Raw genomic sequence first — 144,179 nt, 5'->3', positions numbered from 1 at the left:
CAATCACAATCATATTATAATGCAATTATGATCTTGTCAAGTTGATACTGAACTTCATACTGAACATTTTGAACTTTTCAAAATTTTCACTCTTATACTTCAACTAAGCACAAGTAGTGATCATATCACAAATGAAGTTTTATTGTGCGTCTCTAGTCTTTGAACCTTTGGTTTTCTTACATGAATATGTATTCGACCTTGAGTTCACATCATCATTTCTCTAAATGGTGATTTTGTTAAAATTTCAAATTAGAATGATAATTACATATATCAATGGATTCATAATCTAATGATATTGAAAGTCCATCCCTTTGGATCTTTCGCATGCAATGCTCATTTTTGTTCGAATTATTTGACATTTTAGAGACAATTCATTTATAGAAATGGTTCAATTATTTTTATCATATAGAACTTTGAACCTATTTAGCAACTCAAAACACATTATGACTCAATGAAGCATAGAATAACATTTATTCCACGTTTTTGAATCTTCGATGCTTAGTCAGTACTAACATTGAATGGTGTTTTGATGATGGCAAGAATGAATAACATTTATTTAATTCTAGCCAATAATAAGGTAAGGTGAAATATAGGTTCTACTTGTAAAGTTGCAACTTTTGCTTCCAGACTTGTAGATTCTACTTGTGAAGTAGCAACATTTGCTTCTAAACTTGTAGATTTATTTCTCCCTTAGCCATAATTCTTCATTTAGTTCAACCTCATTCTCAATGAGAGAGAACTAAACAAGACATCATATGTCCAAGAAGTAGTAGAAATGTGCTAAATCAATTTCTATAATATACTTCTTAAATTGGAACATTTCCATTCTTTTACCTTCCAACTATATGAGGTAGTTTCTAATCAATTGGAATTGGTCCATTTAATTTGAAACATTTGTTGTTCATAACAACTTTTAGCATGTAAGTAGTTTTAGGTTTGAGAAGTAGCAACTTGTTTGCATTTCTTGGCCTATAACTTCTTAATGCAATCCTCATATATTCCTAAACCTTTCCCATTTGATCCACTTAGAACACTTCTCTTAGGTTCAAAATGATGCTTTGCTCAACTACTTTAAGCTCTTTTCACGATTTTGATAAGTCTTTTTCCGATATTGATTTTGATTTTTTTCCAATATTGATTTTGATTTTTAATTAGTTTTTTTTTTTCGTTTTTGATAATTTCGATTTTTATTTCGATTTAAATTTCTGGTTTTTTTTTATTTGTTCTTAAGCTTATTTTTACCAATTGATTTTTTTTTCTGTTTTAATTAGTGCAGGTACAGAAGATTATGCAAGTTGTAATTGATCTATATTGTAATTTTTCTATTTTTATATTAATATCTTTTTATGATTTATAATATAATTTTTTTTTATTTATTTATATGTTAGTTGTAATTGATCTATATTGTAATTTTGGATTTGATTATGTATTGTAAATTTTAAATTATATACATTGAAACCAATTCGATTTTTGTTGTGATTGTTATTTTTTTTCAGTTGATTGATTTAATTGGTAAGTGAAAAAAAACAAAACATAATATATATATATATATATATATATATATATATATATATATATATATATATATATATATATATATATATATATATATATATATATATATATATTTGGACATTTTTGGCACCGTTGTCAAAACCTGTTTATGGCATCGGTTTTGAACCGGTGCCAAAAAGGAGGGGTAATTGGCACCCCCCACATTGGCACCGGTTCAAACCGGTGCCTTAGGCCGGGTTTGAACCGGTGCCAATTTTATTTTTTCACGTAGTGACTTAACCACTTTAATTATGGATAATTACCAATTTAAGAACTTTAAATATGGATAATATCAAATATAACAACTTTTGAATATTTGATTTTATCATAAAATAAAAGATTTTATCCAAATAAAACCAATTTTATCTTTTAAAAATAAATGATCATATTTTCAAAATATTTTATCGCATCCAAAATAAATCATATTTATCTTGAAATATTTTTTTAAAATAAAATAATAATAATTTTTTTTATAAATCGTGTACCACCACACCGGCCACCGTGGTTGGCCAGCCGAAGCTAGCCATAGTGGCTGGCTGCCAACAGCAGCCACTGCCGCAAGGGCAGCAGCCGTGCAACGCTTGCACGCTGCTGCCCACAACCACCTTGGATCGACGCCCTCCCTCCCTCCCTCTTGGAATGCCACCAGGTTGGCAGCCGCCGTGGCTGCGCCACCCAGCCGCGGCTGCTGGCCTCAAAACTTTTTTTTTTTTTTTTGTTTTCAATTTAATTAAAATAACATTTATTAAAATTAAATCAAATCAGTCCAAAAATTAAAATTAAATCAATATTCAATCTTAAAATTAGGGTTCATCATAAAATTAATCCCAATTTAATTTTAACTTTTAAAATTAAATTGATCATCATACATAAAACATTTTTATGCATAAATCAATCCGATTAAAATTATAAATCATAAAATAAACCGAATTAAATCAAAATCAAGCACAAAAATCATATTTTAGGGCTAGGATTTTCGAAAAATTCAAAATTTAGGGTTCGGGGGTTCAAAATTTTCGAACATATTAGGGCTAAAAACGGTCATCTTTATGGCTATTTGAGCATAATTAAATCACATTTAATCGATTTCAAAAGTTGAATCACATTAAAAATAATAATTGAACCATAATTAAATTAATCTCCCTCTTAATTGAATTAAAATTGTGGACTATCAAAGAATTAAAGTCAATATGCGTAAATGCAATAGGCTAACTGATACCACTGTAGGGTTATATAGGTACTACGCAGCGGAAAAACATGAATCATATTCATATAGTACCTAATCCCAAGATCTAATGCATAACACATAAAGAACATATAATCGTACCTTTGAAGCGTGATTCCACGTGCGATCGAGCAAGAACAATGGGAGATAAAGAACCCCAAGCGTGATTCCTCTACTTAGTCCACGAGCATGGATTAAACCTCCACTAATGCTAGTTAGTTGTGACTGAACACTTCAATAAACCTTCAGCGGAGATTTGAGCCACGAACACACCACAACACCACCCACGCGCCACCACACGCGCCACCCGGGGAGGAGGGCCGTACGGACAGGGAGGAGAGAGAGAGGGCCGAGTAGAGATAGAGAGAGATAGGGTTTTTTGGAAAAACTGGTTGCTTGTGTGACAATTCACTGTATGTCAATTGTTGTGTCATGCAACCCTAGGCATGGTTTATATTTGTAGATCATATCTAGAAATAAAACCATGTAAAGTCCAAAACCCATTAGACTCTTCTAACTATCCAAGCCCAATTATCAACATGGTATGTCATGTACTCATGAGGCCAAATAATGGGCCTCTAACTTGTTTAACCCAATACTCTTATGTGTGACCTTGTAGGATCCATTCTATAAGGCTTTGGGCCATTAAGCTAGCCCAAAGATCAATTGTCATATCTAGCACCAAACATTGACGACCCTATAGAATGAACTTATTATCTCCATAATAGTGATCCTTTATATATCTAGTAATTGCACTTATCGAAGACATAACTCCTTCTAAAAAATACCCAAAACATTTGGCGCCGTCTATGGGGAGAGTACCTCAAGGATGATTCAAGAGTCCGTACCACCTCCTGACCATCCGGTTGACCTGCCAGAGGTCTTTACTGACCAAGAGGATGATGATCCTCAAGTCGAAACTTACATTGCCAAAGATGGCTACCTGATTACTAAACGCATCCGTCCTAGAGACACTTTGGAACGGGTTGAGAGCCAGACAGGTACAAGCCAACCCCTAGATCAGCCGGAAGGGGAAACCCGTACGGCAGGTGGATCCGCCCCTATCACCCGAGACAAACTCATGAAATTCATTACTAGTTTCAAGGGTGAAATCAAGGATCTGATTACCAAGAGTAAGGCTGGCCTAAGCAAGGGTCAGTCGGCAAAGAAGACTCCTCGGGGGAGGAAAAAGCCGGTCAGGGACAAACAGCCGACTACGCATCCAAAGGACAAGGAAGTCGGGACCCTCGACTAGTCCAAGATTCTTCTGCCCAAGAAGAACACAAGAAACCCCCGCCAGTTTAAATAGCCAGAGGGAAACAACAAATCGACTCCTGACGCTTCGGAAATCATTACCCACAGAAGAGGTCAGCAACTGTCTGAGTTAGCCTCTACATCGAGCTTTCCAGACAGCTTTAAGAACACATCAACAGGGAATACTCAGCCCTTGCATGAGAGCCATACAGGCGGTAATACCGTCCACTCTGGCTTTTAGATGATTGCAAATGCACTGTATGTACCTCCTATGGTCTACGGTCCGTACTCCCCTCACTTCATGCAGTTGACCCTCTTTAGGGGGTCAGGAGGCATATAAAGTCCAACCTTTGGACTGGCAGCTCAGACTGCTCAAACTTGGTGAACAAACTTCTGCGTTCACCAAGGAGATAACAGAAGCCGCACAGCCGACCAAGGTTAAGAATGTGATGGTAGGTGCTTATGATGGTACCACCAACCCGGAGGACCACCTCATGGCTTAATCTAAACTCATGCACATGCAGGGGCTAGAGGATGTTATGTGGTGTCGGTGCTTCCCGGCTACATTGAAGGGCATTGCCCAACAATGGTTTGGCAACCTGCCAGCCGGGTGCATCGACAGCTTTAGGAAGCTTGTCTTCCTGTTTGCCTCCAACTTCTCGATGAACTTCCTTGCAAAAAAGACAAGCCTCGACTAGAGCACCATCCGGCAGGGATATAGAGAAGGGCTCCGCTCTTATGTTAGGCGGTTCAACCTGGTGAGAATTCAAATTCAGGGGTTGTCTGACGAGGTAGCCTATACAGACTTCTTCAAGAGTCTAAAGGACGGGTCGACCTTTAAGTTCGACCTTGTTTGTAAGAGGCTTTTCACCCTTGAAGAGGCGTTTATAGAGGCGGAGATCTTTATTCAAGCTACCGACCTCTGCTTGTCCAGCCACCAGTCGGACTCAAAGAAGTCCGACAAACAAAAAGAGAGTCGGTCTGCTCAGCCGGCTCAGAAAGTTAAAGAGAGCAAAAAGAGAAAAGAAGTTTGGGCGGTTGAGGAACCTGATCAGCCGTCCAAAAAGAAGAAGAAAGAATTCAAACCTTATGTCTCGCGGTATGAATTCAATAAAGACTGCTACACCATCTTTTCAGAGGTGAAGGACCGGCTGACTATCGAGAAGCCGAATCCTATGAAGAGTTTTGTTCAGTCGCGGAACAAGAATAAATTCTATCACTTCCATCAGGAGGTGGGCCATGACACCAACGACTGCTATAGTCTCAAGCGGACGTTGGACCGTCTAGATGACAAGGGCTTACTGAAGTCCTATGTCCTGAAGTCCAAAGCGGCTTCTAGACGAATCCGGGGCAGTCATCAAAAACTGTCCAGCCTACTAGTAGTTCGGATACTGATAAGGATCCAGTCTACACCATAGCAGGTGGATTCGCAAGCGGTGGCTCGACCATTCGGGGCACCAAGGATCATCTAAAAAGGATGATCCACTCAGTCGGTGATGGACAGTCGTCCTCAAGCGGGAGATTCCCAGACGTCCTCATCACCGACAAGGATCGGGGCAAGGTTCGCCGATCGCATGACGACCCAGTCGTCATTGAATGCAAGGTCGCCAACCAGCTGATTGGCCGGAATCTCATAGACACGGGTAGCTCCTCTAATCTCATCAGCTACAAGTGTCTATCCCGGCTTAATTAACGGCTTGATGGTCTGCACGACGTCTCCCACACATTAGTTGGCTTTGGGGAAGGGGTCGTGCACCCACTCGGGCAAATTGACATTCCTATCCGGCTGGGGGAGAAGGAGGAAGGGCGACACATGGTCGTCCGATTTTTGGTGGTTAAGGAGTTGACCGCCTACAACATCATTCTTGGCAGTCCCACTCTAAACGAGTGCAAGGCCGTCATCATCCCAGCTCTCATGCTCCTGAAGTATGGAAGGGGTGATGACATTGTTGGCTCCCTCAACGAGGATCAGAAGATGGCAAGAGAGTGCTATCTCTTAAACGTCAAGCCAACTGTTTCTGCAGCCGGTCAGCCGAAGTAGCCAATAGACCTTGACGAATTCAAGGACCTCGATTCACCCCCTCCAGCAGCCGCAAGTAAAAGAAAAATTGAAAAGCTGGTGGAGGTAAAGAAGGAGAAGAAATAGCAATCACTGACCGGGGAACGGTCAGATGATCTCCGTCCCCAGACGGCTGGTGAGCACATTGATATCCTTCTGGACGACAGTCGTCCAGAGTGGACGGTTAAGGTGGGGACGACTGCCTTTGAAAGGCTTGGTGCAGATCTGCACCTTTTGTTTAAAGAATTCAAAGACATCTTTGCCTTTGAAGTGGAGGAGATGCCAGTCATCATCCCTGATCTTGTTGTCCACAAACTCGCCGTTGATCCTAAAAAGAAGCCCATCTGGCAAAAGAAAAGAAATCACGGCAAGGAGAGAAGTCATGCGACAGCTGTTAAAGTAAAAAAGTTGTTGGACGCTGGGTTCATTCGGCCATGTAACTTCCCTAAGTGGGTTGCGAATGTTCTACTAGTAAGAAAGTCGAATGGTACCTGGCGTATGTGTTTTGATTACACAAACCTCAACAAGGCATGTCCGAAGGACAGTTATCCGTTTTTGATCGACAATCTGGTCGATTCTACAGCCGGTCATGCCTTGATGAGTTTTATGGATGCCTACTCTGGCTTCCATCAAATACCCCTGTGGTAAAAAGATCAAGAAAAGATGGCCTTCGTCACCGATCAGGGGTTATTCTGCTATACTGTGATGTCGTTTGGCTTGAAGAATGCGCCGGCTACTTTCCAACGGATGATTGATACAATCTTCATTAATCAGATTGGAAGAAATGTAGAGGCGTACATTGATGACATTATAGTCAAATCCAAGATACAAACGGATCACCTTGTTGATCTCCGAGAAACCTTCACCACACTCAGGCGGCATAAGGTCATATTAAATCCAAAAAAGTGTGTTTTTGGTGTTGAGTCTGGGAAGTTTCACGGATTCCTTATTGATCAAACGGGAATAGAGGCTAACCCCGAGAAGATACAGGCAGTGATTGACATGAAGTCACCCCGCACTGTTAAAAAAGCTCAGAGGCTTACCGGTTTTATGGCTGCGCTTGGGAGATTTCTCAGCCGATTAGGTGACAAGTGCCTTTATTTCTTCCAGGCAATCGGGAAGAAGACTAGATTTGAATGGGGAGATGATACTGAGGCGGCCTTTCAGAAATTGAAAGAATATTTACACTCCTTGTCAAGGCTAGTTAGCCCTTTGCCAAAGGAGACTCTCTTCATGTACCTAGCCGTCTCAGATCATGCCCTTAGCGTCGTTCTCCTTGCTGAGAGAGACGACAATCAGTTCCCGGTCTATTTCATTAGCCATGTGCTTAGAAATGTTGAACTCCAGTACCCCATGGTTGAAAAATTTGGCCTCGCACTTTACATGGCTATTAAGAAGTTAAAACCATACTTCTTAGCGCATCCAGTGGTGATCTATACTGATCAGCCCCTCAAGCAGCCAATGACAAACCTAGACTCATCCGGAAGAATGCTTAAATGGGCTATTGAAATGAAGAGTCTTGAAATCACCTACGAACCACGAAAGGCAGTGAAGGGTCAGGCGTTTTCCGACTTCATTATCGAAATGACAAGGCCAGCTGCTCCGGATAACCTTGATCAGGTTTGGAAGGTGTATGTAGACGGGAGCTCTACTATGATCGGCTGTGGTGCAGGCATAATCTGTGAAACCCCGGAAGGGACAAATATGAGTATGCACTACGTTTCAAGTTTCAGGCCTCAAATAATGAGGCGGAATACGAAGCCCTGCTAGCCGGTATCCGCATGTGTAAGGCGGGGGCAACAAAAATTGACGCCTGCTCAGATTCTGACAAGAGGAAAATGTATGTCGTTATCTACCCTTCCCCCAAGTCAAACTAAATTTGTAAACACCTAACCAACCTTATATGAATATAGGGCAAGTTAAGGGTCGATCCCTAGGGAATGCAATGATGAAAACTAGAGTCTAAGTTAAGCTACCTCGAAGATGGAATTGAGATTATGGTGGGCACTATGGTAAACTAAAACAAGTCTAATCAAGTAAATCAAAGGTCTAAACACTAGGGATATGGGTTCCACATGCAAGTTCAATGATAATTCTAATTTAGAGCTCAATCAATTAATTCAAGTATTGCAATGGACAAACAATAGTAGCAATCAAGAGAGTTCAAATGCTATCTCCTATAGGTCAATCTAGGAATCACTATGAAAGGCAAATCAAGAAGAATCACAAGCAAACCCAATCAATTAGAGCAACTTTCAATTCAATTGTTCATGTCATTAAGAGTTGCAATGCAATCTAGATTAATCTTATAGGTTGATCACTCCTAGTCTAATCAATCACATGCAAAACTATGTCAACCAATTTAATTGCAACAAATCAATCAATCAAAGAGCATCAACTAGCAATCTCATTAATCAAACATGCTTCCCCCTTTCCCTAGCAACTAATCTACTAACTAATCATGGTGAAATTCAAGAACAAATAACTAGAAATTGCATTAATCATCATACTATATCAAAATCTAAGAGAAATAAAAAAGATTCAACAATATCAAATTCAAATCCAAAGAAAAACAAGTAACAAGCATAAATCAAATAGCAAGTAAGTAAGATATGAAAGAAGGAAGAGATTCTCACTAATATTGATGATTGAAAATGAAAAAATCCAAACTTGATTGATCAAATGTTGAGTTACAAATCCAAAACCAAGAACTTCTCTCTCTAAAACTAAGCTAATGAAATATTATCAAAAAGTTGGTTTCAAAAAGGAATTACAATTCTATTTATAGGTAAAGAAGAAACCGGCAAATCCCGTGGCCTCTCTCGATGAATCCGCGGTCGCGGAGAAATGGGTACGGAACCCTCCGCGGGCTTTCTAGGCAACACCCGCGCCCGCGGCCAAAGATGTCGTGCCCACGGCTAATCCCCGGCTCCCAAAACTGAATTAGGGGGTCGCGGTCACTCTGAGGTGGAGCACCCTCTATAGATTTCCCGCGCCCGCGAAGAGCCCGCGGGGCAGCCGCGGGAAGCTCCTGCCAAAATCTTGCAATTTTCTCTTCTTGAGCCCGCGCCCGCGGCTCCACTGACTCCGCGCCCGCGGTCTGCTGGAAATACCTTGGAGACCTCTCCGAGGCCTCTCTAAGCCCTCTCTAGCCAAATGCTTCTTCCTTACTTGATCATTAAGTTCCCAACTTGATTCCTTTGCAAAGGTGATTCTCCAAATACCTACACAAGTAAACAAAGAAAGGAAATAAAAGGAAAATGAGCCAAATAAAAGGAAAACACGAGAACCATAAAGAAAAGAGGAGAAAAAGAAACCTAAGGAAAAAGATTCAACAATATCAAATTCAAATCCAAAGAAAAACAAGCAACAAGCATAAATCAAATAGCAAGTAAGTAAGATATGAAAGAAGGAAGAGATTCTCACTAATATTGATGATTGAAAATGAAGAAATTCAAACTTTATTGATCAAATGTTGAGTTACAAATCCAAAACCAAGAACTTCTCTCTAAATTCTCTCTCTAAAACTAAGCTAATGAAATATTATCAAAAAGTTGGTTTCAAAAAGGAATTACAATTCTATTTATAGGTAAAGAAGAAACCGGCAAATCCCGTGGCCTCTCTCGATGAATCCGCGGCCGCGGAGAAATGGGTACAGAACCCTCCGCGGGCTTTCTGGGCAACACCCGCGCCCGCGACAAGATAAACTCGCGCCCGCGGCCAAAGATGCCGCGCCTGCGGCTAATCCCCAGCTCCCAAAACTGAATCAGGGGGTTGCGGTCTCTTTAAGATGGAGCGCCCTCTCTAGATTTCCCGCGCCCGCGGAGAGCTTGCGGGGCAGCTGCGGGAAGCTCCTGCCAAAATCTTGCAATTTTCTCTTCTTGAGCCCGCGCCCGCGGCTCCACTGACCCCGCGCCCGCGGTCTGTTGGAAATACCTTGGAGACCTCTCCGAGGCCTCTCTAAGCCCTCTCTAGCCAAATGCTTCTTCCTTACTTGATCATTAAGGTCCCAACTTGATTCCTTTGCAAAGGTGATTCTCCAAATACCTACACAAGCAAACAAAGAAAGGAAATAAAAGGAAAAAGAGCCAAATAAAAGGAAAACACGAGAACCATAAAGAAAAGAGGAGAAAGAGAAACCTAAGGAAAAAAGGACCAAAAATAAGAGAAGAAAGCATGAAAAAGGGAAAGAAATAACCCTAAAAGACTACCCTATCAGTGCCATAAATGACACTCATCAAATTCCCCCAAGCTAGACTTTTGCTCGTCCCGAGCAAAACAAAGGCTAAAAAGGAATAAGAAGGGCTTATTCGAAGCAAAAAGAAAAAGAGGGGCGAGAATTTACACTAAGACTCACTGTCGTAGGAATCACGGTTGTTTTTAGCTACAACAAGCCATTTAAACCCCTAGATCGCCCTAGAGGACGAGTGATGCTCTCGTAAGGGTATCCTAAGAGTTTACCCATAACTCTCCACCAAACCCCCAAGAGGCAAACCAGAAAAGGAAAATAAAGAGGAAAAAGGAAACAAAATCTTTACGAAATGGACTTTACAAAGAGACTATAATTCAAATGAATAGCAACCTTTCTAAAGTGAATTATGGTATGCACGTTATAAGATACCTAAGGTTGATTGAAACATAAATATGCTAAGCATAGGAACTAGTTATCACATTCCACTTTCATCCCAAACGGTCTTACCGCGTTCCCCCTACTAATCTCATGTCTCCCCTTAGTGAGCATCTCATAGATTCCGCGAAGGAACCGGAAAAAGATCAACATTTTGGGCTACTCGACATCTTGATTTCGCATCCCCTTTCCTTAATCTACAACCCATGATTCCCTCCACCGATGAAAGACTCAACTCCTAGGTCCAAAGGTCTTCCCCAAGGTTGTAACGTAAGGCAAGAAGGGTTAAGGTAGGCTAAAATTTAAAATTTGGTGGTTATCCTAAATTGTGAAGCAAAGGCCGGCCAAATCTCAACACCAAACTTAAGTAATCACCAAACAAAAACGTATTAACACCCCCAAGCTTATTCAAAGCAACAATCTACAAACATAAGAACAAAAAGCGCAAACGCTTTTCCCCCCAAGCTAAAAGAAACATTGTCCTCAATGCATAGAGAGGAGAAAGACACTTGAATATTTATGGTTTTCTTTTTATATTATTTTTTTTTTGCATTTTCTCATTTAAAAATTTGTTTGTATTTTTTCGTACTCCTTAAAAGCATTAGTCCTTGCCTTTTTTACTAAGGACGACTTTTTCAAATATGCATTTATTAACATCCTTGCCTCTTTTACTAAGGACGGCTTTTACATAAGCATTTGCCATTATTTACCAAATATAAACAACTCAATTATGTGTACCAATTCGAACCAAACTCCAACTTCATAGACCACAATCACCAAACATTGACCCTTGCTTCACAAAAACCAAAAAGAAGGAGAACGAAACAAAAGGCTCAAGATATCTAATTATGCGGCTTGAAAAGAGGGAAAAAGGTTCAAAGGGGTAACAAGTAGGCAAATGTATCCCAAACCAATAAAAGAAAAGTAAACATAAAGGGACTATCCTAGAAAAAAGAAAATACCTCCCCGAAAAATTGCCTTTGTCCTCCCTAGGTAGTTCGGTCACGGTCTTAGGAATCATACGCTAAGATTCTAAATTAGGTTTAGGAAAATCAAGGATCCATGCCGCTCATGCAAGAATTTGATGAAAGCTTGAACAAATATGCATCTCACATGGTTGTAGCAAAAACTCACTAAGGTTGTCAAATCAAAGATAGGGAGCAACTACCAACATGCCACAAACGAGTAGAATCCGGTTTCATGATCCCCCTAGTTCTAGACAACTATCTTAGCATGCTTTATCCTAGAATCAACCAAACGTAATCTCAAACCGTGCATACCATTATTACCTAGGAAGACTATTATTCAAAAGCAAAAGTCCATTGCATACAAGTCCAATTTTCAAAAAGAGAAAGAGTGAAATTAAATCCTCAAAAAGTTACGCACACAAACAAGAATAAAAGAAAGGGAAAGAAAAGAAAAGAGAAGGTGGAAAAACTTAGATAAGGACAAGAAGGGGAAAGAGGAAAAAGGCAAAGATGCAATCATAACACGTTTATCCCAATCGACATACAAGCGGTCTAATGGCCACATCGCCAAAGACCCCAAACACACTAGGTGTAAAATTCATACATCCTCGAACCGTTCAACTTCTCCTAAATCTAATCCTAATCTAAGCAAACAAGAAAATGAAGAAGTGAAAATAAAGAGGTAAAATAAGAAAGGCCTCACCAAGCATCCGTGCTAAATTAAAGTACCCAAGGAGTAGGAACGTGCTTCTCCAAAAGGTTCCGCAATCCAAAGCATAGGCTACGAGCAAGGTGAGGTAAAGAAAAAAATATATATATACAAAATGAAATTGTTAGTAACTTCCAAACAAAAGCAAACGATAAAACACTTAGACACAAACTATATACAAAAACCTAGAGAAACCATCATCATCAAAATTTTTGTTTTTTTTTTCTTCTCAAGAAACTCCCAAAAACATCAAGAAATGAAACAAAACAACAACAAGCAACAGACCAACGAGACCATTGGCAAAAATCCACCAAAAGTCTTATCAAAGACTTCCCACCGAGCCCAGGTGCCTCCCCCAAACCAACATAAAACATCCTTTTTGACCTTCCCCCCTCACAAAATGAAGGCATCAACCGCGATGCCAACAAACATGCAAAATAGGGAAGGGGGAGAACAAAAAGGGAAACAAACATGCATAAGGGGACTATTGGCCACTAGGGCCGGCACCATCATCACCCGTATCCCAACCTCCGGTGTAACCAGAAGGAAAACCATAGTGACCCTTGAATAGGTCAAGTTGGGATAGGGTCAATTGGTCGAAGGGCTCACGCTGAACAAGGGGCTCGGGGTTATGGGGGTGAACATAATAGTATGCGGGATCACCCCGATAATCACTCCCCCCCGAGACCCTATAATCATAAGGCGGGAAGTCATGCCTTGGAACATTGGGGTCCTCAACCCCGGGCCAATAAGGGTACGTAGGGAGGTTGTCACCACCCCAGGAAGGTACGGGCCCTAGTTGGGGCGGCACATAGGGGTAGTTGACCGAAGGTGTGACCTCCCCCCTACGCACACTAGCGTCATACAAGGCGCTAGTTTGATAAGACAAAGTTTGGTGGTCCGAATACATACCTTGCATGCTCAATTGCATGCGCTCCATGTTGTCTCTCATGGCCTCCATCTCTCGGAGATAAGCATCTCCTTAGAAATTTTGTTGTTGTTGTTGTCTTTGATGTCTTCTTTCTCTTCTTCTTCTTTGAGCATCATCATGAAAATACTCATGTTGTTGTTGTAGTGGCGGTTGCTGTTTCTCTTCATCATATTCTTCTCCTCTTCCTTCCTCCTCTTCCTCATCATTCTCATCGCTCCCATCAATCTCATCATCCTCCTCCATCTCATCTTCAATCCTCTCTAGGGACCATGCAAATGTTCCTAGCCTCACGAAGGATGGAGGTGGCGGCCGGGTTAGGGAGTAGGCAATGGTGGGTATTTCTCACTAGCCAAGAGTAAGTGTCGGTTCTCCTAGTGCTAGTTATGAAACGCAAAGTGTTAACTTGCTTCAAACTAATCCACACGTCTTCACTCCTTCCAACCGGAGTGCAAGACTTCAAGAACCCCTCTTGCTTAAAATACGACACAAGACGTGTCACCATGCCCCCACAATGAATTTCCCCCGTTTTAACCCCATGCATTATATCCTTACAAAAATTCATGAAGATATAACCAAAATTAATCCTTGTCCCTAACTCCGGCTTGGTAGCCATCCATAACACCATAATCTCCTCTCGAGACAACTTCCCCAAATCTTGCTTATTAAAAACCGAATACCTAAGAATTCTATGAAGGATCCTAAGGGCCGGATGGATAATCTCACTAGCAAGAGACTTTTTCGAATCAAACTCCCTCTTGTTGTCTATGGTTCTCCACCAAGAAACCTCATTATACTCAGATTAGACTAGGGAGATAAGGGGCTCGAAGATATCACCATTAGGGTTGAAACCAAGGGCTACATTGAAATCGGCTAGGGTCATGGTGTGTTTGACATTGAAGAGTTGGAAGGAAATAATAAAGTCGGTTTCCCCCACCTTATTGAACTCAAATGTGGAGAAAAACTCAATGGAAGGCTCCAAATAGGTTCTAGGGGCCGACTTTAGAAACTCACCCAAGCTTAGGTTATTTAGCAGGATGTCAAGGTCATTTTCAATTCCTAGCTTGGCCATGTCCTCACGAAAGTAATGGCGGGAGGGTCTAAACTTCCGGTCTTTCATTTAGTTATAGATGGGGGTTTGTTTAGACCAGTTCCAAAACTTGAGAGGGGGAAGAGGAGGAGGAGGAGCATCATCTTGAGTTGTGGAATGCGGTTGGGGTTGAGGGTTTGAGGATTGGCCTTGAGAAGATTGGTCGGGGGATTGGTTTGAGCGCTTCTTGCTACTTTTGACTCTTCTTATCAAATCCATTTTAACAAAATTCACACAATTCATAAGAACACAACAAACTCCCTCAAACAAAACAACTTCCACCAAAATTACTCACAACCCTCCTTACAAATCCAACCAAACCACTACAAAACTACAAGGTACCTGTTCCAATCAACACAACAACCAAAATCCAACAACAAACAACAATATCAACAATCATTCATCAATATAATCATGAATCAACAAGAAAAAGTAACAATCACCCAAATATACCAAATTTCCCATAAAACACAAAAATCAAATTGAAATCATGCTCAAAATCTAACCCAAATATAACCATAAAACACAAAAATCATGCTCAAAATCTAGGTAAACAAACCAATGTAAAGAAATTAATTGAAATTGAAAAAAATATTACAAAGTTTAGAAGTATACCAAGATTGGAGACTCAAATTAAACTCAAGGCACTTCAAAGACCCGAAATTTCCCGAAAAACCACGAATAAGAAGAGTAGGAGTGTTGAAAATGGAGGAATATAGAAGAATTTTTGAAAATTTTAGGCAAAAGTTGAAGAAATTTGTGAGAAATTTATGTTTTGGGGTTAGGGTTTGAGAGGAGGTAGAGAGAGAAAGGGGAAAAATAAGGAGAAGAAGAGGAAATAAGAGAGGAGAGAGAGAAAAGAGGGGCGCGCCCGGGTAATAAACCCAGATCGCCGCGCCCTCTCCCGAATATGCCGCGCCCGCGGCAAATCTCCCGCGCCCGCGGAGAGACAGCGAGGCAACCGCGAAGACCTCCTGGAATTTTAAGAACTTTTATACATGACGGGGGCCGCGCCCTCTCAAGATTTGTCGCGCCCTCTCCAAAACCTCTCGCGCCCACGGAGAGACCGCGGGGCAACCGCGGGAAGTCCTTGGAATGGATTTCCAAATGAGCTTGAATTTAGGCCGCGCCCTCTCCAAACATGACGCGCCCTCTCCAAAACCTCCCGCGCCTGCGGAGAGACCGTGGGGCAACCGCGGGAAGTCCCTAGAATGAAATTCAATTTTGCTTGATATGAGGGTCGCGCCCTCTCCAAATCTTCCGAGGCCTCTCTAAAACTTCCCGCGCCCGCAAAGAGACCGCGGGGCAACCGCGGGAAGTCCCTGGATTGAAATGCCTCAAAGAGGTGAAAAGGTCCCCGAGGTCTCTCCAAGCCCTCGGGGAGCCCTCTCCCCTGCACTCTAAACTCTTCTTCAAACCCCTTCTTTCCAACAAGTGATGATAATAGGCGACCTACAAAACAAACACAAAACCAACTCAAAATAAAATAAAAAAACCAATCAAGGAAAAATAAAAGAAAAGAAAGGAAAGAGAAATGAGATGAGAATCCGAGTTGCCTCCCGTAAGCGCTTTTGGTTAACGTCGTTAGCTTGACGTGCACCACCATCTCAAGGTGGCTTAAAAAGAATCATTTTGTGAACAAGTCCAACAAACACTCCATCATAGTACTTCTTGAGCCGATGACCATTAACTTTGAATGAAGATGAGGAGTTCAAAGGAGAAATCTCCACGGCACCATTATCAAAAACATCTTTCACCAAGAATGGTCCACTCCATCTTGACATGAGCTTTCCGGGGAAGAACTTCATCCTTGAATTGTAGAGGAGGACTTTGTCACCTACACAAAACTCCTTTTTCTCAATCAACTTGTCATGAACCTCCTTGGAGCGAGATTTGTAGGTGCTAGCACAATCGTAAGTATCAAGTCGAAGTTCCTCTAACTCATGAAGATCCAACCACCTCTTCTCCCCCGCACTAGCTAAGTCAAAATTTATCTTCTTGATGGCCCACAAGGCACGATGTTCAAGCTCTACCGAGATATGGCACGATTTGCCATAGACAAGGCGATATGGAGTGGTACCAATAAGCGTCTTGAAAGCCGTCCTATAAGCCCAAAGAGCATCACCTAACTTGTCCGACCAATCCTTTATATTCCTTGCAACCGTCTTCTCAAGAATGAGCTTTATTTGACGATTGGAGAACTCAACTTGGCCACTCGATTGAGGATGATATGGAAGGCCGAACCGTTGATGCACTCCATGTTTCCTCAACATCTTTTGGAAGGCGTTGTGAACAAAATGAGATCCGTTATCGCTTATCACAGCCTTAGGCACGCTAAACCTTGGGAAGATGATTTTGTTGAACAACTTCAACACTACTTTGTGGTCATTAGTAGGGGAGGCAATGGCCTCTACCCATTGAGAAACATAGTCCACAGCCACAAGTATGAATTAATTACCATATGAAGATGGGAATTGTCCCATGAAGTCAATCCCCCAAACATCGAACACCTCTAACTCAAGAATGGGCTGTTAAGGCATCTCATTCCTCTTGGAGATATTCCCAACCCTTTGACATCGGTCACATGACTTCACAAAGCCCCATGAGTCCTTGAAGAGATGTGGCCACCACAAACCACATTGAAGAACCTTGGTAGCGGTCTTGGAAACACCCATATGCCCCACCACTAGGGTCCGAGTGGCACATCCTTAAAACACTAGGCACCTCTTCATTTGGAACACAACGCCTAAGTAAGCCATCAACCCCTCGTTTGTATAAGATTGGATCATCCCACAAGTAATGTCTTGCCTCCATTTTGATTTTCTTCCTTTGGTTCTTTGAGAAGGAGGGTGGAAACTCCCCACATGCTAGAAAATTCACCAAGTCGGCATACCATAAGAGTTCCTTCACCTCTATGGCATATAAGAAGTCATCAAGCATTCTATCCTCAATTGGTGAACCATCATCATGAATTTGATCACCCTCAAGGCGAGAAAGATGGTCCGCCACAACTTTCTCCGCACCCTTCTTGTCCCTAATCTCAATCTCAAAAGTTTGCAATTCAAGCACCCATCGAATCAACCTAGGCTTGGACTCTTTCTTGGCAAAGAGATACTTGAGGGTCGCGTGATCCGTGAAGACTATGGTCTTGGAACCCAACAAGTAACAACGGAATTTCTCAAAAGAGTGCACAATTGCTAAATATTCCTTTCCCGTTGTTGTGTAGTTCTTTGGAGCCCCATTGAGTGTCTTGGACATATAATAAATCACATGAAGATTCTTATCTACACGTTGTCCCAAAACACCTCCAATAGCCCAATCACTTGCATCACACATCAATTCAAAAGGAAAATCCCACCTTGGGGCTTGAATAATAGGAGTGGAGATTAGGGCCTTCTTCAATCTATCAAATGCCTTCAAGCATTTGTCATAAAAAATGAACTCAGCGTCCTTTTGAAGAAGGTCATTTAAGGGCTTAGCAATAAGTGAAAAATCCTTGATGAATCTCCTATAGAAACCCGCATGACCAAGGAACGATCTCACACCCTTGACATTCACCGGAGGTGGAAGTTTCTCAATCACTTCTATTTTTGCCTTATCCACCTCAATGCCTCTATTTGAAATCTTGTGCCCAAACACTATACCTTCCTCCACCATGAAGTGGCATTTCTCCCAATTCAAAACAAGATTGACCTTAACACATCTTTCCAAACACTTCTCAAGGTTCACAAGGCACTCCTCAAATGAGACACCCCCCACCGAAAAGTCATCCATGAAGACCTCCATTTCCTCCTCCAACATATCCCCGAAAATACTCATCATGCACCTTTGGAATGTAGCGGGTGAATTGCATAACCCAAAGGGCATTCTTCGATAGGCAAAGTTCCCATAAGGACATGTGAAGGTAGTTTTCTCTTGATCATCGGGGTGGATGGGGATTTGGAAGAATCCCGAATATCCATCGAGGAAACAATAAAACTTGTGCCTTGTTAGTCTTTCAAGCATTTGATAAATAAATGGAAGAGGGAAGTGATCCTTCTTGGTGGATGTGTTTAGACATCTATAGTCTATACACATCCGCCAACCCGTGACCGTCCTAGTTGGAATGAGCTCACCCTTCTCATTCTCAACCACGGTCATGCCCCCCTTCTTTGGAACGACATGCACGGGGGAGACCCACCTTGAGCTAGAGATGGGGAATATGATTCCCGCATCCAATAGCTTAGTGATCTCCTTCTTAACTACCTCTCCCATTTGGGGATGTAGTTTTCTTTGTCGTTCGATAGAAGGAAGGGCGTCTTCCTCAAGTGTTATGTGGTGTTGGCACAAGGCGGGGCTTATACCTTTAAGATTATCAATTGTGTACCCCAAAGCACCTTGGTGCTTTCTCAAAACACCACATAACGCTTGAGCTTGGCTCACGCTCAAGGATGCACTAACTATCACGGGGTAAGTGGAATGAGGGCCCAAGAACTCATACCTAAGGTGTGATGGTAGAGGTTTGAGCTCTACCATAGGCACACCATTACCTTCCTTTGATGTGGCCGCTTGCAAAGCTTCTTGGCTTGAGATTTTCAAGCATATTTTCTCATCCACTTCCTCCATGCTTCCATTAAGAAATTCCTCATAGAATGCCACTTCCTTGCATGGTGTACCTACTTTGTCCTTGTTCAACAAAACATTCTCAAGAGCATCTTTAGAGGTGAGCAAGTGCTCATGCATGGAAGACACAACATGATCAAGTGAATCAATCATCATGCAATTTTCTTGAGAAGAGCATGGATACTTCATGCTTTCATTCAAATCAAATTCAATGACCTCATCTCCTACCTTAAGGGAAATCTTTGCACTCCTCACATCAATCATAGCACCCGAGGTAGCAAGAAAGGGTCTACCTAAAATGATTGGAATGGTAGCATCTTCATCCATTTCAAGCACAATAAAATCCACCGGGAACACAAACTTCCCAACCCTCAATGGAACATCTTCTACCTTACCTTTTGGAAACTTGATTGATCTATCGGCTAATTGCAAGGTAATGTTAGAAGGTAAGAGTTCCCTTGATTCAAGTCTTTGATAAACCGAATATGGCATTATCTCACACTAGCTCCCAAGTCACATAAGGCATTATCAATTTGCATCTTGTTAATAGAACAAGGGATGGAGAAGTTTTCGGGGTCTTTCAATTTGGGTGGCATTTTGTTCATGATGATAGCACTACAATTTTCGGTCAAATTGATAGTCTCCACAACCTCACAAGTTCTTTTCCCACTCAAAATGTCCTTGAGGAATTTGGCATAATTTGGCATTTGGTTGATCACATCGATAAAAGGTCGAGAAAGATGAAGTTGTTTTAGCATATCAATGAATCTCCCAAATTGTTCATCCAATTTGTATCTCATGAATTTTTGTGGGTAAGGAAGCTTGGGTTTCACAATTTCTTTCTCTACTCTCACCTCTCTAGGTGTCTCAACCACAACCTCATCCAATGACGCCCTATCCCCCTCATTCTCAACCAAGGCTTTCTTAGGAATCTCCTTATCTTCACCCTTCCTAGGCAATCTCTCCTCAAGAACCTTACCACTCCTTGTAACAATAGCATTCACGGGTTTCTTGGGATCAAGATGATGAGTGACATTTATGTCACTCTTAGGAAGTATTTTTAGAGTCATTTTCCCGTTTATTTTATCCTATTTTCCCTTTCTTTCTCTTGTTTTCTCTTAATAACATTTCTTGTTTATTTTGGTAATTTTGTCGTCTTTTAGTTCTTTTCGTAGTTTTTAGTTTATTTTCGTATTTTATTTGCTTTTGATTTGTTATTTTTCGTTCTTTATTTTTCCTTGAAAGTTTTCTAGTTTACTTTTATTTATTTTAATTAGTTTTGAGTCTATTTTATTTCACTTTCTTTACTTGTATAGTTTTATTTAATTTTTATTAGTTTAGTGTTATTTATATTATTTTATTTTACTTTATTTTACCTTTATTTTATTTTATTTTATTTTATCTCTTAGTAATACCCTCGTGTTTTTTGTGTTCAGGTTGACGCTCGATTTTCAAGTCTAAATCAGGTTCAAGGTCCGAGGAACCATCGGGATTTTCAAGAGGAGGAAGCTAAGCTCAAGGGAAGCTAGAGGAAGCATGATTCAGAAGAGGTTCGGCCGAACCTCCTGATGGTGTGGCCGAACCTGCTCAGTGGTTCGGCCGAACGTTGAGGCAGGGGCAAGATGAAAATTGGCAGTTTTGCAGGAGTGGCTGAACCACAGGAGTTCGACCAGACCAGGATCAGGGAGTTTCGACCGAACCTACCCATGGTTCGGCCGAACGTACCCTGTAGTCCGGCCGAACCTACCCTGTAGTCCTGCCGAACCTTCCCATTTGTTCGATCGGACCTCTCCTTTTATCAGCTGGCTCTGTACGGACTATATAAGTCCCATCTTAAAACATTCAATAACTATCATCTACTCTTCACTCTAATTAGTTTTAGTTTTAGGATAGGTAAGGGTTAGTCTTCATTGGTAGAGAGAGAAAGTGAGGTTTTCTTTATTAATGAACTTGGATTTTGAAGAAGGAGCTTGTTCAATCCTTTGTAGACCTTCATCTTCAATTAATGAGCAATTTCTTACTCTTTCTCTTTACCTTTGTTCTTGATTTTGTTCATTTGCTTTTATTTTTCTTCTTTGCTTATTAATCATGTTGATGCTTATTGATTTGATGATTGATATTGTTTTCAACATGATTTGTGAGTAGTCACCTACCCATTTCCCTTGGTGCCTTAATGTTTTATTTCTTGTTTTAGCATCTTTAGAATTTAGTTTATTTATCTCCTATTCCGGACTAGCTTAATTGTCGATAACATTTGGTGGTGTTTACCGTTCTCTGTGGTTCGACCCCTATGCTTGCCTTATACTCGTATTAGGTTTGTTAAGTTGTATAAATTGTATTTGATCTAAGGATAGACAATTGACGACGCGTTTATTCCCTTGCCAAATTGGCGTCGCTGCCGGGGAACGACTTCCATTACCGTTATGTTATCTTATTGATACTAGTCCATTGTATATATTTTCTTTTGGTTTGTTTTTGTTCTCTTTGTTTTGTTTTTAAAAAAATGGCTTATATTTATATTCCTCAATCTGATAATGAACCGTTTTGGGTGTATTTCAATAGACTTGAGGATTTCCTAGATGGTGTTAAAGGTTTAACCAAGGGTGATTATTGTGAAATCATCAATTTGGGATTAAATGAGAATTATAGAGGAGTAGTTGATAATATGTTAAATGGTAAATTTCAAGACATGTCTTCGGATGAAGCTTGGGATTTCTATTCATGGTTAGCTAGGGATAATTATGATTGGGAGAGGGCCAATCATGAGACTTATGTTCGAGATTCTCATGCTTTTAATGTTGATGCTAATTGTCATGATTTGTCTAATATGAATTCCCATGATGTGGTTGATGCTCCCCATAGTGACCATGTAATGCATGATTTCAACTCCCCTCCCTCTATAGCTCAATGTAATGAGGTACATTCTAATGATGATGAAGTGCATGCTCTTTCTCATATTGCATCCGATTTTTGCATGAATTCTAAAGGTGTGCCCCATAGTCCCCTAGATGATTCCAATGAGCAAGCTTTTGACTCGTCTATCCATGATGATTTGGACTCATTTGAGATTATGGCTCAAATATTTCTTGAGTTTCAAACGGTAGCCCATAACCTTATGAGTGAGTTCATTGATAAGGCTTCATTAGAAAGAGATGAGTTTGAGAGAAATTTGCCCCCATTCACTCTTGATTTTGAGATGGTAGGCCTTGAGAAATTTAAGGGAGATGTTGTTCAAGGATGTGAAGAGGAGGTTGAGATTGAATCATTTGGAGTTTTTGAGCTTGAGGGAGATGTAGAACATGAGGGTTCTTCATTTGAGGATTCCATGATTGATTTTCATTCCCTCATTAGTGATGTGAGATCTTGTGATGATGGATTAGCTACCCCTTTTTGCCTTTCTCATACACCTTTTTCCCAAAGGTTTAACCATATCTCCTACTATCCTTTGTTCCTCCCTTCTTTTCTCAAAGAACCTCTTAGGGATCCTCTTCCTATTCATGCTTCCGAAGCCCCTAACTCTTTCATTGTTGATGAGGAAAAGAGTTATAATGCCAACCAAAAAGATTTTTGTGAGGATTTTTCTTTTTCTTCCTCTACTTTTTCTTCTCATTTTCTTGATTTTTCTTTTGATTCTTTTACTTTTTCTTTTCTCTCTTCTCTCAAGCATAAAGTCTCCTTGTACTTTATGTTTGCTTGTCATATGAGCATCGCGTATGCTCTATTTCTTGATATGTTTGCCGGTGCATATGACAAGCTATTGCGTTCTTTGTCGGGTTATTTACAAGATTGGTCATGCTTGGACGTTAAGCAAGCCTTTGCGGGAAGTAACCCGTGTTTTATTGCTTTCTTTTTCTTTCTTCTGTGTTTCTCGTTTTTGTTTACTCTCTTGTCTATGTGTATAGGTACTCGATGCATATACTCATGTGCAAGGATTTTGGATTGAGCTCCTTGAGAAGAAGCACACCAATGATTGCTTGCATTTGGAAAAGCAACAAAGACGGGGAATTAGATGAAATTGTGGACAATGTGCTCAATTGCGGGTTTCAACACCCACCTCACATTTGGTTTACTCTTTCCTTCTTCCCTCATCTTGGATTTGCTTTCTTATTTGCATTTGGATTGAATGAATATGATTTGTTGTGTGAATGTGTTTTCTTTCTTCCCCTCCCACCCACCCTTTGTGCCTTTATTTTGAGCATTGAGGACAATGCTCCATTCGCTAGCTTGGGGGGGTTATCTATATCTCTTGGTGGTTTCTTAATCCATAGTCTCATGATTGCTTGATTTATATCTCTCATACTTGCCAAAGTCTATTATTGAGATTGGTTTTCTATGTTTGGATGGCCATGAGTGCCTTATTGAGTTGACTTTTGGTATATGTAGTTTTGATTGATCATGATTTCATATTGCACTATTGTATATGCATTCTTGAGTATTGTTGGTTTTGTGAATATTTGTGTGTATAGTGTCTTTCCATGGCATTCAAGGCAAGATTCAAAATGTTTTGTTTTAAACTTGGACATAATTGGGCTTTAACACCTAGAATACCCTATTTGCTAATTGTTAGAGGTTTTCGTGCACTTGAATGTCGAGGTTGTTTCACACATATAACATTGCCAAGGTAGTAGAACTTAAGGTCTATGAGACCTTAGCTCACTTGGTTTGTGGTAAGATGGTTGTCGCTCTCTAGCTAGTTGAAGCTTTAAAGGTGATTTTTGCTACTCCACTACCGTCATTTTTGTGAGGATGTGTCTATTTTGTTCTAGCCTTCTACATTTCTTGCATGTGTGGCGTTTGGATCCTTGGCGTTGCTAGCTTATATCGAGAATTTGGCTTAATCTACCCAAGATCGAGACCGAACCAACCTAGGGGAAGACGAAGGCAATTAGGATTTTTGTTTTGTTTTATTATTTTCTTTTCTTTTATTTTTCTTTTGCATTTGCTCATTTAGTAACCCAATTTGAGCCATTTTCCCTTCTTTGGCAAAACCACATTACAAACCAATGGACCTTTGCTTTATTTTCACCTTTATTAGTTTTTGTGAAGCATTCTTGGGACTTGATTTGTATTTTTGGTTAATGAAAGTGAGAAAAAGAATGAAAAAGAAGTGAAAACCTCAAATTTTGGTACTTGTGATTATATTTGTTATGTTGAATGGTTTAAGTAAATGAGAAGAAAATAAAGGAAATGAAAGAAAAAGCCGCTCAAAGTTAAAAGAGGCGAGAGCAAATAATAAAAAGAAATGAAAAAAAAAAGAGAAGAAAATATTAAGAAAATACAAAAATATTTGTTGTTTGGTTGAAAAAGAATAAGCTTGGGGGAGGAGTTGCTAGAATTTTTGATTTGAAAGTTGGTAGTTTATTGAAATTGAATTGAGGAATGATCAACCTTGCTTCACTTCTAAGTTTACCACCAATTTCAAAATTTATTTCCACACCCTTTACCCTAGCCTAAACGTTTCAACCCTTTTAAGACCTTTTGACCTTAGTGAGGTTTAGTTACTACCGATGGAGGGTAATCAAGCCAAGCCTATTGAGCGAGCTATCAATGCCAAGATGTCGGGTAGCCTAAATGTTTTTCATTGATTATTTCTTCCGATTCCTTCGAGGAATCTCGAGATATCACCTTAAAAGTGGATGCAAAACTAGTGAGGGTGCGGGAGTTTGGTCGGAGATAAGAAGGAGTGTAAGTCCCCCTAAGTTCTCTACCCTTTGCAGGCTTTATGTGTGCATCAACCTTAGATATTCTTTTGCTTGGCTACCTTTAATGTCTAGAAAGGATTGTATTCTTGTGCATTTAGCCCATTGTTTGTGTTTGGTTTGAAATATCAAAACTCGAGTTTTCTTGATTTCACCTTTGCCTTGAATGTTATGTGTTGCCAAGAGTTGTGGGTTAAACCTCTTAGGAAACCCTCACGAGAGCGTACTCGTCCTCTTTGGAGACATAGGGGTTTAAAGGGCTTGATGCATACGCTAAATGCATCCGTGATTCCTGCGACAGTGAGTTAGTGTACATTCTTTCTCTTTGTTTCTATTTTGTTTCCTTTTCTTTCAATAATTCCATCTTGTTCTCTTTTGCCTTAGCTTTGCTCGAGGACGAGCAAAGGTTTAGCTTGGGGGAATTTGATGAGTGACATTTATGTCACTCTTAGGAAGTATTTTTAGAGTCATTTTCCCGTTTATTTTATCCTATTTTCCCTTTCTTTCTCTTGTTTTCTCTTAATAACATTTCTTGTTTATTTTGGTAATTTTGTCGTGTTTTAGTTCTTTTCATAGTTTTTAGTTTATTTTCGTATTTTATTTGCTTTTGATTTGTTATTTTTCGTTCTTTATTTTTCCTTGAAAGTTTTCTAGTTTACTTTTATTTATTTTAATTAGTTTTGAGTCTATTTTATTTCACTTTCTTTACTTGTATAGTTTTATTTAATTTTTATTAGTTTAGTGTTATTTATCTTATTTTATTTTACTTTATTTTACCATTATTTTATTTTATTTTATTTTATCTCTTAGTAATACCCTCGTGTTTTTTGTGTTCAGGTTGATGCTCGATTTTCAAGTCCAAATCAGGTTCAAGGTCCGAGCAACAATCGGGATTCAAGAGGAGGAAGCTAAGCTCAAGGGAAGCTAGAGGAAGCATGATTCAGAAGAGGTTCGGCCGAACCTCCTGATGGTGTGGCCGAACCTGCTCAGTGGTTCGGCCGAACGTTGAGGCAGGGGCAAGATGAAAATTGGCAGTTTTGCAGGAGTGGCCGAACCACAGGAGTTCGACCAGACCAGGATCAGGGAGGTTCGACCGAACCTACCCTGTAGTCCGGCCGAACCTACCCTGTAGTCCGGCCGAACCTTCCCATTTGTTCGGTCGGACCTCTCCTTTTATCAGCTGGCTCTGTACGGATTATATAAGTCCCATCTTAAAACATTCAATAACTATCATCTATTCTTCTCTCTAATTAGTTTTAGTTTTAGGTTAGTTTTAGCATCTTTAGAATTTAGTTTATTTATCTCCTATTCCGGACTAGCTTAATTGTCGATAACATTTGGTGGTGTTTACCGTTCTCTGTGCTTCGACCCCTATGCTTGCCTTATACTCATATTAGGTTTGTTTAGGTTATATAAATTGTATTTGATCTAGGGATAGACAATTGACGACGTGTTTATTCCCTTGCCATAAGTCCTTGGGAAGGTCAAGAAGAAGGGCTTGCATGATCTTTCAAGGCATTAGCAAGTTGAGAAATTTGGTTTTCAAGCATTTTATTGTGGGTCATCATTTCATTGAACTTTTTATCACTAACGGCCATGTATGTGTTCAACAACTTGGTTTGATTCTCAATTATTTCTTCCAAATTGGTCCTAGGTGAAGAAGGTTGTGAATAGGAATTTTCACCTTGAGTCCTTGGAACAAATCTGGGTGGGGGACCTCTTTGAGCATTATTTTGAAAATTGCCCCTCCCTTGATAGTTCCAAGTACCCCTATTTTGATTTTGACCATAACTTTGATTATGGTTACCACCACCTTGATTATGATTACCACTACCTTGGTTATGATTTCCATAACCTTGGTTTTGATTACCATAATTTTGGCTTTGATTTTAGCCACTATAACCTTGGTTATTATAGCTACCACGAGAACCTTGGTTCCCTTGATTTCTATAACCACCACCTTGGTTATAATTGTCAAAATTGTCTTGGTTTTGGTAATTCCTATTCCATTGACCTCTTTGGTTATCAAACCTTTGAACATTATTATTTGACACATAATTCACATGCTCACTCTCATTGTTATCAAACTCATCAACACATTCATTAGGACAATTACTAGAGTCATGATCATACGATCCACATGCATCACAAAACAAACAACTCATAGGCATATTATGTGAAGAGGGAGAGGGTTGAGAGTTAGAAAGAGTACCTCTCCCCTTAAGTTGGGAGGGAAGATTCGAAGCTTGGGAAGAAGAAGAAGCGCTCTCCAACTTGGCTTTGATTGCGGTCATCTCCTTTCCCAAGTTTGTCATTTGGGAGGAAAGGTTGTTGATCGCATTTAGATGGTCCACCGAGTACAATGAAGATTGCTTGCTTGAAGAGTCTCTCTCCCCATCTTGCCAATCTCTATAGTACGTCACCACGTCCTCAATAATGTCCACCACTTCTTCTTCGGTCTTGTTCATGATAGGACCCGGCCCCCCCATCAAGGCATGACTTGCCTTGGGGACTTAAACCGCCATAGAAGATTTGGACCACTTGGTATGTTGGGATTCCGTGGTGAGGGCACTCCTTTTGATATTCTTTGTATCTCTCCCATGCTTCGTAAAGGCTTTCATTTGGCCTTTGCTTGAACCCTTGAATCAAGGCTCTTGCCTCCGTCGTCTTCTTTTGAGGGTAGAAGCGGGACAAGAAGGCCTTTGTAACATCATCCCATGTTCTCAAGGAATTGGGCTTCACCTCTTTATCTAGCCACTCTAAGGATCTTCCTATGAGAGAGAAGGGGAACAACTTGAGGCGGATGAACTCTTGAGAAACTCCGTTGACTTTGGTGTTGCAATATTTCTCAAATTCTTTGAGATGGTTCAACGGGCTCTTATTCTTAGCCCCACTATATTGCCTCCTTTCAATTAAGGTGATCATGGCCGGCCGAATTTTGAAATCATTTGCCAGTGTTGTAGGCGGAGCTATGCCACTCTCAAACCTATAAGCACCGGGTATTCCTAGCTCCTTCAAGGCCACTCTCGGATTTTCTCCCATGCCTTGCTCTTCTTCAATCTCTTCTTCTCTTGAAGAACTATACCCCAAGGATTGATTAGCTATTCTTCTCCTTGAGAGAGTCCTTTCGATTTCTGGGTCAAAAGGCACAATGGATCGATCACGAGCTCTATGCATGCAAAACTCAAAGAAAAATATTAGTAGCACGGCTACAAGTGTAGCCTAAAGAAACAAAATCTTTTTTGTATTTTCAATTAAAATGAAGTAGACTCAACAACAAAAGCTAAGCACCAATAGCATTCCCCAGCAACGGCGCCATTTTGACAAGAGGAAAATGTATGTCGTTATCTACCCTTCCCCCAAGTCAAACTAAATTTGTAAACACCTAACCAACTTTATATGAATATATGGCAAGTTAAGGGTCGATCCCTAGGGAATGCAATGATGAAAACTAGAGTCTAAGTCAAGCTACCTCGAAGATGGAGTTGAGATTATGGTTGGCACTATGGTAAACTAAAACAAGTCTAATCAAGTAAATCAAAGGTCTAAACACTAGGGATATGGGTTCCACATGCAAGTTCAATGATAATGCTAATTTAGAGCTCAATCAATTAATTCAAGTATTGCAATGGACAAACAATAGTAGCAATCAAGAGAGTTCAAATGCTATCTCCTATAGACCAATCTAGGAATCACTATGAAAGGCAAATCAAGAAGAATCACAAGCAAACCCAATCAATTAGAGCAACTTTCAATTCAATTGTTCATGTCAATAAGAGTTGCAATGCAATCTAGATTAATCTTATATGTTGATCACTCCTAGTCTAATAAATCACATGCAAAACTATGTCAACCAATTTAATTGCAACAAATCAATCAATCAAAGAGCATCAACTAGCAATCTCATTAATCAAACATGTTTCCCTTTTCCCTGGCAACTAATCTACTCACTAATCATGGTGAAATTCAAGAACAAATAACTAGAAATTGCATTAATCATCATTCTATATCAAAATCTAAGAGAAATAAAAAAGATTCAACAATATCAAATTAAAATCCAAAGAAAAACAAGCAACAAGCATAAATCAAATAGCAAGTAAGTAAGAGATGAAAGAAGGAAGAGATTCTCACTAATATTGATGATTGAAAATGAAGAAATCCAAACTTGATTGATCAAATGTTGAGTTACAAATCCAAAACCAAGAACTTCTCTCTAACTTCTCTCTAAATTCTCTCTCTAAAACTAAGTTAATGAAATATTATCAAAAAGTTGGTTTCAAAAAGGAATTACAATTCTATTTATAGGTAAAGAAGAAACCGACAAATCTCGCGGCTTCTCTCAATGAATCCGCGGGCGCGGAGAAATGGTTACGGAACCCTTCGCGGGCTTTCTGGGCAACACCCGCGCCCGCGGCCAAAGATGTCGCGCCCGCGGCTAATCCCCTGCTCCCAAAACTCAATCAGGGGGGTCGCGGTCTCTCTGAGATGGAGCGCCCTCTCCAGATTTCCTGCGCCAGCGGAGAGCCCGCGGGGCAACCGCGGGAAGCTCTTGCCAAAATCTTGCAATTTGCTCTTCTTGAGCCCGTGCCCGCGGCTCCACTGACCCGCGCCCGCAGCCTGCTGGAAATACCTTGGAGACCTCTCCGAGGCCTCTCCAAGGCCTCTCTAAGCCCTCTCTAGCCAAATGCTTCTTCCTTACTTGATCATTAAGGTCCCAACTTGATTCCTTTGCAAAGGTGATTCTCCAAATACCTACACAAGCAAACAAAGAAAGGAAATAAAAGGAAAAAGCGCCAAATAAAAGGAAAACACGAGGAAAACACAAGAACCATAAAGAAAAGAGAAGAAAGAGAAACCTAAGGAAAAATGACCAAAAATAAGAGAAGAAAGCATGAAAAGGGAAAGAAATAACCCTAAAAGACTACCCTATAAAAGGAAAACACGAGAACCATAAAGAAAAGAGGAGAAAGAGAAACCTAAGGAAAACACTAGTAGAAAAAACGCATTAGGCAGCGGTTCAAACCCGGTCTAAGGCACCGGTTTGAACCGCTGCCTATTTGAGGGGTGCAAAAAACCCCCTATTTGGCACCGGTTCAAAACCGATGCCATAGGGTTTAATAGGCACCGGTTAACCGGTGCCATAGGGTGGAATAGGCACCGGTTAACCGGTGCCTAATACTGCTCTCCCGCCATTTTTTTTTTTTGGGTGGTGGATAGTTTAGGCACCGGTTCCTGCCTAACCGGTGCCTTTTGTATAATTTTTTTTTTTCGTTTTTTTTTTCCATCGTGCAATAATGTTTTTTAAAAAAAACCTGCAATAATAATACCCTGTAATTCCAGCAATTATATTAAATATAATAATTAATAATTTTATTATTATAATAACTAATAATAATATTATTAATTATTATATACAAAAATAATATAAGATACAAGAATTCAATTATATATATATATATAGATATAAATATACCCAAACGCAATACAAAAAAAAAAAAAAAAAAAAAAGTTGCTTACATATACAAATAATAGTAAGTACACATATATAATGAATAATAAGTTATATATAGTTCAAAAGTTAACATAAATAATTTACAATTACAATGCATGCCATTTACATGTTGAAGGTGATGAAAGACGCCAACATGTTGCGAACTTCATTAAGCTCCTTGATTGTCAACGGACCATCCTTTTGGACCTTGCAAAACTTGAAATACAAAAACATTATTTTAAAAATAATTTATTAGGCAAGAAATATGTATTTAATCAAATATTACCTATACGACTTCTATATAGCCCATTTACTACGTTACGTATCAAATGAACTATTTCTTTCTCATAACATTTCAATATTGGATAGTTGTATGTGTGTAAGCCCAAAAATTGTATAGGAGAGCATTTTATTAAGGTTTATGACGGTTTTTACCCAAAATGGCCCGAATATGGCCTATATGACCTTACTTTGCCCATTTCCTACATTTCTTATTAAATGAACTTTATTTATCTCATAACATGTTAATATTATCTAGTTATAGATGTATAAGGAAAGAAATCACATCAAAAGAGCATATTAACACAAAATGGCCCTAATATGGCCCATATGACTTCTATTCAACCCATTTTCTACCTTTCTTGTGAAATAGCCTTTTTGTTTCTCATAACATGTCATTGTTGGATAATATTAGGTGTCTAAGGCTAGAAATCACATCAATATAGCATTTCAAGAAGTTTAACAACGCATTTTACTCAACATGGCCCAAATAGGGCTTATATGACTTCTATGTAGCCCATTTTCTACATTACTTATCAAATGAACTATTTCTTTCTCATAACATGTCAATGTTGGGTAGTTGTATGTGTGTAAGCCCTAAAATTGTATAGGAGAGCATTTTATTAAGGTTTACGACGCTTTTTACTCAAAATGGCCCGAATATGGCCTATATGACCTTACTTTGCCCATTTCCTACATTTCTTATTAAATGAACTTTATTTATCTCATAACATGTCAATATTATCTAGTTATAAGTGTATAAGGAAAGAAATCACATCAAAAGAGCATATTAACACAAAATGGCCCTAACATGGCCCATATGACTTCTATTCAGCCCATTTTCTACCTTTCTTGTGAAATAGCTTTTTTGTTTCTCATAACATTCCATTGTTGGGTAATATTAAGTGTCTAAGGCGTGAAATCACATCAATATAGCATTTCAAGAAGTTTTAGGACTTACCTCATCAAGCTGTTGAGTGTCCGTACAATGAGTCACAATGTCAAGCATGAATCTCATCGCATACAAAGCACAATCAAGTCCATTCTCTTGTTGTGTGCACTAGCATATGACAAACAAATCACATCAGTGAAACATGCAAAGGAAATGAGCAAATATTTACTACCATAGATTTTCAAGATAATCACAATAATATCATGTAAATTACCAATGGTGTCTTCCATGTTGGACCCTTTGGAGCACGACAATGTAGCTTCTTCATAACACTGTAGTATAAAAAAATACAATCAAACTTGATAAGTCGTATGATTACTAAATTTGTTATTATTAGCAATAATCATCACTATAGGTTGCTATATATATTTACTTTTGCAATATAGACTTCACGAGCCACTTCTCCGATGATCGAGCTGAATCAAGGTGATAAATTGTGTTAGTGGAATTACAAATCACCATGAGGCTCCAATGCTCCCTACATAAGTTCACAATAGACAAGGTAATTAATATTTAGGAGTCAACATATAATGAGGCCAAATCGATTGAATTTGACATGGTTAGTCATACTCTCTATAACATGGGGCGAATATGAACTTGTCTCCCGCACGCGTTGATTCCCTTATACTCTGTTCAACATAGTACAACACGTCATGGGGGTTGCCTATGATTTTAGTAGTGGATAACTGCTCGAGGCATAACCACCCAACTTTACAAGGAGAATCAGTGTCAGCTAAGTGCTCCTATAGTGCTCTGCGTGCATGAACATTGATTAATTTATCAGATGTAGGATAATCACCATCAATTTGAATAACTTGAAAAAAGTATGAACTTTATGTAGGCATTTAAGTACCTCATGAATGTTTGAATGAGGGAAATGTTAAGCTTTGCACCACGTAGAAATTCCTTCACATCTTCTTTGCTGATCCATGCAATTGCATCCTCATCATAGTGGAACATTGCCTTAGGAAGTGCAACTTCCATGGGATCGAACAAATGACAAGCACGGTTGTGAAGAAAGGTCATGTCAGTAGAGAGCGATTGAAGAACAATGTCTTCAACAATTGGAGTAGGTGGCATGGGTGAACCTTTCGAAGAGTGCAACTTCGACACATGTTCACTCTTGGACTGTTGTTCATTAAGCTTCTTCTTAGGTTGATCAATTCTTTTAGGCTTCTCCACTCTCTTTCTATTTGAAGTTTTGCTTCCATTGGAAATCTGAAATAGTTTGAGAAATAATAAGTTTCAACTCACAATCACTTATAATAGCCAAGTGAGTAGCCATTTCGGGTCAAAATGGCTTTTTTTTATGTATTTGACCCAAAAACTTAGAACTTGGCGATTTTTATGTAATTTCAAATGAAAAAAACTTATAAATATGTGATTATGAGTTGTTTTGAGATGCAAGGAGTTTATAAGTTGAGAAATGAAGAAAATAGGCAAGTGAGTAGCCATTTCGGCTCAAAATGGCTTTTTTGACGAATTTGACCCAAAAACTTAGAACTTGGCGATTTTTATGTAATTTCAAATGACAAACACTTATAAATATGTGATTATGAGTTTTTTTGAGATGTAAGGAGTTTATAAGTTGAGAAATGAAGAAAATAGGCAAGTGAGTAGCCATTTCGGGTCAAAATGGCTTTTTTTTATGAATTTGACACAAAAACTTAGAACTTGGCGATTTTTATGTAATTTCAAATGACAAACACTTATAAATATGTGATTATGAGTTGTTTTGAGATTCAAGGAGTTTATAAGTTGAGAAATGAAGAAAATAGTCAAGTGAGTAGCCATTTCGGGTCAAAATGGCTTTTTTTTATGAATTTAACCCAAAAACTGAGAACTTGGCGATTTTTATGTAATTTCAAATGATAAACACTTATAAATATGTGATTATGAGTTGTTTTGAGATGCAAGGAGTTTATCAGTTGAGAAATGAAACAAATAGCCAAGTGAGTAGCCATTTCGGCTCAAAATGGCTTTTTTGACGAATTTGACCCAAAAACTTAGAACTTGGCAATTTTATGTAATTTTAAATGACAAACACTTATAAATATGTGATTATGAGTTGTTTTGAGATGCAAGGAGTTTATAAGTTGAGAAATGAAGAAAATAGGCAAGTGAGTAGCCATTTCGGGTCAAAATGACTTTTTTTTATGAATTGGACCCAAAAACTTAGAACTTGGCGGTTTTTATGTAATTTCAAATGAAAAACACTTATAAATATGTGATTATGAGTTTTTTTGAGATGCAAGGAGTTTATAAGTTGTGAAATGAAGAAAATAGGCAAGTGAGTAGCCATTTCGGGTCAAAATGGCTTTTTTTTATGAATTTGACCCAAAAACTTAGAACTTGGCGATTTTTATGTAATTTCAAATGACAAACACTTATAAATATGTGATTATGAGTTGTTTTGAGATGCAAGGAGTTTATAAGTTGAGAAATGAAGAAAATAGGCAAGTGAGTAGCCATTTCGGGTCAAAATGGCTTTTTTTTTATGAATTTGACCCAAAATCTTAGAACTTGGCGATTTTTATGTAATTTCAAATGAAAAACACTTATAAATATGTGATTATGAGTTGTTTTGAGATGCAAGGAGTTTATAAGTTGAGAAATGAAGAAAATAGTCAAGTAAGTAGCCATTTCGGGTCAAAATGGCTTTTTTTTATGAATTTGACCCAAAAACTTAGAACTTGGCTATTTTTATGTAATTTCAAATGACAAACACTTATAAATATGTGATTATGAGTTGTTTTGAGATGCAAGGAGTTTATAAGTTGAGAAATGAAGAAAATAGTCAAGTGAGTAGCCATTTCGGGTCAAAATGGCTTTTTTTTATGAATTTGACCCAAAAACTTAGAACTTGACGATTTTTATGTAATTTCAAATTACAAACACTTATAAATATGTGATTATGAGTTGTTTTGAGATGCAAGGATTTTATAAGTTGAGAAATGAAATAAATAGCCAAGTGAGTAGCCATTTCGGCTCAAAATGGCTTTTTTTGACGAATTTGACCCAAAAACTTAGAACTTGATGACTTTTATGTAATTTCAAATGACAAACACTTATAAGTATGTGATTATGAGTTGTTTTGAGATGCATGGAGTTTATAAGTTAAGAAATGAAGAAAATAGGCAAGTGAGTAGCCATTTCGGGTCAAAATGGCTTTTTTTTTATGAATTTGACCCAAAAACTTAGAACTTGGCGATTTTTATGTAATTTCAAATGACAAACACTTATAAATATGTGATTATGAGTTGTTTTGAGAAGCAAGGAGTTTATAAGTTGTGAAATGAAGAAAATAGGCAAGTGAGTAGCCATTTCGGGTCAAAATGGCTTTTTTTTATGAATTTGACCCAAAAACTTAGAACTAGGCGATTTTTATGTAATTTCAAATGACAAAAACTTATAAATATGGATTATGAGTTGTTTTGAGATGAAAGGAGTTTATAAGTTGTGAAATGAAGAAAATAGGCAAGTGAGTAGCCATTTCGGGTCAAAATGGCTTTTTTTTATGAATTTGACCCAAAAACTTAGAACTTGGCGATTTTTATGTAATTTCAAATGACAAACACTTATAAATATGTGATTATGAGTTGTTTTGAGAAGCAAGGAGTTTATAAGTTGTGAAATGAAGAAAATAGGCAAGTGAGTAGCCATTTCGGGTCAAAATGGCTTTTTTTTATGAATTTGACCCAAAAACTTAGAACTAGGCGATTTTTATGTAATTTCAAATGACAAACACTTATAAATATGGATTATGAGTTGTTTTGAGATGAAAGGAGTTTATAAGTTGTGAAATGAAGAAAATAGACAAGTGAGTAGCCATTTCGGCTCAAAATGGCTTTTTTTGACGAATTTGACCCAAAAACTTAGAACTTGGCAATTTTTATGTAATTTCAAATGACAAACACTTATAAATATGTGATTATGAGTTGTTTTGAGATGCAAGGAGTTTATAAGTTGATAAATGAAGAAAAAAGGCAAGAAAGTAGCCATTTCGGCTCAAAATGGCTACTTTTTGATGAAATGATGAAAATTGCTTAATTTTTTTTTTACCCAAAAATGCAACGGCAGCCGCACCGGGAAACCCGAGGGAGGCGCCCCCGCTGCCGGAACAGCGAAGGCAGCCCGTGCCGAGGCCACAGCATCCCCGTCAGGTGGCTGCCAAGGCTGTAGCAGCCACGGCAGGTGGCTGCCAGTCTGCTGCAGCCTTGGCAGCAGCCTGCCTGGGCTGCTGCTGCCTCGACAGGCGGCTGCCATGGCTGTAGCAGCACCTGCCGAGGCTGCAGCAGCCATGGCAGCCGCCTGTCGAGGCTGCAGCAGCCATGGTAGCCGCCTGTCGAGGCTGCAGCAGCCCAGGCAGGCTGCTGCCGAGGCTGCAGCAGTCTGGCAGCCACCTGCCGTGGCCTCGTTGGGGCTGCGCTTGCTGTTCCAGCAGCGGGGGCGGCTCCCTCGGGTGTCCCGGTGCGGCGGAAGTTGCTTATTTTTTAAAAAAATAAAAAATTTGAACTAGGCGATTTTTATGTTATTTCAAATGACAAACACTTATAAATATGTGATTATGAGTTGTTTTGAGATGCAAGTAGTTTAAAAGTTGAGAAATGAAGAAAATAGTTAAGTGAGTAGCTAATTTACTTCCTTATTAATCAACTTCACCCATGCACGTGGCCAATCAACGAAGCTACCTACAGCTTTCCAAAGTGTTGTTATCTCAACCTCCTCTATCGGTACGGGTAGTGGGATGTCTTCGAACCCCGCAACCACTGAATCGATCCCAACCGAGTAATGATGTGGCCCTGCCGTAGCACCCGTCGTCGGTTGGGCACTACCATACGCCACCAAACTCAACACGGTACTATTTGCATGCCCCGGGGCTAGAAGTGCACACCGGGTGTCTTCCTACACAAGTAAATATATAAAAAAAAGATAGTTAAGTAGGACTTTTACAACAGCATAGATTCAACAAAATTCATTAAGGTAGAGGGTTACAAATTACCTGTAACTCTGGAAATTCATGCGGTGTTGGATTTTCAAGCTCCCTCGAGTCTGCATGTGTAGGAGTAGGAATCTACAACAGTACATCAATCATTGCACCTAAAATCTCAATTAACTCGGTATTTTAAAACTTTTAATAACCCAGTTGATTTTACAAATTACATCAATCATTGCACCAAAGCTTTGTTATCTCAACCTCCTCTATTGGTACGAGTAGTGGGATGTCTTGGAACCCCTCAACCACCGAAGCGATCCTAACCGAGTAATGATGTGGCCCCGCCGTAGCACCGGTCGTCGCTTGTGAACTACCATACGCCATGAAACTCAATTGCATACTATTCGCAAACCCCGGGGATAGAAGTGCACACCAGGTATCTTCCTACACAAGTATAAAAAGAAGATAGTTAAATAGGTCTTTTACTACACCATAGATAATATAACGAAATTCATTAAGGTAGAGAGTTACAAATCACCTGTAAATCTGGATATTCATGCGGTGTTGGATTATCAAGATCCCTCGAGTCTTCATGTGTAGGAGTAGGAACTTGCAACAGTTCATCAATCATGCCACCTCAGATCTCAATTAACTCAGTATTTTTAAACTTTTAATAACCCAATTGAAATTACCTCAGGTGGCACATCTTCCCCATGTATCTCATCTCCTCCATGTCTATCACCTTCTCCTTGTCCTTTTGGTTCAGAACATGAGTCGACCGGGGTACGAGTGAGAAACAGCAAAGTCGGTAAGTTCATCAGCTTCGCCCAAGCATCCAATTCACCAACTAACTCGTTGCGTACTTGTTCCTTAATTGATGCCACCTTGGCATCCAACTCCCCCGGTGAGTTAACACTGGCTCGAGATATACCCGATTTTGTGTATTCGGGACCCATCACCTTATTCCATCCAAGCAATGACCCTCCCGAACCTACTACTCATCCTGGATGGTATGGCCTTCCCAAAGCCAAGGTGAAAGGGTCATTCTCAATACTTGGTTCAAATTTGCCCTCCACCATCTCTTGAGTGTGCTCAAGCTATAGCATAAGGAAAAATGAGGTCAGTAAAACAGTTAATGGTTAGATGCAAAAGTGACTTAATTTTAACAATTCATAGGTAACTTACTAGCTTATCCGCCAGTTTTTTGGCTTCCGGACCCTTGATGAACCATTTTCCGGTTTTCTTATCAAACGAATGGAGAGAACAAAAGAAATCACCGGCACGACTCACCAAGGTAGTGATCGTGGAACTAGAGGGTTCCTTCGATGCCACTAGAAGCACTTTAGGGTATAAACCCGAAGCGGCCCACTCAGGTCTCTTTTCAGCAAAAGTCTTAGGACCCATACGATGGACGTATTCCTTCTTTTCTGCATTCGCTTGATTTTGCTCTCGAAGTTCCTACAAAACAAAAATTGTTAGTCTCATTAATACAAAAAGTGTCAAGCTATTATTCAATTGACATCAGATTTACACAAACTTACAATGTCTTTCTTTTGACTCTTCATTCTAACGAACTCTTCCCAATCATCTTTTGACACGGTCGGCCATATTTTCCACGGGAGACGGTTATCCTCTTTGGCATTCTTCTTCTTTGTTTGCACCTTCTTCTTCTTATGGATCCACCGATTAGTCAATTTGGTCTTAAAGCCTCTGAATCTTTCCCCTAATAAAGAGACAAACACCCTTTTCTTCTCGAGATCATTAGGAATAGAAAACTGCCTCTGCAAGCACAAATTAAAACCGATTATTGGTTTCTATTTAAAAACAATCATAAGGTTAAGGTATCTTAAATTGTCTAAATGTGCCAAAAACACACTTACCCTTGTATCATCCCAAAATGCTTGAATCAAACCCGGAGGTACTTGCCGCATTACAAGTGTAATGGGGATTTTCCGCGAACATAAGCCAACTTGATTAGCATATTGTCGACGCCATTTGGGCTCGGGTTGGCCTTTGTTGTCATACTCCAAGACCATGGGACCGTCCGGTTTCTTAAAGCTTCTCGTCGGACCCCTTGTTTTTCTTTCAGCCGGTGCCTTTTCCCCCCCTCCACCACCTATGTTGTTTTCATCTTGTCCTTGGCCTTGACTTTCAGGAGTCGGGTTCTCACCAACAATCTCACGTGCTGTATTTTCAATGGCCGGTGCACGTTCAGCTAACATTTCAAAATCGTCAAGCCTACGCTCGAACTCATCTTGAGCCTGATCCTCTGGCTCACCCAAGTCATCCTCCTTATTCACATCATAAGGAGCATCACTATCATTAGAGTCGTCATCCTCGTACTCGTCCTCATACTCATCACTGTCAATGTCCTCTACCAAACGAGGATCATGATCGTCCGCCATGAGATATAAGCACCTGTCAAAGCAATCATAAAACAATATTAGTGTATAGTAAAGTATATGCATGATAGTTATTATGGTTATGTAGAAGCTATTTTAGCCATTTTCACCTACTTATTACGGTCCTATAACCTTGTATATGCATGATAATGAGTACAAAATGCCAATTTCAAACTACAAATATATCATTTTCGCTTACTTATGCTCCTATATACATGATAACTAAACTATATTTGCAATGAAACCATTACTAACTTTTAATCAAACTACCTCATTCTGAAATTCCTTCGTTGTGGTCTGATCGCATATAACCTGCTTCGTTGTCTATGTCATTTAGTACTCCAGGTCTAGGAACAGTGAAAGGTGCTGAATCATCAAACGCATCATATTCTTCCTCATCCTCAACATCTCCAATGCCTAGGATTCTTTTTTTGCCAGCTAGCACTATAGACCATTTTGAATCCATTGGGTCAGTTACGTAGAACACTTGCTTAGCTTGAGATGCAAGGATAAATGGTTCCGCACTATCATTCAAGTGGCCAAGATCTACAAGAGTAAAGTCCTCATGTTTGACGTTTCGCCTGATATTATCAACCCACTTACACTTGAAAAGAGCAACCGTGAAGTCACAATAATCAAGCTCCCATATTTCTTGAATTCGACCATAGTATGACAACTCTGCATCGACAGGTGATTTATCCTTAGAACTTGCAAACTCCCTTGACGATGCCACAAGAGTTACACCACTATTTTGGGTGGAGGAAGATTTCAAATCACGAGCCTCGGTCCAAAAAGTGTACCCATTGATGTCATATCCCTCAAATAAACGGACATCATCCCTAGGACCGTACGCAAGCCACCGTACTGTATCGGTCACATTAGTATCATTCAATCCACTCATTACTCGTTCACGAAACCAATCAACAAATTTCTTATTATGCAACTGCATAAGTGCCCTTTCACCTTTGGATGGAAATTCGGCACGCAAACAAGCCATGTGCTCGTCTAAATTTGGGTGCACATCTGAAACATGGTGCAACACATAAAGGTGTGATTGTAAGAACTGATCTCGGTCTGGTGACATTCGTTTCGACCCAATTGTGCCATGACCATCAAGTCTACCTTCATGTCGAGAAGTAGAAAGACCAATAGGTTGAGCAAGGGCTATGTAGTCCGCCAGAAAGTTACCTATCTCCTCACCCACTGTCCCTTGCATTATACTTCCTTCAGGGTGAGCTCGGTTCCGTACTTTATCTTGTAATGTACCCATGTGTCTTTCAAAAGGGTAGCACCACCTCATGAACACTGGACCGCACAACTTAATCTCACGCACCAAATGAAGAACTAGATGAACCATTATGTTAAAAAATGAGGGTGGGAAATACATCTCAAATTTGCACAAAGTCACAACCACATCAGCTTGCAAAGCATCTAGTGTACAAGGATCAAGAACTTTGCTACAAATTGTATTGAAAAACGAACAAAGGCTTGTAATCGCTTCCCTCACGTGTTTCGGTAGAATTCCACGGATTGCAATCGGTAGGAATACTTGCATCATAATGTGACAATCATGGGATTTCATACTTGTCAGCTTCAATTCTCCATTTAAGGTTACAAATCTTTTCATGTTAGATGAGTACCCTGATGGAACCTTAATGCCGTACAAACATGCACAAAACATACGTTTCTCTACCCTTTACAATGTATAGCAAGCCGGGGTTAAATAATTCTTTTCATCCTTCCCTTTACCCTTAACTTTCTTCTTTGACGCATCTTTGGCCTTTCCCTTTCCCTTGCTCTTCTCCTTCCCTTTTTTCGAAACACTTTCATCTTCTATTCTCGGCTCCTTTCCCTTTCTAACCTTTTCTTGAGGCCACAATTTTGGACGAATCCCCATCTCTTGCAAATCTAACCGTGCACCCTTTCCGTCCTTTGTTTTGCCTGGGATATTCATAAGCGTCCCTAAAAGAGCATCACACACATTCTTTTCTATATGCATCACATCAAGACTATGCCTAACGTCATGTTCTCTCCAGTACGGCAGCTTCCAAAAGATTGATTCTTTCTTAAACAAAGCAGCTGAGACCACAGTTTTTTCTGATTTTCCAAACATCGTTTGTATCCCTTTCACCCGAGCACTAATTTCAGCACCAGTCAATGGTCTAGGCGCAGTATCCTCTTCCACGGTTCCATCGAAAGCCTTTTTCTGCCTACGGTACGGGTGATCACGCCTAAGGAACCTTCGAGTCCGTAGGTACACATCTTTGTGAGAATGAGTCAGGTATACGCTTGATGTGTCATCAATACATATGGGGCATGCTTTTTTCCCTTTGATCTTGTACCCACACAAGTTGCCATATGCAGGGAAGTCATTCATGGTCCACATAAGGGCTGCACGCAATGTGAACATCTCGTTCTGATGAGCATCGAAAACGGAAACCCCTTCGTCCCACATCTTTCTCAAGTCGTCAATAAGCGGCGCAAGGTAAACATCTATGTCGTTTCCAGGTTGCTTAGGACCAGTTATTAGCAATGAAAGCATTACATACTTACGTTTCATGCACAGCCAAGGAGGCAAATTATAAATCACTAAAAGTACCGGCCATGTGCTGTGTTGGGTACTAAGAGTGCCAAATGGATTCATCCCGTCCGTGCACAACCCAAGCCTTAAATTTCTGACTTCATTACCAAATTCCTTAAACTTCAAATCAATGTTCTTCCACTGTGGAGAGTCAGCTGGATGCTTCAGCATTCTGTTTTTCTTTCTTCCCTCTGCATGCCACCTCAAGTTTTTAGCGTCTTTTGGTATTGAGAACAGACGCTTAAACCTTGGAATAATGGGAAGATACCACAACACCTTAGCAGGAGGTCCCTCCGTGCCAGGATTGTACCGCGACCGCTTGCATCGTGGACACTCCTACAGTTTTTCATACTCATTTCGATACAAAATACAGTCATTAGGACATGCATGTATCTTCTTATACTCCAAACCAAAGGGACACATGAGCTTCTTTGCGTAATAATAAGACTTAGGAATTTCATTCCCATCAGGCAACATATCACTTAATGCGGTCAACAAAAAAGTAAAACTGATGTCCGTCCACCCATGCTTCGACTTAATGTTGAAAAGTGTTAGCACGGCCGATAGTTTGGAGTATTTTTTGCACCCAGGATACAAAAGCTTTTTGGAAGCCTCCGATAATAATTCAAACACTTCACCTTCAACACCTTGCAACATCTCATCCACTTGTTCATCCTCGACCTCATCTTCCTGATTTTCATCGGCTCCATCCTCACCATTATCAACGATATACTCATCATTCTCGTATTCCTCATCCACATGAATCTCAGTGCTTCTAACACGCACATCATTCCGATCAAGATCCCCACTGTACTCTCCACTTTCTCCGTGCCAAATCCACACATGGTAAAATTGCCTAAACCCACGACATAATACATGATCTCTAATGATTTCAACACTATCGACCACATTCACACAATTACAATCAACACAAGGACAATAAAGGCCTTTGCCTCCCAGTTTGCGTTGATAAGCTAAAGCCCTCTCGCAAAACTCTTGAACCCCATTCCAAAATTCCAATGTATCGCGTCTACCATACATCCAACCACGATCCTTCTCCATTTAGTAAATTGTCTCTAAACATATATATAGCACCATATAATTATAATGTGTAAGTGCTACATATTTTATGTAAATCAAATTCAAGTACAAAACGTGAATATACCATTCATATAGTGAAAAAATGCATGTTTCCAAAGGGTCCTTATCACTCCAACCTAACCCATCCTTGAATGTCTACTCTCACTAGTGAATGTATGTCAACTTTCCAATTTTAAGGAAAATCCAGCAGCATTTCCCCCTAGTTCTCCAAGTACACGATGTAGATAATTAATTACCCCCATATGTACCCAGAGAACATAGTGAGGAAATGGTAAGCCGAGATGTTCCTTAAAATCAAAAAGAAAACATACATTCACCACCTAAGTGAGAGTACACATTCAAGAACAGTCCCAACCGGGGACTATTCAAGACTTTCTCCTGATGAGAAAGCCTTGAACGGGTATCTAGGCATATGATGATGCAATTCAAGTATTCTATATATTGTTGTATTTATTTGCAATTAAACAATACACAAGTTGCAATTTCATGAATCACCTTTTATTAAATGGATGAATAGAAAGAAATATAGCTAATTTTCAACAAAAAGTAGTCATACCAATATAGCAACTACCCACTTGAGCTCAATATGTAGTCCTCAAGCTAATTAAACTCTTGCTTCAATTCACATATGAATCTATTTATTAAAAAAACAAAAAAACAAAAATTAGGTTAAATATTATGTATGTACTTCTCATAACATGTCAATTCACTAATTTATTTCTAAGCTAAAACACATCATTCATCGAACTAACAATTGCTAAACTATGTATTCACTACTTTAATTTGTTCAAAATTCATTTTTTTATTCAAAATTGCTAAACTAAAAAGGTTACTAATCTCTAATTTTTTTCATTTTAATTATTCAAAATTGCTAAACTAAAATGGTTACTAATCTCTAACCATTATACCAAACCAAAATTCAACTAATTAAGTAACAAGGCTAATATTCTCTACTTTATTCAAAATTACACATCAAAACAAATTAAATTAACCATTAAAACATACTAATATCCAACTAAATGAGTAACAAAGTTACTAATTTCTAATATTTTCACAATTTCCCAATAAAAAAACCAATTATTGAAACAAATTGAAGTTAAATTATATTCTAACCTAAATTTCAATTATCAAAAACCAAACTCCCCAAAACAAGGCATCATAAACAAATTTCATAGCCAGCAATGTAGCACAAACATACAATTTTAATCCCAACAATGTAGCACAATTTTTATCTAAAATAAGATGAACCCATTAATTTTCTTTGCATTTCATATACAATCTAAGCACAATTTTAATCTAAAATAAGATGAACCCATTAACTTGAAAAGATGAACTTACCCTAAATTAGTTGGAGGTGGAAGAAGCTAAGGGGATGAGAGAATGAAAAGACCCTCGCTGGTGGAGGAGGCGGTGCGCGCTGATGAAGGTGGAGGCGGTGCGCGCTGGTGGAGGTGGAAGCGGTGCACGCTGGTGGAGGTGGAGGCGGTGCGCGCTGGTGGAGGTGGAGGCGGAGGCGGTGCGCGCTGCAGCTATTGTTTGTTTCGCACAGAGAAAGGCGGTGGAGGGCAGGGTAGCGCAGGGAGATTCACGGCGGTGGTTTTCGACACTTGAAAGCGCCGGTGAAGGTGGCGGTTGTGGTGGAGGGAAAAGGTGGAGGCACGACTACTCTGTGTGAGAACGAAAGAAGCTAAGGGATGAACGAATGAAGGGAAGGGAAGGAAAGAGAAAGAGAGGAAGAAAAGAGGAATGAAAAGACGCGGGTTTTTATGTTTTGAATATGGCACCGGTTTGAAAGGCACCGGTTCAAACCGGTGTCTTTTTTGATTTTTGGCACCGGTTCAGGCTGAACCAGTGCCTTTTCTCTTTTGGTAAAAAGCCGCCCAAATTTAGACCGGTTTTTGGCACCGGTTTAGGCTGAACCGGTGCCATATGGGGGGTGCCTAATGCTTTTTTTCTACTAGTGAAAAGGACCAAAAATAAGAGAAGAAAGCATGAAAAAGGGAAAGAAATAACCCTAAAAGACTACCCTATGAGTGCCATAAATGACACTCATCAGATTCTCAGTTGGTCGTTAGCCAATACCATGGTGAGTTCAAAGCCACCCATCCGGCTATGATCAAATATCTGCAGGCGGTCAAAGCTGAAGCGGGGATACTTGAAGAATTTCATCTAAGTCAAGTGCCCCAGTCGAAGAACAATCAAGCGGATGCTCTGTCAAAGCTAGCATCCTCCGCCTCTTGTGATGCGCCCCGGTCAGTCTTTTGGGAGATAATGGAAAAAAAAGCATATCTGATGATGAGCCCATTGGAATTCTGGACCGAAGTTCGACTTAGATGGATGGCATCCAGGCGTATCTCACAGACGGCACGCTCCGTGATTCACCCCAGGAGGCAGCCGTGCTGAAAAAGCGTGCAGCAAACTTCGAGATTAGAGAAGGAGAGCTCTTCATGGCGGGTTTTTTGAAGCCCTTATTGAAATGTGTTACCTCGGAAAAGGGGAGAGAAGTTCTCGAAGAGTTGCATGCGGGATACTGCGCCTCCCACTCAGGTGGCAGATCTCTAGCCGTTAGAGGCAGACGACATTATTCTGGCCCACTTTGGAGTCAGATGCCATGAAATTTGTTAGAAAATGTGACAAGTGCCAACGATTTGGCAAGCTTATCCATTGTCCGGCTACTGATCTGACGGCAACCCATAACCCAGTCCCGTTTGCTAAATGGGGGGCATGGACATCTTAGATATGTATAAGCCTTCACCATGCAGTAAACGCTATGTACTTGTGGCTGTGGACTATTTCACTAAGTGGGTGGAAGTAGAGGCGGTAAAAGGCATCAAGACAAAAGATGTCATATCCTTCATATGAAAGAACATTATCGCCCGGTTTGGGGTACCTATGTCTATGGTATTCGATAATGGACCACAATTTGAGACGCCTCAACTTAAAACTTGGTTAGGAGATCAAGGGATCTCACACTGTTTTGCATCACTCGGCCGACCCCAAGCAAACGGCCAGGTTGAAGCCTTCAACAAACTCATCTCAGATGGTAATAAATGAATGACATGATTTATATCGACTTGATATGAAAATTCAAATGATTAATTCAAATTGGTTTTTTTACTTTAAATTATATTAGATATGAATTTTATTATGTTTTGATATATATTTTTATTTTTTATTTACTAAGTAATTGAGTTTAATAATTTCAGTGGTTTACACAATAGAGTTCTAAAAGAGAGGATTGCCTCATGCTCACATTCTTCCTTTTTTACATTGTGAAAACAAGATTTCTAATGATCAAGAAATTGATAAAATCATATATGCTAAAATTCTTGATCCAAAACAAGACCCCAAGTTGTATAAAGTTGTGGGAGATCACATGATGCATGGCCCTTGCGGTAAATTAAATCGAAACTCTCCTTACATGAAAGAGGGTAGGTGCTCGAAACATTTCCCAAAAAAATTTATCCAAGATACAAGTGTTGATGAAGAAGGGTATCCGATGTATAGAAGACGAGACAATAGAAGATTTATTGAAAAGAATGGAGTAAAGTTGGATAACAGATTTGTTGTTTCGTATAATCCAACACTCCTCCTAAAATATGGTGCTCATATCAACATTGAGTGGTGTAATCAACATAGGTCGATCAAGTACTTATTTAAGTATATAAATAAAGGAAATGATCGGATCACTGCTGCCATTTCTAAAGGATCTGAAGGACTTTGTGATAATGTTGATGAAATTCAAGCATACTACGATTGTAGGTATGATTTCATGTACTTATTTAAAATTTTTGTTGCACAATAACTTATTTAAATACACATGTAATGAATAAAATTTTAATTTGATTTATTGTTTGAAGGTATATTTCACCTTGTGAAGCAGTGTGGAGAATTTTTGGATTTTACATGCATTATAGAACTCCTTCAGTCGAAAGACTATGTTTTCATCTTCCTGGTGAGCAAAATGTCGTGTTCGAAGATGATGATCCAATAGATGTGGTATTAAATAAACCTTCCATTGAGAAATCTCAGTTTTTGGCATGGATGGAATGTAATAAAAAAAGATGCGAGAGCTAGAAAGCTCACTTATGTTGAGTTTCCAACAAAGTATGTGTGGAAAGAAGACAGGTGGGAAGAAAGGCAACGTTCATTTTCTATTGGAAGAATTTATCATGTCCCTTCAGGTTGTGGTGAAAAGTACTATTTGAGAATTTTGTTGAACCATGTGAGAGGTCCGACATGTTATGAAGATATTAGATCAGTCAATGGTGTTTTATACTCATCTTTTAAAGAAGCTTGCTATGCAAGAGGGTTGTTAGATGATGACAAAGAGTACATTGATGGAATTACGGAAGCAAGTTTTTGTGGAACTGTAACCTACCAAAGGAGCCTTTTTGCATTATTGTTATTGTCAGATAGTCTATCAAGACCAGAACATGTGTGGAATACGACATGGCATTTACTATCTGTAGGATATTCTTCACAAACAAAGGCGTTGTCTTCAAATTCAAGGTAAGCAAATATTTGTTTTTCAATACTTGAGATTAAATTTAAGTTTAATAGTTAATTTGTAATTAATATTAAGCTATATATGAATTGATTTGATTGTTATAAAATTTCTCAGTGATTCTTCATTCATAATATATAGCCTATATAGGTGAACATTGTAATTCCCTTGATATATTAATTTTCTTAAGCTGTTAGATTTGGGTTATTTATTTGGTGGGTCTTTGTATTACTATAAACATATGTCGTCCCACTAGCTGTAACTCTATGCTTATAACTTGTACAATGTATATATTCTTTGACTTGTAATGCAATTCTCATAGAATCAATATTTTTTTTTAATATCATACTAGCATGTAAGTTACTATGGTAAGATAGTACCCATCAAAAGAAATAAAATAGTATACTAAGATATTTTGTAGAATATTATCTTACGTTTAAGATAAACTAGATTTTTTTTATAAATTCCTTATTTATTTCCCAATTTTACGTATAGAATATTTCTTATTTCTAAGGTTATTATATATATAATCAAATGCAAATTACCATAAGTAAATTTCCTATATATAATATTAGAATAGTATACTTTGAATATCCTTTTTTTAAGAATATTATCTTAATCTGTAAGATATTTTAGATCTTATTAATTAGTTTTCCTCATTAGTTCTCCCTAGAATATTAATATGATGTGAATGCAAATTACCATATGTACCTTATGTAACTAACTCAATTTTTGTTTTTTTTTTTCCTTCTTTTTTTTAAACCTAACTAACTCACTTTTGATTAAAAAAAAATATTTTCTATATTTTGCATACTTTACGCTATATCCTTTTGGTTTTCATATGTAATTCTTTATTTTCATGCATGTGAATGCATTTATAAATATCTACACTACTTTTGTAATACCCGAGATTTTAAAACATGATTTATTATACTCTAATCTTTATTATATACTTAATTTAGTTTTAATCTCTATTTTACGAAGATAGAATGTTTTAGTCTTAATCTTATATTAAGATTATATTATTTCAGAAGTAAATTTTACGAAAGAAAGTAATTTATTGTTAAATTTATTTCGTTCAAATGATATTTTTATGTTTCGTTAACTATTTAAAGATTACCGTTCCTATTCCTTTCTCTCTCTAACCCTCGTTCCTATCCCTTCACCGCCCCACCGTTCCCCTTTTCCCAGCCATTGTTCGTCGGCGACTGGCACGGCTCGCCTAGCCGTCGCCGATGAGCTCAATCACTTCTTCTATCTCCCTTTCTGCCTTTAGTTTTTGTTTTTTTGGTCCGCTGGTGAAAATTGCAGAGTTCCCTTTTGGTGGTTCAACCCTGTCTATATTTTCATTTATTGATGTTATTTTTTGTTACTTGTGTTAGTCATTATATCCGTCTCGTGGCTCACCCGTCACTGCTCTCCGGTGTCCTTCAATTGGTAGCAATAAGATTGGGGTTTTCTTTGGTCGCTGGATTTCTCATCTTTCTGATATGTTTACTTTTGTGTAATTAAAGGGAAGCCTAGAGGTTTAGTTTTCTGCCTTCCTTTAGTGTTTTATTCTACTAGTACTTTGTTTCATTCTTATGGCTAGTTTTGAAGAACTAAGGGGTATGTTGTGTATTTCACATGTTGAAGAGAATGATATTTCTTCTCATGGGTTAGAGTTTTCAGTTGGCAAGTTGGAGAATCCTTTTGGGATTCTCAATTTTGTTAAGAGTTTAAAAGAAGAGGGAAACATGCTCTACAAGCAAAATCAATTGGGATCTGCTATTACAAAATACTCTCTTGCTCTTAAATTGTTGTCCTTTGCTTCAGTCTGTAGTGAAGAGGATAAATTGATGTTTTCGGGCATTGATGTGTCCCTTAATCTGAACTTGGGTGCTTGCTTCATCAAGGTAAAAGACTATGAAAGAGTGGGTCAATTATGTTCAGCGGTTTTGTGCTTTGATACTACTAATGTGAAAGCTAACTATAGAAGGGCGATTGCCGCATTAGGACTTAATAAACCAACCTTAGCTTTCATAGACCTTGCACAAGCCCTTAAATTAGATCCCAATAATAGTGAGTCACAACAAAAACTAAAGGAGGTGATATCCTTATTGGGTTGGTCTCCGGATTTTGTTGATGAGGCACTAGCAGTAACAAGGAAAGATGAGAAGTTTAGAGATTATGTTCGTTGTGGGAAGGAAGATAATGGTAGGAAGTTAGGAAAAAAAGGAAAACGAAAGGAAAGAGATGGTCGTGAAGATGGTTATGTTCGTAAGTGTTTAGGTGTGAAAGACAACACCAAAATGGAAAAGGACGTTAGTGGCAATTCTTTGGATTTGGAGGGTAAAGTCAACCTACCAACCAAGATCTTAGGCCCAACGTTATTGATAACAATTGTGTTTTGAAGGGCACTTCATAAACAAAAAACCCAAATCTCACAAGGTCAAGTTTTCGGTTTTCAAGCCGGAAGCGAAATGATTCCTATTTGTGTCTCACTCCAACGATGTATGGAGTGATTTCCAAAGGGCGAATAGTACAATACTTCTGTTCTCGCCAAAAGAATTTCATTACCATCCGAGTAGCCAATACTTTGAAAAAGATGGATAGTGGTGAAACTCAAGAAGTTTCTCCACCAATGGAGTTTAGTCACCCCCCTGTGGAAGGGTACGATAGGTGTGAAACAACTCTAGATTTGATGCAAGAAGATCCATCCACAGGTATGGCAGGTCACGAATCATCATGTGAAGCTGCGTCAATACTCCTACCAATTTCGCCTGTTTCTTCCCCTTTGCAGATTCCCGTTCACCTAAGACCTTCCTCCTCTGAAAGTTTGTTGGGTTTAGTCTCGTCTTCCCGTCCCAGGTTTAGAAGGAAATATGTCTCTATGCAAAGTAGGTCTCCAGCATGTTTTACTAACTCTTTGTTTTGCAGGTTAAGTGGTTTTAAAAGAATAGATTCTTGTCCCACTTAATACACTTGGTTTCCTAAACGTAAGAAGTTGTATGGTCCGACCCCCAATGTTTTATTGTGTATTTCTGTTTTCTGTACTTAGTTTAGGTTATAATAATGCTTTTCATTAATAGTACTCTTTGTCCAAAAAAAAAAAAAAAAAAAAAAAAAAAAAAAAAAAAAAAAATTGTATCAAAATCTATATTTTTAAAGAGACAGTGAAATGACTAAAATGCCCTCGCTCACAAAAAGAGACAAAACCCGCCTCTTTATTTCTCCTTCTCCTTGTCCTTCACGGTTAAGGAATTGATGATACAAAGTCTAGTTATTGCTCCTTTATAATTATTGGTTGCTCAAATCCATTATTATCACAATAGCAAATTTGATCTTATCATTCCTTTTCTTTCATGTTCTTTTAATAATACTACTTAAGTATTAAACGTTACCACCTCACCTCTTCCTAATTCTTCCTTCATGGTTAAGAAATTACTTGAGATAAAACCAAGTTTTGCCTCATCCAATTTCTATTTTCATCAAACTATAGTTATTACTTCTTCACAGTTAAGGCAAAGAGGACTATTTCATCTTTGCTTCGATTTTTATCGTTTGTTGTACAATTTCCATGATTATCACGTACCAAACTTTATCTCTTATTTTTCTTCTTGAAAGCTTATTAGCAACACTTAATATTCCTACATAGGGGTGTTCGCGGTGCGGTTTGTAATTTTTTCAAACCGCAAAAGTGCGGTTTGTAATTTTTTCAAACCGCACCAAACCGCACTTTTAAAAGTGCGGTTTACGGTTTAATCGTATTTTATAAAAATTGTAATTATTCTTTTTAAAACAAAATTTTATTTTATATTATAATTACTATTTAATAATTTAAATATTAAACTCTTTTTATTAACCTTTAATTAACTAATAGTAAAAAAATTAGCTCATGTATTTTAGTTCTTTTATATAATTTTAATGAAATTTAATATAAAAAGTCGCAAACCGCATTAAAGTGTGGTTTGCGGTGTGGTTTGGTCTCAATAATTTTGGAAACCGCACCAAACCGCGGTTTGATTATTTTAAAAAACTGCACCGCAATTTTCAAACCGCAAACCGCACCAAATCGCAAAATTGAGGTTTGATTTGCGGTTTGGTGTGGTCTAAACCGCACTCTGTACAGCCCTACTCCTACATTTATTCCAACCACTAAAGAAGCTATCGACACCATGGCTGTCGCTCATCATTCACTAATCCCTATCCATCATTCATGATTCTGTTGCTCCAAAAATAGTCTCCTAAGACTAAATTCTTGAGCTACTTTTCAATAAACCCAAAGTAAGTTACTCTTTTTGCTTGTAATTTTGGTATAAGTTTGACTTTTACTTTGGGAAAACTACTCTTATTTCTTAAATTAATGATTATGGTAGCATTTGCTTTTAAATGGTCATACTATCATATACTTAGATAACTTACGTAGTAATAATACTCATTTCTCAAATGAGTTTTGTTATTGTTTTTCATACTAAATATAATTTATGATTTTCAGTGTTTATAATTTTAATCTTATTCACTACTAATATGAATAGTAGTAGTATATATGTTTTTAATCTACTTTCTACTAGTAATATAAATAGTGGTAGTATCTATTTTTAAAGTAATGCTCATTTTACTCAAAATGAGGTAATACTTGTTTTGTTTCTAAAAATAAGTTTATACTTGTTTTATCAAAGACTTTGAATTGAGAAGTTACTAATAAGTATTTATTATTATTGGGTATGATCGAATGAGTCATGGCAATAAGGAATTAGTGACGAAGGTTGAGAGTTTGGATGATGATTATTGGAGAATTAGTGAGACGATGATTAAGGATGATCAAATAAGGTAATCATTATGTCTAGCAATTGTGTTTATTCCTGTACATGTAACTATTATATATGTCTAGAAACTGTGTTTAGTCCCGTATGTGTGACAATTATGTCTGGTTATTATGAATGCACGTGTGTGTTTCTGTCTGGATCCGATTGCCCGAGAGTCCGAACCCGAGATCCTGATATTCCTATCGGCAAGCTGAGAACCTACACAATGAACAGAAGTCAGCTAGCCCCGGGGTGATCCGGGGATAACCACTCTGATGATAAAGTTAGAATATGTTTAAGAGAAGGTAAGTAAGAGAGAGAAAGTAGAGAGAGAGAGAGAGAGTAATAAATGCTTACCATTTAGTGAAGCTTAATCTACTCTTTATAATAAATTTCATGACAGGTGGCTACAAGGCATGCAAGGCTTTTCTCGCCAAGTGTCAATGATAAAAGTGGCACGTGCCAAGTATCGAAAAGCCAATAAGGTCGATATGTCTGCTTTATGGAACATATCGGCCCTTATCACATATCATCCCATACAACTAGCCCCCCAAGTGAGGACGTTGGATAATTGATCGACGTTCTCACTTTAGGATATTGGTTAAATTTTGGCTACGTTTTGTTTGCAATACTCAATGTTATGTTATGTTCAGGCTGTCTTTTCCTAATACTAAAATGTGATATTAATTGATTTGGTATAATACTATGTTTCTTGTACTCTGTCGAGTATATTTGGTAAAATATTTATTGTAATGTTCGGGGATTTCAAAAATCTCCGTTTTCCCCCCAAGTGACCTTGTGTACCGATAAGACACAAGGTCTACTTAATAAAAGAACTGGGAGCGAAAAAACTCCGTTTTCCCTCAAGTGACCTTGTGTACCGATAAGACACAAGGTCTACTAAAAGAACTGGGAGCGAAAAAACTCTGTTTTCCCCCCAAGTGACCTTGTGTACCGATAAGACACAAGGTCTACTTAATAAAAGAATTGGGAGCGAAAAAACTCCGTTTTCCTCCCAAGTGACCTTGTGTACCGATAAGACACAAGGTCTACTTAATAAAAGAACTGGGAGCGAAAAAACGCCGTTTTCCCCCCAAGTGACCTTGTGTACCGATAAGACAAAAGTTCTACTTAATAAAATAACTGGGAGCGAAAAAACTCCGTTTCCCCCCCCCCCAAGTGACCTTGTGTACCGATGAGACACAAGGTCTACTTAATAAAAGAACTGGGAGCGAAAAAACTCCGTTTTCCCCCCAAGTGACCTTGTGTACCGATAAGACACAAGGTCTACTTAATAAAAGAACTGGGAGCGAAAAAACTCTGTTTTCCCCCCAAGTGACCTTTTGTACCGATAAGACACAAGGTCTACTTAACAAAAGAACTGACAAAACGTAGTCGTTTAGGAGATGAATCATTGTCTAGGTTTTAGTAAAATAAGCGGGAAATATGCATTGAGGCAAGACACGTGTTGCTAATCTAATGGTTTTATATTTAAACTTTACAAATTTTCCTAGCCATTGAATTTCTGACTCAACCTTCACATCAGTTTCTTTTTTTTAAAAAAAACTTTCCCCTTTACTTTTATATTTCATTCTCGATTATAAACAAAAGTAAAAAACAGTTCAAAAGAGAGATTTTTAGCGAAAAGGGATTTCATCTAAACTTCCATCACTGCCATAGCAGAGTAATCGCCGGTCTTTCACTTCGTCACTAAAGCACTGTTGGCGAATAGTTTTAAGGTATTTACAGATTCTAATTACTATATATATATATATATATATTCTTAAAGGATCTGCATGCTTCGTAATTCGATTTTTTTTACTCTTTAAAATTCTAAATTAAGACATTAGATGTCCAATAGTAGTATTGAGGAAGAACTTCCTTCCCTTAGCACTGTTAGGCGTCGTCTTATTAGACAATCGTTGGGGAAGGACCTTGGCCGATATGGAGGGACCGCCTCTTCTCTTTCTAACATTATTGACGATCCATTACAGCCGTTATCCCCAGAAGAACAAAAGAAAGCTTTTTACCGTCACAAATTGCTAGCCGACTGTGAGAAGGCTACTCGCCCTATCAACCCCTGTATTCCGGAAAACATTAAAATTCTTGATATCGAATCAGTTAACGTCCGTTATCACCTGAGGAGTTTTGATACTACACGCTTTGATCAATACGGTTTAAACGTCGGGAGTATTGGCGTAAGTACTACTTCTATGCCGAGAATGAAGCAAACAAGTTATCGGCCCGAAGTTGCCGCTAGAGAAGCTGCGGAATCAAGCAAAAAACCTGGGCAAGGCCAAGTGGTAAGCCCTAGTTCTTCCAACTCCGATAAAGAGGAGCGTCCTCCAACTCGGTTAGAAGATCAATCATCTCCTATTCACGAGTCTGCAGTAAATTCGGTTCTTGGGGATGAGGATGATGACAGCATTAATGCTGAGAGTAGGGACGATGTTGTTGATTTAACAGCAGAGGTAATTCAAGAGGAGAGATTGGATGAAGAGTATAACTCCGAAACCGATGAAGATGATTTTCGGCAACCCCTTGTTTTTATCAAGGAACAGTAAAGTATCAAAAGCTATAATAAACGAAAAATTCAGAAAAACCGCAATAGAAAAGGATTAATGTCGTCGTGCTAAACGATTTTATAACCTACCCGATGGTTATGATCTTTATCTCCTAGCCGCTGGATCTTCTATATTAGATTGCCCTGCTGGCCATGTTTCCGTTTACGCTAAGCATTTTGATTTTGGCTTACGGTTTCCTCTTCATCCGTTTGTGGCAAAAATTTTAAAAGCTTGGAACGTATGTTTAGTTCAGATAACCCCTCCCATAATTTGTGTCGTAATCGCCCTTATATGGGTTATGCTGTATAGGAATTTTCCTTTAACTCTTAATTCTTTTAGGAAGCTCATGACCTTAAAGAGAGATGGTCAATCTGAGGGGTGGTGGTCTTTATATACTGCTTCTCGGAAATACACAGTTCACCCCAAATTATCTAGCTGTAAAGGGTGGCAAGACAAGTTTTTCTTTTTATCTGTTCCCGATGATTATCCTGTTCGGAGAACTTTTACCGACCACATCCTCGATTCGACACCATTCCTGAGAGGGAACTTGGCCGTCATGAACTTAAGGTTGTCAACTATTTTGACATCGTTGAATCCAAGGACGATGAAGGTAGATCTCGCCTTGCTCCAAAGGTGTGGGTACCTAATGTGGGGTACATTCTCGGCAATGCCCCATTGTCACATGTCGGTCTATGCTGGACTGATTGTTATGGTATTAATCCACCATTTATTATTTTTTATGATTTATTTTCTACTGTCTTATATTTCTGCCTTATTAGCTTAATAGAACTTTAACCCCCATTTTTTTTTATATATTTCTTTTCCTACAACAGGTGTCGATAAACTAGACAATAAGCAGCTTGGATTGTCTGCTGACGGGAAAAGAGTCATTCGAAAGTGTCCTAGAGCTCCCAGCTCCAGTTACGACACGCTTGCTTCCTATTGTAGTTGCGCTTCCCCAGTCAATCCTAAAAGAAAAGCCGAAAAGATGGTTGATGACAATTCAAAGAAGAGAAAGCTAACAACTTTGAGAAACCGTTGGGGTGGCAATGTCGGAGTAAGCAACACTAGACTATCCGACGTCCAAGGTGAGAAAAAATCGAGGGAGAACGACAACCAGACTAAGCGTTCCTCTCTGTCTTCAAAGCCTGCTGAAATAGAAGACAAGACAGTGGTTCAAAGTTCTAAACCAATTACTAAGAAGATGACTGACGGAGTGGAGATTGAAGATCTCACTCATACTTTCGAGTCTCCCCCTCTTCATCATAATGAGACAATACCACCAGTTGGCCCAAACATCCCCATCACTGCCAGTGGTCCAGACAGTAGCATTCTTGGGCTTATTTATCGGTCTCATCAATAGATCGAGCGCCCTGAAGGGAGGTTTCCGAAAGTTGTTTTGAGAGGGTTCTCTGTTCCCCCTGGCCATTCGGGTGATCGATGGCAGCCAAATCTCAATGTGTACCGAAATGAGTCTCTTTATACCGACGACCCTATGCAAGGTGGGAATCTCGGCTACCGTCTTCTATGTAACTTGGCTCCTCCCCTGGACAGGCCTGTGGGCGAAATCGGTCCCCTCGCTGCTGTTCATATGCATAACATGATGAAGGTACTCAATTTGCACTTTGCCCCCTTCTCTTTTTTTTATATATCGTTATGTTTATACACACACACATTTTTTTATATTATAATATTTTATTCATGTATGCGAAATTGTGTTTTCTTTTCACCTTTTACTGCATCGTTCTTATGTTGTCGTCTATGCTCTTATGTCTGGACGACTTTTTAACGCAGGCTGTTATGTCGGTACCGAGCTTGTTGAGATGTGCCGTTATTACCAGGAGCAACATCATCAATCCTCTGCCAATCAAAATGCCTTACAAACCGCCTTGGACAATGCTGACAAGGCTCTAAATCTGCTGAAAGAAGCTAAGAAGAGGGACGACCTAGAGTTGGCATCTTTAAAGGATAAAGTTGTCAAGCTCGAGAGACTTGAGAAAGAAGTCCAACAGCTAAAAGGTCAAATTGCCGAGAAGAACCTTGCTCTTGAGCGTCTTCTCTCTCTTGAGAAAGATCTCAGTGACTCCAAGGCAAAAATTCAAAATCTTGAAGAAAAGGTTCAGAAAATGGAGGCTGACAAGCCCGACATTTGGCAAAGAGCGGTTGGCCGTTACTTGGTTTCTAAAGAATTCTGCATGCGACTCCAAGATCGCTTTGATGGAGGTTGGACAGCTGCTCAGAGGTGTATTGCCCATGTTGCCGGCTGGAAAAAGGAGGATTGGGCTAAGGTTGAAAAAGCATTTGACAACGAAGCCTACAAGATACCTTCCGGCTTTGAACAACAGCAATTTGCTGAAGAAGATTTGTTTAACTATGAGCCGAGTGTTGATGACGGCCCCAAAGATCCCAGCATTTTAGATTCCCCAGTGTCTGATAATAAACAAGCTTGAAGGGGCGGGCAGTCATCACCGACATCTTCTTGCGGGTCTTGTGTTGTTAGACCTTATCAGTCTTAGTTTGAAATATTTTTCCTGTTTTTATCAAACTGTGTTTCTTTGTTTAACAATGCTGCTTTATCGGCATATACCCTTTTTGTGGTGGTGCCTGTCGATTGTTATATTTTACTTTTTCGAACATTTAGTTGTTTTTACGTTCTAATAATTTATATTGTGTTAGTCTTATGACTATCAATTTCATATGTTAGTTAACTGTAACTCTTGCCTGTCATTACAAACTTTGTACGTAGATCATTGCATCAACAAGTTATCTAACCAATTCCCATAGTTACGACATTACTAGGCTGAACGCCCTAATTTTGCTTTTTAATTTTGACTTTCGCTTTTTAATTTTGACTTATCAGTAATACAAAGAAGATATCAAATTAACTCTATTTCCTGTATTTCCTGCCCCCCTAGTGCATATGTTTGTTAAACAACTGTATGCACTAGAACGAAATTTCCTTTGCTGATTCAGAGTATAATACCGGTCGCTTACTGCACCAATTTTGTAGTTAGTTAAGCACCCTCTCGATGATTATTATCAAAGCTACGCCTCTTGTCGGCGTATACTTCATTTGATTTTACCGGAATTATATTTTGAGCCAGCAACCTCGTGAGTTAACGATCACAATTGATCAGGTTGCGAGTACATTACCCTCACGGAAGCGGTTTTTAGCTGTCCGTCCCACTTAACGATGATTTGTTAAGTGGAGGATGCCTTTTTTAATAACAAAATTTGTAACCGATAACTTGTATATATTCACCGTTGATATTGTTGTTATTAACATTAATTTTGCTGCTTACAAAATTACTTCACACTTCTTACACGTAATACTTTTTTAGTACTACAGTGTTCCAAACATTTTTCAATGGTTTTCCATCCATTGTCTCTAAGCAAAATGATCATTGCATCACCATGTCTCTTATCCGGTATGGCCCTTCCCAATTTGCCGCCAACTTTCCATCTTCACTACCTTTTCCTATGGCCGTTGTTCTTCGCAGCACCAAATCACCTTTACTCTGAGGTCGATATGCAACCTGTTTGTTATATGCCCTTGACATTCTGTCTTTGTAGGCGGCTGATTTGACTGATGCTTTCTCCCGTATTTTAGGGAGAAAATCTAACTTTGTCGTAATAACAAATTATTCTGATCTTCACATTAATGCTGAATTCTGAATGTTGGCAACCCCACTTCCGCTGGTACCACCGCTTCTGTTCCAAATACTAATGTGAATGGTGATTCTCATGTTGCTTCTCTCACTGTCGTTCTATTTATTACTCTCTTTCTCTCTCTCTCTCTCTACTTTCTCTCTCTTACTTACCTTCTCTTAAACACATTCTAACTTTATCATCGGAGTGGTTATCCCCGGATCACCCCGGGGCTAGCTGACTTCTGTTCATTGTGTAGGTTCTCAGCTTGCCGATAGGAGTATCAGGATCTCGGGTTCGGACTCTCGGGCAATCGGATCCAGACAGAAACAATACGAAATATATAGCTGTAGCAACTCCCCCCTTTCTGGCCTTGCCACTGTTGGAAGAGACCTTAAATGGTTCCTTACCACTTCTAATGCATCCCTTTGCTCCTTTCCCCACTCGAATGCTTTGTTCTACATTAAAGCCACAAAGAACGGAAGTACTTTGTCAGCTAATTTACTGATGAATCGAGTTAACCCTGCCATCCTTCCGGTTAACCTTTGTATATCTCGGATAGTTTTCGGTTATTTCATCTCAAGCACTGCATTCACCTTGTCGGGATTAGCATCTATTCCACGTTCACTAACCATAAAACCCAAGAATTTCCCTGACCGAACTCCAAATACACATTTCTCTGGGTTCAACTTCATCTGATATTTCCGCAATGTCTCAAATGTTTCCTTCAAATCAGCTATGTGATCCTTCTTTTCTCTACTTTTAACAATTGTATCATCTACATACACTTCCACATTTTGGCCTTTCTGCTTCTCAAAAATTTTGTCAACTAACTTTTGATAAGTTGCTCCAGCGTTCTTTAACCCAAACGACATTTCCTTATAACAATACACACCCACATCTGTTATGAAGGCCGTTTTTGGCCTATCTGCCTTATGAAGACTGACTTGATGATACCCTGAGAAAGCATCCAAAAAACTGAGCATTGCATGACCAGAAGTTGAGTCCACCAATCTATCTATCCGAGGCAACGGATAACAATCCTTGGGACAAGCCCTATTCAAGTCGGTAAAGTCCACACACATTCGCCACTTCCCTGTTGGCTTTCTCACCATGACAACATTTGCTAACCACTTTGGATATGTGCACGGCTCTATAAACCCTGCTGCTAAAAGCTTATTAACTTCTGCTTCTATGGCCTCTATCTTTTCAGTAGAAAAATTTCGCTTTTTTTGCCTTACGGGCCTAAACCCTCTGTTAACATTCAAATTATGCTCCATTACCCCAGGGTGGATTCCTGGCATTTCACTTGCCGAGAAGGCAAATACATCGGCGTTCTCACGCAACAGACTTATTAGATGACACCTCATATCTACATCCATATCTGCTCCAACTTTCACTGTTCGACTGGGATCTCCTGGCTGTAACTCTATCTGCCCCGTTTCACCTCCCAGCAACGGCCTTGGAGTTGCTTCCGGTCTTGTATCAAAGTTGCTCATGGCCAGATCCCGTACCGTTGGCTCCAGCTCTTTCTTAGGATTACTTGTCACTGCATCCTCCCCAGATGGATTTTTCAAAGCTGTTACATAGCAAGATTTCGCCATTACCTGCCCTCCGCGAACCTTTTCAACAACTCCTAAATTCGATACATAAGCTATCGTTAGATGGTATGTCGATACAACTGCTTGGACATCATGAATTATAGGTCTACCGATAATGGCATTATAAGCTGATGGAACATTGACCACTAAAAATTCCGCCATCACATCTCTCGCAGTCGGCCCATCACCCAACCGTACCGGCAAAATTATGCTTCCTTTTGGTCACACTGTCGATCCATTGAACCCAATGATCGGATAAGATACTTGTGTCAGATACTGCCACCCAATCATCATTTCATTAAAAGCTTTCATGAACAAGACATTCGCAGAGCTGGCCCCATCAACCAGAACTCTTTTGACATCAGCTCCATTGATCTTTGTTATGAGCACTAGTGGGTCATCATGTGGAAATACAATACCCCTAGTGTCCTCTTTCGTAAATACAACATCTGGGATTGAAGTTGGTCGAGGGCGCTTGTCGGTATCTAGGGCATTGATGATGTGACAGTGCTCAGACAGATGTTTCTTGGCCCCACTAATTGTTCCTCCATGAACCGGCCCCCCAGTTATCACATCTACCCCTCTTCCTGTTGATACGGGAGGCATTCCACCACCTTCTTGTCGGACCACTCCACCTTGTGACCTTTTCGGCCTTGCCTCCAACTGTTGTCTTTCTATCTGTTGGGGGGGTGGTTGAGCTCCTCCCGCAGTTAACCGATATTGAGTCAAGTGCCCTTTCCTTATCAATTCCTCAATATTATCCTTCAACTTCGTGCACTCTTTGGTATAATGACCCACATCTCTATGAAACATACAGTACTTCTTAACATCTCTTGGTCTTGCCTTCATCGGAATTGCCCTTGTCCAACCTTCTCTATTTTGATTAACTAAATAAATTGTTGTTGTTGGTGTGTTCAAGGGCGTATATGAACTGTACCGCATTGGCGGTTTTGTAACTCCGAACTCCTACCGATTTCCCCCTCCCCTTCCTGGGGTTGAAGTTCTCGGCCTTCCACTTCCAGAGGTTGCCCCTTCATATTGATGTTGACCTTTGCCAGCAGCTACATTCTTACTACTCGTTTTCATCAATTCTTCACTTTTGATACAATCATGGGCTTTATTAAATATAGCTGCCAATGTCTGAAAATTCTTTCGTGTCAGGTAACGCTTAAACTCGGAATCATTTAAGCCATTCATCAATGCCATCACAGCTATCTCCTGTTGCAATTTTGGGATCGTATTCGCCTCATTATTAAATCGTCTGATATAATCTCTTAAAGATTCATCCGGCCTTTGCTCTACTGCCATCAACTCCCCTGAAGTTCTCTGCCGCACACTTTTACTAACATACTGCCCCACAAACATCTCGGTCAACTTCTCGAAACTATCTATCATTCCATTTTTCAGGTTATTAAACCAATCGGCCGCAACCCCAATTAACGTAGTCGGAAAGACTTTGCACCACACAACATCTGAGTTTGTGTACATCATCATATGCCCTTCGTATGACGTTATGAATCTACCCGTGTCTCCTCTTCTGTTATACCTACAGGTCGGCATCTTAATTTTTTCCATCGGATGGTCTAAGATACTTTGCGCAAACGGTGATGCTCTTAATTGTACCATAGTTCGTGGTACCTGTCCTTCAACCTGAGAACTTCTCTACTGATGGGTTCTTGTAATAATAGTGCGACTCGACGACTGCCCCTCTATTTGACGCGGTAAGGTATGTGTTCTTACCGGCGTTTCTTCCCAGCGGTGCCTTGGTGAATTCGTTGCTTGATTGAACTGTTCACCATGATTGACTAACGGCACCCCCCCTTCAGCCTGAGCCGTTTCAGCCTATTTTCTCTTTTTACTCATTGCTGTCATTACTCTTGCTGCTACCTGCAACTCTTCTGGTATAAACTCCGCCATGGGGTCTACTATCGTTCCCACCTGCCTTTCCGGGGTTAACGACATGTGGAACTGATTTTCTTCTAATGTATGTGTTTCGTCTTCTACCTCAATTTATGGCTGTGTTGTAATCGGTCGATTTACCGTTTTACTTATTATTGGTGTTGCATTATTTTCGGCCATAATTATTGTTACTTTGTGTGTTAGGTTCTTAGGCGATAGAAGTAATCACTACTGCCCCTCCTTCTAGCGCCAAATTGTTTCTGTCTGGATCCGATTGCCCGAGAGTCCGAACCCGAGATCCTGATACTCCTATCGGCAAGCTGAGAACCTACACAATGAACAGAAGTCAGCTAGCCCCGGGGTGATCCGGGGATAACCACTCCGATGATAAAGTTAGAATGTGTTTAAGAGAAGGTAAGTAAGAGAGAGAAAGTAGAGAGAGAGAGAGAGAGTAATAAATGCTTACCATTTAGTGAAGCTTAATCTACTATTTATAATAAATTTCATGACAGGTGGCTACAAGGCATGCAAGGCTTTTCTCGCCAAGTGACAATGATAAAACCGCTACGTGCCAAGTATCAAAAAGCCAATATGGCCGATATGTCTGCTTTATGGAACATATCGGCCCTTGTCACATATCATCCCATACAGTGTGTAAACTTAAATGGCATGTTGATGTAACACATGTATGCCTGTATGATATGTTTGGCATGTTATGATTTAAAAGCATGGTATGTGCAAATGACATGACATGATCTTTTATATCCTTGTATATATTTTTTAATGACTTGCGATATTGATGTATTTCAGCCTTATGATTTATATGAATGATTTTACATGTACAATGTTCTATTGATTTGTGGATCTCTCGAAAGTATGTTAATAATCTACGAATAACTTATTTAAAGATACATAACATAATAAATGAAAGTGAAAGACCTAGTCCATCTGGCAGTATATGTTATGTTTCTGTCATGCAATGCATTTACCCATGGGGCACAAACCCAACTATGTCGAGCACCTGCTCTATGTTATGGGCACCGGCCCATCGCGGAAGACGTTCCGCCATGTCATACTGTCCAGCGACTAGCATGTCCACCAAAAAGATTACGAATTCCTGAATTCTATTAAAGGACTTATGAGATCTCACAAGGATACCTTATTGATGAGTTTTATAATATATTGATATGTACAATCGTTTATATAGATGTCTTACCATCATACAAGGTGATCAGAATGCTATGAACGACAGGTTTTTCTAGTTATTTTATTAATTTATAAATTATGTGTATGTGATCTGTTTTGCTATGTCCCTATTAAATGTTTAACGATAATGATTATTTTATTCAAATAAGTGATACGAATGAATGATTATGAAATTTGTCAATGTGCTATGAATTTTTATGAAGTGTAAAGTTGTTTTGAAATGATTTAATATGATACGATAGATGTAACTTTTGTCGTCATTGGAAAGTGAACTGAACATGGAAAATAGGCGAGTTACAGGTGGAGGAAAGTATGTTAATGAAAGGGGGAAACATTCCCACACGAATGAAAGTTATGTTATGTCCAAAACCTTTAATTACCTATGATCTTACGTAAAGGGAATGATCCTTGCCGACACAAGTTTTAAGAAAATAATGATGTTAGATTATTTCTTTACAATTATGTATGTATGATATATGCTCAAATGATTTTGAAAGAAAAACTGTTTTTACAGGCTAGAGTAATGTCACTGAGTTTTCCACTCATTTTTGGAATTTCCTGTGTTTTCTTTGTTTTCTATTTTTATGGATAACTACAGGGATAATAATGATGGAGCTGAAGTTAATCAAAAGCAAAAGGATTAAAGGAGTTTACTTAGTTTAGGGATTATGGAATCAAGGCTTATTTATTATCGATCATCGAGAGCTGATATTATTTTATTACAGTAAGGAAGACTGGAGTTGTATTATTTATTGAATATTCTCATTAAAGAGTATGTTTATTTGTGGGCCCATAACCCACAAGTGGCTATGAGATTATCTATATATAATTGATTTCGCTTCGTATGATGAGTAAAAAATGGTTTATCTATGGTTAATTAATTCCGCTGCGAATGACGAGTTAAGTACGGTCCGGTGACGCCGATTAAAAGTCAGGGTGTTACAACTTTACTTATTTGTTATATTTTAGGCCATGTTAGCTTTGAGAAGGATCGATCCGTGAAAATTTCTTTGATGCATTTAGACATTTAGTTGTACGTTTAGTCGCACATTTTCATTTTTGTTTTAACAATACATTTGCATAATTGAGTATACATAATTATGTACTTCGTACCTCACAATTTCACATTATGATTGTTCACTTAATCATTTAATAGAATAATATACTTACAATAAGCTTTAATGCAAATCATTGACATAATTTCAATTATATTATAGATTTGCAGTTAACATATGATCAGCTAAAGAATTTCACTTGATCTGAAATAGAAAAGTTTTTGCAAAGTAATGGTAGAACACTTTAAAAATATCCCATGATACCTTTTCCAGATGATATGTTCATGTCAGAAGGAAGAAACAAGTTGATTCAAGATGAGTTGCAGTATGATAGATCATCATTACAACAAGAACATGAGGCCCTTTGTTCAAGTCTTACCGATGAGCAAAAAGAGGTGTAAAATAAAATCATGAGTGCGGTTTCAAAAGAGGAGGGAGGTGTTTTCTTCATATATGGCTATGGTGGCACGGGTAAAACTTTCATTTGGAGAACTCTATGCGTTGCTATAAGATCCAAAGGAGAAATTGTGCTCCCTGTTGCTTCAAGTGGAATTGCATCATTTCTCCTTCCCCGAGGAAGAACAGCTCACTCTAGGTTTAAAATACCTTTGAATGTAACGGAAGACTCAACATGCAATATAAAACCGGGAAATGATTTGGCGGAGCTTTTAAAAAAGACAAAGCTTATCATTAGGGATGAAGCTCCTATGGTAAATAAATTATGTTTTGAAGCACTAGACAAAAGTTTAAGAAATATTTTAAGGCCTTCAGAGCAACCATTTGGGGGTAAGGTAGTCGTCTTTGGAGGAGATTTTCGACAAATCCTTCCAGTTATCTCAAAGGGAAGTAGACAAGACATTGTGTTTGCAACAATCAATTCATCTTATTTGTGGAATTTTTGTGAGGTCCTAAAATTGACAAGAAATATGAGGCTTCAAGTAGGACGATCAAGTTCAAGTAATACAGATATAAGAGAATTTTCAGAGTGGATATTAAAAATTGGAGATGGCACGGTAGGAAAGACAAATAATGGTGAAGGCACTATAGAAATTCCTGATGACAATCTGATAAAGGAAGCAACAAATTCGATAGAAGCAATTGTCGATATTACTTATATATCCATCTATTCTTCAGAATTTGTAAGATCCAAAATACTTTCAAGAGAGAGCAATTCTAGCACCAACTCACGAAAATGTTGAAGCTATATGTTGTATATTTGGAGTAACACTCGAAATACACAAGGGATAAACCAAGGGATAGATAAGGCTAAGAACCAAAGGTTTCTTAGATATAGTCACACCACTAAGAAACGTTTTGGGTTCCTAAGATCACAAGCCAACTAGTAGCCTAAACTAGCTAACTAAGCAAAGGAAACGAAATTCCAAATCCAAGAATTTCAGGTTTTGTTTCTAATCCAAGAAACGAATGTAAGACAGGTTTTTTTATGTTTTAATGATCTCCTTTTCTCATTCACATTTGCTTGCTATTTATAGTAAACAAGCATCCTTAAGTACAAGCTAAACTAAGTGAAATTTCAGCTCACTTGTTACACGCCTAAGCTAAGCATCAAAAACAGATTTTGTGTCTAGATACATCAATAAAAGAAGCTATGTTTTGTGTCTAGATACATCAATAAAAGAAGCTATGTTTTGTGTCTAGATACATCAATAAAAGAAGCTATGTTTTGTGTCTAGATACATCAGCTTAAAAAGTGGGCATAACCTTCCCTAGAATCACGCCTTAATTCACGCCCAATTCAAACAGCAAAAAGAAGTGTAACTCCTTCTTGATTCAATGTATGTAGACAAGAGTGTATTTGGACGCCTTTTGATGCTCAAATGCTGACTGAAATGACGCCCACTTGGAGGCTCAATTGATAGCTTGCAACTCCTCATTGAAGCTGATTGTAACACCCAATTTAAAGCCTTTGAAACTCCTCCAAAAGGAATTTTCGGATTCTATGTTTTTCCCAAGCTAAACGGTTGCCTTCTTGTTGTATCTTGTACTTGTACTTCATGTGAATGTGACACTACATTTTCAAACTTTAACAAGATAAAGAAAACTAAAGAAAATGAAACTAATTTGCAAACTTAAAATAAGACTAAAGTTTACAAGTTATTCAAAGCATAAAATGAACTAGATTGAACTAGTTAATAAGAACAACAAGAAACTCAAAGGATTGAATATCTTGCTGCACATGGATAGAACGCATAGCACCAATGCATGATGCTACGTCTTGAACTAAAGAAACGTCCATAACCAAGTTGTTAGGCTTGGCTACAACATTCCTCCCTTCTTGAAAAGAGTTTGCCCTCAAACTCGGCAACTCTTCAAACTCATCATAGTAAGGTGATAAATCAGCCACATTAAAGGTGCTAGAAACACCATAGTCTCCGGGCAACTCAACTTTGTAAGCATTATCATTCACCTTTTCAACAATAGCAAATGGACCATCACTACGAGGACTAACCTTGGACCGTCTTTTGGAAGGAAATCTTTCCTTTCAAAGATGAATCCAAACTAAATCACCGGGCTGAAACTGGACCTCCTTTCTTTTCTTGTCATAGTATGCCTTTGTCTTTGCATTAGCTTGTTCAATTTTGGAACGAACTTGCTCATGCATAGACTTGATTTCTTTTGCACGCACCTCGGCATCATTGCTGAACTTGTTTGGTGAGGGAATGGGAGTGAGATCAATAGGAGTGCGCGGATTGAATCCATACACCACTTCAAAAGGACTCAAACCTGTCGTCTTGCTAGGTACACGATTGTAAGCAAACTCCGCATGAGGAAGCATCTCTTCCCATTGCTTGGGACGTTTAGTAGCCAAAGACCGCAACAAGGATCCCAAAGTTCTATTAGTCACTTCGGTTTGACCATCTGTTTGAGGATGACTTGAAGTGCTAAAGTTCAATTTCGTGCCCATCTTCCTCCATAATGTAAGCCAAAAATGACTTAGAAATTTTGGATCACGATCACTCACCATGGATTTAGGTACACCATGCAAACGAACAATCTCATTGAAGAACAAGTTAGCAACATGAGTAGCATCATAAGTTGTATGAAAAGAAATAAAATGAGCCATTTTAGAAAAACGGTCCACAACAACCATAATGGAATCTTTCTTTCGTTGGGTCATAGGAAGTCCCACAACGAAATCAAGACTAACATCTTCCCATGGAGCTTGCGGAATAGGTAAGGGCAAAAGATAGCCTTGTGGAAGACTATGACTCTTGGCCTTTTGACAAACCACGCATCTTTTCACAATAAACTCCACATCACGAACCAATCTAGGCCAATGAAAGTACTCTTGGACAAGAAGAGTAGTCTTCTCTATGCCAAAGTGTCCCGCCATTCCTCCTTCATGAAACTCTTTGATAAGAGATTCTCTTAGACTTGATCTTGGAATGCACAACCTGTTTCCTTTGAACAAATAGCCATCTAAAATGTAATAATCTTTGTAAGCATGATTAGAACATTTTAGAAATAAATCACCAAAGTCATGATCATTTTTGTAACTTGCTTTCACATCTTCAACACTAATCACTCTTGCCTTGAAAGAATTCAAGAGTGTGTATCTCCTTGAAAGTGCATCAGCTCCTTTGTTCATGGCGCCTCTCCTATGTTTGATCACAAAATGAAAAACTTGCAAATACTCCACCCATTTGGCATGGCGTGGTTGGAGTTTTTGTTGGCTTTGAAGATATTTGAGAGCTTCATGATCTGAATGAAGGATGAACTCCTTGGAAATGAGGTAATGTCTCCAATGGTCCAAAGCACGAACAAGAGCAAAGAACTCCTTATCATAGGTGCTATACTTCCGTTGTGCTTCATTGAGTTTTTCACTAAAGTAGGCAAGGGGACGCCCAACTTGTGACAAAACAGCACCAATACCAACTCCACTAGCATCACATTCAACTTCAAAAACTTCATCAAAGTTAGGTAAAGAAAGAATAGGTGCACTAGTAAGTTGATGTTTTACCTCATCAAAGGCCTTTTGAGCCTTATCATTCCAAACCAACTTCTGATTTTTAGTTAGCTCGGTGATAGGTGCCATGAGAGTACTAAAATTTCGCACAAATCTCCTATAGAAAGAAGCAAGTCCATGAAAACTACGAACTTGTTGAATTGTTTGTGGCGTGGGCCACTCACGAATTGCAGCAACTTTCTTTTCATCAACCTCTATGCCTTGAGATGAAACTTTGAAACCAAGAAAAATAACTTGGGAAGTGAAAAAATGACACTTCTCTAAGTTACCATATAGTTGCTCACGAGCAAGGGCTTCAAAAACCTGTTGCAAATGCATAGCATGCTCTTCTTCTTCCCTACTATACACCAAAATATCATCAAAATAGACTACAACAAATTTACCCATGAAAGGTTGCATAACCTGATTCATAAGGCGCATAAATGTAGATGGTGCATGAGACAAACCAAATGGCATCACAAGCCACTCATAGAGGCCCTCCTTTGTCTTGAAAGCGGTCTTCCATTCATCTCCTTCGAAAATTCGAATTTGATGATAGCCACTTCTCAAATCAATTTTAGAGAACACTTTAGAACCATGCAAATCATCAAGTAAATCATTCAACCTTGGAATAGGAAACCGGTACTTGATAGTGATTTTTATTGATTGACCTACTATCAACACACATTCTCCATTCTCCATTTTTCTTAGGTACAATCAAAGTAGGACAAGCACATGGACTAAGAGACTTACGAATAAGACCCTTTGATAACAATTCCTCCACTTGTCTTCTAATTTCCTCGGTTTCTTTGGGATTGGTTCTATAGGCTGGTTTGTTTGGGAGCATGGATCCGGGTACAAGATCAATCTTGTGTTGGATGTCACGCTTTGGGGGTAATCCGTGAGGGATATCTTTGGGGAAAACATGGGAATAGGTTTTGAGAAGAGAGGTGAGGAGTGGGTGGTTTTCTTCTTTGGACGGTTGAGAGGGGGTATCAAGTTGGCTCAAAATGAAGTGTTTGTGAACTCTATATTTATGGAATTCAGATTTTATGAGAGTGGTGAGGGAAGTGGGAGGCGTGGATATGGGGTGATCATTTTTAAGGTTTAAAGGGGTAAGGACAATTTTCTTTCCATCCTTAGAAAAGGAGTAGGTGTTTTTGTAACCATCATGCATCACACGCCTATCAAATAACCAAGGTCTACCAAGTAAAACATGACATGCATCCATAGGCACAACATCACACCATAATTCTTCATCATAAGTTTTACCAATGCTAAGTGATAACAAGACTTGTTGTGTGACATGAATCCCTTTACTATGACTTAACCATTGAATTTTATATGGTTTAGGATGAGGGATAGTTTTCATTTTCAACTTGTCTATCATAACTTGCGAAGCTACATTGGTACAACTACCTCCATCAATAATCAAAGTGCATACCTTTCCACCAATGGTGCAACGAGTGTGAAAGATTGCCTCACGTTGCAAGCTCCCTTCTTGGTCCAACATATTGCTAAGCGTACGTCGAACCACCAAGCATTCTCCTTCATCCGGACCTAGGCACGCATACTCATCATTCTCTTCAAGATTGCTATCCTCTTCAACTTCTAATTCGTTCTCCTCTTCATACTCTACCAAAGTAACAATTTTTTTATTTGGACAATCACTAGCCATATGTCCAAGGCCTTGACACCTAAAGCATCTTCTTGGGGCTGGTTTTGGGTTGGAATTTTGGGTGTTTTGTGAAGGTGGTTTAGAAGTAGGCTGATTGGATGTGGGTTTGAAAGGTGGGAAATTGGATGTTTGCTTTCTTTGGGGAAATGAGGTTTGAGATGCAAAACGTGATGATTCACTTTTGCCTCTTGCTTTTTGTTGCTGCTCAATCTTATGTGCTAAGATAATGAGCTCTTCAAGGGTGGTGTAAGGGTGTAGTTCGGCCACATTGGCTATTTTTGGGTCAAGTCCACCTAGGAACCGAACCAAAGTTTGAGGCTCATCTTCCTCTACTCCACACTTCATAACAAATCCTTCAAACTCCCTAGCATATTCCTCTACTGATTTCGTACCTTGCTTAAGGTTATGGAATTTTGAAAAGTTTTCTTGCACATAGTATGTGGGAAGAAACTTTTGTTTCAACAATTTCTTCATCTTAACCCATGAGCTCACTTTTTCTTTGTCTTGCCTTTCCCTCTTGGCGCACACACTAGCCCACCAAGTTGAGGCATATTTTCGTAGCTTCAAGGCCACAATTTTCACCTTTTTCTCTTCCGGTGTTTGCTTATAGTCAAACACTCTCTCCACCGTTCTTAACCATTCTACAAACTCATCAGCATCGAGTTTGCCATCATATTCAGGAATGTCTGCTTTTATGTCATTATTAGGTCGTGACCTTTCTCTTTCATGAGAAGGTCTATCATTGTGATTGAAATTAGATTCACTCAATTCTTCATCACTATGATTGGGTGAGCCCTCTTTTTGATGGCGCAACTTAATAGAAAGATCTTTTAACTGATCTTGCAAGTATTGCATTCGTTGCTCCATATCTACTTTCTCTTGTGCAACCTTATTGACATATTCTTGCCAATTAGGGGGTGGGATGTCGGACATGGTTTGTGTTTGGGGTATGTGTTTGGGTATGTGTTTGGGGTATGTGTTTGGGTATTTGTTTTGCTAGATCCCCCCTCCTTCTAGCGCCAAATGTTGTATATTTGGAGTAACACTCGAAATACACAAGGGATAAACCAAGGGATAGATAAGGCTAAGAACCAAAGGTTTCTTAGATATAGTCACACCACTAAGAAACGTTTTGGGTTCCTAAGATCACAAGCCAACTAGTAGCCTAAACTAGCTAACTAAGCAAAGGAAACGAAATTCCAAATCCAAGAATTTCAGGTTTTGTTTCTAATCCAAGAAACGAATGTAAGACAGGTTTTTTTATGTTTTAATGATCTCCTTTTCTCATTCACATTTGCTTGCTATTTATAGTAAACAAGCATCCTTAAGTACAAGCTAAACTAAGTGAAATTTCAGCTCACTTGTTACACGCCTAAGCTAAGCATCAAAAACAGATTTTGTGTCTAGATACATCAATAAAAGAAGCTATGTTTTGTGTCTAGATACATCAATAAAAGAAGCTATGTTTTGTGTCTAGATACATCAATAAAAGAAGCTATGTTTTGTGTCTAGATACATCAGCTTAAAAAGTGGGCATAACCTTCCCTAGAATCACGCCTTAATTCACGCCCAATTCAAACAGCAAAAAGAAGTGTAACTCCTTCTTGATTCAATGTATGTAGACAAGAGTGTATTTGGACGCCTTTTGATGCTCAAATGCTGACTGAAATGACGCCCACTTGGAGGCTCAATTGATAGCTTGCAACTCCTCATTGAAGCTGATTGTAACACCCAATTTAAAGCCTTTGAAACTCCTCCAAAAGGAATTTTCGGATTCTATGTTTTTCCCAAGCTAAACGGCTGCCTTCTTGTTGTATCTTGTACTTGTACTTCATGTGAATGTGACACTACATTTTCAAACTTTAACAAGCTAAAGAAAACTAAAGAAAATGAAACTAATTTGCAAACTTAAAATAAGACTAAAGTTTACAAGTTATTCAAAGCATAAAATGAACTAGATTGAACTAGTTAATAAGAACAACAAGAAACTCAAAGGATTGAATATCTTGCTGCACATGGATAGAACGCATAGCACCAATGCATGATGCTACGTCTTGAACTAAAGAAACGTCCATAACCAAGTTGTTAGGCTTGGCTACAACACTATAAATGATTATATGTTATCTTTAATGCCAGGTGAAGATAAAGTTTTAATTATTACTTTTTTTTTTGAAAAGAAGTTTTAATTATTACTTGCTTATAAATGATTACTTCTTAATTTAATATATAAGATTTTTATTGACTATTACTTTCTATCTTTAATGCTAGGTGAAGAAATAGAGTACTTGAGTTCTGACAGCATATGTCAAGCAGATACAACCATGGGAATTGAAGACTTTTATCCACCCGAGTTCCTAAACACCATTAGATGCTCCGGTTTGCCAAATCACCGGCTAAGATTGAAGGTTGGTGTTCCTGTTATGCTTCTCAGAAATATTGATCAGTCTTCTTGCTTATGTAATGGTACCCAATTGGTGATAACTCAGCTAGGAAAGTATGTTGTTGAAGCCAAAATAATTTCAAGTAGTAACATTGGGCATAAAGTGTTCATTCCTAGAATGGTCCTAAGCCCATCGGATACTACCACTTTGCCAATCAAGCTTCAACGTAGACGATTTCCGTTGGTAGTTTGATTTGCTATGACAATAAATAAAAGCCAAGGTCAATCACTCTCACATGTTGGTTTATATCTTCCAAAACTGGTTTTTAGTCATGGTCAACTTTATGTTGCAATCTCTAGAGTTACAAACAAGAAAGGTTTGAAGGTTCTAATATGCGATAAGGACGGAAATATTGCTAACACTACAAACAATGTAGTATACAAAGAAGTATTTCAAAATTTGCCATGAGAAGGTATTACTCAACACTGATTAATAAATAAATTAATATTCATCATTTGCAACGTTGTTTTAAATCTACATTGTTAAACTCTCAACTTTTTTTGTAATCAATTTTTACATTGCAGTGCTACAATTCATGGACTTTTATTAATGCCCAACAAATGGAAGAAGTAGGTAGAAATTAAAAGGCATTAAGTATTTTAATTAGATTTTTGTGGTTAGAATTGAATAATTTAAATTTTATTCAAACATTGTATGTGTTGGCCTAGAGCTTAAATTGATTTGTTTGTGTCATTTTTTTTCTTCGTATAAGACAATTATTTATTGCATGATTACTTATATGATCAGAAAGCAAGAAGTTTTAACAAAAACACTTCTACAACGACATATCATTCACAGTATACAGTTGATGATAGTTTTGTTTCATATTTTTATTACTCATAAATTGGATTAATATCGCATATTATTAGTTAATCTTATTTAATATTATAAGCCATGCATCGCACGGGCATTGTACTAGTTACTTAATACTAAAAGCGAAACCAGTGATGACACATGTCATTCACTGGTTAAAAATTTTCCCTCCATTTTTTCTTTCCTTCTTTTTTGTGTGTTTTTTTTTTATTTTGTCAATTCTTCATGAAAATTATTTATAGCCTATAATATTCACCTAATGAAATATTCTTATATGTATATATTTTTTTATATTAGGTAATTTTTGTAATTTTCTCCAAAATTTCTACAATATTCTCATGCTAATATTTCTATAATAATCTCATGCTAATATTATTTTTGGTGAACTCATGCTAATATTATAATTTGGGAAAGCCTTATTTCTGTATTAATTTCATGCTAATATTTTTTTATAAGAGTATTTCATGTTTCATTATTTTCCTCACCTTACTTATATATCATAATAAAAACCTATGACTCACTCATTTTTAAGAACTAGAGTGTAACCGTGCAAATCCACGGAATATATATTTTACAAAATGATATTAAAAAAAATCTAATAACAAATTGTTTTTCAAATATGAAAAGTTGATTTTGATAGGGTAACTAACTATTATAACACCGTGTGTCCGACTCTTATGGGAGTTACTTTATTTGTTTTATAGGTTTCATCCAATCAGTGTGAGGTAACCTCGTTGGTGTTATAAGGGTTACTCTGTTAGTGTTCATATGTGGTTGACCACATCGTGTGGCCGGGTTATTTGTTTAGGAGTTACTCAGTCAGTCAGGGGTTACACGATATGTCAAAGGTTACTCGATCGAAAGTTACTCGGTTTGGGGTTACTCGGTCTGTTAGGTGTTACCCGGTCAATCAAGGATTAATCAGTCAGGGGATATTTGTTCGGGTAGGGATTACTCAGCTCGGCCAGAAGTTATCGGGTTAGTGTTTTTTGTGTTCCAATCGGCCACGCGTAGAAAACGTGCTATTTTTGTTTTGATACTTAGTATATTAATAAAATTGGTAATTTTTTTGTTAATTAATATTAATTAAAATGGATAGTATGTGGGTCATTAGGAAAAATAAAAATTAAAAAAATTAAAAAATAGTAGAAGTGGAAGTTTTTTTTTTTTCAAGGAAAGAAGTGGAAGTTATTTGGAGGATTATTTTTGTTTTTTAAAAAAAAACATGGAAGTTATTTGGAAGATATTGTCAAAAAAAAAAAAAAAAAAAAAAAAAAAAAAAAAAAAGAGAAGAGAGTGCATGAGAATTGAGGATTGGGGTTTTGGAGAAATCATCAAGTGACTCTGTAATTATAATATAGATTTGATTTTTACATAATGAAAACTAAAGTTAAAGTTAACTAAACTTGTATAAACCAATGTGTATGTCAAACTACATCATCAAAATGAGGATAGGATAGGGTATATAGCATGGGTTCTAAATAATCAATAGACCCTAATTTATTTATTTTTTTTAATTTTTTTTTCATATTTATAAAGTCTAACACATCAATAGCCTTAGAAATTTACATGCATCATTGTCAAAAAAAAAATGTCAATATAGCTATTGTTTTTTACGTTCATAAATGTAATTCTTTGTTTATATATAATTGTTAAATTTAATGTTATAGTTTGTTAAATCAATATATTATACTAAAAGACAAGCACATCAATGTGAGTCTGACACATGTCACTCTATGATTTGCTTGTCTTATAATGGTAAAAAAAAATATATAAAAAAAAGTTTAAAGAAACCTTAGAACAATAATTTTGGTTAAAATTTATTATATAAACCATTTTGATTCAGGATTTTTGTTAATAAAATTTGATAGAATCTAAACTATTTGGATATAAGTTCATTTATGGCAACTTATATTTAATGAATTTTGCTAATATATTACTAACAATTTTTTGAAATGATAGATTCAAATATAACCTATATATATATAATTTTATTATAACTATAATACGGAGTATCTTTTTTCATAGTATATATAATTAATTTTGGAATAATAATATTTGTCATCAACTTGCAACAAAGAGGTATAATATATGGGATATAAAAATATTTTTTAGTTGGAACTAATAAAAAAGGGAGTTAGTATTAGTTTTTAAAAGTCAAACTTAAATTTTTGTGTACAGTAACACCAATATAAAATCTTTATAATAGGAAAAAATGTTTTATTATGGTGTTTATAATTAATTTATTTGACTCTTTTACTAGACTAAAACCTACAATTAGGAAAAATTAAAAGTAAATTAGAAATAAGAATAACGTAAAATTTTATTTTATAATTGACGAAAATGTAAAATATTATTTGCATTGTCATTTCTTAATTCCTTGGTCATTATGTGAGTCTATATTTGTGTGTATGTTCATTGTCATTTTCGAGGTAATGCAAAACGGGTAATATGCGGGGTTTAAAAATAGAAATTTAATTGAAAAAAACATGATGAGTAGTATGTACTAGGGTTGGCTAGGTATTTGAGTGAACCTATTCTAAAATTTATATGAATCATACTAATGTTCAACATATTTGGTTATTAATATTACCCATGTTTCTTTTGCTTGCAAGTTGTAACAAGGGTGCATTATTTATAGGATATAAAAAATTTCTTATTAGTTGCAACTAATAAAAAAAAATAGAGTTAGTTTCAAACTTAAATTTTTTGTTGTAAGCAAAACCTACATAAAGTCTTTATTCATAGGAAAAAAATATTTTATCATGATGTTTATTATTAGTTTGCCTTTTTCACTGGATTGAAACCCACAATTTAGAAAAATAAAAAATAAATTAGAAACGAGAATAACTTCAAATTTTATTTTATTTTTTAAGGGATCGTAAAGTATTACTACAATGATGAATGTTTATTTGTATATACAGTATTTACATTGTCATTTCCTAATTTATCCATTGATCATTATTGCGAGTCTTTATTTGTGTGTATATACAACGATGAATGTTTAATTTGTTAATTTTAATGATTCCGTTATTAATCATTAAGTTAAATAATAAATTAATATCTTGATTTGTAAAACGTGCATCGCACGGAAACTATGCTAGTAAGTTTATAAAATCCGTGCATTACACGGGACTTTAACTAGTATAATAATTAAACACGAGGCCCGGCTAGCCCGCCTTCGAGCCCCCTATTGAACTCCCGCCAAAACCCCAAAGGCGGCAGATCTATTCCCCTTAAATTTCATACCTACCCTCTCTCCCGCCTTCTCTTCTCGAACTTCACTCAAACAGTCAAACCTCATCTCACTTTCTCTCTCTCTCTTCGAGCTGATTTTCAAGCACGCTCAACTCTTCTGCAGCTAGATTTCTTCGCTGGTACATCTACTAGCTTCTCTTTTACTTTGATTTCTTGCATTTCCTTCGTTTCTGATCTCTTAATTTAGGGTTTATTACAAACGATTGGACTATCTGGCTCATATTGTTTGAAACTTTTATTTTAGGGTTTCTGAATTTGTGGTGTCTGAATATAGTTCGATTTCTTGTTTTCCTTTAATTTGTTTACTGATCTATTTAATTTGGTTTAGTGTCAGGATTTCATTGTATTTTCCTGATTTTAATTAGGCGGGCACAGAATTATTTGAAACTTATTTTTAGGGTTTTAAAAATTTTTGAAGCCGAAATTTACCGCTATAGATTGCTATGATTTTCTAGTTTTGAACTAATAGCCGATCAGATCTATAGATAATTAGACTATGATACATCTCTAATCGAAAAAGAGCTGTGTAAATGACGATTGTGTTTATGCTCGTTGCAATGGTATTGTTACTCAAATTGGTTTTCAGGATACGGAGTATATCATAATCGGTTGATTAGAGAGAGATAGTTGTATAATTGTATGTCGCTTCTCACAGTTTATCAGCATGTCGTCAGTGTTGTATTACGGGGATCTGAATTTGGGATTGTATGTTAATTTTATGATGTTATGGATTTGTCAGTATGAAAATTGGCTGCCTAAATGTATTTAACAATTTTTCAACTTTCCCAACTCTTTTAAAACATTTTATTGCATTTTTTTTTTCTTATACTTTGAACTAAGTTAAAACTTTAAAAGAGTAGAAAGAGCTGAGTCAGCCGACCAAATAGCAGTACAAATTGTATCCTACTTGTTGTACTATCTTTTTTTTTTTTTTTTTTTTTTTTTAAAAAAAAAAAACCAATATGTAGAGCTAATTTAGCGGAGTAATGGTTCTAGAACAATTAAGAGAAAATTCTAGAAAATTTGTCTAATTAATCAAGCTCAAGCGAACACAAGAGTTCTTTGAACAATTTGTTAATAAGCTTTATAGAGGGATTTATAAAAACACCAACAGTGTGTTTGGATAGAACTTTTGGAAGGAAAGGGAGGGGAGGGAAGATGAAGGAAGGGGAGGTGAAGGAAGGAGAGGGGTGAAGAAAACCAAATCCCTCATTTGGATAACAGAGAAAATGAAGGAAGAGAGAGTGAGGGAATTTGCTTGTTCTTATGAATTTTACCTATGGCTGAATGTGCTTGATAATATGAATTGAAGTTCTCAGTTTTACAAAATCAATAATTTACATATCAAATTCCAAAATATAAAATTCTGGAATTATAAATTTATTGCATATAAATTTTCCAAAAAAAAAAAATAAATCTGGAAATCAAAATTTCTTCTCGATTTTCCAAAACCAATTTTTCTGAAAATAATTTTCTGAAAATTATAATTTTCCGAAAATTGATTTTTGAAAATTAAAACCAAAATTTCTGAAATTTAATTTTCGAAAATCAAAACATTTTCTAGAAAATCGATTTTTGAAGATCATAATCATTATTATGAAATTTGATTCATGAAAATAAAAATCAGATTTCATGAAAAATTGATTTTTGTAGATCAAAACCAGAAATTTTGTATCTCAACATTGAAATTTTTATAATTTAAAATCAATTTCAGAAAAGGAAAAAAAAAATTAAGATCAATTTTTAAAAGAAAGAAGATGACGGCGGCGGACATGGCGGAAGAAGATAACAGCCTGTGGTGGAGGCGACAAATAGTCGTAGGTGCTGGAGAAATTAAAAACCAGTTTTCCTTCCAAATCTTCTCTAATTTGGAAAGATTTGTTTCTTAATTGTGGAAGGAAATAATTTCCTTCCATTTCTCTTCCTCCCAATTCCCTCACCTCCCATTTTTGCTATCCAAATGGAGGAAAACTCATCCCTTCCTTTCCCTCCCCTTCCCTTCCTTCCATTTCTCTCCATCCAAACAAGCCGCAAGTGTCCAAGCTGCATTAATATGTTCTGCTCAATAACCCACTTCCTTTATGTTTCACTAATTTCTATACAGATCAATCCTACATTCCCATTTTAAACAAAAAAATTAAAAATCCTACATGGAAACACCACTGCTTCTGCAATATATTTAAGGACTAATTTACTTATCGAATGAATTTTAGCATATTATAATTAAACTTTTAAATGGTGTTTATGTTACAAGGCTTGATTATTTGTGTACAAAGGTTCCTAAACTTGCCTGTCCAAATATTTCAGTATTGGAGGGTCTTGTGCGTATTTTGGTTTGCATTGCTTTTGCAACATTTACCTTAAAAGTTTTCACCAGTTTATGTTCACTTGTTATTGTATTTCCTAGATAATATGTTTATGCACTGCCTTTTCACCTTATTGCTAAGGAAAGTGTTTTGCATGTAAAAATGTGTTGTTTTATATAATGTATTGGATGTGCTTCAATATAGTCTCTCTAATGTATGTATTGCTGTCTTTTTCTCCATTATATCTAGATTCTTATTGTAAATTTGTTGTGGATAAGTATTATTGGAAATAGCTATATGTGACACAACTGCACATTGTTGGTTACTTGGTATGGGATAAGATTCTCAGTCTTCCTCTAATTTGATAGGCTTACATTCTACAACAGTTGATGGAGCTAAGAGGCTGTACTCAGTTACACTTTTTCACAATTATTAAAGGTGGTGAAATAATCAAAGTCCTAAATCTTGCTCGAGGAAATCCGAAGCTCAAGTTGAAGAGCATTGAAGAAATTTATTCTTCCTTTGACTCAAAATGGCATGATTCACTTACAGAATGTCCAAAAGCTGACAGATCACTGGCTGTGCCTCGTGATTTTGTTGAAGTAAAGACTGAGGTTAAGGTTGAGCCTATAGAAGAAGAGAATGGGTTTGATATTGGTGCAATGACATTGAGGCAGATCAAAAACAACTGCAAACGTCACAAAAGGAAAGCTGCAAGATCTATTGATTTGACAACTGTTAAAAAGGAAGATGATGACCATCGAAATGAAGAGGGCAGTCTTGATCTTAAAGAAACTCTTGGTAGTTTGAAGCGCAAGGTGCTCATGAAAAGAAAACCTAAAAAGAAAGGAGATATTAAGTGCAACTCTATATCGTCTACAACTAACTCTATAGATGGCAGGTCAAAGGGCACACCTGCCAATCTAGATTTACTTGATGTCAGCAGCAAAATCTGCAAGCCATTGAATAACAAAGTTGAAGATGATCTACATGATTACTCACAATTGCAAGCCAGAAGCCTAACTTTTAGTGATGACCCCAGATATACTGTTAGTGAATCCGTAAAAGCTATTGAACACTGCTATCCAGATCAGGTTCTTGATACATATTCAGTATATCCAAAATGTGATTATCTAGTGCACCCTGTAGCTTCTGGAAACTCAAAATGTGATCTCAATCAAGTTTCATGTGAACATCTGGATAGTGATATGCTTCAGAATCCACTAATATCTGAATTTCTAGATACTAAAGATGTTATGAAGGTAGATAATTCGTTAGTTGTAAGTCATCAGCCTTTGGTATCTTGTGTCTCAGAAGTCAGTAGAGAGGAAGACATGACTGATATTATGGCATGTGATGAACCTACAGAAACAGGTTTACTTGAATTTGATAGCTCTGATATTCAAGTTGATATTCCTTGTAATCTCCAACCTTTACATGATGGAAATCCCTCAAAGGTGTATGTTTCTGTTATGGCTCCTAACAGTGACTATCAAACTACTGAATTCATCTACCCTGGTGAATCAATAGAGTCAACGAATGAAAATAAAGATGTTGAAAAAGTTGTGACAAAAGCTGCTACCAATTTCCTTTCTGAGGTAAAATGTGATAATAAATTTTCTTCAGTTAGTTGTATGGCTTCCCTGGGTGCCTCTATAGCTAGAGTTGAAGATCTACAATTGTCGATACTTGATGCTATTACTGAAGAGGTACCAGCATCTACCCTGGATCCAAAGAGTTATTGTCACAATACTGAATTTATTACTAATGGTGAAGCTAGTAGATCTTTGGATGACAGTCAAGGTTCTGAAGCAAAAGCAATAAGAAGAGGTGTCAAGAACTGTGAAGTAGCAGTGCACGATGAAAATCATTTGCCTTTGATCCATAGTGTGGATTCTTTGTGCAATGTTAAGTCTGCAGTCGAAGACAAGCAATCTTCGTTACGTAATGATGCTATTATCCTTCTAACCTGTTCTCCGAAGCCTTGCAATGCTATTGACCAACAGACTGGATCTGCAGTAACTGAAAAGTGCTGCATAGACAAGCTGGAGCAGCAACCTCCTGAAAGGCTCTTTTCAGCCCGAAAGGTGACTGAATCCCCAAACTAAGCCTCATAAAGGAGGCTAATAAGAAAAGTAGTACCTTGTACTTAAAATCTATTACTGAAATCTGTTTAACATAAATTTTTGCTTCTTTGCAGTCGATTTCTCCAAATTCTAAAGAAAGATTACGCAGGGCTTTGAATAGTGCTGAAATACAAGACAATACTCAGAGTCTTTGTAAGTTGATAAAAGCATATGCCATTTTTATTGATTAGCTTAAATATGAAACATTTTGAACTTTGGTCTATCAACTAGTTCTATTCTCTAATTTGTTGATCATAATTAAAAAAATTACTTGTATATTTAAGCTTAAAAGTTAAAAGATTTGCTAGGATTCAGAGCTTCTCAATTGTGGTGTATCTTAAATAGACTGCAATGGAATCACAACAAAGTTCTTGAAAGCTTAAAGATCAGGCAGCCAGCGTGGACGATCATGCTTTGATTAATTTTAAATATTGTTTTCTGCGTCATAATAAATAAACTAGATTTCATAGTCTTTAGCAGTTTCAGGGCGCCTGATTTTTTTTTTTTTAAATTATTTTTTTTGTACTTCTTCTCTATAGCTAGCAAGGAGAAACTATTCCCTGAGCAGAATTGTGTGGTCAATTCATCTTCACAGTCAAGTTTTAAAAAAGCTCAGATTATCATTACATCAAAAAGACTGGAGGCATTACGTACGACTGAGATCAGAGCCAATAGTAGGCAAATACTGAAGAAAGGAAAATTTGAGAGAAAAAATTATCTTATGAAAGGCACTGTTAATGGTCCTCGGGCTTCTTCATCAGTAACTGCTGCCAGTGTGTGCAGTTCTCAAAGTTGCTCAAAAAATGCCATTGCATTCTCACAGCAGCAGATGATCGATATTGAACGCCTTGCATCGAAACTTTTGTCAGATTTGCATTCAATGAAAGAAATGGTTGTAGATACATTAACGTGCTCTACATCTAGACATAACAAATACAAGGTAAATAGACAATTCGAAGTTCTTTGTAAGACCTATTTTATTTAATTTATGCTGTTTAGCTAGAATAAAAGGCTTGCTTGAAATTCTCTATGGAAGTATGTTCACATATTAACATCTAATATCTTTGGTCTTGCACAAGAAATTCAGTGAGTTTTCAGTGTTATTTTGATGTAGTAACATTGAAAAGCATAGCATTGCTCATTTAAGATTTTGTTGGATGCTCCGGGATCAGGGTTTAATTGCTTTAATCCATTTTTGAAATTTGTGATTGCAAATTTTAGAAATAGGCCATAGTTGTGTAAGTACAAGGGTAAACATAGTTGTGATGTAATTCTATTCCAAAATGAACATGACTTTCTCATTCATACTTGTATTAGTTGTATATATGTAAGTACTTAAATTTTGGGTGTACATATTATTAGGTTAGAACATGCATACCTTTAATGCTGGTATTGTCCATAATTTTAAACGTTCTTGCCAGAAACTGAAAGCATGAATGAACATTCCAAAATCTCAGTACACTTTTTTATAATTGCTTCAGGCCAGAGTAGCAGTTGAAAATGTTAAAAAGATCGAGGAAGCAACAAAGAAGTGGTTGTCCATGATGTCAAGGGATTGCACTCGTTTCTGCAAAATTATGGTTATTATTCCGTCTCAAACCTTTTTCAACTTTTTGTGGACAGACTTTGGTTTTATATGGAAATGCTTCATTGTTATTAACCTTAATTAACTGTGTCAACCAACAGGAATTAACTGGAAATAATGGTGTTTCTTCTGTAAAGAGGAATGATGAGCACATCCCAGATTCAGAGATATGCCAGAACAATCTCGTCTCTGAGACTAAGCAGTATATCCTCACTTCTAATTCTTATTATTTATGTTTGTATTTTATTTTTATTGTTTATTTTGTAAGTATTTATTTGCCGTCATTTTATACATTTCTTATTTCATGTATTTCCCAGGGATGACCACAACCTTTCGCCTCCTAAAAGTACAGTTCACAAGGAGAAAAAAATTAGGAAATTTTGTTTTTTACCACCTTACAAAAGCACTAAAATCTCTTTTACCACCTCCCAAAAAAAAAGTATTACTTTACCACCTTATAAAAAAAATAAATATAGGTTTTACCACCTCCACCTGACTCCGGTGACGGAAAGTTGATGTGGGTCCCATTCTAACGGCTACTTTTTGAAATTTACCCCTTTGTTCCTCGATTTTCCGTTATAAATACCCCTTTTAACCAATTTGTTCCAAAAAATCAACAGATTTTTGTTTTTTTTTTCGATTTGGTTCCAAAAAACTCAATTTAAGTGTGCCCTAGCATTCCCAGCATCGACTTGTTTGATATTTGTGCTGAATTAACAAAGTTCACTGAGACAGAAATTGGAAGGAGGTACGATGTTCAATTAAATCTCGAATTAGATGATTTTGTAGCAAATTTTTGCAAATTGTTGTCTGAATTATGTCGCAAATGTGATGTTTGATTGTAATTGTGGATATGACTTAAGAATTGAACCCCAATTTCGTACTTTTAACATTAGGGTTTTTGTTAGTTTCAATTGAATTGGGGTTTTTTAAATTTGAATTGATTATTATAATTAGGGTATGGCAATGGTAATTTTGTTCAACTGGGAGTAATGTTGATGATGGTGCTTGCCAATTGTTGAAGGAAATGTCTTCCGTAAGCTATTCACCATCAAAAGAAAAAAAATGTCAATGCGGAGTACCCATGGCGAGGCTTACTTCCTGGACTAGGGAGAATCCGGGACGCAAGTTCAGGTCGTGCAAGTTCTATGACCCTGTGACAGAGACAAGGGGTTGTAAAGCCTTTGAGTGGGTGGATCAGCCAGATGGAACACCATGGCAAACAGAGGTGATTAACAACTTAATACTTGACAAGAAATTGATGAAGGGTGAGATAAATGACTTGAAGAGGGAAGTAGATGATGTGAGTGGGCAGAGGAGATGCTTGTTGAATGAAATTGATTCCTTGAAGATCAAGTGTAAGGCACTGAATTCTGACAGGAAGAAGATGAGCATGGAGAGTCAAGGAAATGATGGATCATCAAAGAATTTGACTATGTTTATGGGTGTTGTTGTGTTTTGTTTCCTAGGTTTGGTTATGTCCTTGTATTTTGCTAGAACTTAGGATTAGTGTGGACATTAGTCAATTTAGGCAATGTTTTATGGCTTTTGTTAAGGTATCATGTTATGTATTTGAATATTTTGCGTAATGAAATGAAATGAAATATTTTGAAAAGGTTGCTCTAACTTGTAGTGCTTAATTTAGTCATTCCCATTCATTGTAGTAGCAAAAGGCATATTTACATATGCATACAAAATGTTGAGAAAGTGTTGCAGCAAAAGAGCACTACATATGTTGACCTTTAAAAACTAAGTTGTCCAACTACACACATGAAATTACTTAAAAAACTAAGCTGTTCATGAAGTACATATTCTCTAAACTATTACAAGCTGTTCAAATTCTTTGTCCTGCTTCTGGTAACTGGCAGCTTGGGCCTTGGTTGTGTTGCTTGGGCTGGCTGAGATGAAGACTCATTTGGTTGGGGTTGAGTTGAGCTCTTTTTTCTGCCTCTAGGAGTGGGTTGACTCAGAGATTGATAGGGTGCTGATGATGCAGGGGCAGTTGCTGAGAACTGGGAAGATGTTGCTGCAGTAGTAGCCTGTGGTTTTGGCATTGTCAATGCAGCCTGCATTTCAAAAAAAAAAAAAAAAAACATAAGTCATCAACCTAAAACACATACAATGAATGCAACATTTCATGTATATACCTGTTTTGCAGCTTTAGCCTCACTTTTCTTCCTTTGCTCTTTCATCCAAGCTGTCTGCAGCTGTGGCCTTCCCCCTTTGGGATTTTGTGCAGGCTGCTGTGGTTTTTCTGGTGCAGGACCTTGCTTACAGGTCTTGGCATAATGTCCAAACCCACCACAGTTTCTACATTGCTTTTTGATCTTTTGTTTTTTCCCCTGAGAAGTAGCAGCAGCAGACCCTTCACCTTGTTCAAGCTTCCTTTTTTTCCCTTTTGGTCTGCCTGGCTGAAGAAAGCTGGAGAAAGCTTATGTCAAGTCGAGGTTTTGTAGGCTAATAGAACTGGTTCCCTTGTTAAATCTATATTTGTAAGGGGCAATACGTACCTACAAAATATATTAGTACATTGTAACAGTAAGTGTACTTGTAATTGTAAATAGTGTTGTAATGTTGGACGACAAAGCTGATTATGCCCTTGAACTCCGGCACATGTTGGCTTGGTTTGCCTCAACGGAAGAGGCCTGTATTTCCTTTCTTTAACTTTTTCAATTTTTTCCGTAATATTTACAGTCCATTTATACCGTGAAAGTCATATTTAAGCAATTCAAGAGTCAGGAGTACCAAGCTAAAGCTAATAAAAAAAAACAATGGGTAGGATTGAGCAAAACTATTCGAAAATCTGATCCGAAAATTATGGATACCGATCCAAAATTCAATTTCGGATCGGATAGTCGATCGAAAAAATTTGGATACGGATATCCAATTTTTCGGATTTTCGATATTCGAATGATATCTGAACAAAACCATTTGTTATACTGTGAAAAAAAAACTCCCGACACTCACCAAACCCTATACTCCTTTTCTTATAACTACCCCACGCCATTCCCCACCTTTCCTTTTCATATTTAAATTTCTCACTCTCCTCTCTAACTTTTTCTCCTCTATTATCATCTCCATTTAAATCTCAACTCTTTGTTTCACTTTCTCAGATCTTTTTCACCGGCATTGACCAATGTCTCAACTACCTAGTGGGCTCTCTTAGTGTACTAAATCTCCTCTAATGATTCACGCTCACTGACCTCCACTATTCGCCCAGGCTTCTTGGCTTACAAACCCGATGTCGTCGTCGAGCTTGCGTCGATAGTCGGAGTACTTTTTTTACTTTGTTTTTGTTTTTTTTAAAGGAAAAATGGAATCTAAAAATCCAACATTTGGCCGGTCTGACAATAAAAATCCAACCTTCGTTTAATCTCACAAAAATCCAACCTTTGCCCCCTACCTTCTTTGACAGATCCATTACCTGTTGATGACCGGTTTTTGTAAGTTACATGCCACGTGTCAGCTATTAATTGGTTAATTATTTTTTTAATTATTTAAAAAAAAAATTAAAAGAAAAAAAAAAACATAGAACCCCCATCCCCACCGTACCCTGCCACCACTACCACCTTAGAGTGGTCGGATTTTGAAGGGGAGGGGGTTAGGGTGGTCGGATTTTGAAGGGGAGGGGGTTAGGGTGGTCGGTTTTTGAAGGGGAGGGGGTTACGGTGGTCAGTTTTTGAAGGGAAGGGGGTTAGGTGGTCGGTTTTTGAAGGGGATGGGATTACGGTGGTCGGATTTTGAAGGGGAGGGGGTTAGGGTGGTCGGTTTTTGAAGGGGAGGGGGTTAGGTGGTCAGTTTTTGAAGGGGAGGGGATTAGGGTGGTCGGATTTTGAAGGGGAGGGGGTTAGGGTGGTCGGTTTTTGAAGGGGAGGGGGTTAGGGTGGTCGGTTTTGGAAGGGGAGGGGGTTAGGGTGGTCGGATTTTGAAGGGGAGGGGGTTAGGGTGGTCGGTTTTTGAAGGGGAGGGGGTTAGGGTGGTCGGTTTTTTAAGGGGAGGGGGTTAGGTGGTCGGTTTTTGAAGGGGAGGGGATTAGGGTGGTCGGATTTTGAAGGGGAGGGGGTTAGGGTGGTCGGTTTTTGAAGGGGAGGGGGTTAGGTGGTTGGTTTTTGAAGGGGAGGGGGTTGGGTGGTCGGTTTTTGAAGGGGAGGGGGTTGGGTGGTCGTGGTTGGGTGGTTTTGTGTCGGTGACCGGAAAAGATGGAGGGGAAGGAGAGTGAAAAGAAGGAGGAAGGAGGAAGGAGAAAGAAAAAAAAGGGAAAAAAAAAAAGGAAAAAAAAATAATTTAACCTGTTTAACAGGTTCAAGGTCAAATGGATCTGTCAAAGAAGGTGGGGGGCAAAGGTTGGGTTTTTGTGAGATTAAACGAAGGTTGGATTTTTATTGTCAGACCGGCCAAAGGTTGGATTTTTAGATTCCATTTTTCCTTTTTTAAATGATTTTTTATGTACTACCTCCGTTTCTTTTTAGTTGACATGTATTTTTTTTAGGAAGTTTTTTTTAGTTGACACGTTTCCTTTTGAGGTAAATTTTTTACCTTGTATTTACAAACTACCTCACTTTTTTTTTTTTTCTCACTCTCTCTCCTCTTCCTAAAATATGTGCCTAAATCAAGCGCGTCAACTAAATAGAAATGGAGGAAGTATATAATTAGTTTTACATTGTGTTGTATTGGGTTAGCTGATTCTAGATTTTCTATTTTTTGAATTTAATTGTTCAAATCAGTTTTCCCAATAAATCTCTATTTTGTGTATTTATTTGTTAAAATGTTCGGATATTGGATATCTGACCTTTTCGATTCGAAATTTTCAAATACCTTATATTCAAATATCCGAAAATTTTTGAAACGGATACGGATATCAAATAACTGATTTTTCGGATCCAAATATCCAATCCGTGCTAAGCCCTAGTCTCGAATGCCATTAGGCTTTAGCCATTGCCTACCATAAACATAGGGAATACACAATATTGCTATTCTAGACCTAATTAAAGATTGGGGAGGTTTGTAGTAGACTTCATATTGTTTTTTTTTTTCCTTATACACTAGAGTAATATGGCCAAACTTAAATACAATAACAGTTTAGGGTAAAAATACCCCAAATACGTGGTCCAATCCAATGATGACACGTGGCCCAATAAATGGGCGACACGTGTCACCACAGGAAGATGACACGTATTATGAACAAGGAGAGCACCTGAAATCTAATAGGTCATAAAGGCCCCTTACATAAGGAGGCCCAAAAGTAGCTAGAATGCCGCAAAACGGCGCCTCAGAGGACACATGTCCTTCGATGATTGCGCAGCCAATCAATGGCCTTAAATTCTAGGTCACTTACCCTAAAGGGCACAAATCCCCAGCCCTATAAATACCCTAATCATTGTAGATGGGAGGGAGGGATCATGACATAACATTTAATAGAGCACTAAAAGCTCTAACTTCTCTCTACTTTCTCTCTCTACATTTATTCCGTTTTCGATCACTAACTTGATTGTCAGAGGCAAATCTCCGACAATCGGAGATTCGTGTTTTGCAGCTGTCCGCATCCCATTGCCAGATCAGAGCGTGACCAGTATCCCGAGGGATTCAAAAAATCACCCAAAACATTTGGCGTCGTCTGTGGGGATACTCGTCCGTTATGGAATGGATGGACAGACACCAGGTGCCGGCTCTCGCCCCGACGAGGACGACTATGTTGAGAACATAGTCACAACAATTCATTCTCGCGACCCTCTGACTGCTTCATTCCAAGAGGAAGAGGACCGCCCAGTAACTATTGGTTCACTCTTGGTTGCTTTAAACAAGCTCCGAAAGGAAATGGAGTTTAAGTGGCCATCTTCTTCTAGGCATCCGCCCAGGAGAGAAGGAGAGGGCCATCAAAAGAAAACCTAGAGCAAAGCGACCAATGTCGAAGATGCTAGGAATACCCCATACAGCTGGCATGAGCGTGTGCTGAGGGTGCCGAGGGAAGATATGTCTCGACCCCTTGACAAATCGTAGTCGGCCGGGGGGCAGGCCAGACGACCTTAGAAAGAGAACACTAAGTCGTCTCGGCGTTGGAAGGATGTTAGAGATTACCTCCGGCACAAGCAGCGTGAACAGATAGCCTATTTGGACATAGCCTCTACCCCCTCAATGCCAGATGATTTCTCAAACCATACCTCCTCCAAGCGTACCAGCACGGCCAGGACCAGTGGGAGTCAAGCTCATCGGACTCAAACGCCAGTTCCAATTGCTCCAGTGCAGCCGTTTCAATATCAGCCTCTCAAGAATTTTAACACTTTCCGCCGACTAACCCTCTTGTCTTTGGACAATATGGGCAGTTCAGCCAGCCGTTCGACCAGGCTACTTACCTGGCCGGACCAATTGCTCAGCCACAACCCATTCAGTGGCAGATGCGCATGCTAAACCTTGGAGAGAAGCCGCCTCCGTTTTCTCAAGAGATCCTAAACACTCCTTAGCCCGCGAAAGTGAAAAGTGTACTTGTGGGTGCCTATGATGGTACGGGAAACCCGAAAGAGCATGTCACTACGCATCGTAATATTATGTACTTGCAATGTGTGGATGATGCCACTTGGTGCAGGTGTTTCCCGGCCACCCTCAGGGATGTGGCACAAGATTGGTTTAGCAGCTTGCCGGCCGGATGCATCAACTGCTTTACTACTTTAAGCATGTTATTTGTTGGAAATTTTTCATACAATATCCCGCCAAGGAAGACTAGCCTTAATTTGGCTACGATTGTTCAGGGTAAGAATGAAGGTTTGTGTTCGTACGTCCAGAGATTTAATCAAGAAAAAGCCCAAATTCATAATCTACCGAATGAAATGGCCTATTCAGAATTTCTCCGGGGATTAAGGTGTTTAGGGTAAAAATACCCTAGACACGTGGACCAATGAGAGGAGGCCACGTGTCGAGTTCAGGATGGCCCACGTGGCCTAATATCCCCTTGACACATGGCCCCTTGGATAAATCTTTGAAATGGCGGCCTTTAAGGGCCCAAATCCCAAGAAGCGCCGTAAAACGGCGCAGCCCACTAAAATCTAGGTCAAGTGACCTAGATAGGGGCACATTATCCAATGACCCTATAAATAGGGAGATATTTCCCCACTTTGGGGACACATTCAATCATTTATTACACCTACATTCTCTCTCATCAAAGAAACACCTGAGCTTGGAATTCAAGCAGATCCCCACCTAAATTTCTGTACTCTTTATTCCCTTTCAAGTAACTAACTTGATCTTCGGAGGCGGAGCTCCAACCACCCGGAGTCTCCGTTGTTTTGCAGGTACAACTCAGCCGGACCAATCTTTGTAACGTAACTCTCCCGAGGGACAAAAACACCCAAAACATTTGGCGCCGTCTGTGGGGAGAGTACCTCAAAGATGGTTCAAGAGTCTGTACCACCCCCTAAGCATTTGGGCGATGACCCGGAAGTTTTCACAGATCAGGAGGATGAAGATCCTCAGGTTGAAACCTATACAGCCGATGATGGCTCTCTAATAACCAAGCGCATCCGGCATAAAGACACTCTGGAGCGGGGTGCCACCCAGGCGGGCACAAATCAACCTCCTGGGCAGCCGGAAGGGGAAACCCACACGGCAGCTGGATCAGCTCCTGTCACCCGAGACGAACTCATGAGGTTCATGACAAGTTTCAAGGGTGAAATCAAAGATCTGATCACTAAGAGCCGGGCTGGCCCAAGTAGGGGTCAGTCAGCCAAGAAAACTCCTCTGGAAAAGGGGAAGTCAATCAGAGATTGGCAGCCAACTCCTCATCCAAAGGAGAAGGCAGCCGGGACCATTGATTGGTCCAAAATTCTTCTGCCTAAGAGGAATACTAACGATCCCCGCCGAACTCAACAGCCGGTGGGAAGCAAAAAATCAACTCTTGATGCCCGGGAGATCATCACCAGCAAGAGGAATCAACAGTTGTCTGAGTCGGCTTCTACGTCGAATTTTCCAGACAGCTTCAACAACACTTCTGCAGGGAATGCACTTTCCTTGCATGAGAGCCAGACAGGCAGTGATACCGTCTATTCTGGCCCTCAGATGATTAGGACTGCACCGTATGTACCTTCTCAGGTCTACAGTTAGTATCCACCTTACTTCATGTAGCCGACCTTCTTCGGAGGTCAGGCGACATATAACAATGTCCAGCCACTGGACTGGCAGCTTCGTCTGCTTCGCCTGGGTGAACAACCTTCTGCGTTCACCCGGGAGATAACCGAGGTGGCACAACCGGTTAAGGTTAAAAATGTGTTGGTAGGTACCTATGACGGTACCACCAACCCGGAAAATCACCTCATGGCATACACCAACCTCATGTACTTACAAGGGTTTGATGATGCCACTTGGTGTCGATGCTTCCCGGCTACGTTGAAGGGCATTGCCCAGCAATGGTTTGGCAACCTGCCAGCCGAGTCCATCGATAGTTTCAGGAAGCTTGCCTTCCTGTTTGCTTCCAACTTCTCAATGAGCATCCCTGCTAAGAAAACAAGTCTTGACTTGAGCACCATTAAGCAAGGGGAGAGAGAAGGGCTGCGCTCCTATGTCAAGCGGTTCAATCTGATTAGAATTCAGATCCAAGGGTGTCTGATGAGGTAGCTTTTACAGACTTTTTCAAGGGTCTGAGAGACGGGTCGACTTTTAAGTTCGACCTAGTCAGAAAAGGGGCTTTCACTTTATAGGCGGCCCTGAGGGTGGCGGAAAGCTATATTCAAGCAACCGACATCTCCTCGCCTGGTAATCAGTGGGACTCGAAGAAGTCTGACAAACAGAAAGACAGCCGGCCTGCTTAGCCGGCCAAGAAGAAAGAAGAGAGCAAGAAAAGAAAAGAAATCTGGACGGTTAGTGATTCTGACCAGCCGTCTCAGAAGAAGAAGAAAGAATTTAAATTGTACGTTCCTAAGTACGAGTTTAATAAGGATTGCAACTCCATCCTCATGGAAATTAAGGACCGGCTGTCCCTAGAGAAGCCGAATCCAATGAAAAGTTCCATTCAATCAAGGAACAAAAACAAATTCTGCCAATACCATGAGGAAGTTAGCCATGACACCAACGACTGCTTCAGCCTTCAACGGGCGTTGGACCGTTTGGATGACAAGGGGATGTTAAAGTCCTACATTTCTAAGTCCAAAGGGACTAATAAGAAGAATCTGGGGCAGTCGTCTAAGACACCCCAGCTTGCCAGTAGTTCGGACACTGACAAGGAGCCGGTCTACACAATAGCAGGAGGGTTCCCATGCGGTGGCCCTACCATCCAGGGCACCAAGAGCCATCTTCGAAAGATGGACAAAGATGATGATGAGCAGGCGTCTGCTAGCTCCTCCTTCCCAGACGTCCTAATTACTAAGAAGGACAGGGGCAGCGTCCGCCGTCCGCATGACGACCCGATCGTCATTGAATGTAAGGTTGCCAACCAGCTTGTTGGACGTATCCTTATTGACACCGGCAGCTCATCAGACATCATCAGCCTCTAGTGCCTGCAAAAGCTGAAATACAATGTCAGCAGCATGCATCCGGTTACCCACCCCTTGGTTAGTTTTGGAGGGTGGAATGGTTTACCCAGTCGGAAGGGTTGATTTACCAATCCGGCTGGGTGAGAAAGGAAAAGGGCGACACCTGGTCGTCAAGTTTTTGGTCGTTGAGGAGCTGACCGCCTACAACATTATTCTGGGCCGGCCAACCCTCAACGAAGCCAAGGCTGTAATCATCCCTTCTCTCATGCTCATCAAGTATGAGAGGGATGACGGCTCTGTTGGTTCCTTGAATGGGGATCAGAAGACGGCCCGGGAGTGCTATCTCTCAACCGTCAAAGACACTGTGGCCCCAGACGGCCAGGAACCAATAGACCTTGACAATGTCAAGGATGCCGACCTAGCCCCAGCCCCACCAGCAGCCGGAAAGAAAAGAAAGGCACCGCTGCTGGTGGAGGTAAAAAAAGAGAAGAAATAGCAATCACTGACCGGGAACGGCCAGCAGAGCTCCGTCCCCAACCGGATGGAGAACATATTGATATACCTCTAGACGACAGCCGTCCCGAGCCTACGGTTAAGGTTGGGATGGCTGCTCATGCTAAATTGGGTGCAGATCTGCACCTCATGCTGAAGGAATTCAAAGAAATCTTTGCCTTTGAAGTGGAAGAGATGCCAGGCGTCAGCCCGGATCTTGCTGTCCACAAACTCGCCGTGGATCCCAAAAAGAAGCCCATCCGGCAAAAGAAAAGAAATCACGGCGAGGAAAGAAGTCAGGCGGCAGATGCCAAAGTTAAAAAGCTGTTGGACGCTGGGTTCATTCGGCCATGTAATTTCCCCGACTGGGTGGCGAATGTTGTGGTTGTAAAGAAGCTGAATGGTACTTGGCATATGTGTGTTGATTACACAGACCTCAACAAGGCATGTCCCAAGGATAGTTATCCGCTTCCTAAGATTGACAGTCTGGTCGATTCGACAGCCGGGCATGCCTTGATGAGTTTCATGGATGCCTACTCCGGCTTCCATCAGATACCCCTGTGGAAGAAAGATCAAGAGAAGACGGCCTTCGTCACTGATCAGGGGTTATTCTGTTACACTGTGATGCCATTTGGCTTGAAAAATGCGCTGGCTACTTTCCAACGGATGATTAATACGGTCTTCATTAATCAAATTGGGAGGAATGTGGAGGCGTACATAGATGACATGATAGTCAAATCCAAGCAGCATGCAGATCACCTTGCTGATCTCCAAGAAACCTTCACCACACTCAGGCGGCATAGGGTTATGTTAAATCCTAAGAAATGCGTCTTTGGTGTTGAGTTTGGGAAGTTTCTCGGATTCCTGATTGATCAAAGGGGGATAGAAGCTAACCCCTGAGAAGATACACGCAATATTTGACATGAAGTCACCCCGCACTATCAAGGAAGCGCAAAGACTAACCGGTTGCCTGGCGGCATTGGGGAGGTTCCTCAGTCGGCCAGGTGACAAATGCCTTTACTTCTTCCAAGCAATCAGGAAGAAGACCAGACTTGAATGGGGGGATGATGCTGAGGTGGCCTTTCAACAGATGAAAGAACACTTGCACTCTTTGCCAAGGCTTGTTAGTCCACTGCCTAAAGAGGTGTTATACATGTACCTAGCCGTTTCAGATCATGCCCTCAGTGTTGTTCTCCTTGCTGAGAGAGACGACATTTAGCTCCCGGTCTATTTCGTTAGCCATGTTCTAAAAAATGCTGAGCTCCGGTATCCCAGGGTTGAAAATTTTGGCCTTGCCCTGTATATGGATTTCAAGAAATTGAAACTTTAATTTCTGGCCCATTCGGTGGTAATTTACACCGACCAGCCCCTCAAGCGACCATTGTCTACCTTGGAATCATCCGATAGAATGTTGAAATGGGCTATTGAAATGCAAAGTATTGAAATCACTTTTGAACCTAGAAAGGAAGTGAAAGGTCAGGCGTTTGCCGACTTCATTGTTGAAATGACACGACCGGTGCAACCGGATAACATTGACCAGGTTTGGAAGTGTATGTAGACGGGAGCTCAACGAAGAACGGCTGCGGTGCAGGAATTATATATGAGTCCCCTGAGGGGGACAGATTTGAATATGCACTGCGGTTTAAGTTTCAAGCCTCAAATAACGAGGCGGAGTATGAAGCCCTGCTAGCCGGAATCCTCATGTGTAAGGCAGCAGGGGCAACTAAAATTGACGCCTACTCTGATTCACAGTTGGTCGTTAGCCAGTATGAGGGAAAATATGAGGCAACTCATCCGGCTATGATCAAATACCTTCAGGCAGTCAAAGAAGAGGCTGGGGCACTTGAGGAATTCAGTCTGAATCAAGTGCCCAGGTCGGATAACAATCAGGCGGATGCGTTGTCCAAATTGGCTTCATCCGCCTGCTGTGATACGCCTCGGTCGGTCTTTTGGGAAGTTCTTGAAAAGAGAAACATATATGAAGAGCCCATTGGAATTCTAGACTGAAGCTCTACCTGGATGGATGGCATCCGGGCATATTTAGCAGACGACATACTTCCTGATTCACCACAGGAAGCAGCCGTCATGAAGAAGCGAGCAACAAACTTTGAGTTGAGAAACGGAGAACTCTTCAAGGCGGGTTTCCTTAAACCTCTATTAAAGTGTGTTACCCCAGAAAAGGGGAAAGAAGTTCTCGAAGAATTGCATGCTGGGTACTGTGCCTCTCATATAAGCGGCAGGTCCCTAGCCGTCAGAGCCAGGCGGCATTACTTCTGGCCTACTCTTGAAGCAGACGCTAAAGAGTTGGTGAAGAGATGTGATAAATGCCAGAGGTTTGGCAAGCTCATTCACCGCCCGTCTACTGATATGACGGCAATCCACAGCCCAGTCCCGTTTGCTAAATAGGGCATGGAGATCTTGGGTCCTTATACGCCTGCTCCAGGCGAAAAGCGCTATATTTTGGTGGCTGTGGATTATGTCACCAAATGGGTAGAAGTTGAGCCGGTTAAGAACATCAAGGCAAAGAATGTCATCTCGTTCATCTGGAAGAACATCATTACCCTGTTTGGGGTACATATGCCTATGGTGTTTGATAATGGTCCTCAGTTTGAAACCCCTCATATCAAGACTTGGTTGGGAGATCAGGGTATCTCACATTGTTTTGCAGACCCCAAGCAAACGACCAAGTTGAAACCTTCAACAAACTCATCTCAGACGGCATAAAAAGAAAATTGAAAGAGCCGGTGGCTTATGGGCAAAAGAGCTAATTCATGTCCTATGGGCCATCCGGACTACTGCCAAAGGGGAAACCGGCGGCTGGCATTGGACTCCCTCCCGGAACGCAAGGGCAACGCTGCCCTGCGCCATGAGATATACCGTCTGAGAATGACCAGAGCCTACAACAAGAAAGTGCACAAGCGTCCTTTGATAGTCGACGACTTTGTGTTACGAAAAATGAAGGCAACCGGTAGGGCCAATGAGGCTGGAAAGCTAACCCCTAATTGGGAAGGCCCCTATCGGATTTAAGAAGAAGTCAGGGATGGCACCTACCGTCTGGAAACCCCAGACGGTCGGCGTCTGCCTAGAACTTGGAATGTAGATAACTTAAAAAAGTACTACTTCTTAGAAATGTAATTTTTTGTAAACAGTAAGTCAATTAATGAGAATTCAGACTTTGTTTGCAGAATTGTTTTGCTATTTTTATTGCTTGTCCGCCTGGGTAATACTTAGACGGATTCTTTGTTTAACTAACTAAGTCTGATACTTAGTGTAATTTAATGTTATAATTACTTGTCCGCCTGGGCAATACTCAGACGGACTCGTTTAACTAACTAAGTTTGATACTTAGTGTAATTTATTAATTGCTTATCCGCCTGGGTAATACTCAGACAGACTCTTTGTTTAACTAACTAAGTTTGATACTTAGTGTAATTTAATAATTGCTTGTTTGCCGGATGGTCCGATTAAAAACTAAGCACAAAAACGCTTAGTGGCTATACAACCGGTCTCAAATAAGACCAAAGGCCAAAATGGCCGGATGGTTGCTTATTTTATAAAATCGCCTGTCCCAACATGGACAAAGGCGTCTGCGACACCCCTCCGGGTGCAATCGTCGCAGAGAACAGACTATTCGTTGGTTTTACGTATCTATGGAGACGGCGAAAATTGAACGACCGAATTGGTCAACTCATAGCCGTCTGACCAGAATATTTTATGAAGAACGATTAAGTTACTGAATACCGGCTGCCCTGAGGCATCAGTCGGTCACCGGCTGAAGTTCTCACTTAGGTTATTTATTCCAAAGTTGCACTCTCTCTCCCAATTGGGGCTAAAGATTTTGTGTAATGGCTATGTGATAACCCCAGACGGAATATAACCGCCTGGGTAAGAAGCTTAAAGCACCCGCTCTAATGGTCGGCTGTGCACTTGGTTTGGGGCAATCACCATTGTGATTGATTGGCCTAAAAACACTCCATACTTCTCCTAGTATCAAGTGTTTTCGAGCCAATCAATGAATTTGAAATAAAACCAACCACACAGCCGCCCAGGGGCAAGAGCACCCGGATTGCAAATTGCCGCATGCTTTTTTAAGTTAGGCAAATATTAAAGAATTGCAAACATATGCAAAATTCAAATAACACAAACATGTATAAACAACCGACTGAGTCGGAATACTTCATTAAATATTTAAAATGGCTCAAGGCCAGAAGTTGTGTTAATCGGAGTTACATCCGATGAAGAAACAAAAAATAAATTGTTAACCCAACCCCATGGTTGGTAAAGATACAATATTACACGGCATACAAGCCGGCAAAGAAAATGGTTGGCATAATGCCGCAGAAGTTGGGGAGGCCCGCCTAGGGCTGAGGTGGAGGCTACTGCTCTGGCTGATTTTGGCCAGTTGGGCCTTCATTTTGCTCATCTTCCGCCGGCTCCTCATTATCACAAACTTCATATCCCTACTCGGCAGCCCAATCCTTGAAGCGAGGCGGAGGAGCCTCACCCAGCACTTGGGCATCATACACCTCAGTGGCGTAATCATACCTGAGTTTATAGACCTCAAAGTCTAGATCTGGGTAGAGGAGGCTCCAAGTGATCTTCTGTCGGTTCAAATTATCTCGCTCATTCTCCTCCATCAGCCGCTTTTGCTCTTGGGCGAGCTCGTCCGACTGCTTGTTTCGCAGAGTGACGATCTCAACCCCCAGGCGGGAAACGTCTGCTCGAAGTTGGGTGTTTTCCTTATCAGCATCCTCTAATGCCTTGAGCTCAAATTTGGCATCCTTCAGCTTTTGCTCAAGGTCATTAGCCCGGCTGGTGGCTTCATCGTTCGCAGCCGTCAAGCTCTAGATCAGCTCCTCCTGTTTTAACTTTACTGCTTTAATATTTGAAATGACACATATAATTAGCATATTCAGAAGAGTTGAGGTTTTTAAGGGCCCTCCGTTTGGCGTCATTTACCTCTTCTTGTTTCCGCCTGAAGGGGCCCCGGAGGCCATCCACTCTCACCATTACCTGAGAAAAGAGTAGTCGGATTATGACATAATTAGTTAAAATAAGGAAAAAGTATTGGGGTTGTGGGATTTTTTACCTCAGCCAGTTGGCCCATTATCCGGTCGAAGTCCACTACCTGCAGGTCAGGTATGTAGTTCTTCTCCGACCGGGTGAGGATCCTCACCATCCGTTTTGCGAAACCTACAAGATCCGGCTCGTCGGATGTCAGATCTGCACCAAAAGTAGTACTTTGTGAGTAAGAGGCAGCATAGTTGGCACTCATCTGTTGCCGGCTGCTGACTGAACCCCTAGAGGGGTCTACCTTAGTCTTGACTCTCATGAAGTCAAGTGGCCAAGGTATTTCAATCCTTCCCCTACCTTGGGTATCCGGATGGGGCGCAGGCTTCTGCTCCTCCCTAGTTGTTACCGCACCGGCTGCAACATTAGATGGCTCGCCACCCTTCGATGCCGTAGAGGTACCGACGCTTTCTCTTGTGAGCGTTCTGAGCTTTCGCTCAAAATTTTCATCGCAGTAGGAGATTTGCCTCCGGTCGTTGGACGATCGGATTTGGCAGAAGAATAAGTCTGGGGAGGGGGGTCCTTTCTGGCGGCCTTCGCAGCCGGAGCTTTCTCCAGATCCTCTCCTTGTCTTTTGAGAAGCTTAGAGAAGGATCGTGGCACTCGCTTTGCAGAGTCCTGAGAAATGAACAAGGTTAAGTATACCCAACCGGCAAATTGCCTTACAAAAAAAGAAAGAAGAAGAAGAAAAATGTATATATACACATATAAAGTCAGGCGGTCTTACCCCGCCTTTCTTAGACTCTTTTGCATCGACGGCTGATTTCTTGGCAAGTGCAGCCTCTTTGCGCAGCAGCGCCGCCGATTTAGCTGGAGTCTTTGCCGGATCAACCATCTTCAAGGCGTCGATTGCATGAATAGAATTCAAGTTAGAAGAAATTATGGAAAGTTTGTATTAATAAAATAACAAAATAATAAATACTCCGGATGTAAGGTAATCTACCCTTGGGAAACATGGGACTCAACTCGCAGGCTGACAAGAAGCACTCATCCTTGAAGAAGTCCGGATGGGGGATCCAGTTTTTGGGAACTATAATGTGAGTCCCATCCCCCATGGGCTCGGTTGTTGTCTCAAAAAATCCCGGATCCATTATTTGCTCCCGGGTCTTAATAGACAGCTCCGGGAGAGGGCACTTCCGGCCTAGAAGAGCCGGCTCTGTGTTGTACCGGCGCAGTGTCCGGTTATGCCTCAGAGTTAAGGAAGAAATCAAGTAAAACTTGTCCTTCCACCCGGACCACTTGGACACTTTGTCCAAACTCATCAAATATTGGGGCAAGGTAGTAAGAGTATACCATGTCCCATGACCGCCTGGGGCCTTGCTCAAATAATGCATGTGAGTGAAGGCGGAGAAGCTTGGGTTTATATTTTGGAGCTCGCATGCGACGATGTAACTTAGAATGTTCACCCACGAGTTGGGGGTGAGCTGCTAAACTCCTAAATCGTACCCCTTCAGGATTTTCCTAATCCCGGTGTGGAGGGGGAACCGGAGGCCGGCTTCGATGATCGACTCGTAGCAGACAAAGTAATGGTCTGCATTATCAATGTCATCGCTCTAGGCCATTACTGCGTCAGCCAGCGGAACGATGATGTCCCAGCCCCTTCCAAAGCGGTGCTTCTCTTTAAAAGCCCTAAAGCCGCTCTTTAGTAGGGCAATGTTACTCGGCAGCATCCTAGTCCGTTTGGGGTTGGGGTTGTCGACGACCTTAGGCGGCTGCTGATAGTCAGCCGCAAAGTTATCTTGGTCAGAGCCGGAAGATTCGGCCCTTGACCCTTCGCCGGCCTCAGCATCGTCGGCTTCATTGGAGGAGGCGGCTTCTTTACCGCCTACCTCTCGTACCCCCGACCTCCCGGAAGTAGAGGGAGCCTCTTCATCAGACCTACTTTCCTCCAAATCCCTCTGTTCCCCGTCTAGGATAACCTCATCGGCTGACACTGATATAGTGTGCCGGCTCCTAGACCTTCTAGCCGTCTGTTTCGTTCTGGCCATTGTGTCCTGCAGAGACACAGAGAGGGAGGAATTCGGGGATGAGCACATCGGTTCTAACAGTCCAGAAAAGGCACCCCCTGTTCTAGACTCAGCCGTCTTGGGGGATGGGCTTAGTGTCCTAGGTAGTGCCGAGTGTGTGGATTGAGAACTCATTTATATTTTCTAAAACTATGTATACAGGCGGAGAAAGAATGTATACAAGTTGGAAAAGAGAAAAGCTAAAATGGTACAGGCGATTACCTTACTTTAACTCAGAATAAACTGAAAACCGCTACAGCCGGTAAACCGTGTGTTGAACTGCTAGCACACGGAACCTCGAAAATACTCTGACGCAGAAAGGAGGCAGATAATCTCTCTCTAAAAGCTCTCTCTTTCTCTCTCTAAAAAGTCAAATGAAGGTAAGGTGAGAGAAAAAGGGGTGGGGGGGTAAACTTCTATTTATAAAAGGTGAAAACGGGGGGAAATTCTTGTTTGAAATTTAAATTTTACTATCCGTTACTGTTCACCTCTGATAGGCGGACACGTGTCACAGGCCCCACGTGATACGCACGTGAGCCCTGTGAGGGGCAAATGTTTAGGGTAAAAATACCCTAGACACGTGGACCAATGAGAGGAGGCCACGTGTCAAGTTCAGGATGGCCCACGTGGCCTAATATCCCCTTGACACATGGCCCCCTTGGATAAATCTCTGAAATGGCGGCCTTCAAGGGCCCAAATCCCAAGAAGCGCCGTAAAACGGCGCAACCCACTAAAATCTAGGTCAAGTGACCTAGATAGGGGCACATTCTCCAATGACCCTATAAATAGGGAGATATTTCCCCACTTTGGGGACACATTCAATCATTTATTACACCTACATTCTCTCTCATCAGAGAAACACCTGAGCTTGGAATTCAAGCAGATCCCCACCTAAATTTCCGTACTCTTTATTCCCTTTCAAGTTACTAACTTGATCTTTGGAGGCAGAGCTCCAACAACCCGGAGTCTCCGTTGTTTTGCAGGTACAGCGTAGTCGGACCAATCTTTGTGACGTAACTCTCCCGAGGGACAAAAACACCCAAAACATAAGGCATAATGGTTTCAAATTTGACTTGGTCCATAAGAAGGTTCGAACATACGCAGGCGTTCTGCGGAAAGCCGAAGACTATATTGAGGAGGCAGACTTCTGTTCACTCACTAAAGATGAAGTATCGGCCAAGGGGGATGAGAAGAAACAATCTTCTCAGCAAGACTCGGTTGGGAAAAAGAAAGAGGGAAAGGAGGTCTGGGTATCTGATGACCTAGAAGCCAAGTCAAAAAAGCTAAAGGCGTACGATCCACAATATGAGTTTAAAAAAGATTCTTATTCAATTTTGATGGAGATCAAAGATAAGTTTGAGTTTAAGAAGCCCACGCCGATGAGAGGCTCGATCCAGTATAGAAACAAAAACAAGTACTGCCACTACCACAAGGATGTGGGGCACTATACAAACGAGTGCAATAATTTAAAGAAGTTTCTAGACATGCTGACCGAGAAGGGCATGCTCAATTCGTACGTGATGAAGTCCAAGTTCACGTACACTCGGACAGACAATAAATCTGAGAAGAAAAGGCAAAGTGAGAAGGAAATTTATGGAAACATCACAGACTCTGGTTTTTTGGCTGTCATGTTAGGCGGTTTTGCTGTAGGCGGCCAGACCATAAGAGGAATTAAGCAGGATGCATGGAATTTGGGAAAGGAAGTAATGTATACCGAAGGGTTAAGGCCGAGCCCTTCTCGAAGGTAACGGTGAGTGAGGCCGACCGAGGAGAGGTCAAGGCCTTGCACAATGATCCGATGATATTTATTCTGAAGATAGCCAATTTAAAGGTTAAGAGGATACTAATTGATACGGGTAGCTCATCCGATATCATCAGCCTCTCTTGTTTGAAAAATTTTAAATTCCTAGAAGATGCTCTGAAGGACGTCTCTCACCCGTTGGTTGGTTTTGGAGGGATAGTTATTCACCCGGCCAGACAGATTGACTTGCCGGTCCGGCTGGGGCAGAAAGGCGCAGGAAGGGACATGGTGGTCCGCTTTCTAGTGGTCAAAGAGCTAACAGGCTACAACATCATACTCGGGCGACCCACCTCGGCCGCAGCCAAGGTAGTTATTGTGCCACACCTTATGCTGATGATGTTTGAAAGATCGGACGGGCAGATTAGCTCGATCCAGGGATGTCAGAAAATGGAAAAAGAATGTAATCAATTGGCTGTGAAACCGACTATTCATGGGCGAGCAAATTCGTCCGAGCCAAACTCAGATGAAGGGTCACTCCAAGCATACCATGTCAGCTAAAAGAGAAAGGCGGCCAAGAAAGAGCAAGTATAGCAATTAATGACCGTTGGCCGGCCAGAAGAGTTAAGGCCCCAGCTGGCCGGCGATCACCAGAATATAGTGCTGGATCTAGACTAGCCTAATCGCATGGTCAAGGTATGCATTATAGCCGTACAATTGCTCGGGGACGACCTAGTTAGGCTGCTAAGAGAATTCAAAGATGTGTTTACATTTGAAGTAAGTGAAATGCCGGGTATTAGCCCAGACCTGGTTGTGCATAAGTTATCTGTTAACCCGCTAATCAAGCTTGTCCGTCAAAAGAAACGGAATCACGGGGAAGAGAGGAATCAGGCGACTGTAGCTGAAGTGCAAAAGCTATTGGATGCCAGGTTCATTCGACAATGTTATTATCCAGATTGGGTAGCCAATGTAGTTATTGTTAAGCCGAATGGAACATGGAGAATGTGTGTTGATTATACTGACCTCAACAAGGCATGTCCGAAGGATAGCTTTCCTTTGCCAAAAATTGACTGGCTAGTTGACTTTATAGCCGGACATGCCCTTATGAATTTTATGGACGCATACTCTGGATTCCACCAGATCCCATTGTAGGAGGAAGATCAAGAGAAAACTGCTTTTGTGACCGAGCAGGGGCCGTACTACTATAAAGTTATGCCGTTCGGCCTCAAGAATTCCCCGACTACTTTTCAAAGACTTGTCAACACAGTTTTTAGAGATCAGATCGGTCGGAACATGGAAGATTATATTGTTGACATGATTTTCAAGTCAAAAGAGCCTGCCGACCATCTTGAGGATCTCCGAGAAACATTTACCGAACTCAGGCGGTATAAGATGTTGTTAAATCCAAAGAAATGTGTCTTTGGTGTTGAGTCCGTGTAGGCGTCGTTTGAAGTGCGCCTACGTTAAAGCATGTGTGAATATGCTTGGCACTCATAGGAAGTGGGAATTGACATATACGATTAGGGACAAGGAAAGTAGGGAGCCACCAACAAGTTTTTAAGGAACTTGTAAACCGTTCACGGATCATTAATGGAAACCACGAATAAGGGACAACCAAAGGCAACAACGATTGACCCGTGAAGGTTAAACCCCATTCATAATCCATGAGATTACTAACTCCATATGGTTCGGAACCACAAAAGGAGGATCGGGGATGATGGTACGAAGTGAGTCATGGAGTCACATTCGCCCGTATTGGCCTCTACTTGATTCTTATAGTGAAAAGTGATTCCTGCGATCTCAAAGGCATACAAACAAAATATTCAATTTGCTCCAAACTATTATTAAGCTAAATTGGTTTAATATTAATGCAATACATAATGCTAAAATATCGTAATCACTTTAATTAATGACAAGATTAAAAAGGAACCTAAACCGGTTATCCAAATTATCTTAGCAGGTGTGATTTTCAATTACATATTCCCTTTAAACATGCAATATGGTGATCAATAAATATAATAAAATAAAAATCAATATTGGAAGCAATTTAACAATAAATCCAACAATATAAAATCGTTAGAAAAATAATAGAAATAAAAGGAACATAATTCTTACTTTGATTCTGTTTGCTTGAAACTATAAAATAATAAACGAGTTAGTAACTTCAAGGAAAATTAATAAAACAATAATTAGATTAAATTAAATTAAAAAGAGTTAATTTGGGGCCAAATCCTCAAACAGTTCTACCTTTCACGCCTTGGCTTAAGGACAGAACCTCGAGTAAAGTATGGACTCCTTGGAGTGCTTGAAGAGGGAATTTCGAAAGAAAAAGGGTAGGCTAGTGTTAAGGCTAGAGCATAGAAGTGAGAAAAAGAGTGTTAATTCATGCCCCGTACATAAATAATGAGGGGGTATTTATAGGGAAAATGAGTGGAGGGAACACACGGAACCCTAAAAAGATAAAAACCCTAAAAAATAATGCCGCGACACGGTGTCAGATACCGTCAGATGGGGGGAAATTGCGTGACACGGGGGAATATAGTGTAACGCGGGAAATAATTAGGTTACGGGAGATAAAACGCGTGAAGGGTTTACGCGAAAAGGACACGGAGCTGCCCCGTGTCACAGTACTGGCACCGTGTCACGGAAATGCACACCGTGGCGTGACATTTAGCCCCGTGACACGGATCTTTTTGCCATGACGCGGGAAACTCTACGCCCTTTTTTTCATCTAAATACATTTTTGCCCTAATTTCGTTAAGCCTTTTTAAGTGCCGATTGATAATTTTGGGCCATTTCTGATTTATTATTTATTAATTGGGCCAAAATAATAAATAAAATAAATTAAATAAAATAAAAAAGGTTTGGGTTAAAATAATAAATAAAATAAATAAAAAAGGTTTGGGCCAAAATTAAAAATAAACTATGCTTTGGCTAAACAACAAGACTGATCCATGGACTATTTAAAAATTGAATTTAATTAAATACGATTTTTTAAGCACTCCCGGGATTAAATACTGAACCCGAACAATAATGGCGGTGAAAGATTGTTCATCATCGGGTTTGGTTTCGGGGAGACATTTTTAGGTGTCTACAGAAGCCCCCACTTTGACTGAGTTTGTAGAAACGCCAGTTTTGAAAACGATAGTCAAAGTAGTCGATAGGGACGGAGAATGATTTAAGACGTTCTGCGATCCTAAATCACTCTATATACGCCGATACCTACAGAAACATATTAATTCCACAGATAAAAGATTAAAGGGATAGAATGCTTATCTGACACCAGTGTATCGGTGACAAATGAGTTTGGTAGCTTCCATGCTTGAAGGAATCCACCGGATGATGTTTTGTTGAGACACTTTCCATGCATGAGGAAAGTCGACTGATGAGTTTGGTAGCTTTCTATGCTTGAAGAAATCTACCGGATGATACTTTCCATGCCTAAGGAAAGTTGACATATGATTTTGGCATTTTTCTATGCTTGAAGAAATCCACCGATAATGCTTTCCATGCTTGAGGAAAGCCGACTTTCTATACTTGAAGAAAAATCCACCGATAATGCTTTCCTTGCTTGAGAAAAGCCGACTTGGCTGTTTTCTAAACTTGAAGAAAAATCCACCGATAATGCTTTCCATGCGTGAGGAAAACCGACAAATGATATAATTGCTGACTTCTTTACTTTTTGAAGGAAAAAATGGTCAAATGAAATTTGCAAGTCTCTATGCAACGAGAATCTTACGCCAGGAAATAACGATGGTTCGATTTTCCCCGAACGTGGGCCGTAGATGATTTACCTTCAAGTCAACTATCCGACCAAATTAGTTGTTTAAAATGTCAAAAATGTGATCCTGACGCTTGTTAGGGGTAAACTGATAATTTTTGTACCCTTTAAATACCAATTAAAATTTTTCGCGCAATTCCGGTGAGAAAATAACTGTCCAAAAGTTGCGGAAAATCATTCCAACTTAGTCAAAGATGCTAAAATATCCGCAAGTAAGTTTAAGGACCGTGCAGGACACACAGGTCAGCACCGCGCCATGGGGAAAAATCCCGCGACACGGTGGAAATTCCCGTCAGACGATGAAAAATCCCGTGACGCGGGAATTTCCTTTTGCTGAAATATTCAACGCGCCCCGCGCCATGCGCAGAATTACCATTATGTGGTAACGGGATTCGTGGCACGGGAACGGAGTCGCGTAACGGTTACTTTTTTGGCTTTAAATTCGAGCTGCTGCTTTCCCATTTTCTTACTTCTTATTCACCATTTTCATTTTCTCAATCTCCTTCTCTTCTCTCTTCTCCTTTTTTCATTTTTAGCTTCGCCGATCACCGTTCCAAGGTGTTCAGATTCACCGCACATCAGTCATCACTGTGTCGTGGCATCTGGGACCGTGCCTCGGCTTTTGTGCTCCGATGTTTTCCTTTCAAATTCGCCGCCGTTGTTCGCCGCTGCTGTGTGGGTGTTCACTGATGCTGTCAGAGTGTCGTCGCTGTCGTTGAAGTATCACCGCGACACGTGCTAACATACCGTGTCGCGGTGGTTGCATTGGTTGCGTTGCAGAATTTCTGCGGTTTTTCGAGCTTTTGGAGCTCAATTCTCCACCAAATTCACTCCAATTTTTTGCTATTTTCCTCATTTTTGATTTCTCACAAGGATCCATGTAAGTTTTCTTTGCTTTTTGTCTCAATTTTTTTTGTAAAATGCCATCTTTGCTTGAAACCCTAAAAGAAAAATCAAATTGGGGGTTTTTGATTTTGAGCTTGTATTTCAAAATTCTTGCTATGAATTAACTTGTATATGAATGTACGTTTTTTTGTGAGCAATTTGAGACCAAGTTTGTGTGATTTTGGTGAGGAATTGAGCAAATCACCATTTTTTGGTACTAGTTGTGTGAAATGGCGTTCTTGTTGTCTATGTTGAAATGGCGATATACTGGTTGTAGATCTTGTAAAATATGCTATGATGTGCCGATCTGTTGTTTTTGTGCAATTTCGGAACATGCTCTGTTTTTGTTTATGTACTATATTGTCATGGAGAACATATTATAATGCAATTAGGAGAACTGTAGTATTAGTTCGTCATGGAGAAACTAAATACTAGAAATAATTCTATTATTTTGCTAATTTTTAGCGTTGAGGTAAAAATTTTGCGTATAATAGAGAATGCAACTTGAGGTAGCTGTTAAGTCGTTTTTGAATAAATAACTAAATAACTTAGGAAATGATGCTAAGCATTTCGATTTTTATTTTTGTTTGAATGTAATAGCATGCCTAGGCAACGGGATCGCGATCTTTCTACTCGTGGCCGACGTCAGGCTTTTTCAGAGGACACTCCCACAGTTCCTGAGGGCATGGACGACGATGCCTTAGAGATTGAGCCTCGCCCTTCTATGGGTAGGGGTAGGTGGATTCCCCCTCCGTGGACACCCAACAAGTTGGTTTTCTGTCATGAGAACCACATTTCTCACCGTCCACTTGCCGGCGTAGGATTTCTATTAAGCATTCGTAGGATTTCGTAGCCCCCGGGGTTGTGGCTCGACAGTTCTTCGTGCGTTGTTGGAGTATTTTTGGGATACTTCCAAAACTTTTCACTTTGTTTGGGGGGAGATGACAGTGACCCCCTTGGATTTTGAGCATGATCAGCGGCTTACGCTTCACCGAGCCGGCCGTACGGTAGATTCTTGACCTCACTTGGTGGGCGGCTGAGGTAGCAGATTTTTTAGGTCCGGTCGTTCAACATATCAGGACTCGGCCGGTGCCTCGAGGTGGTCCTAAGAGCGGGCGATAAGAGTTGGCTTCTGTTCTTGCCCATGGCTTTGACGACACCTGAGCAGCGAGTGCAGATCTTTATCTTGATTCTCATTTCCGGGACTCTTTCTCCTGATAGGAGTTTACGTGCGCTCGTTTGCTACCTTCCTTCTCTGGTTCGGATCGGCAAGATAGGATCCTATAGTTAGACTAGCCTTGGATATGCTGATCTATTCTCGTCGCTGCGTCATGGCTGCAGGCAGCTGAATGACTAGGCCCCTATCGTTGTCTACGGTTTATGGAGAGTCATAGAGGTGACGATCTTTCTTCCTCTTGTCTTGTTTTAACCAGTTTAACTCATGTGCTTAGAGACTACCCTTCATTTTAGCTCTGGTTCTATGAGTACTTTTCGGGATTGGCCCCTCGACAACATCGTGGAGCAGTCCATGATTTCCTTGTTGGAGCTAGCTGGCGTGACCGAGGCAAGTCACGAGTGGAGTTCGTATCTACACTGTGCGGGCTGCTGGGTTCGAGGCACCTCTTCTGTTGGTGTAAGAATTGATTTTACAGCATGTTATTCTCTACCTTGATGTTATTTTTCGGCATTTATTGCAACTTTTCATGGTTTTCAGGTTGCTGTTGAGGTCTAGTATCGGCCTTGGGCAAGGATGACTGATCTTCCTGAGGCCTTGCAGCTTTTGGCGTACCGTACTGTTTTTGATGATACTGCACGCTTTGCTTGGTATCTTGGGGAGCGCGTTGTTCGTCAGCATAACGCTGACCGCTTTGTGGTGTCTTTGCCTCCACCGGAGTCGATGCTGGACTCACGTTTGCTTGGGGCGTTGATGAACAGGGGGGAGCACTACACATTTCCTTGGCAGGAGCTTGTGCGTATGGAGGGCGATTATTTACAGGATTTTCTTCCTTCTTTGGTTCCTCCTCCCCGTCTTCCCGAGGTATGATTTCTTTTGAGAATTTTTTCGCTAGTCTATGTTTAAACAGTCGAATAACCTGATTATTCGATCGTATTTTCAGACAATTGCTCGTTGTAGGGGGAATATTAAGGTCCTGCCTCAATCTGTCCGTTAACCGAGGCTGATCGGTATTACTGAGGATCATATTGCTGATGCGCCAGAGGGTTTTAGACAGGCACATGAGTCTCTGCCTGATGTGTTTGAGTCGGTAAGCTTTTTGCCACGTTATTCATCCTTTTCAATGCCGCTTATTACTGATTTTTCTTTGTTCTCAGTCTAAGCACTCGGACATGATGGGATTTATGAAGTTGGTTGACTCTTTGAAGTACTGCATCATCAAGCTTTGACGTGGAGTTGTCGGGGCGGTTCTTGCAATGTTATCGAGGTATATTCACCTTTTTTTCCCATATTTACCATTTATTCTGTCTTGCACTATTGACATCTTTTCATTTTGTGTCTTTCAGGAGCAACGGAGGTCTCGGTTGCGCTAAAGGCACAGAGACTCGGACGACGGGGAGCCTAGTTGCCACAGACGATCTCCTGTGGTTTGTCAGCATTCTCAGTCTCAGCGGCAGTCTCAGCCTTCTCAGCCGTTTCAGGAGGCTCAGTGGCAGCAACCTTAGTCTTCTCAGCCATTCTAGCACTTTTCAGGGTTAGTGGCAGCGACCTTCATCTTCTTAGCCTTCATAGCCTGAGTTCAGGCCAGTCATTACTCCTGTGAACCAGGGTTTATACTCAGTTCCATTTTCTTGGGCGCTGCCTCCACTGGTGCAGGGCTTATTTTAAGTTCCATTGTTTGGGACGATGCCTCCACCGACGCTTCCTATCTCTTAGGGTCAGCCTACGTCGTTTTCCAGTTGGACAGATGCTGCTTTGAGTTTGTCCGTTACTGGAGCTATTGGGACTAGTAGGGATACTACTCCTCGTACCCGGATGATGGAGGGACTCTTTGGTCCGTCCTTCCCGTATTCGCAGGCTGGAGATGACACTGATCCTAACTCTTCTAGTTCTACAATTTTTTGATCGAGGGTTTATATTATGTACTTTGATTGATGACACTTGACACTGTTTATGCCTCATGACTCACTTTGTATATTTTATTCACACTTTATGCATTTATTAATGTGTGTATTAGTGTATGCTTGAGACTCATTGTGTGTGATTGTATATTTATTAATGGCGCAAAAAAATTGTAAGTGGAGGTTACCGACCTTCCCCAAAAGAAAAGGAAAATGAAAAATGGGACAAATTTTGTAATTTTTCCAAAAGATGAAGAAATAAAAATGAAAATGGGACAAGTTTTACAACTTCCCCAAAATAAAAATAAAAATAAAAATAAAATAATAATAAATAAATAAACAAAACAAATGGAGAATTTTATTAGGAATGAAACTCTCGAAAAACAAGATTAGAAGATAAACGGTGAAGGCCAAACAATAAAAATCTTGATAAAAATAGGTAAAGGATAAAAATATGAAAACGCGTGGGCACCGCGAAACGGAAGTATATACCGTGTCACGGCAAATTATGTCGTGTCACGACATAAATTCCCATGACACGGTGGGATTTCCCATGTCACGGTGCGTATATTCTGCAGCGGTGTAGTTTGCGCGCATAGAAAGATAGATTTTAAGTGTTTCCGAGCGATTTGGCTTATAAAATAGGACCAGTTTATTCGTGATATGCATAATTACGAAACATAAAATAATTAGAATTTCATATTTCAATAATAATGTCTCAGAACTTTGACAATACTTTGCGTGACTGGTCCTATTCTTTGACCAATGCGGACAAAAGAGAGCTGGAATTGTTTCATGTCAGAGGCTTATTAGCGTTAAGTCATGTAGCAATTGAACATGATTTTCTTAGGGCAACTTTAGATTATTGGAGTCAAGAAACTCATTATTTCAAATTTGATTATGATGAAATATGTCCCTTGCCGGAGGAATTCGGTACCATCTTTGGTTTTCCTGCCAGAAATCTCATTGCAATGCCTACCTTACGTGAGTATTATTACCAAGACTTTGAACGTCATCTGAATCTGACAGATCCAAATTTAAAAAAAATTATGTGTGGTAATGAAGTAGATCTAGAAAAGCTTGCAAATTTATATTTCAATCGTCGTGTCCCCGAGTCTTATCATGTATATCATAGAAGGGCTTATATTTTTTGCATGTTTAGCAAGCTTTTATTTGCAAACGGTAGGGTAAGACATGCTTGTTTAACGTCTGTGCTTGAACATGTTGAATCTGGGAGATCTCCTATGCCTACTTGCCTTGGAGAAACTTTGCGTGGCCTTGACAAAGCAAATGCTGACCGGAAAGCCATTAGGAAGGGCTCTCTAGTACTGTTGCAGGTAAAAACACCCTGATTAGTCCCCGCGACACATAACAGGCACCGTGTCACGGTGCATTCTGCCGTGTCACGATGATGTTCTGCATTTTTTTTTGCAGATTTGGTTGATGGAGAGTTTAGAACTTTTTAAAGCCCCTGACAATATTGAAAAATATGGTCCCAATGATCTGGTCCGTAGGAAGAAGAATTACTCTACTAGCATGTCATATGATGATTGGAAGGTTTTCTTTGCAAAGAGAGAATTTTCCATTCGGTGGGTGGTGCCTTGGTGGAGGCTTACTAGGATGGTTGGCACGAATGATACTCCGTATTGTCGCGTTCCTAGTATTTCAAAGCTGACTTTTCATTGTCCTTTTCGATTGATGCGACAATATGGACTTGAACAAGTAGTTCCACGCTATAACGATAGTTCTCGTGAAGTATCGTTGCATGAAAGTAATGTTCATAAGTACGAAACTTATTGGATTGGAAGACCTTTGTGGACCGTTTCTGCGAGTAACCAAGCTCCTCTTCCCTTATCTAGTGCATACAAGGCATGGTTGAATCCTAGAAGTAGAAGGGATCGAGTGGGATCACACAACTTTGATGTGAAGGGACGTCTTGGAAGTAAGAAGGCGCCTCCTAAAGATCGTCTAGGTCCGAGAACACAAGGAATTGAGTTTAAGACTCCTATAATGCCTAAAAAGAAAAATTATGTGAAAGGAAAGGGTAAGGAAAGGATGGTGTATAGAGAGAAGCAATCTAAGAATTCTAAGAAAGGTGAAAGGGGTGAAAGTTCAACTAGAGGTGTGACGGTTTGGGCTACAAAAGACATATTAATGGTGAAGGCTGACCTAGTTGAAAAAGAGAAGGAGGTTCCTAAAGTGAAGAAGGATTAGATCAATATTGCTTTGGTTATATAATTTAAATTTTTAATTTTTAAATAAGGCGCATGATGCCAATAATTGTAGTCACATTTATTTTAATAAAAATAGCATATTTATTTTCGCCTTAAATAAAAATTGCAATGACTTTTTTTTTTTATTATTATTATCCGAGTCAGGAAATCAGACGCAATGGAAGAATAATAACAATCGTCGAACAAATATTCGTAAAAAAATAAAATAATAGAATTTGCAAAGTCCAGAGTTTGTCGCGCCTACGGAAAAATCTACCACGTCATGCTGGAAAATACCATGACGCGGGGATTGTCTGCTATAATTTTTACTGGAAACTCCATCGTGCCACGGTGAAATTTGCCGTGACATGGTAACAATTCTCGCGGCGCGGTGGATGCTGACGTGGCACGACACCCTTTTAATTTTTGTCGTGCCGCGGTGGCTACTGACGTGGCGTGATAGCTGCTACTGTAGGATTTTCTCCATTTTCGCTCCATTTTGCTGTCTTGTGTGTTATACTTGATCGACGGAGGAAGGATTTTTATTTTTTACAGTGGCCGGGCCCCCTTGAGGGGTTGCATGCGTATCCTTAAAAAAGGAATCAGGCCAAACGTAGCTCTATCGGTTCATGAACCCATGCAACAAGGCATAAAATTTCTTGAGTTGATCCAAGTTGGTTAAATTGTGGAAACCGTTACCGTCCATGTCTACCAATTGTGCCGCTCCGCCAGACAAAATGGGTTTAACAATGTACGGACCTGACCAGTTTAGTCTAAATTTTCCTCTCGGATCCAACACATTTTTGCGAACTGCCTTAAGCACCAAGTCACCTTCCTTGATGTTCCTAGTCTTGAATTTTAAATTGAAATGTCGTGACATACGTTGTTGGTAGGTTTGGACATGATGCAAAGTTGCCAAGCGTTTTTCGTCAAGTAAGACTAGTTCATCATATCTTGCTCTAATCTAGTCGACTTCATCCAATTGGCTTTCCAACGCGATTCGGAGAGAAGGAATTTCGAGCTCTATTGGTTGTACAACTTCAACTCCATAGACCAAAGACAAAGGGGTAGCCCCCGTTGATGTACGAACAGAGGTTCGATAACCCCAAAGGGCGAAATGTAGCTTACTAGGCCAATCTTTGTAATTTTCCGTCATCTTTTCGATGATAGTTTTTACATTCTTATTGGTCAATTCAACCGCACCATTTGTTTGTGGCCTGCAGGGTGATGATATATGATGCTTGATATGATATTTCTTTAATAATCCTACGCACTCGGCTTGGAAATGTGTTCCGTTATCACTGATCATCTCATGAGGTACCCCATAGCGGCATATGATATTTTTCTCAATGAATTGAGCTACTTGTTTTGCCGTTAGCTTAGCATATGAGGCAAGTTCGACCCATTTGGTGAATTAGTCGATTGCTACAAGGATGAATTCATGTCCCCCTTGTCCTAGTGGCGTTATCTTTCCAATGATGTCGATACCCCAAGTAGAGAAAGGCTATGGAGAAGTATATGTGTAGAGAAACGAAAGTGGAACATGTTGCAAATTTGCGTAGACTTGAAACTTCATACATTTCTTGACGTATTCGTGACAGTCTCTCTCCGTGGTAGTCCAATAATAACCTTGTCGTTGAATATTTTGGACTAACATTTTAGCATTCATATGCGTTCCACATATTCCGGCGTAGAGGTTTTCCATGGTTTTGCACGCTTCACTATTCACTATGCATAAGAGATTTCTCCCTTGAGCGGTCCTTTTATGGAGTTCTACTCTAATGAGCACATAAAGGTTTTCAAGTATTTGATTAGTTTAGGTGAAGTTGATCGTGGTGATGGAAGAAGTAGCTGGAACTAAGAAGACATAAAAAGATCTTTATTGAAGGAGTTAAACAAATCAGAAGAAGAGTTCTCTAACAAGAACTGAGTTCCCTAATAGGAACGTTCCTAACAGGAACTTGAAGACAACAAGCCTATGTTCTCTGGTGGAACTTAATAAGCTTGGAGCCCAAGTAATATACCTGATTAAAAGCGCAGCGCAACAATTATATTTAGTTAAGGTTTTTATCTTCAAGATTATTGTTAATATGATAAGTAGGTTATTGCGCGAAATTTATTAGAAGCGTGACAAGTTGGCCTGGTAAATAAAATAATATGAAAATTATAAATATAGATTTTAGGAAAAGATTTTATAAAAAGATTGTATTCTTTAAATCAATTTGTTTAAAAGATAAATCTTTTTAACAAATATCTTTTTAATATTATTTTCCGGAAAAGATTATATTCCACTTGATTTACATAAAACCGTGTTTAAAAATAAGTTAAGTTAACTTATTTATCTTTTAGAAAACCTACTTTCTATACGAGTGATACTTGTATAAATAGTATAGAGAAAAATGGTTTTAGTTTTTCGTGAGTTTATGCGTTGAGAAATCATAGTGCTATAATTGAGTAAGTTTACTAAGCTTCTAACTTGTCATATTAGTTTCGGATTTCGTGCATTGCTTACCTATCATACTAGGTATCGTTGACTTGTATTGGGTTGGGTTATTTGGGTGAGTTTATTGTTTGCTTTACATATAGTTTTGTAAGCTTCGAGGTGAGGCTGAGAGTTCTGTACTTAGGTGGTGCAAGAAGTTTGTACTTTGGCAGTACGTGTAGTACTTTGGTGGTACGAGTGAATCTAAGTGTGGTACTTTGATTAGGTAGGATAGGGTCCTTTCAAGTAGCAAGTCCAGTGAGAATCTTGTGAAAATAAAGGTCCGTGTCTAATAGGTTGTAACTTGGTGTTTGCTCTATTATAGTGAAGTTTGTGTGTTTGAAATCCCTAAGGCAGGGTCGAGGTTTTACTTCCAGTTGGGCCCTAGAAGGTTTCCTCGTAAAAATCTGTGTGTTCTAGTAAGTTCCTATATGCATTGTTTATTATTCTGCAAAAAGTAGTCATTAGGAACTCAATACAATTCACCCCTCTCTTATATTAATCGTCTCAACTAACAATTGGTATCAGAGCAAGGTTCTCACGTGTAAGCAGGTAACTTTGTCGAGTAAGTTCCTAGAGAGATGAATTACAAGGAGAAACTTGAAGAAGGGTATTCCACCCAACGTCCACCCATGTTCAATGGTAAGTTTTACACCTACTGGAAGAACATGATGGAGATCTTTATCAAGGCTGAAAATTACTAGGTTTGGCGTGTTATTGAAACTGGTAATTTTGAAATAACTGCAACCAATGATAAGAGCGAGGTAGTTCCTAAAGTTATTTCTGATTATGATAAGGAAGATTATCAGAAACTTGAATTAAATGCTTTAGCTATAAAGTATTTGCACTATGGACTTGGACCTCATGAACATAATCGTATCATGGGATGCAAGTCTGCTAAACTGATTTGGGATCAGCTAAAGGTAACTCATGAAGGTACTAATGAGGTAAAACGCTCTAAGATTGATTTGTTAATGTCTAGATATGAAAGGTTTGAAATGCAATCAAAGGAATCTATAGAGGAAATGTTTACTAGGTTCAATGATATTATTAATGAATTGAATTCCCTTGGAAGACACATTCCTATTGATGAACAGGCAAGAAAGATCTTAAGGAGCCTACCACAAGATGAGTTATGGAGATCCAAGGTTACTGCAATGCAAGAAGCCTTCACGAATTTTAACATGGAACAACTAGCTGGATCATTGATGACTCATGAACTTCACCTGAGTTCCAATACTGAAAGTTCCAAGAACAAGAGTCTTGCTCTTAAGGCTCAAGACTCAGAGGAATCAGAAGCTGATGAGGAAAAAATGGCAATGTTAGTTAGAAAGTTCAAAAGGATGATGAACTACAAGAAGTTTGATAGGAACAAGAAGTATGCAAGTTCCAGAAACACAACTTGTTTCAAATGTGGGTCTAAAGATCACTTCATCAAAGATTGTCCACTGCCAGATGGTGAGAAAGGAAAGACAAAGGGCAAGGAGAAATCCAAAGAGTCAAGAGTCTATAAGCCTTACTTCACCAAGGACAATGTGAAGAAAGCCATGTTGGCTGCTTGGGGAGATTCAGATTCAGAAGAAGAGGAAGATCAACCGTCAGCGGAAACTGCACATATATGCTTGATGGCAAAAACTGATGAAAAAGAAAAACTGAAGGAACTAGAATCTGAGGTATGGTTTTCTCAAAAAGAACTTAGACATTTCTCTAAAGAAAACTTAATATTTGCTGTTTTAGTAATTCAAGAAGAATTGGAAGAATTGCATAGAGCTAAACAGCAAGGTGATGAAGCTTTGGTAACTTTTAAAGAAAATAGTGAGTGGGTTGATAATATGAAATTTGATATTCAATATAGATTCTTTAGTCCGTTTGATGATAAAAATTATTTGAAAGAAACTATAGACAGGTTGAAACATGATAACATAATGTTAAATGTGGAACTATCCTTGATGAAACTCTGTCTTGATACTCCTGATTCTGAAGTTCCTCCACTTGCTCAATATCCGAATTTTGAAAAACTAAAATCTGATTTGGAAGATATAAAAGCGGATAAGGCAAGACTTGAGGGGGAGCTTGAGAAAGCCAGGAAAGTAAACAACCTGTAGGATACAGAGTTCCAGATTGGATCACCAAAGCTCAAACTAAAAGAACAGAAGGTTTGGGTTTCAAAAAGAAGTTCTAAAAGGAAAAGAAGTATGTTGACCAGCCTAGTAGTATTGTTTGTTATTTTTGTGGCAATACTGGATACAAACAGGTTAAGTGTCGTAAGAAAGAAAAGAGTACACAGAAAAATGAAAAACATGTAGAACAGATTTGGATCAAGAAGAATGATGAACCTGCTGCTGTTACACATAAACCCAAGGAAACCTGGGTTCCTAAAACTAACATTTGATTTCTCATGCAGGTTCCAGTGAGGGGGAACAACACTTGGTACCTCGACAGTGGTTGTTCTAAGCACATGACTGGAGACAAATCTAGATTTCTCTCATTGGATGCCTACTATGGGGGAACTGTGACCTTTGGTGATAACATGACAGGAGATATAGTTGCTATTGACAAAGTAGGAAGGTCAAGTTCCCATGCAATTGATAATGTAGTTTTGGTGGAGGGCCTCAAGCACAACTTGTTAGCTTTACTTCCAATAAGTGAAGAATCATTCACAATGACACTGGGAACATTATTTTAGAAGGAACTCGTAAAGGGAACACATATGTTGTGGATCTTAACGAGGTTCCTAATAGCAGTTTAACTTGTCTTAGTGTCATTGAGAATGATCCTCTATTATGGCACAAGAGATTTGGCCATGCAAGCTTTACTTTACTTGATAAATTGAGATCTAAGGAACTAGTGGCAGGACTTCCTTGCATTAAGTTCCTGTATGACAAAGTGTGTGATGCTTGTGTTAAAGGAAAACAGACTCAAATTTCTTTTAAATCTAAGAAAATGGTAAGCACCAAAGACCTTTGGAACTTGTTCATATGAATCTATGTGGTCCTATGAGAATCCAAAGCAGAAGTGGTAAGAGATATGTTATGGTTATTGTTGATGACTTTTCAAGGTTCACTTGGGTTTTCTTTCTTGTTAGTAAAGATGAAACGCTTGATGAATTTGTAGCTTTTGTAAAGAAAGAACAGAAAAGAACAAGTAATCCATTGATTCACCTCAGATCAGATCATGGAACTTAATTTGAAAATTCAAAATTTGAAGAATTTTGCACTGAGCATGGAATGGATCACAACTTCTCTGCCCCAAGGACCCCACAACAAAATGGAGTGGTGGAACGCAAGAACAGAAGCCTTGAAGATATGGCTAGAACAATGCTGATCTCAAGTGGTTTGCCCAGGAACTTTTGGGCAGAAGCAGTGAATACAACATGCTATATTCTTAATAGAGTATCAGTTAGAGCCATCACCAACAAAACTCCTTATGAGCTAATCAAAGGGAGAAAGCCTAATATTTCTTACTTTAGATATTTTGGTTGTAAATGCTTTGTTCATAATAATGGTTAAAGTGTTGGGGTTTGGTGAGTCCGACTCACCGCGGAAACAAACCCAAAAACAAGACCGCACTCGCAATAAATAAAACCATAAACATAATTAAATTAATAACAAGATTAAGATAAGCTAATTACCTTTGACGCGTGCTTCGCTCCAAAATGAGCTCTTACTTGAAAGCTTCAATTCCCGCTCACACGGAGACCTCCAACGAAGTCCACCCGCACCAACAAAACCGACTAGGTCCAATGTCTTGGGGTTAGCAAGACCCGACCAATAAAACTCGAGTAATTATATTGAGTTAAAAGGTTTTCACTAATTGTGATGCCTTTTCCAACTCTTACTCAAGCATCATTCCCAATGCCCATACTTGGGTATTTATAGGAAATGACGGGAGTATCATTTACTCTCCCATTAATGTGGGATAATATGATTTTTCCATTTTATTTTAAAGCTAAAATAAAATTAATAATCAAGCTAGTAATAAATCAACAAGTGGCAAGATCATGTGAGTGGTTAGGTGAGGACCACTTGGAGAGGGGGGGGGGGACCAAACTTGCTCCCCACTCCCTCTCCCATAACCGGCCACCTCACTCCACACAGACTCAAGGACCACAAGCCACATGGCACCCACCCTTGGGCACCAAGGCAGCCAAGGTGGGCTGCCATGTGCTGCTGTTTGTGGCAGCCACGCCCAGCAAGCCCAGCAGGCCCAGCACTCGCATGCGGGCTGCCAGGCGCTGCTGGCCAGCAAGCCCAACATGCTTGTGCGGGCTGCTGCTGGCCTTGTGCCTTGGCCAGCGCTGCTAGGCAGCAAGCAATGGCTTAGCCATGCTGCTGCTAGCTGTGGCGAGCTGGTGCGCCTAGCGTGCTAGCTGCTGCAGCTTGTTGTGGCATGGCTTGCTAGCCATTGTGCGCACAAGGCTGTGCCTAGCATGCTAGCACGCACTAGGCAACGCCTAGCCTTGCGATGCTAGCATGGGTGCGCTAGCACGCACCAACTAGCCTAGGCTCGGCTTGGTGCGCATGCTAGCCACCATGTTAGGCCATACGCCCTTAGCACTCGGTTTGCTTGGGCATTTCGATGCTAGGGGTATTTTGGTCTTTTGTTGATTTATTACTATTTCTCGTCTCGTCTTTCACTATTTTTGACTCGACTTCCGACGCTCAGTTTCGACGCTCTAAGCTCGAATTTCCGACGTCTAAATAATTATTACTCGATCGACTCATTAATTCCTTCCGAATTAATTCGTCGTTTCGGTTTGTTTAATTCTTGGGTGTGATCCGAAGGGTTCAGTCAAGATCAAGCTGTAATATTAATTATTCATTAATATAACTGATCGGAAGCGGCCTCCACCCAGGCATTCCGATCACTTGACCTCACTGAATATATTAGCTTTCTAATAATTCTGAACCCACTAACGGAATAGTACACTTGTTCGAAGGACACCATTCCTTTCAATCTCCCACTTGTCCTTCTGGACCAGTGCGCATTTTGTGTACAACCTTTTTCCTATGTCGCTTAATGTCTCTTCATGAACTATAAGGTAAGATTTATTTTGTCATCCTTATTACGTCCAGAAGTGTTTCCTGATTCCGAGTCTGACTGTCAATAAACAGATGATTTCTAAAATCTATCCGACCACGACCATGCATTTTACAGTCTCGCTCTACGAGAGGCCTTGTATACAACAAAGACATCTTCCCTATTTTATTAGGGGGACATTCCCAGTATTGTAATGTAGCTCCTCTTACTGAGAGGACCTAGTCGCCCGAGTGTTGCCGTTATAATCCCCTATTACGGCAGACATTTGACAACATCAAAGCGAACTAGTACTCAAACAAGAGAACTCACAATACTCATGGTAGAGGAAATAGGTTCCGATAGCCATAATGAGAAGTATACTTATGACAAATTTTTTATTTTCTTAAAGTATTCTCATAGGTCGATCCAGTATGGTTCTAAACCAATACCTGTGCAAATGATTTATGACAATCATGTCCTTGAAGCACATGAAACGGTGCTATAAATCAAACTACATACTAATCTCAATCGGTCATTAATCGTCCATCGTTTAAATGACCTTGATTAGGGATAATTTTCGATTATAATATTCAATGTTCACTTAATAGGTGTTTCCTTACCAAGACTGGTCTTGGTACCCTATTTTGTATATTCTCAGAATCGAATGGACTCATTATTTAATCCTAAACCACAATTAAATAGCATAACGGAGTAATAAAATATTGCATGAAATTTTATATTACTCCAAAACTTGAATGGTTTTCCTTAGCGTCTTACATTAATTTTTCTCAAAATTAACTAAAACACTAAACAAGGAAATCAAAGCCAGTCTCCTATATGCTTGATTCCCATTGCCTCAACGTGCTTGTTGTGCTTCACTTGAGGCAAAGTTTAGTAAGTGGATCGGCTACATTGTCATCCATTCCAACTTTGCAAATTCTGATTTCACTCTCTGATTTCCATTCTCGAATCATGTGAAATCGCCGCTTGACATGTTTGACCTTCTGATGTTCCATAGGCTCTCTGGCCTGAGCAATAGCTCCATTGTTGTCACAATAGAGGGCTATTGGACCCTTTATAGAGGGTACAACATCAAGTTCACCAACGAACTTACGAATCCAAACAGCCTCCTTAGCTGCTTCAGCAGCTGCTAAGTATTCGGCTTCAGTTGTAGAATCTGCAGTTGTACTCTGCTTTGCGCTCTTCCAACTAAACGCCCCTCCATTTAGACAGAACACGTATCCAGATTGCGATTTGAAATCGTCTCTGTCTGTCTGGAAGCTTGTGTCGGTATAACCTTCCACAACTAAATCCTCTGCACCACCATACACCAGGAATTTATCCTTGTTCCTTTTCAGGTACTTTAGGATATTTTTGGCCGCAGTCCAATGCGCCTCTTCTGGGTCTGATTGGTAACGACTCGTAACACTCAAGGCATACGATACATCTGGCCTAGTACATATCATGACATACATGATCGATCTAATAAGCGAAGCATATGGAATCTGATTCATTACCCGCTCATCAAGTGTCTGTGGACACTGCTTCTTGCTTAGGGTTATGCCATGGGACATTGGCAGGTGACCTCTCTTGGCCTCCTCCATGCCAAATCGAGCAAGTACCTTATCAATATAAGTACTCTGACTCAATCCAATCATCCTTTTCGATCTATCCCTATAGATCTTGATGCCCAGTATGTATTGAGCCTCTCCCAAGTCTTTCATTGAGAAGCACTTTCCAAGCCAGGCCTTTACAGACTCTAACAACGGAATGCTGTTTCCAATGAGCAATATGTCATCGACATATAAGACTAGGAAGGCGATGTCACTCCCACTAACCTTCTTGTAAACACAAGATTCATCTGGATTCTTGATAAAACCAAACTTACTGATGGCTTCATGGAATCGCAGTTTCCAATTTCTGCTTGCTTGCTTTAGTCCATAAATGGACTTCTTAAGCTTACAAACTTTCCTAGCATTGTTTTGGTCAACAAAACCTTCAGGCTGTGTCATATACACATTTTCTTCCAAATAACCATTAAGGAAGGCGGTTTTGACGTCCATCTGCCATATTTCATAAATGTAATATGCAGCAATCGCTAGGAGGATCTGAACGGATTTAAGCATTGCGACTGGTGAAAAGGTTTCATCGTTATCAATACCATAAACTTGTCTGTAACCTTTTGCCTCCAATCTAGCTTTGTAAATGAATACATTTCCATCTTTGTCGGTTTTCAACTTGAAAATCCACTTACATCCAATAGGTGTATAACCTTCGGGTAAGTCAACCAAGTCCCAGACTTGATTTTCAAACATGGAATCCATTTCAGATCTCATGGCCTCTTGCCATTTAGCAGAGTCGGTGCTTGCCATCGCTTGCTTGTAGGTTGCCGGTTCATCTCTATCCATAATCAGGATGTCCTGATTCTCGGTTAATACTAAACCAAGATATCTATCAGGTTGAGATCTCGGCCTCTGAGACCTACGTAGGGTAATGGATTGAGCATTTGCATTGTCGGTTCGGCTTTGCACATTTTGATCATTTTGACTTGCGTCAACAGATGCTGTTTGAGCACTTTCACTGTCATTATGATTTTGTTGCTCATCCTCACGAACTTCGTCGAGTTTGATTTTCCTCCCACTTGTCATTTTGGAAAGGTGCTCCTTCTCCAAAAAGACACCATCGCGAGCAACAAACACTTTGTTCTCCGATTTGTTGTAGAAGTAATACCCTTTGGTTTCTTTTGGGTAGCCCACAAAGTAAACCTTGTCAGATTTGGGATGAAGTTTGTCAGAAATAAATTTCTTGACATATGCTTCGCATCCCCATATCTTTAGAAAAGATAACCTAGGAGGTTTCTTCGTCCATAATTCATATGGAGTCTTTTCTACAGCTTTTGATGGAGCACGGTTCAGTGTTAGTGCCGTAGTTAGAAGTGCGTGTCCCCAGAAAGAGATAGGAAGATCACTAAGACCCATTGTTAATCTTACCATGTCTAACAATGTTCGATTTCTCCTTTCGGATACTCTGTTCCATTGTGGAGTTCCTAGAGGTGTCAATTCTGAAAGTATACCCTTTTCTTCCAGATGGTCATCGAATTCTTGGCTCAAGTATTCACCACCTCGATCCAATCAAAGGGCTTTGTTTTTCTTGCCAAGCTGATTTTCAACTTCACTCTGAAATTCTTTGAACTTTTCAAATGATTCAGATTTTTGCGACATGAGGTAAACATAGCCATATCTACTATAGTCGTCTGTGAAAGTGATGAAATATCGATGTCCATTTCTTCTGGTTGAGCTCATTGGTCCACATACATCGGTATGTATAAGACCCAATAAGTCACTTGCTCTTTCTCCTAACTTGGAGAATGTCTTGCCTAATAGACATCCCTCGCAATTCTCAAACGATTCTAAATCGAAAGAGTCAAGAACACCTTCTTGTAGAAGTTTCTTGATGCGTTTGATGTTGATGTGGCCAAGACGACAATGCCACAAGTAAGTCTGATTTGACTCTATGGTCTTAGCTGTTTTGGTATCATTATTCACATTATAAACTTGTTTGTCTAAAGAAAGCACATAAAGGCCATTTTCAGAATGTGCAATACCATATAAAACATTATCGAGATAAAACGAACATTCTTTGTCCTTTACTCGAAATTCAAAACCTTTGGCGTCCAACGCCGAAATTGAAATAATGTTTTTGGTAATGTTAGGAACATAATAAACATTATAGAGTTCCAAAACTAGCCCGGTGGGCAAAGACAAACTGAGAGTTCCTACGGATACGGCACCAATTCTGGCTCCATTGCCGACCCGGAGTTCAATCTCTCCCCTCTCTAGCCTTCTAGCGTTCCTTAGTCCCTGAGAATTGGAACAAAGGTGTGAGCCACATATGGTATTTAATACCCATGATGTTAAGATAGTGAAGTTAAAGTCTATTACGAATATACCTGATTCATAAGCAACGGTTCCGTTCTTCTTATCTTCCTTGAACTTGAGGAAATCTCTCTTCCAATGTCCCTTCTTCTTAAAATAGAAACATTCGGAATCAGATTTAGAAGACACTACCTTCTTATCCTTGGTAGCTTTAGACTTAGGCGGAAAAGTTTTCTTCTTACCTTTCCCCTTAAAGCCTTTCTTCTTCTTGCCCAAAAATTTGAACGGCTTGCCCTTTTTAATCATGAGCATATCATGCTTTCCCTCATCCTTGAGCGTTTGCTCAGCTTGCTTCAACATACCATGAAGCTCGGTGAGGGTTTTCTCCATGCTGTGCATATTATAGTTCATCTTGAACTGATCATAGCCTTTGTGCAGCGAGTGGAGAATGATGTCAATTGCCATCTCGGTTGAATACCCCGCATCAAGCCTTCCCATGTTTTCAAACAATCCAATCATTTTGAGTACATGTGGGCTGACTGGCTCTCCTTTCTTGAGCTTGCTCTCAAGGATCTGCCTGTGGGTTTCAAACCTTTCAGTTCTGGCCTGCTCTTGGAACATATTCTGCAATTCAGAAATGATCTCAAAAGTCGTCTCTTTTTCAAAGAAAGTCTTTTGAAGCTCAGGAGACATTGTGGCAACCATGATGCATTTGACATCTCGATTGGCACTTTGCCATCGATTTAGGGCAGACTGAGTCACCTCCTCATTGGGAGCCTCGGGCATTTCCTCATCAAGGACATATTCCTTTTGCTCTTGCATGAGAACAATTCGTAAGTTCCTTTGCCAATCAAGAAAATTTGGCCCACTCAGCTTCTCCTTGTCGAGAATTGAGCGTAACGAGAATTGGTTGTTTGAGTTATTTGAAGACATGATTCTACAATTGAAAGAATTTGAAATAAAAAACCATTCATTATACTTAAATAAGATTGAATTCATGCATTTTAATCAAACTTATTTAAAATGTCTTATTCACACATTAAAGATTGTCCCCATTTTAGGTGAGAATAAGCCGATTCCAAGATCCAAAGAAACAAAGAGTGGTTAAGCATGCTTTGGCTTGTCTTAACACTCAATCTCCTAAGGTAAGCAACGCTTTGCTAATGGCTCCAAGCCACTCTTGGTTGAATAAATCGTCGCATCCAATGCTCTCTAAACAATTTATTCACTTTGCCACGACATGTTAGGACTCCATCACTCATATCGTTGAGTATAACCAAAACCACCTTGCATACCCGGTATGCCTTACGTTCCTTGGAGAAGTAGTGATGCCTCGCTTTGGCATAGCCCACCACTACCCTCGTTCGGTTGGTAAGTGTGTTTTGGAATGGCAAGTTTTACTCAATATTTTAGGGACCTAGGGTTTCTATGTTGGTTGATTTAAGTGAACTTAATTAATCATCTCAACATTTTAAATCCTAAACATGCATCTAACATATAATTCATATATATATAAACATAAATATATATCGAAAACATAAATAGAGATGCATTTGGCAACTAGCATGACCCCTTGAGATCTTCAAGTCTTCAAAAGTTCTTCATTTGCAACTTCATGGCTTTGTCTTCTAAGAACCCCGTCTTCAAGACTTCACCAAAATATTACAATTGCTAGTATCTACGATTAGGACTAATCTAAATATTAAGGTACAAAAATACTCAACGGTTCGCAGACCGTATTTAGATTTACAAAAATACATCACAGATCACAGTCCGTATTTTCTATCCTAATCGAGCCCCACTAGTTGCCATTTCATAAAACCTGTGAGAGAATTTTACATTCCATTCATCCATTCACTATCTGTGAATGGCCCATGCATTTTACAACGATAAACAAGTAACAATGCATAAAACGCGCGAGAACTAGTAACTAATCTAGGTGGTTAATCCAATTAACACGCCTAATTAACTAGTCAAAGTTGTTTTAACCGGTTATGGAAATAACTAAGAGACGCTCCCACTAAATTCCGCATCCAACTTAACTAATCCAATTAGTTAAGTCGGTGAACCTAAATATTTGCCAAAATTAATTTTTGCAAATGTCGCTCAAAAACCCGAGGCCTAGCCTCCAAAAATTTTAATTAAATAAACAAAATAATTAAAATAATTAAAACGACAATTTAAGCAAAATACATATTCCAAAATGTCTAAGTGCCTACCACTAAGACTTGGAGTCCAAAAAAAAAAAAAAAACCCTTATTTACATATTAAGCAACGCTAAAATTAACTTTAAAATAGCATCGCCTTAATAACCCAGGGTTATTGTGCCAATTATGGGATTGTACATACCATACAACATGCATGCATGTGGGCTGCTTGTGCTCGCATGCGCTACGCCCAGCCCAGCCAAGCGTAGCAGCACGCACAGCGCACACAGCATTATGCTGCTGCTGCGCCATGCTGCCGCTTGCTGCTGGCTGGCGTGCTATGCTGCTGGCAGCGAGCAGCAGCCCACGCCCTTCCTCGCACACATACACGCACAACACCAAGCACCTAAGAACGAAGTGCCCAGAAGCCTCGACAGCCACATATGGGTTGCGTGAGAAGCCCAGCTTGCCGAGAGCTAGCTCGGGGCTCTTAGGCCTCGTGTTGCGTGCTAATGCTTCGAAAATTATCGATTTTGTGTGTGACATTATAAATCAATTCTAAATTAATTTTAGAATCAATTTTGAGGAAAAATGAAAAATAACAAGTCCAACTTAAATAATTCATCCAAATGCAATTAGCCAAATTTATTTCCAAGAACCATTCTTTAATAAAATTGGTTTAACTTGGTGTAATAAAATAAATTAGGGCAATTCTCACTATTAATTTAATCACTTTAAATTAATCTTGAGATTTTGACAAAATAAAAGGGAGTTGGAAAAATGAACATAAGTTCAATAAAGACTCCAACTTTAATACTTGTGACTCCATGAAAAAATTATATCTTCCAATATGAAGATAAACTAATTTCAATCACAAGTTTTAAACTTTATGATCCCAATCAACTAAAAAAATGATTAAATCAACAAAGTTTAACCAAAAATCATGGAATTTAGTAACTCAAAGTTTCAATCACTTATCATAAATAAAGATTGAATTTTTAGTACTTGGAAGCAACAAAGAACAACAATTTCACACTTAATGCAATTAATTTGCAATTATGTGAAAAAATAAAACCAAACTTTCAAGCACCAATTACTACCAAGTAATCATGCTTAAAGTGGTCTAAAATTGCATATAAATAAAGGAAAGAACCAAATTCATAACCACCATAAATATGCAATCAATTTTCAAGGTTAGAAAGACTTAAAATTTTTCGTCAAAACGAAAAATCCCTCGAAAAATGCATTTCTGGTCGTTTTTTTGGCTAAAAACCGAGCCCTAAAAGGGTAAACCCATTTCCAGAACGCCTTTTCCACCCCAAATTCACTATTTTTGGGTCGAAATCTGGGTTCGGAAGCTGAAGACAGCTCTAATACGAGGTAAAAATTGGAAAAACGAGTTACTAATCAAATTAGCAACTTAAAACCAGAAAAATTAAGCCATAAAAACACCTTGAAAATATTATGATTTTAAAAATAAACGAGCGAGGATCCGATACCGCTGTTGAGGTTTGGTGAGTCCGACTCACTGCGGAAACAAACCCAAAAACAAGACCGCACTCGCAATAAATAAAACCATAAACATAATTAAATTAATCACAAGATTAAGATAAGCTAATTACCTTTGACGCGTGCTTCGCTCCAAAATGAGCTCTTACTTGAAAGCTTCAAGTCCCGCTCACACGGAGACCTCCAACGAAGTCCACCCACACCAACAAAACCGACTAGGTCTAATGTCTTGGGGTTAGCAAGACTCGACCAAAAAAACTCGAGTAATTATATTGACAAAGGTTTTCACTAATTATGATGCCTTTTCCAACTCTTACTCAAGCATCATTCCCAATGCCCATACTTGGGTATTTATAGGAAATGATGGGAGTATCATTTACTCTCCCATCAATGTGGGATAGTATGATTTTTCCATTTTATTTTAAAGCTAAATTAAAATTAATAATCAAGCTAGTAATAAATCAACAAGTGGCAAGCTCATGTGAGTGGTTAGGTGAGGACCACTTGGAGAAGGGGGGGACCAAACTTGCTCCCCACTCCCTCTCCCATAACCGACCACCTCACTCCACACACACTCAAGGACTACAAGCCACATGGCACCCACCCTTGGGCACCAAGGCAGCCAAGGTGGGCTGCCATGTGCTGCTGTCCGTGGCAGCCACGCCCAGCAAGCCCAGCAGGCCCAGCACTCGCATGCGGGCTGCCAGGCGCTGCTGGCCAGCAAGCTCAGCATGCTTGTGCGGGCTGCTGCTGGCCTTGTGCCTTAGCCAGCGCTGCTAGGCAGCAAGCAATGGCCTAGCCATGCTGCTGCTAGCTGTGGCGAGCTGGCGCGCCTAGCGTGCTAGCTACTGCAGCTTGTTGTGGCATGGCTTGCTAGCCATTGCGCGCACAAGGCTGTGCCTAGCATGCTAGCACGCACCAGCCAGCCTAGGCTCGGCTTGGTGCGCATGCTAACCACCATGCTAGGCCATACGCCCTTAGCACTCGGTTTGCTTGGGCATTTCGATGCTAGGGGTATTTTGGTCTTTTGTTGATTTATAACTATTTCTCGTCTCGTCTTTCACTATTTTCGACTCGACTTCCGACGCTCTAAGCTCAAATTTCCGACGTCTAAATAAATATTACTCGGTCGACTCATTAAATCCTTCCGTATTAATTCGTCGTTTCGGTTTGTTGAATGCTTGGGTGTGACCCGAAGGGTTTAGTCAAGATCAAGCTGTAATATTAATTATTCATTTATATTACTAATCGGAAGCGCCTCCACCCAGGCATTCCGATCACTTGACCTCACCGAATATATTAGCTTTCTAATAATTCTGAACCCACTAACGGAATAGTACACTTGTTCGAAGGACACCATTCCTTTCAAAAAGAAACTTAGGAAAGTTTGATGATCGTAGTGATGAGGAAGTATTCTTAGGATATGCCTCTAATAGTAAAGAATATAGAGTTTATAATAAAAGGACAATGTGTGTTGAGGAATCTGTACATATCATATTTGATGAAACTGAACAATTGAATGATGTACAGGATTGTGATGATGATTTTGAAATTGGACTTGTGCGCAAGACAGATCAAGAAGAAGAATCAACATCATTGCAGAAGCAGCAAGTTAAAATTGCTGAGCAAACGAATCTTGAAGCAAATAAAGATCAAGAAATGGAGAATGCACCAGGAACTCCTCCCCAAGAACAGAATCAAAATCAGAATGAGGAAGATCTTGTTGAAGTTCCAATTGAGGCTCCAAAACAAGTTCTTACAGAAGAACCAGTCAATAATGATCAGGAAAGATTGTATCCAGTAAAGGACTTTACATCTAAGCAATGGAAATATCAGAAGTCACATCCTATAGATGCAATCATGAGTGATATTACAAAAGGAACTTAGACCAGATCTCAGCTTAGAAACTTCTGTGCATTCAATGCATTCCTCTCTTCTATTGAACCTAAGAACTATGTTGAAGCTTTAACTGACGCAGACTGGAATAATGTTATGCAAGCTGAACTAAATGAGTTTGAAAGAAATAAAGTCTGGAATTTGGAACCTAGACCCAAGAATAAGGAGACTATAGGTTTAAAAAGTAGGTGTTTAGAAATAAGTTATATGAGCATGGGATTATTGTCAGAAACAAAGCAAGACTTGTTGTACAAGGTTTCAATTAACAAGAAGGAATAGACTATGAAGAAACATTTGCTCCAGTAGCCAAGTTAGAGGCTATTCGTTTACTTATTGCTTTTGCTGCTTATATGGAATTCACGTTGTTCCAAATGGATGTTAAATGTGCATTTTTAAATGGATTTCTAAATGAAGAGGTCTATGTGGAACAACCTCCTGGATTTGAAAGTCAGGAGTTCCCAAACCATGTCTATAAGCTTGACAAATCTCTTTATGGGTTGAAGCAAGCTCTTAGAGCATGGTATGAAAGGTTATCTAAGTTCCTTTTGAAAAATGATTTTAAACGAGGCAAAATTGATAAAACTTTATTTTTGAAATCAAATGGAATTGATATCCTAGTTGTACAAATTTATGTTGATGATATTTTATTTGGTGCAACTAATGAATCTTTGTGCAAGTATTTTGCTGACCTTATGAGTGGAGAGTATGAAATGAGTATGATGGAAGAATTAAATTTCTTCCTCGGATTGCAAATCAAGAAATCTGAAGAAGGAATCATGATCCATCAACAAAAGTATATCAAGGAACTGATCAAGAAATACAAGCTTAAAAATGCTAAGACCAATGATACTCCAATGGGTTTAGCAACTAGATTGAATGAAGATCCAACTGGAACTTGTATTGATCAACCTATGTATTGAGGTTTGTTTGCCAGGTTCCAAGCAAACCCAAAGGAGTCTCACCTGAAAGCAGTAAAGAGAATCCTTAGATACTTAAAAGGAACTGATGACTTGTGTCTCTTCTATCCTAGAAGTGACTCATTTGATTTAAATGGCTTTACTGATGCTGACTATGCAGGTGATTTGGCTAATAGAAAAAGCACTTCAGGTATGGTACAGTTTTTAGGACTTTGTTTAGTTTCCTGGGGTTCTATTGTCTATAGTTGAAGCTGAGTACGTGGCAGCAGCAGCAGCAGCATGTTGTTCACAAGTACTCTGGACAAAGCAACAGGTTAGAGATTTTGGTCTTATTTTTGAGTGTGTGCCTATTTACTGTGATAGCACAAGTGTTATATGTATTTCTAAGGATCCAGTTCAGCACTCTAAGGTAAAACACATCCACATTAGGCATCACTTTCTAAAAGATAATTTGGAACAAGGGAATATTAAATCAAAATTTTGTAATACGGAATGTCAACTTGTAGATATTTTGACCAAACCCTTGAACAGAGAAAGATTTGAGAAATTGAGACTGGAACTTGGGATGATCAAGCTGAATTGATTGCTTCTAAAGTTCCAAGATATGGCAAAGTCGAAAATATTGGAAATAGAGCAAAAAGAGCATTTAGCACAATTATGGTGTGCTAAACATAGCTGAAGTGTCACCGTTGTTAATTACTAAAGGTAAGTTCATTAAATTGCTTAACTGTGTAAGTTATTAAATATGTACATTGCACATATGTAAAAAGCGTGTTCCAATTGTGTATTTATAGAAAGTTTCTTTTAAATTAAATGAATTTGGAAAGAAAAATATTTTGTCAAATTCATCCTGTGAATTTAAAATTGGAAAAATTAATTGAATTTGTTCAATTAATGACTGAGTAGTGAAATCTTTTAAAATCCCTCACACCGCTTCAGTAATTATAAAAGCTGATTTCACCTACCTCTTTCACCTCACTGTCAAATCAATTAACCTCGTTCCAGTAAAAATCCTCTTGAATTTTAAAAATCATCTCTAGAACAACAATGGTCATCATTCCTAAAATCGTCTCATCAGAAAACTTTCAAAGCATCGAAAACACCATTCAAGAGGAAACATCGCCTTTAGCCATGGTGAACTACAAACCTTCTTCAACTTCAACCAAAACCCTTGAGAATCCTAAAACCTCATCTCCAAAACCTAAATAAGTGGAAAGTAAGAATGATCAAGAAGAGTCATCTGTTTCAAGTGTTCATCAAAGGCTGAAAGAGTGGAAAGAAAAGAAACAAAGAGAGAAGTCTCTTGAGGAGCAAATTGAAGAAGTTGACGAGTTTGCTCAAGAAAAACATTCAGAAGAGACCAAAGAAGATGACGAAGAAGGAGGATAGAGGAATGAGGGAGAGGAAGACAAAGAAGATACCAACATTTCAGAAAATGAAGAGTCAGAAAAAGAAGATGAAGAAGAGGAGGTAACTGATCAGGCCGAACTTGAGTCACAAGAAGGGAGGTATGTTGTAGGACATCGTATTGATCTAGATTTGTGTAGGAAAGCTAGATTCCTAGAGTTTCTTTATTTGATTAAGTTTCAAGGCTGGGAATACTTGCTGTCAAAAGTTACAGCAAACTATTTGTATCCAATTGCTATGACCGAGTTCTGTCAAAATTTTCAAGCAAAATTGGGGATAATTTCTAGTGTAGTTGATGGTGTAAAAATTGAATTAAATGTTGAAACCCTAGGTAAATTATGAAAACTCCGACTGAGGGGTATGAAACATACATTAAGGGAAAATCTAGTGTCAAAGTAGGAAATTACTTGACTGTGACATTGTTGAAGCCCTAGGTGGTCAAAGGGGGAAGAAGATCATGAGTCAAAATTAAAGTTAATTTCCCTACGTTAATGTATCAACTTAGTTAAGAAAACCATCTTGCCAAGAACTGCAAAGAAGGGAGAGGCATGCTTGATGGATATGACTGTAATTTTCTATCTGTTTAAGAAAATTAAAGTTAATTTCCCTGCGTTAACGTATCAGCACTTAGCACATTGTGTTCCAAGTAGGACAAAAGTGGGCTATGGAGCCATTTTGTCAACTTTGTTTGAAAATGCTGGAGTGGTTCTGAAGGGAAGGTATGGTGCTCTGGATGAGAAGTCGGAGAATGTGTTAAATGAGGAAACACTAGCTAGACTGAGTTTGGAGGTAGTAAAAGGAAAAATTCAAAGAATAGAGAAGGGAGAGAAAAAGAAAGAAAAGGTGACAGGGAAGAGAAAAGAGAAAGAGGTGTCTGAGCAGCTTGTAAGGAAGAGTAGGAGGATATCTGCCAGTTCTGTTTCTCAGACAAGTATGGAAAAGCCTCTAGATTACAATCGCAATAAGTGATCGGCCTGACTAGAGATCGTCTCACTTAGCTTAAAGCGTCTCAACATTGGCTCATCGTAGAGACACCGACATACTGGTTCATAAACAGAGGAGACACCGACGTACTGGTTCATAAATAGCAGAGGCACCGACATAATGGTTCACAAGCAGCAAAAGCGCCGACATACTGGCATAGCGGAAGCAAAGTTCAAAGCGAGCTTTAAAGATCGACAAGAGTTGGTATTCAGAAGTTTTCTTCAAAATTTTATCGCAACAAACGTTCAAGTATCAGGGCTTCTTTGTTCAGAGACGCGTGGACATATCATCGAAGCTCTTTTTCTCAGAGACGCGTGGGCATATCATTCAAAAGCTCTTTTGTTCAGAGACGTGTGGACATATCATCGAAGATCTTTTATCATCCTATTAAAGCTCTTGGTTCAGAGACGCATGAACACATCATTCAGAAGCTCCTTGTTTAGAGACGAGTGAACAATCCTCATTCAGAAGCTCCTTGTTCAGAGACGAGTGAACAATTCTCAAAAAAAAGCTCTTTTGTTAAGAGACGAGTGAACATCAACAACGGTAAAGCGCAAACACAACATCAAAACAACAAGAGGGCGTTCCCTAGCTTGTGAAAGGTTTTCACAACAGCAAGATGCAACAAATCGGTTAGTTCAAAGACGTGTGCTCGACGGTGCAAGATACGCGTTTCTTAACTCTCTTATCAATTTTAACTAATGCTATTTTTCAGGTATCGGCGTTACAAGAGTGATTTAGGATTGCAGAACGTTCTGAATCAGTCTCCGTCCTTATCGATACCTTGACTTTTATTTTCGAAACTTGCATTTCTCCAAACTTAGTCAAAGTGGGGGCTTATGTAGACACCCATTTGTGTCTCCCCAAAACAAAACCAAGTGATGAGTAACTTTCACATCGAATCATAATCGAATGAAGTGAAAGTGTGGAAAGTCTAGTGTGGCGGATAGTTTTTAATTCTTTTCTTTCTCTCTTTTTTTGAAAAGCTATTTTAAGAAAACAGCCAATCCAGTTTGGTTTGGTCCATGGAAAGGGTCCAATAATATTGTAGTTGGATGGGGTTTGAAAAGAGCTTTCCAACGATATATTATAAGCCCAATTCCGATGAGTAATAAGGAAGTTATGGCCAAATTACTAAACTAAGCCCGGTTTGATCTTTATATGTGGCCCAATGATCTAGAGGAGGGCCTAATATTGATTTATCATTCCTAATGAAATTAGAATTGATTTTAGTCTTCTAGATTCTTCTAGAAGGTTCTTTTCATTCCTAATTTAATTAGCATTGATAAATTGACTTTGGTTGACTTTTTAGAGTTTTAATTAGAATAAAAGAAGTGTTTTTAAGGAAAATACAATTTTGTCCTTCTGTACAGCTAAATTTTATCAAAATTAAGAAAATGCGTGAAAACGGCTATTAGCGCCTGGTGCTAAGGCTTGGCGCCGGGCGCTAGCCTTTAGCACTTAGCGCTAGTGTCCAGCGTCTGACGCCAATCGTGTTTTATTCTCGTCGAAACTCTGATTTGTTTTTCTATCCATCCGGCTAATTTTCTCTATAAATAGCCTCCTAAAATCTCTGTTTTCCATCATCAATTCTCATCAACGACTATTAATTCTTCTCATCTCTATAGTTTTCTAATATTCTCTTCAAGATTCTCTTGATCTCTCTCACACTCTCTCTCTCTCTAAACAAGTTTTTGCATACAAAATTCCTTCGCCTTAGACGTGAAAGGTTTTAATTTCTGAGGGTTTGGTCCCTAATCTCTCTTTCAATTATTTAATTTAATTGTTTGGTTTTATATTTTCGTTGAAGTTACTAACTTGTGTATTTTGTTATTAGAAAGAGATACGAGGCATCCAAGTAAGTTCTTTAATTGTTTGCATTGTTATTATGATATAGAAATCATGTCTAGGTTGTTATTATAATTCCTAATGTCATGTTAGGGTGTTTTGATCTTCCTAGTATTATGTTTAGGGAAAAGGTTATAATATCAAATATGCATATTATAATTCATGCGATGCTTCCTTTTCTTTTCCTAATATTAATGTTAGGGTTAAATATTTTATCTTTATATGTTTAGTGACATGCTAGGGTTTGTTATTAATCTTGTTAGTATCATGCCTAGGATCTTGCTATTATATGCCTTAACATAATTCATGATTATGCTTATGATTATTATTATGAATGTTTTTATAATTGTTATGATTATTATTATGTTGCTTGATATTATATTTATTATTATTGCTTGATCACGCCTTTTATGCATGTTTAAAGGGAATTTGTACTTGTAATCACGTTTAATTAGATAATTAATAATCTTGTTTAGGGTTAATATGATTATAATTCAAGTGATCGCTAATAATAGTTTATTTGTGCATTATATTCAACCAACATAGATTAAACAGGTTTAGGGTTTATCCTATTAATTGCATGTTAGTCAGAAAGCGCACATGAATACGATCAGAATAAAGTAGAGGCCTATTATTAGGGCATGTTCAATCTCTTTTAGGTTGGATTTGTACCTTCATCCCCGAACTACCAGTCATGGTTCCAAACCTATTGGAGTTGACAATCTCCTGGATCATTAAGGGGTGTAACCTTCACCTCGTGTACGGTTTACAAGTTCCTAAAACTTGTTGGTGACTCTTTTGCTCTTGCTTCCTTCCCTTTGGATGCTACCGCACTTTAGTGTATGATCACAGTGGGGTTCAAGCTAGGGATAATGGTTGAAATATTCCCTACAATGAGGGAAAGTGAAATTTTCAACAAATTAAAATTTTTTGCTTCATATGACAATTTAGCTACTAACGACAGTGACATAAAGAGCACTCTCACTCATGGGCATTTTTTTGCCCATGAGGAATAATAATGGTAAAAATTGCCCATGAGGAAATCCTCAAAGGCCGTTATTGTAGCCAAGCCTAACAACTTGGTTATGGACGTTTCTTTGGTTCAAGAGGTAGCATCATGTATTGGTGCTATGCATTATATCCATGGGCAGCAAGATATTCAATCCCTTGAATTTCTTGTTGTTCTTATTAACTAGTTTATTCTAGTTCATTTTATGCTTTGAATAAATTGTAAACTTTAGTCATATTTTATGTTTGCAAATTAGTTATATTTTTCTTAGTTCTTTTTAGCTGATTTTAGTTCGAAAAATATAATGTCACATTCACTCAAAGTACAAGTGCAAAATACATCAAAAAGGCAGCCATTTAAGCTTGAAATCTGAAATTCTTTTACAAGGAATTTCAAAGCTTTGACTTGGGAGTTACAATCAGTTTTAAAGAGGAATTACAAGCCTTAAATTCAGCCTTCAAGTGGCCGTTTATTTCAGTCAGCATTGGAGCATCTAAAGGGCGTCCAAGTACATCCTTGTCCACATTCATTCAAGCTTATTTCAAGGCTTGAATCAAGGAGGAGTTACACTTCTTTGCTGTTTGAATTTGGGAGTGAATATTGGAGGAAATACATCTCCAAATTGTTGCTTTGTTGGGCGTGAATCAAGGGGGAGTTACACTCTCTTAATTCTGATTTTATTTCAGCCATAATTTGGGGGTTATAAACCACCATTTTCTCTTTGATGTATCTAGTTAAATAAGGCTTCTTTTATTAATGTATCTAGACAACAAAAAGCTGATTTGTACATAGCTTAGGCGCGTAACAAGTGAGCTGAACAACCACTTAAGTTAGCTTGTACTTAAGGATGCTTGTTTACTATAAATAGCAAGCAAATGTGAATGAAAAAAAATCAGATTATTCAAACAAAAAAACTTGTCTTACATTCGTTTCTTGGATTAGAAACAAAAACCAGAAATTCTTGGATTTGGAATTTCGTTTCCTTTGCTTAGTTAGCTAGTTTAGGCTACTAGTTGGCTTGTGATATTAGGAATCCAAACCGTTTCTTAGTGGTGTGACTTTGTCTAAGAAGCCTTTGGTTCTTTAGCCTTAACTATCCCTTGGTTTATCCCTTGTGTATTTCGAGTGTTACTCCAAATATACAACATTTGGCGCTAGAAGGAGGGGGTCTAGCAAAAAAAATACCCAAACACATACCCCAAACACATACCCAAACACATACCCCAAACACATACCCAAACACATACCCCAAACACAAACCATGTCCAACGTTCAACCCCCTAATTGGCAAGAATATGTCAATAAGGTTACACAAGAGAAAGAAGATATGGAGCAACGAATGTAATATTTGCAAGATCAGTTAAAAGATATTTCTACTAAGTTGCGCCATCAAAAAGAGGGCTCACCCAATCATAGTGATGAAGAGTTGAGTGAATCTAATTTCAATCACACTGAGAGACCTTTTCATGAAAGAGAAAGGTCACGGCCTAACAATGACATTAAGGCTGACATCTCGGAGTATGATGGCAAACTCGATGCTGATGAGTTTGTAGAATGGCTTAGAACGGTGGAGAGAGTGTTTGATTACAAGCAAACACCGGAAGAAAAAAAGGTGAAGATTATAGCCATGAATTTAAGAAAATATGCCTCAACTTGGTGGGCTAGTGTGTGCGCCAAGAGGGAAAGGCAAGACAAAGAGAAAGTGAGATCGTGGACCAAGATGAAAAAGATGCTGAAACAAAAGTTTCTTCCCACATACTATGTGCAAGAAAACTTTTCCAAATTCCACAACCTTAAACAAGGTACAAAATCAGTAGAAGAATATGCTAGGGAATTTGAGGGATTTGTCATGAAATGTGGAGTAGAGGAAGATGAACCTTAAACATTGGTGCGCTTTTTGGGAGTACTTGACCCAAAAATAGCCAATGTGGCCGAGCTACACCCTTACACCACCCTTGAAGAGCTCATTATCTTAGCACATAAGATTGAGCAGCAACAAAAAGCAAGAGGCAAAAGTGATTCATCACGTTTTGCATCTCAAACCTCATTTCCCCAAAAAAAGCAAACATCCAATTTCCTACCTTTCAAACCCACATCCAATCAGCCTACTTCTAAAACCACCTTCACAAAACACCAAAAATTCCAACCCAAAACCAGCCCCAAGAAGGTGTTTTAGGTGTCAAGGCCTTGGACATTTGGCTAGTGATTGTCCAAATAAAAAAATTGTTACTTTGATTGAGCATGAAGAGGAGGATGAATTAGAAGTTGAAGAGGACAATAACCTTGAGGAGAATGATGAGTATGCGTGTCTTGGACCGGATGAAGGAGAATGCTTGGTGGTTCGACATACACTAAGTAATATGATTGGCAAAGAAGGGATCTTGCAACGTGAGGCAATCTTTCACACTCGTTGCACCATTGGTGGTAAGGTATGTACCTTGATTATTGATGGAGGTAGTTGTACCAATGTAGCTTCACAAGTAATGATAGACAAGCTGAAAATAAAAACCGTTCCTCACCCTAAACCTTATGTGATTCAATGGCTAAATCATGGTAAAGGGATTCAAGTAACACAACAAGTCTTGTTATCATTTAGCATTGGTAAAACTTATGAGGAAGAATTATGGTGTGATGTTATACCTATGGATGCATGTCATATTTTACTTGGTAGACCTTGGCTATTTAATAGGCGTGTGATGCATGATGGGTATAAAAACACATATTCCTTCACTAAGGATGGACAGAAAATACTCCTTACCCCTCTAAACCTCAAAAACGGCCACCCCACATCAACACCCCCCACTTCCCTTAACACTCTCATAAAATCAGAATTGCATGAGTATAAAGCTCACAAACAATTCATTTTGAGCCAACTTGATACCCCTTCCCAACCATCACAAAAAGAACAACACCCACTCCTCAGCCCTCTTCTCAAAACCTTTTCCTATGTTTTCCTCGAAGACATTCCCCATGGCCTACCTCCAAAACGTGACATACAACACAAAATTGATCTTATTCCCGGATCAATGCTCCCAAACAAACCAGCCTATAGAACCACTCCAAAAGAAACCGAAGAGATTAGGAGGCAAGTGGAAGAATTCCTGTCCAAGGGTCTTATTCGTAAGTCTCTTAGTCCATGTGCTTGTCCTACTTTGATTATGCCTAAGAAAAATGGAGAATGGAGAATGTGTGTTGATAGTAGGTCAATCAATAAAATCACTATCAAGTACCGGTTTCGTATTCCAAGGTTGAATGATTTGCTTGATGATTTGCATGGTTCTAAAGTGTTCTCTAAAATTGATTTGAGAAGTGGCTACCATCAAATTCGAATTTTCGAAGGAGATGAATGGAAGACCGCTTTCAAGACAAAGGAGGGCCTCTATGAGTGGCTTGTGATGCCATTTGGTTTGTCTAATGCACCATCTACATTTATGCGCCTTGTGAATCAAGTTATGCAACCTTTCATGGGTAAATTTGTTGTAGTTTATTCTGATGATATTTTGGTGTATAATAGGGAGGAAGAAGAGCATTCTATGCACTTACAACAGGTTTTTGAAGCCCTTGAACGAGAGAAATTGTATGGTAACTTAGAGAAGTGTCATTTCTTCACTTCCCAAGTTATTTTTCTTAGCTTTAAAGTCTCATCACAAGGCATTGAAGTTGATGAAAAGAAAGTTGCTGCAATTCGTGAGTGGCCCACGCCACAAACCATTCAACAAGTTCGAAGCTTTCATGGACTTGCTTCTTTCTATAGGAGATTTGTGCGGAATTTTAGTACCCTCATGGCACCTATCACCGAGCTAACTAAAAATAAAAAGTTAGTTTGGAATGATAAGGCTCAAAAGGCCTTTGATGAGGTAAAACATCAACTTACTAGTGCACCTTTTCTAGATTTGCCTAACTTTGATGAAGTTTTTGAAGTTGAATGTGATGCTAGTGGAGTTGGTACTGGTGCTGTTTTGTCACAAGTTGGGCGTCCCCTTGCCTACTTTAGTGAAAAACTCAATGAAGCACAACGGAAGTATAGCACCTATGATAAGGAGTTCTTTGCTCTTGTTCGTGCTTTGGACCATTGGAGACAGGTGTGGATCTTCGGTAATTTCCTTTGGAAAATTATCGTATCAATGCAACTGAAGATTGTTTCGAGAGAAATAATTTTCGATAGTATTCCCTTGGACGTGGAATATTATCAATGCGAATGAGAATTATTTTGAGAGAAATAATTTTCGATAGTGTTCCCTTGGACGTGGAATATTATCAATGCGGATGGAGATTGTTTCGAGAGAAATAATTTTCGATGATGTTCCCTTGGACGTGGAATGTTATCATAGCGGGGAGGATAGTTTCAGGCGAAGCAATCTTCTATATTTGGAAGTAGTTACAGGCGTAGCGGTTTTCAAGCGGGATGACATTCTTTAGCTTGTAGAAGGTCATCAAAGTAAATCGGTTACTTTCAGAAACGTGTGCTCGACGGTGCAAGATACGCGTTTCTTAACTCTTTTATCTGTTTAACTAATGCTAGTTTTGCAGGTATCGGCGTTACAAGATTGATTTAGGATCGCAGAACGTTCTGAATCATTCTCCGTCCCTATCGTTACTTTGACTTTCGTTTTCGAAACTTGCGTTTCTCCAAACTCAGTCAAAGTGGGGGCTTCTGTAGACACCCATTTGTGTCTCCCCAAAACCAAACCCAGTGATGAGTACCTTTCACGTCGAATCATAATCGAATGAAACGAAAGTGTGGAAAGGTCTAGTGTTGCGGAAAGTTTTTATTTCTTTTCTCTTATCTCTGTTTTGAAAAACTTTATATTAAGGAAACAGCCAATCTAGTTTGGTTGGTCTATGATATGGGTCCAATAGTGGTGTAGTTGGATGGGGCTTGCAAAGACCTTTCCAACGATATATTATAAGCCCAATTCCGATGAATATTGAGGAAGTTATGGCCAATTTACTAAACTGGGCCCGGTTTGTGCTTTATGTACGGCCCAATGATCTAGGGGAGGGCCAAATATGATTTATCATTCCTAATGCAATTAGGAATGGTTTTAGTCTTCTAGAATCTTCTAGAAGGTTCTTTTCATTCCTAATTCAATTAGCATTGATAAGTTGACTTTGTTGACTTTTCAGAGTTTTAATCAAGATCAAATAGCATTTTCGAAGGAATTATATTATTTTATCTTCCAGTACGGGAAATTTATCAGATTTTCAAAAACGCGTTGAAATCAAGACTGGCGTCCAACCCCAGGCCTTGGCGCCTAGCGCTAGCACTAGTGCCTGGCGCCAGCTAGCCAGGGTTGGCGCCAATCCTGTTTTGCAATCGTCAGACTCTATTTTGTTAAATTATCTTTTTTGGCTGATTTTCTCTATAAATATCGTATTAAAAACTCCGTTTTCATTCACCAATTTTCACGTTTTCTACATCTACATTCACCAATTCTCTCATTCTCAAGTATTCTTTAGCATTCAGTTCTTTCCTGCTTTTTCATACAAAATTCCGCATTCACAAGATCTAGAAACACCTAGCCATATTCGAAGTTTCCTTCGCCCTAGACGTGAAAGGTTTTAATTTCTGAGGGTTTGGTCCCAAATCTCTATTTCAATTATTTAATTTAATTGTTTTGATTATTATTTTCCTTGAAGTTACTGACGTGTGTATTTTGTTATTAGAAAGAGGTACGAGGCATCAAAGTAAGTACTTTAATTTATTTATTGATTTATGATGTAGATATCATGTTTGTATTGATGTTATGATATTTCTAGTATCATGTCTAGGGTAATTTTAATATTAAATATGATTGCTATGATGTCTTTTATTCTCTTCCTAATATTTATTCATGTTAGTATCATGTTAGGGTTAAAGATTTGATTTTTATTGCTTAGTGACATGATAGGGTTTGTTATTAATCTTGTTAGTATCATGCCTAGGATCTTAATTTTATGCTTTAACATGAATATATTTTATTTATGATTATTATAATTATTATTCATGATATTGTTTATTATGTTGCTTGATATTTTTTATTGCTTGATCACCTTTATTGCATGTTAAAGGGAATTTGTACTTGCAATCACGCTTAATAAGATAATTAATAATCTTGTTAGGGTTAACTGTGATTATAATTCAAGTGATCGCCGATAATAGTTTATTTGTGCATTAAATTCAACCAACATAGATTAAACAGGTTTAGGGTTAATCCTATTGATTGCATGTTAATCAGAAAGCGCACATGAATACGAGCAGAATAAAGTAGAGGCCTATTATTAGGGCAGGTTCAATCTCTTTTAGGTTTGATTTGTACCATCATCCCCGAACCCTTATTTGGTTCATGACCTTATGGAGTTGACGATCTCTTGGATCGTTAAGGGGTGTAACCTTCATCCTATGAATGGTTTACAAGTTCCTTAAAAACTTGTTGGCGACTCTTTTGCTCTATCTTCTTCCCTTTTGGACGCCACCGTACTTTAGTGTATGATCACAGTGGGGTTCAAGCTAGTGGGATTTTAAAGGCTTGAAATTATTCCATACAGTTTTTGGCGACTCCACTGGGGAGGATTTCTATTTTAAATCTTGAATTTGTTTCGGCAATGATTTAGAATGAGTGGATGAGACTCGAAAAGTTCTAAGTATTTCATGTGCGTAACTTTGATTAACATTATTGTCATATGCATAAAAAGGTTCTCATTGGAAAGACCATCCGTAATGAGTCAAAAATATAGGATTTTACACGTAGGAAATTTGAGAAATGTCTTTCACAACTAGGACTGAAATAACACCGCGCGAAACTGGAAGATTTTATCGAGCACAGAAAGCTGCTGAGGCATGTGGGAAGTAGCGTCATGGGCCAGAGCTTGGGGCCACACTTTTAGCCGTAGTGCCAGACGCTACAGTTAAAAGTTGGCGCCAGTCTCTGTTTGCTGGCGCCAATTTCCCCCAATACCGAGCCAAAAATATGCGTTCTAATTTCGACCGATTTTCGTATTGTTTGCTCGATCCTACTTTCTGCTTGAATTTTTTCTCACTTTTCTGAAACCCATATGTGTTCAACATATGGACTAACCCTCTAGGAATTCATGCTCCATATACCCGATTGAACGCTCCTGGTAACAAAGGGTACATCCGAGAATGTTGAATTCACCAAACCATGGAAGCGAGTTTTTCTAAAACTCGCGGTGTCCCATCCACTCGCGCCAACCCTTCACGGTTAGGCTTCCGCGCGGTGCTTCGGACAATTAACCATGGACCCTCTATTGACTAAACCATATCCCGAACTTTAGAGAACTAGAGCCATGGTTAGGTTTCAAACTCATTGCATCATATTGTGCCTACTTGACTAATTGTGCATTATTTGTTGTGGATATATATCCTATGTTTCTCTTAACCGTTTGTTGATTTGTGTTGAGACTAAAATTAATGACTTAAAGAACTTTGCCTAATTAATCAATTAATTAATTAATTAATTTGGGTCAATAAAGTTTTTATTTTCTTTTTATCGGAATTGACCTAGTACGACTTTAGGCATACCCCAGTTGACTAATAATACCGAAAACAGTCCTGGACCGAAGCTCCAATATTGGCGCCAAAGTCTGAGCTGTAGCGCCACATTATAGTGTGTAGCGCCAGACATTCACTAAATTGCCTGGCGCCAATCACCATAATGCGACGCCAGTCCTGTCGCTTGGCCGACAATTCGGATTATTTGTTGAGTCATCACCTAATGTCTAATTAATCAGTTTTCTGTTTAATTCGGTTAATTTTGCTGACAAGAATGCTTAATTGAATTAATGTTCGAGTTTAGGCACTAAGTCCCATGGTCTTACACAAGAGTCTAAGCACGTCACCACACTCAATGCACACACCAATACACATGTTTTGACCATGATTAAGAGAGTCTTGTGTGCGCGCTTTTTTCGTCATTTTTTTTTAAGGGGGTAAGTCGGATATTAATCCTCCAATAAATAATAATACTTAGTTCCCTAAAAATATGTACATTTTTTTAAATAAACAAAAACCATAAAGTCAAGTTGATTCGAGTCAAGTAATTAAAACGCAAATTGGCTTAATTTACAGCGCGTGGTCAAGAAAGGAAGGACGATTAATCAAAGATAATCTCTTCGTACAAGTCCAACTTTTTGACAAACCTATAGCCCGCAAGAGGAAAGCAAGAGTTATAATGACAACTCAAGAAGAAGTCAATGACCTCAAGAACCAACTGGCTACTGTAACTGAGACACTGAAGCTTCTCGCACTTAAGATCGATGATCCCGTGAAACAACAACAAATGGACCTCATGCAAGAGAGCCTAAGCAAGTTGTCCAGTGATTACAAGTTTCAAGAACTCACATCCCAAGGGGTCTCGGTGGATAAAGATCTTCTTCCGCAGAAGTTCAGCGCCAACGACATCCCAAAATTTAGGGCAATTGACAACCCTTACTTCCATTTAAGAGCATTTGAAACAATAATGAGTATCAAGGGTATCGATAAGAAAGTCTTCCCTTCTCTGTTCTCACTATCTCTCGAGACCGTTTGCCAACAATGGTTCTTTTCTCTTGAAAAAGAAAAGACCTCTAGCTGGGAATCCATAGCTAACGCTTTCGTTGATAGGTACAAATGCAACATTCAAGTCGAAACTGACCATAGAGAACTTGAAATCCTCAAACAAAAAGAGAATGAAGGCTTCACTTCTTTGTTTAACAAATGGAGAGAAACCTCAGCCAAAATGATCGAGGTACCAAGTGAAAAAGAGTCCGTGAGACTATTCATTAAAAATCTTCAAGAAAAATATTCCAAACATCTTAAATATCAAAATAACCTTCATACCTTTAAGGCTGTTTATGATATTGGGATCAATATTGAAGATGACTTGGCTAAATCTAAAGCTGCCAACAATAGCTCCAACAGTGGCTGGAAAGGAAAGAAGAACGACAATCTTTCTTCTTCCAAAACTGCCCACTCAAATAATGTTAGCACCTTTAATCTAGGAGAAGTCCTCGCCATGAACAACCAAGGACAAAAGAAACCATTTAGGAGGAACTTCACTCCTATTGGCATGAGTTATGACACCACATTTGATCGGTTAAATGCAAAAGGTCTTATAACTCCCATTGGACCATTCGGGGATCCACCAGTTGAGAAGAGGTCGCCTAACTGGAACCCAAACGCACATTGCAAATATCACCAAGGGAGGGGCCATTCTACTGAAAGTCGTTGGAAGCTTAAGGAAGCTATCCAAGACCTAATTGACAATAACAAGCTGCCGTTGCCCCCTGCCAGTAAGAAGCCAAGTATTGACAATGCACCTCTAGCTCATACTTTGGATATCTCCGATGAAGAAAGTGAAGTTGACCCCTCATCTCTCATTAAGCTTGTCAAAGCAACCAATGTCGAAGAAGGAGAAGAAGAGATCTTTTTCGATGTCAGGGATAACCTTCCAGAACCAGCAAACAAGGAAGACATAAAATTGCTCACATTGTTTATGAGGGAGACATCGCAACTATTACGTGAAACTCTCAAAGTTGTGAACGAACTTCACAAGAAATATGATGAATTTCCATGTCCAAAGGATAAACCTAAAAGAGAATTCACACCCATAGGAATGACCTACGATGCTACTTTTGATCGCCTCTATGATCAAGGACTAATCAAACCTATTGGTCCAACAGAGGATCCAACACCAGAAAAGCAATTTCCAAGATGGGATCCCAAATCCTACTGCAAGTACCATTAAGGAAACGGTCATACCATAAATGAATGCTACAGGTTTCAAAACCTCATTCAAGATCTTGTGGAAGCTAATAAGATCTCTTTACCTCTAGCTAGCAAGGGAACGACTTATGAGGCAAAGTATTTTCCCTTACAAGTCACCGAAAAACCCAAGAAGAGCAATAAAGTTTACACTCCAATTGGGATCCCATATGCACAAATGTTCGAAATGCTCTCCGAGAGTGGCAAGGTCAAACCTCTCGAACCGAGACCATTTGAATCATTAAAAAGAACAGATAGATATTACTGTCAATACCATCAGTCAGGGGGGCACACCATAGAAAACTGCTTCAAATTCAAGGATTTGGTGTAGAAAATGATTGATGAAAAGGAATTAATCCAAGTTCAACAAGAAGATGACATAATTGTTAATGGAGTATGGGGTAGTGATGAAAAAGATGTCTACCTAAAGGACATAATGGGACCTTCACCTTCTATATCATACACCACAGACGACATTTGGGCTGAAGAAGATTCATCAATAGACATCCTCACAAGATCCGGGAGAATGCAACCTCCCGTTTCAACATAACCTGTGCCTACTGTACAACAAGTTCCCATACCTATCATCGAAGACAACGACATCGTTAAACAGTTTAAGAAGACAAAAGTTGAGATGAATGTATGGAAGCTCCTGGCAACATCTCGAGAACATAGGTTGGCTGTAATGAATGCCTTGGATAAAATCAGGATAGATTCTGACACCACTCCTG

The 144,179-nt window shown here is 39.2% G+C and overlaps 2 protein-coding genes, 1 long non-coding RNA gene and 2 pseudogenes across 3 annotated transcripts; 4 read left to right on the top strand and 1 right to left on the bottom strand.

The window, feature by feature from the left end:
* Positions 1-27,269: 27,269 nt before the first annotated feature.
* LOC145641268 (small nucleolar RNA R71) lies at positions 27,270-27,368 on the top strand (annotated as a pseudogene).
* Positions 27,369-45,172: 17,804 nt separating this feature from the next.
* On the top strand, positions 45,173-72,218 carry LOC145640178 (uncharacterized; annotated as a pseudogene).
* Positions 51,209-63,479, top strand: LOC145641064 (uncharacterized). Its single transcript, XR_014115135.1, has 2 exons — positions 51,209-51,776; positions 63,268-63,479. It is a non-coding gene; the product is annotated as an uncharacterized LOC145641064 (long non-coding RNA).
* Positions 72,219-75,902: 3,684 nt separating the features above from the next.
* LOC145640177 (uncharacterized) lies at positions 75,903-82,920 on the top strand. Its single transcript, XM_081691481.1, has 8 exons — positions 75,903-76,000; positions 78,556-80,274; positions 80,388-80,466; positions 80,853-81,253; positions 81,795-81,893; positions 82,000-82,100; positions 82,216-82,280; positions 82,856-82,920. Exons 2-8 carry the CDS (start codon positions 78,577-78,579, stop codon positions 82,918-82,920), a joined length of 2,508 nt encoding a protein of 835 aa, XP_081547607.1. The 5' UTR covers positions 75,903-76,000; positions 78,556-78,576.
* Positions 82,921-83,525: 605 nt separating this feature from the next.
* Positions 83,526-97,750, bottom strand: LOC145640176 (uncharacterized). Its single transcript, XM_081691480.1, has 4 exons — positions 97,643-97,750; positions 97,318-97,533; positions 84,046-84,309; positions 83,526-83,964 (listed from the first exon to the last, which is right to left on the bottom strand). Exons 1-4 carry the CDS (start codon positions 97,748-97,750, stop codon positions 83,722-83,724), a joined length of 831 nt encoding a protein of 276 aa, XP_081547606.1. The 3' UTR covers positions 83,526-83,721.
* Positions 97,751-144,179: the final 46,429 nt, after the last annotated feature.

Source organism: Chenopodium album, chromosome 7, assembly GCF_948465745.1.
Source record: "Chenopodium album chromosome 7, dcCheAlbu1.1, whole genome shotgun sequence".
Taxonomy (NCBI): Eukaryota; Viridiplantae; Streptophyta; class Magnoliopsida; order Caryophyllales; family Amaranthaceae; genus Chenopodium; species Chenopodium album.
The sequence above is the reverse complement of the archived record's forward strand: the minus strand, read 5'-3'. Positions and strand labels throughout refer to the sequence as shown.

Coding starts and splice junctions, on each gene's coding strand:
- LOC145640177 (XM_081691481.1), top strand. CDS start 78,577: ATGGAGCTAAGAGGCTGTACTCAGTTACACTTTTTCACAATTATTAAA. Junction 81,254..81,794: donor CTAGACATAACAAATACAAG/GTAAATAGACAA, acceptor TAATTGCTTCAG/GCCAGAGTAGCAGTTGAAAA. Junction 81,894..81,999: donor CTCGTTTCTGCAAAATTATG/GTTATTATTCCG, acceptor GTCAACCAACAG/GAATTAACTGGAAATAATGG.
- LOC145640176 (XM_081691480.1), bottom strand. CDS start 97,750: ATGGTTGATCCGGCAAAGACTCCAGCTAAATCGGCGGCGCTGCTGCGC. Junction 84,310..97,317: donor GCTCACAAGAGAAAGCGTCG/GTACCTCTACGG, acceptor AGCTTTCTTCAG/CCAGGCAGACCAAAAGGGAA. Junction 83,965..84,045: donor AGGCTAAAGCTGCAAAACAG/GTATATACATGA, acceptor TTTGAAATGCAG/GCTGCATTGACAATGCCAAA.